At 47.3% G+C, this 140943-nt stretch overlaps 6 protein-coding genes and 1 non-coding gene across 9 annotated transcripts; 4 read left to right on the top strand and 3 right to left on the bottom strand.

The window, feature by feature from the left end:
* The first annotated feature begins 10540 nt into the window (after positions 1–10540).
* Positions 10541–10647, top strand: LOC131496699 (U6 spliceosomal RNA). Its single transcript, XR_009254627.1, has one exon. It is a non-coding gene; the product is annotated as a U6 spliceosomal RNA (small nuclear RNA).
* Positions 10648–26938: 16291 nt separating this feature from the next.
* IL19 (interleukin 19) lies at positions 26939–32785 on the top strand. The gene is made up of 5 exons (XM_058700525.1): positions 26939–27082; positions 27238–27303; positions 29967–30119; positions 31065–31139; positions 32610–32785. Exons 1-5 carry the CDS (start codon positions 26939–26941, stop codon positions 32703–32705), a joined length of 534 nt encoding a protein of 177 aa, XP_058556508.1. The 3' UTR covers positions 32706–32785.
* A 13969-nt stretch (positions 32786–46754) lies between these two features.
* Positions 46755–49396, top strand: IL20 (interleukin 20). Its single transcript, XM_058701266.1, has 5 exons — positions 46755–46948; positions 47243–47308; positions 47403–47555; positions 48141–48215; positions 49251–49396. The coding sequence occupies exons 1-5, from the start codon at positions 46790–46792 to the stop codon at positions 49326–49328; spliced, it is 531 nt and encodes a 176-aa protein (XP_058557249.1). The 5' UTR covers positions 46755–46789; the 3' UTR covers positions 49329–49396.
* Positions 49397–70557: 21161 nt separating this feature from the next.
* IL24 (interleukin 24) lies at positions 70558–74877 on the top strand. The gene is made up of 5 exons (XM_058700259.1): positions 70558–70940; positions 72068–72130; positions 72790–72948; positions 73641–73715; positions 74647–74877. The coding sequence occupies exons 1-5, from the start codon at positions 70683–70685 to the stop codon at positions 74728–74730; spliced, it is 639 nt and encodes a 212-aa protein (XP_058556242.1). The 5' UTR covers positions 70558–70682; the 3' UTR covers positions 74731–74877.
* A 69-nt stretch (positions 74878–74946) lies between these two features.
* Positions 74947–91361, bottom strand: FCMR (Fc mu receptor). The gene is made up of 8 exons (XM_058700258.1): positions 91190–91361; positions 83948–84283; positions 83054–83185; positions 81879–82101; positions 80312–80442; positions 79760–79915; positions 79450–79508; positions 74947–77112 (listed from the first exon to the last, which is right to left on the bottom strand). Exons 1-8 carry the CDS (start codon positions 91224–91226, stop codon positions 76936–76938), a joined length of 1251 nt encoding a protein of 416 aa, XP_058556241.1. The 5' UTR covers positions 91227–91361; the 3' UTR covers positions 74947–76935.
* Positions 91362–96646: 5285 nt separating this feature from the next.
* PIGR (polymeric immunoglobulin receptor) lies at positions 96647–115898 on the bottom strand. The gene is made up of 11 exons (XM_058700665.1): positions 115746–115898; positions 107089–107185; positions 106030–106374; positions 104008–104661; positions 102395–102727; positions 101506–101829; positions 100145–100319; positions 99677–99798; positions 98916–99047; positions 98734–98792; positions 96647–97706 (listed from the first exon to the last, which is right to left on the bottom strand). The coding sequence occupies exons 2-11, from the start codon at positions 107129–107131 to the stop codon at positions 97611–97613; spliced, it is 2283 nt and encodes a 760-aa protein (XP_058556648.1). The 5' UTR covers positions 107132–107185; positions 115746–115898; the 3' UTR covers positions 96647–97610.
* Positions 115899–125691: 9793 nt separating this feature from the next.
* On the bottom strand, positions 125692–138925 carry FCAMR (Fc alpha and mu receptor). 3 transcript variants are annotated; one of them, XM_058700871.1, is made up of 7 exons: positions 138502–138925; positions 135585–135657; positions 133932–134075; positions 130655–130993; positions 128746–129505; positions 128005–128120; positions 125692–127402 (listed from the first exon to the last, which is right to left on the bottom strand). In XM_058700871.1, exons 1-7 carry the CDS (start codon positions 138538–138540, stop codon positions 127221–127223), a joined length of 1653 nt encoding a protein of 550 aa, XP_058556854.1. In that variant the 5' UTR covers positions 138541–138925; the 3' UTR covers positions 125692–127220. The 3 variants fall into 3 exon arrangements, with proteins under 3 accessions (XP_058556854.1, XP_058556856.1, XP_058556855.1); XM_058700873.1 differs by having other exon boundaries at positions 125692–126242; XM_058700872.1 differs by having other exon boundaries at positions 135585–135645.
* Positions 138926–140943: the final 2018 nt, after the last annotated feature.

Raw genomic sequence — 140943 nt, 5'->3', positions numbered from 1 at the left:
AAGCTAGTTCAATATCTTAAGGCTGCTTTCATTGAAAGGAAGGGATGATGAATGACCCCCAAATCTTTATGTTTGATCCCATATGTAGCAAGCTCTGGGATCTGTCATGTCAGCTATACTTGGTCCTGGTGAATGTGGGTGTAGGGGGGAAGGTGTGAGCCTCTGGAAACACTGTTTGTGGGCCTGGCCTCCATTGGTTTGTCTTGCCATGTCTTCACTTTCACTCAGCCTGAAAAAAAGACTACTGGCCAGCTGAGTAGAACATTCTTCTTCTCAGTCCTCAGCTTTGGTAGAGACTTTAAAACATGATTTTATTTTTCACCTTGTCTCTGAGAAATTCTGCAACCTACCCATTCCCAACCTCTGAATATGTATCTAGTTTTAGAAGAATCACTAGAAAACGTGAATCTTTGCTTTGTTTACCACCTGTTGAAAGTAGCGTGTGAGAAGATAAGGTTCAATGAGCAATTGCCACTAGATGGCACCATAGGAGTCTCGGTGCATCACATGAGACCTGCTTTAGACCAATACAGTAGCTATATGGAAGCAACCCACGTATCCATGGATAGATGAATGGATAAAGAAGTTGTGTTTCTCAGGATCCACATAAAAGTGAAACCATATGGCATCTGTCTTTCTCTGTATGGCTTATTTCACTTAGCATCACACTCTCCAGTTCCATCCACATTGCTACGAAAGGCCATATTTCATTCTTTCTCATTGCCATGTAGTATCCCATTGTGTATATAAACCACAATTTCTTTATCCATTCATCAGTTGATGGGCATTTAGGCTCTTTCCATAATTTGGCTATTGTTGAGAGTGCTGCTATAAACCAATTTGACAATAAACTTCATATATTGAAAAAAATAAAAAATAAAAAATAAATAAATAAAAAATAAAACAAAATTCAACTACATACTGCTTATAAAATGATCAATGAAATAAAAATGACTCAGAAATATTGAAAAAAAAAGAAGTTGTGGTATGTATATATACACACACAATGAAATATTACTCAGCCATAAAAAAGGATGAGATCTTGCCATTTGCAACAACATGGATGGGCCTTGAGGGTATTAAGCTAAGTAAAATAAATCAGAAAGAGGAAGATAAATAACATGATTTCATTTATATGTGGAATCTAAAACAAAACAAAACAAAACAAAACAAAAAAAGTGAATAAACAAAGAAAAAGCAGAAACAGATCCATAAATTCGGAGAACAAACTAATGGCTGCCAGATTGGAGGAGGGTGGAAGGATGGGTAAAATGGATGTAGGGGAGGGGGAGGTATAGGCTTTCAGTTGTGAAATAAGTAAGTCGCAGTGATAAAATATACAGCATAGGGAAGATAGTCAATGGTGTTATCATAGCATTATATGGGGACAGACAGAGCTACACTACACGTGTGGTGAGCATAGCGTAATGTATAGACTGGTTGAATCACTATGTTGTGCACTTGAAACTAAAGTAAAAGTACGTGTCAACTATACTTCAATTTTTAAAAATATAGTAACTGTGGGACTGGGATGGGGGTGGTGGAAGGATATATTTCCTTTAAATGACTTTCAGGATACTTCCCTTTGTTTCTATATTGAGAGGAATCTCCCCAGATCAATCAGTGGTTGGTGGGTTGCAGCTCAGCAATTGCCAGGTATGGAATCAACCATCCCATCCATGTTTTTGGAAACCTTATAGCTACTTCACCTGGGGCAGTTGCCTTCAAGGGGTCTTCTTCTCAAGACCCATCACAACCATTCTTTGTTGCCACTAGACTTATTAGCGGAGTCAAATAGCGTTCTTTAGGGGGGAATAGTACAAAATCTGACTCAGAGGAAGTAATTTATCCGCTAAAAGAAATACAAGATTTTATAATACAAATTGGCAGAAACCTGGGAAATATATGTAGAAGTGTGTTCTATGGGCTCTAGACCAAGGATGATAGAATATAGAACTGGATCAGATCAAATTTATTGGGTGCATTTATCAGACACTGTTTAATGTGTTAGTTCTTGCAACTGGAAGTGGCAAAAATTTCTTGGTTGGCTGACAGAGCCTTGGACTCAATGGTGGAATGTGCTTAATGAGGTTGGGATGCTAGAACTTCCCTGACATGACGTAGAAGAAAGCATCCAGGACAGGAAGAAAAGAATGATAAAGTGACCTTATCGCATGAGATCTGCACACCTACCCCCCAAGCACATCAACCAGAGGGCCCAGAGGACAAAACATTGAGAAATGCATTGCTGATATTAGCACTTGCATCTCTAAAACACTCTAGGGACGCCTGAGTGGCTCAGTCCATTGGGCATCTGACTTCAGCTCAGGTCATGATCTCACACTCCATGAGTTCAAGCCCCATATCGGGCTCTGTGCTGACAGCTCATAGTCTGGAACCTGCTTCAGATTCTGTATCTCCCTCTCTGCCCTTCCTCTGCTCATGCTCTGTCTCTCTCTGTCTCAAAAATAAATAAAAACATTAAAAAAAATTTTTTTAAATAAAAGACTCTACAGTGGTGGCTGTTTTCTCTAAGCCAGATATAGTGGTGAAGATACCTACATTGAATTGGGCCCGCTGATGTCAATGGGAATGAAGGGATTCCCACATAGCAGAGGCCAAATGACAGAACTTAGCCACCAAAGACAAGGGGACATTTACCATAAAAAACAACATGAACGTAGTGGTAATCAAACTGTTTTGAGACTAGGAATCTTTAGTTGGACAACTGATCATGGTGCACCTAGGAATGAAAAAGATGGATAGACTACCAGAATGTTGTTTGATCTATATAAAAAGACTGGTGGCCAAAAATTTAACTTGACTTTCCTCTCATCCAATTTCTAGACCCAAGTCAGTTACAGATGAAGAGTCCCTTGGTTGGAGGGGGACAAAATGACCTATCTTGTGGACTTCAGTCAACATCTTTCTCCCGTTATTCCAGTGCCTGTTTAATGGATCTGTATATAAAGTGGCTGTAATGGCAGGGATGGGAGTATGTGTAGGCTCAACAACAGGAACTTGCCCTAATCAAGGTTTTTCTGCCCAGCAATGCTGCTGAATGCCTAACTTGCCAGTTACGCAAAGCCCCTGATATGACACCATTCCCTAGTGAGCCCAACCAGCCCACAGGGGTGAGTTGACTGTTCCCTTCTGTCATGGAGGAGAGCAAAATTTTTTTCCTCCTTGGAGGAGATATGTATTCTGAGTACACGCTTCCTGCCCAACAATCTTCTGCCAGCATCATCTGCGATTACAAAATATGGCATCCTGTATGCAAGATTGCTTCTGATCAAGAAAGTCATTTCAGCAATGGATTCATGCCCATGGAATTCACTGGTATAACCACATCCCCCACTACCCAGAAGCAGCTGATTTGTAGGACTTTAAGTCCTACTTTAAGTAGACTTAATGGCCTACTGAAGGTATGGTACCAGTCGAGAGATTATATCCTGAAAGGACAGTTCTTCCTCAAGAGACGTAGATTATACTTAGGATCATAGATAAATACGTAGTTCTGAATGTCCCATAGCCTATCTACATGGGTCTGGGAATGAGAGGTAGAAGCGGACTGGCTCTTCTCACTGCTAGATCTCAGAGCCTGCCCACAGACGTTTGGTTTCCAATCCCTGTGGCTCTGACCTCTGTTCGTTTGGAGTCTTGATTCCCAAAAATCAAACGCTTCCTCTAGAGCATATATCAATCCTGCGTTGATTTGGAAAATGAGACTGCCACCTGATCGTTTTGTGTTCCTCATGCTACTAAACCCACAGGCGAAGAGGAGGGTTACTCTACTGGCTGGGGTGATTGATATTGATTAACAAATAAAAATCAGGTACTGCGTCTCGATGGGGAGGATTATATTTGGAATCCAGGGCGTTCTCAGGGGTGACTTTAGTATTTTCATGCCAACAGTAAAAGTTAATAGAAGATGACAATTTTCCCACCCACCCTTGCCAAAGGCATATCCAGTGATGATTCAGACCCTTTAGGCAAGATGGATTACCCCACGACAAAAACAAAAACAAAACAAAGAAACAACAAAAAACCAACTATCTGAGGTACTGGATGAATACAAAGGAAATATGAAATGGATAGTGAAAGAAGGAAGTTGTAAACATCATTTGTGGCCTCATGCCCAATTACTTGCTTATTACGTATATATGTGTGTTTGTATATAATTGTATATATTATTTTATTGTTCTCTCTCCTTCTTATCCTTACTATTTTCTCAAGTGTTATTGGAAGTTAATTTTATAATTGCATTTTTAGAAAACATATGTTCAGATGAAATTGAATTTGAAAAATAACAAATGTTGCTCAGAGACAGGGGTGCAATGGTAGTCAGGACTTTACAGATTTGAATTTGGTAAGAAGGCAACACTGTCTTAGTTTGTAGGCAGAAAAGTTGCCTTTTGGAGGGAGAACAAAGGTTTTTGGGGTAATGTCAAAGTTCAAAATTTGTAGAGTAGTGTTATGGATGCTGAATAGCCAGCCAAAGGAATGGACTGTATCAGTTATTATGTTATTGCCTCTCGGTTTCAAACGGTTTTTAAAATGGGAAAATGACTTTATTTTGTCTGGGGAAGTGGGCAGGCATCTAGTCTCAGAACTTCTGGGATTGCTTCATGCTGGCAGCCTTGGTAACCTTGAGCACCAAGGATCCTAGAGCTGGGACTCTTAAAGCCATATTTTGCTTTTCCAGTTGGCTCTGCCATTTGGTCACTAGATGGAGACTACAAGGCTGGAGGAGGAACAAGAAGTGTGCTCCTTGCTGTATATTTGCTGAGGGTTTTTTGTCTGCTTGTGTTTCCTATAAGTATTACCCCAGCAAAACTTCGTCACCATAGCATAAGCGTTTTCTCCCTGGAACGGCAAAGGAATCCGCTTTGCAGTTACTCTAACACCTACGGAATCACCTTCATTGTGTCTCCTTGGGGACACCAACAACAGCCAGCCACTGCCCTTCCACAAAGAACTGGGTCCCAGTGACCTAAGTCCCCTCTTCTGAACTCAGACAACTAATACTGGCTGAGCGATGCCTCCTACTCAGAGGTCTGAGTTTCAGTTCCTCATGGCCTACTAGGTTTCTAAGTTTTAATAATTCAATCTTTGTTTTGCTTCCTCAGAGCCCTGCAGTTGCAACTTCCATGATATTTTACAACTCTCTTTTATCCCTTTGTTTACTGTGATGGTTAGTTTTATGTGTCAACTGGGCCTGGTCTATAGTACCCAGTTATCTGATGAACACTAATGCAGGTGTTGCTGTTAGGATATGTTCTGGATGTGGTGGACATCCACAATCAGTTCCCTTTAGATCAAGGACATTACCGTCAATAATGTGGGTGGTCCTCATCCACTCAGGTGAAAGACTCTAGGAGCAAAGCCTGAGGTTTCCTGGAGGCAGAAGAAATTCTGCTTCACGACTGCAACCTTAGCTCTTGCCGGAGAACTTCCAGCTTGCTGACCAGCTCTACAGGTTTCAGATCTGCTAGCCCTCATAATTATGTAAGTCAGTTCCTTGAAATAAATCTATTAAGAGGTTTTGGTTCTGCTTCTCTGGAGAGACATACTGGTACAGTTATCAAGTCAGGATCTTTGGATGTATTAATATATATTAGACTCTCTGGATCCAAATAACAGGCACGGTTTTGATCTTCTAAGGGAACCTTAACTTATTCAGTGATGCAGAATTGGTGCAAGTTTTAAATAAAGACTGCTACTCTAAATGTGAGTTTAAAAAGCTAACGTGGGTAAATATTACAGCCAGTAAATAGAACATTGCTTAGTCAGAGAAAATAGACGACAACGTAGAACGTGTTGGTTAGAAAACTTAGCAAGAGACAATGATGAACATGCAGAGCCCGTGAAGTGTAATGGAGGGAAACAGCTATATAAAAACCAGTTAATAGAGCCATAATTAGAATACACTTGAAACACACAGATTTGAAGAACAAGTGCTTTCTACAAATTGTGTGAGTTCTCTAGAAGGACAGGATCATTCTGGAGCAGAAGGAAAAAAGAGCAGAACACCTTAGGTCATATAAAAGATTAGAAGTTGGAAAAGAGGAAACCGCAGTAGATCGGAGCAGAAGCTACTTGTCTGAGACACTGGTTTAGAATCCAGTTCTTTAGGGAGGACGTTCTCTTTATCTATTTCTATGACAAATCATGTAAGAACATAGAAGTTTAAAACAATAAGCTTTCATTTTGCTCACAAATCTGAAGTTTGGGCAGGGCTCAGTGCAGACAATTTATTTCTGTTCCACACCATACTAGCTATAACAGCTAGCCTGGGGTTGGCAGATCAACTTTCAAAATGTGTTACTTATATGGCTGGTGCTGGCTCTCTGGGAGCTCAGCCAAAGTGATGGGCTGTGAGCCTTCTCTCCATATGGGCCTCTCTCCAGGCAGTTTAGGGCTACTTATGGCAGAATGGCTGGGATCAAAGAACAGGCATCTTAAGAAACAAAAAGAAACTGACAGGGTCTGAAAGTCTGAGCCCAGAAATTGGCACAGTGGTGCTTCTGCTGCAAGCCACTAGTCAAGTGGTCACAGAACCCAGATTCAAGGACAAAAGATATAGATCTCTCTTCTCAGTGGGAAGAATGTCAAAGAATCTGGGGCAGGGTCATGTTTTAAAACAGTAATAGTAGAAGAAGCAATCAAAATTTTACTATTAAGAATACCTACTTGGCCTAGTTAACTGGTAACTTGGCCAAGGTAACTGGTTACCTACTGGTAAGTTAACTGGTTAAAGTATAGCCCCTTTTTTGGGATGGCTGGCTGGCTCAGTCAGTGGAGCAAGCGACTCTTGGTTTCAGGGTCGTGAGTTCAAGCCCCACATTGGGCATGGAGCTTACTTTGAAGAAATAAATAAAACATTTTTTAAAAGTATACCCCCTTTTTAATTGTTATATACATGGCTTTCTTGGTGACATCAATCCTACCTGAATATCAACATGATTTGGGGGATTAGACAGCAAAATGGGAATAGCATAAATCCTATGGAAAAATAGTCTTAACATTGACACCAAGGCAAATCATAATCAAACATAGCTTAGAAGGAATGAGGTAAAAAAAAAAAAAAGACAAGTTATGTACAGAGGAACAAAGATTAAAATGATAGCAGATCACTCATTGTAAAGAGTGCAAGTGAAAAGACAGCAGAGCATTATCTTTAAAGTACTGAAAGCAAAAAAAATATGCGTCAATCTAGAATTCTGTACTCAGTGAAAATATTTTTCTTTTTTTTTTTTTTTTCAACATTTTTTATTTATTTTTGGGACAGAGAGAGACAGAGCATGAACGGGGGAGGGGCAGAGAGAGAGGGAGACACAGAATCGGAAACAGGCTCCAGGCTCCGAGCCATCAGCCCAGAGCCTGACGCGGGGCTCAAACTCACGGACCGCGAGATCGTGACCTGGCTGAAGTCGGACGCTCAACCGACTGCGCCACCCAGGCGCCCCTGAAAATATTTTTCAAAACAGAGGTAAAATAAAGCTTTTTTCAAAAATGCAAAAGTTGGAAGAATTTATTGCCAGAAGACCTGCATTACAAGAACTGTTAAAGTCTTTCAGGCAGGAGAAAAACGATACCAGATGGAAATCTGAATGTACACCAAGAAATAAAGAGCAATGGAAATGGCACTACATAAATAAATGTATCAGATTATTTTTTTAAGACTCTCTTTAAACAATAACTATTTACAAAATAGCAAAGATGTTATTTTAGAGTTCATTACATCAGCGCAGGTAAAACATGACAATAATCACATAAAGGCTGGGAAGGGAGAAACAAAGTTTGCTGCTGTATGGTTTTATAGTTTACATGAAGTGATATAACATGATCTGAAGGAAGCATGTAATAACTCAAAGAGGTATGCTAAAATCTAGGCAACAACTAACATAAGAAAACAAAGACTTACACGTAATAAGTCAACAAAGAAGATGAAATGGAATAATAATAATAAACTCAATGAAATCAAAAGGAGGCAGAAAAAGAGGGGGGAAGCATTAACAAGCAGATGGTACAAATAGAAAACAAATAGCTGAAGGGCAGACTTATACCTAACCATATCAATAATCACATGAAACGTAAATGGTCTAAATACCCCAGTTAAAAGGGAGTACTCATCAGATTGGATTTAAAACAAACAAACAAGGGGCGCCTGGGTGGCCCAGTCGGTTGAGCGGCCGACTTCGGCTCAGGTCACGATCTCACGGTCCGTGAGTTCGAGCCCCGCGTCGGGCTCTGGGCTGACGGCTCGGAGCCTGGAGCCTGCTTCTGATTCTGTGTCTCCCTCTCTCTCTGACCCTCCCCCGTTCATGCTCTGCCTCTCTCTGTCTCAAAAATAAATAAACGTTAAAAAAAATTAAAACAAACGAACAAACACCAACCATATGCTGTCCACAAGGAACACACAAATAGGTTAAGTGTAAAAAAAATGTGGAAAAAGATATACTGTACTAATACTAGTCAAAAGTAAATTGGAGATCACATACACACACACACACACATGCATACGTTTTCTGACCACAATGGAATTAAATTAGAAATCAGTAAGAAAAAGACATCTGAAGAATCCACAAATATTTGGAAAGTAAATAATGTACTTCTAAAACAACAACAACAACAAAACCCTGGATCAAAGAAGAAATCAAAAGAGGGATTAGAAAGTGTTTTGAACTGAATGAATACAAAAATACTACATCTCAGAATTTGTGGAATGCTAATAAAACAATACTTAGGGTGAAATTTATAGCATCAAGTGATTATTTGAAGAGAATTTCATCAATTTACTAAAGGCCACCTATGAAAAACCTACAGCTAACATTATACTTAATGAAAAAAGACTGAATACTTTCTCCCCAGTATCAGAAACAATAGAAGGATATTCCTTCTCACCACACGTCTTTAACATTGTATTTGAGATCCTAGTCATTGCAATAAGGCAAAAACATAAATAAAATTAGGCATCCAGATTGGAAAGGAAGAAGTAAAACTGTCTTTATTCATAGCCTACATAGACAATTCTATAGAATCTACAAAAAGGCTATGGAACTAGTAGGTGAGTCAAGCAAGACTGCAGAACACAAGATTAATACACAAAAAAATTGTGCTTCTAAATGTACAAAAATCAATTGTGTTTCTGTATACCAGGAATGAACAATCAGAAATTGAAGTTGAAAACTGCAATTTACAAGAGCATAAACATGTGAAATACCAAAGTTTAAATTTGACAAAAGATATGAAAAGCTACAGTGAAAACTAGAAAGCAGACCTAAATAAATGAAAAGATGTACCTTGTTTGTGGATCAGAAGACTCAGTGTTATTAATATAGCAGTTCTCCCCAAATTGATCTATAGATTCAACAAATATTAACCAAAATTCCAATAGATACTTTTTATAGAAATTGACAAGCTGATTTATGAAATTCAGGGACACTTGGGTAGCTCAGTCGGTTAAGCATTCGTCTTCAGCTCAGGTCATGATCTCACAGTTCGTGGGTTCAAGCCCCGCGTCAGGCTCTGTGCTCACAGCTCGGAGCTTAGAGCCTGCTTCAGATTCTGTGTCTCCCTCTCTCTCTGCCCCTCCCCCACTCACGTACTGTCTGTATTTCTCAAAAATTAATAAGCATTTAAAATATTTTTTTAAATAAATAAAATTAAAATTAAATTTATGAAATTCAAAGGACTAAGAGTAACTGAAATGGCTTTGAAAAAGAATAAATGTAGAGGACTAACATAACCTGACTTCAAGACATATCATAAAGCTATAGTAATCAAGACAGTGTGTAAAGATAAATAGATCAGTGAGACAGACTAAGGAGTCTAGAAATACATCTATATACATATGGATAACTGATTTTTGACAAAGACGTAAAGTCTTTTCGTGAAGAAGGGATAGTCTTTTCAGCAAATCGGGCTGTAATAATTAGACATCCATTGTTTTTTCAGGGGGTGGGGAGGAGCACCTGGGTGGCTCAATTGGTTAAGCGTCCAAATCTTGATTTCGGCTCAGGTCATGATCTCACGATTGGTGAGTTCAAGCCCCACATCACTGTCAGTACAGAGCATCCTTGGGTTCTCTGTCTCCCTCTTTTTCTGTCCCTCCCCTGCTCACTCTCTATCTCTCTCTCTCCAAAATAAATAAACATTTTGAATAAATAAATAAATAATAAATTTTGTTCCCTACTACACATCATACACAAAAATGGATCATAAATTTAAGTATACAACTTAAAATTATAAAACTTCTAGAAGAAAACATAGGAGAAAGCCTTTGTGATTTTGGCTTAACCAAGATCCCATAGATACGATGCCAAGAGCACAGTCCATAAAAAGAATAAGTTGATAAATAGGACTTTGCCAAAATTAAAAACTTCTGCTTTTCAGAAGTCACTTCTAATAAAAGAATGAATGTAAAGACCAGCCACAGAACGGGAGGTAATATTTGCAAAGCTCATATCTAATAAAAGACTTGTATCCAGAAAACATAAAGTGCCCCTTAAATTTTATATTAAGAAACAAACAATTTGTGCTGGCTTCAGAAGCACATATACTAAAATTGGAACAATACAGAGAAGATCAGCATGGCCCTTGCACAAGGGTAACATGCAAATCTGTGAAGTGTCCCATTTTTGTTTTTTTTTTTATGCCATGACCTCACAGGGCAATAAAGGGCTCACATTAAAAGAGAAAAACAGAAATTGTGGTTTATATACACAATGGAATACTACTTGGCAACGAGAAAGAATGAAATATGGCCCTTTGTAGCAACGTGGATGGAACTGGAGAGTGTGATGCTAAGTGAAATAAGTCATACAGAGAAAGACAGATACCATACGTTTTCACTCTTACGTGGATCCTGAGAAACTTAACAGAAGACCATGGGGGAGGGGAAGGAAAAAAAAAAGTTAGAGAGGGAGGGAACCAAACCATAAGAAACTGTTAAAAAACTGAGAATAAACTGAGGGTTGATGAGGGGGTGGGAGGGAGGGGAGGGTGGGTGATGGACATTGAGGAGGGCACCTGTTGGGATGAGCACTGGGTGTTGTATGGAAACCAGTTTGACGATAAATTTCATATTTAAAAAAAAGAAAGAAAGAAAAACTGGGGGCGCCTGGGTGACTCAGTCCCTTAAGTGTCCCACTTTTGATATCAGCTTCAGGTCATGATTTCACAGGTGTGAAATTGAGCCCGGCATCGGGCTCGGTGTTGAGCTCTCTCTCTCTCTCTCTCTCTCTCAAAATAAATAAATAAACATTTCTAAAAAATAAAATCTTTAAAAAAAACAGAAAAGAAACAATTCAATTTAAAAACAGAGCATAAAATTTGAACATATTCTTAACCAAAAATTCTTTAAAAACTAAACAGACATCTACAACATGATCCAACCATTTTCCCAAGAGAAAAGAAAGCATATATGTCCATACATACAATACAATTAATTACAATGAAAATTTCCGTTTCTCAGTTGCAATAGGCCCAATAAGGGGCTCAGTAGTGCTCTCACTCCATGTGGCATCAGCTGGGGTGGCTTGAAGGACAGCTGGGGACTGGCACAGTGAGGGTCCTCTGACACAAGCTCATGAAGTACAAACTCTGAGGGTCTCGTAATCTTGCCTCATTTCATCCTGCCACCCTCCGCCCCACCCCACTTCCAAGCTCTACCCATGTTGATCAACAGGTATTTCCCAGACTTACCATTCTCAGGCATCTCCAGGTCTCGGTCTAACATGGTTTTTTCTTCTCTCTCCTTGACTAACTCCTATGCATCCTTGAAGACTCTGTCAAGGTGTCACCTCCCCCAGGAAGCCTCCTCTGATACCCCCTATCCCCACACACTTCAGATTGCATTAAGTAACCCTCCATTATATTCCCACAGCATGTGTTTCCCTTCTTTAAAGCACTTCTCCCTCTGTAATGGATTATTCCTTTTATTTCCCTGTCTCTCCCACTAGACTCTCCGCTCTTTAAGAGAAGAAACTTGTCTTCTCAGTGTGTGGGATATGGTAAATGCTCAGTATGCTGAATCAGTGAAGGATGTGACTATAAAAAAGATTCTGTAAATGAAAATGGTGTCAAAATACCAGATTGGCAGCAGGGCCCAGCACCTGTAAAAGGCCTCAGTGAAGCAGGTTCTCCTGGACCCAAGATGAGTTGAGTTCAAGTGTATAAAGCATTCTTGAGCAGTGCCTCATGTGCAGTAAGCAGGTCTTCAGAGGAAGAGCTGACCCTGTTAAAAATTCTTTCTGCTCCTCCATTAAGCGTTTCCCTAGAATGAGACCTTGAGTGAGTGACTTCAGCACCTTTCCACCTGTTACTCTTCCTCCTCAGGCTCTGGGAGTTCCCTGAGGTTAGAATTCCCGAAAGAGGAATCCTCTGGAAGAGGAAGTATTCAAGGCTTGCAGTCTGGGTGTGTCTTTCTCTTGGCAAAAGCATAGTCCCTGTGCCAGTGCCGTTGGCTTCTTTCTCCTACTGGCTTCCATTGCAGCAGGTGGATGCGGGCATTGCCACCTGCCGGGTGTTTCTGAGCTTCCCCAGGCCTGGCAGCGCTGAGGAGAGGCAGATGCGAGTCAGTGACACCTGTCCCTGGTATCTGCCACCCTGGAATCAGCACCCACCTTCTCTTTGGGTCATTGGGGTGGAGTGGACCCTCTGGAATGAAAGCCAGTTACCCCTGGGGAGAAGGCTTGGTCTACACCTCACTTTGGAGGAAGCGCCAGGTTCTTCAAGTTTCCTCAGGCCTGACTCTTGCCCTGCCTTTCTGGGGTGACCGAGTGCTGAAAAGTCCCAGATTCCTCCTCGTACCATTCCTGCCCCACCCTCCCAGGAATTTGGGGAAACTTGAGCATGGCAGTTTTAGCCTGAAATGTGATTAATATTTGGTGTTGGGAAAGCCAGAGTTCCGAGCTAAGCTTGAAATTTTGGGGATGAGGGGAGGAAAGGGGAATTTCCCGGATGGCCCTGACAGGAATGAGGGCAGGGTCCTGGGTAAGAAGCTTGAGTGCAGAGAGGGGGTCTGAGAAGGGTTGATGGGGAAACACCCCAGGGTAGAAGGGCTGAGAAGGAAGGCATGTGAGAAAGGCAGACGTAGGGTCTTAAAGAACCACGCTAGGGGCAAAGATAGAGGGAGACTCCTGAAGAGGGATGCTAGAGTCTGGTGGGTGATCTGGAGGAAAGAATGGAATTTGGTACTTCTGTCCTGTGTTTTCAGGTCAACCTCACTTTCTCAGGAGCTCTTCTCTGATCACACAGGGTCTCCCAGGGCAACACTGTTCTAATCCTCACCCCACGCCAGAGTCAGACTCTGTGGGTGCAGACCCCAGCTTTTCCATGACTAGCTCTATGGCCCTTGTCCAAATATTTAAGCTCTTTTCCCCTAAATTCCCTCAATCTGTGTAATGTGGCCGAGAATGGTATCTCCTCACAGGGCTCTAAAGAGGAAATAAAACAATACATTGAAAGTGTTTAGCTCAGAGGTCAGCTCTTGAGTGGTAAGGGCAACGTGATGGCAATGACTGGTTAGCCATCTGTTTCTTCTACCACTGAGAGGCCTGTGGGGAGCCAGGGCTGCGTGTGTTGTCTGCTACTGTGTCCTCAGAACCTAGCACAGTGCCTGGCACATGACAGGGGCCCAGTGGGTATTTGTTGAGTGACTGCATAAGTGACTAAGGTGAGCTCAGGTTAGGGCCCTTGTGGGGGTTGGGGCACAGGGTTATAGGTCACTGTGGGTACCCTCCATTTTTCTCTCGGTGACCCCAAGTTAAAACAAAAACAACAGACATCGAGGTTATTCCTGGATAGAAGGCCTGTGAGCAACCACTTTTCTTTCCTTCTTTTTCTCTGTTGTCTCCACAATTTTTCCCTAGCAGAGCAAAGGTTATTTTTCTAATGGTCAAAAAAGAGAAAATGCTCGTAGAGCTTTGTTTCCAGTAGAGCAGAATGTCTTCCCCCTCCTCTCCCATCCCCTCTTTCCCCACTCTCACCGGCCCACACTGGTAAGGACGCTTGTTTTTTTAAAAACTCATGTTAAGGGACACCTGGGTGGCTCAATCAGTGAGGCGTCTGACTTCAGCTCAGCTCATGTCAGAATCTTGAGATTCGTGAGTTCGAGCCCCACGTGGGGCTCTGTGCTGAGAGCTCAGAGCCTGGAGGCTGCTTCAGATTCTGTGCCTCCCTCTCTCTCTGCCCCTCCCCTGCTCACAACCTCTCTCTCTCTCTCAAAAACTGAATAAATATTAAAAGAAATTTTGTATTTTATTGATTTTGTAAATGTTTTTATTTATTTTTTGAGAGAGACAGAGCCAGAGGGGGAGGGGCAGGGAGGGAGAGGGAGACACAGAATCCCAAGCAGGCTCCAGGCTCTAAGCTGTCAGCACAGAGCCCAGCGCGGGGCTCAAACTCATGAGCTGTGAGATCATGACCTGAGCCGAAGTTGGACACTTAACGAACTGAGCCACCCAGGTGCCCCTAAAAGAAAAGAAAAGAAAAGAAAAGAAAAGAAAAACTCATGTTAATAAAATCCTGAAGGCGGTACAAAAAAGAAAAAGAGGGTGAGAGAGAGAGAGAGAGAGAGAGAGAATGCTGTTAAACAAACCTAACACTGAACAAGATCTGGAAGGGACAAGACGGAGAAGCGACTGAAGGAAACACGTGGGTAGGTAATTCGGGGAATGGATCCTGTTTCTGCACTCCTGCCCATCACCCTCTCAGCCCCCCAGTGCCCCTTGGAGGTCTCACTAGCTGCTTCCTAACAAGGGAATTCTCAAAGCACAAAGCCATGGGGATGAGGCTCCTGCTTTTCTTAAGAAGGATCTGACTGAAGCAGGATCTGACTGTAAAAGGATCTTTGGGGGGGCACCTGGGTGACTCTGTCGGTTAAAAGTCCAACTCCTGATCTCGGCTCAGGTCATGTTCTCATGGTTCGTGAGTTCAAGCCCCACATTGGACTTTGTATGGACATCGTGGAGCCTACTTGGGATTCTCTCTCTCTCTCTTTTTCTCTCTCTCTTTCTCTCTCTCTCTCTCCCTCCTTCCCCTGCTCATGCTCTCTCTCTCTCAAAATAAGTAAAGAAACTTAAAAAAATAAATAAAAGAATCTCCATGTGTTTAGAGGGAAAGAGTATTTTCAGCCCTAAATCTTGTGGTGCTCAGCAAGGAGCATGAACATGTGTGGCGAGGAGTGAAATGTCTCCTGGTGCCCACCAGGACACTGCCACTTGGTGGCCATAGAGTATTAGTCTCCAGAGACCCGGCACCCAGGCTGGGGGAAGCACTAGGGGCTGCCTGTGGGGGAAGGAAGGAGAGTGGTCTGGAGGGAAGGCACCTGGGCTAAGAGTTGGGGTGCTCATGTTGGAGGGCTGGCTCTACGTGGCTGCATGACCCTCCAGTCACTGAGCCTCAGTTTCCCACCTGGAAAATGATGATGGGAACATCTTCCCTACTTTTGAGGAATCTGGAATATAAGCAATACCACATGTGAAAATGCTTTGTAGAGTGTGAAACGGTGACAGACTTCCGTTGGTGAAGGGGAAGGGTGTTGGTGGAGAAGCGCAAAGCATGGGCTCCCCTCAGGGAGTTACGCTCCTGTTGCTTGCATTTTGAAATTAGAAAATGTTTACTGAGCTCCCCCCTTCAGCTAGGAGCGGCCCCATATATTATGTAGTTTCGTCCTCATTTGCCCCAAGTTCTAGATGAGAACGCTGAGGCTAACGGAAGCCAGACTTATGGGACTTGCCCACAGTTGTACAGCAGGCAAGCCACAGAGCCAGGTCTCAAATCTGGCCCGTTTTTCTCAGTCTGACTCGGAGTGAGCAGTTTGTGTTGGTTTGCCCAGGACTTTTCCATCTTTCAGACTGAAAATTCCGTGTCCCAGGAAAAGTCTCAGTCCCCGGCAACGTGGGATGGTTGGTCAGTCCAAGTTCGGGGCTTATTCCATAATTCAGCATTGTTTGACTCCTGGTGGGGCTTTAGACCCATGGGAGCCAGAAATTATTCACCTGCTTCTTCCTGAGGGAGGGATGGTTCAAGTTCCCCACCTTGGGAAGACCCCTCTGCAGGTAGGACTAACATGAAGGAACTCAACCAAGAGGCCAAGTGGCGGCTCCCTCCCAGTATCAGACTTGTGTCTCTGTTTCTGTGACTTCCACCACAGAGCATGTTGTAGCTTGCTCTTAGATAAATAGGTAGAGAGAAAAGGCAATTCTTCCTTTCCAGATGAATGCCCCTCCCTGGGCACCTTGTCAACCCTTACACATGTATGCAGCACATGATTTGTAACACAGGGCAAGAATGGTCAATACCATTTCTCCCAAAGAGGAAAGTGAGGCACAGAGAGGTTCACTTGTCCAAAGTTACAGAGCCAACAACTGTCAAAATTAGACCCAAGCCACGTCTTTTAAGGTTTAAAATTTAGAGTTTATGGACTTCTGAATGTTCATAGGTGGACATCAGAAAGGCTGTATGTTCTGTACATTGGAGGGCTTCATTCCATATATTTCATGAATTTCTCAAAGGAACATAGCAGACATCTTGGATCTGTAGTCTGGGCATGATTAACTTTTTCTGTGCTTAAACATTGATGGTACTACAAGCTTTAGGGATGGCAAGTTACTCTGACACTTACAATGTGCTTCAGTGTTATTGTGCTTCAAGTGCATTGGACAAAGCGATTAATTTTACTTGGATACAACTGGTTACATTGAATTTTTTTCTCTTCTTGTTTGATAATTCTTAACATCTGTAAAATATCATGTTCACAATTTTTTTCTTCCGGTACCACATTTGGTTTAATCTCCAAGATAGGTGCACACACCGAAAGAGAAAGAGCTATACAATTCAACTCTTCCATGGCGAAGGTTGCTTGTCTCTACATCTTCTCAGGGGCTGATTGTCATGGACACTGGGAGAGAATCATGTAAAGCCTGTGGGCCTGACCTCTCTGATTTGTCTACGTTAGGACTTTACCTAAGGGGCACCAAAGAAAAGTGTTTCTATGGAACGAATCCAGGAGCCCTTTCCTACTGGGCAACCCACTTAGTGGGCAAGCTCTTTGCATTAAACTCACCCTTATAGGTGCCTGTGGGGAAACACAAAAAAACTCTGCAATCGTGTATGCTTTTGGAAGTTCCCATTATCTGCCATTCATTCCTTCACTCATTCAATAGACATTTATGCAGTATCTACTACGTGTTACGTTTGGGGTGCACAATAATGAACAAGACAGACAAGATCTCTGACATTATGGAATTTATACCCAAGCAAGAACTTGACCTCATGTTCTCTAACTGAAAGACTGATTCACCAAAGGAGAACCATCCAGTTGCTAGCTGGAATGCAGTCCTCTGATGAAGGAAACAGTGCTGAGAGGAGACCAAGCAGAAAAGAGTGAAGTGGGGGGTGGGGGTGGGGCAAGAGGATTTCTGGAGGAATTGTAACATGCTTTAAATTTGAACTTTCAGCTGAAAATCCTAGCTCACTTCTAAGAGATACCAAAGGCTGGCTCCCACTCAACATGCCAAATGGAATGAATCCGTACCTGGAATATGGTGGAGGTTTAACCCAGCCACTGGAGATAATCCTCTAGGATTAGTAAATTTAAGCAAAACCTCTGGCTTTCTGGATAGACCGGATCCTAAGAGTTAGGATAATACCACAACAGAGTGCTACTGGCTGGGGTCTTCATGCCTGCCTGCTCTCCCACCTATATTCAGAGTATTTCAGATCCATCAGCCTGTTAACTTTGTTAACTTCATTAACTTTGTTGCTTATTAACTATAACTATGCAGTAAGCCAACAGCCACCAGACCAATCTCCTCCTCCCCTCAGGTCTCCTGAGAAGAAGCTCTCCCTAGGAACTCCCTGGCTCCCAGTGCCTGTGGGAACAGCTGTCTTCAGATGACATGGTTCATTTTACCAATGAGGGAAAAACCACATCCGATTTCTACAGAATCAGTTTCTGCTGACACGCCTGGATTTGTTGGTTGGGAAGGGTGCTCTCAAGCCATATTGTATACTATTTGCTGTTCCGCTTTTCTTTGCTTGGAGGAAAGAGGTGCCTTTCTTTCTTTCTTTCTTCTTTCTTTGTAGGAAGTTTCTGTATTTGTAGGAAGAAGCCAGAAGTGATAAGTGATAAAGTTCATGTGAAGGAAAAGAGCACTGGACTGAGAGTTCAGAGATATGGGTCCCCAATCTACCACTTTTCAGCAGACAAGACACTTCTTTCTTCTCTGAGCCTCAGCTGTTTCCTCATCTGCAAATGAGAAGCCTGGACCAGATGCTTCTTCATGGTTGAGAGTGGGGGTGCTGCCTCAATGGCATTCAACTCTGCCACCTACTCCCCAGCTGCCCTTGGGCGAAGCACTTGTCAGGGATCAGCTTCCACAGCTAAAACAATAGACACACAAACATAGCATGGACCTCGTGGAACAGGTAGAACTTCAAAAGGGATAGTGCATATAGGTGCTTAATACCGTGCCCGGGGTGATAAATGTGCTTAATAGTTGTTAGCTACTCTTGTTAATCTAGCTCCTTCAGTCTGTGAATTCTGAGTTTGGACCATGAGAAATGTAAGGTAATGCAATGAAAAGCACATCAAACATTTGAATCTGATACTATTCTTCTGGTTCTTCCTGGAGCAAATTGAGACAGAAGGGCCAGAGAGCAGGACTGTTGCCTTCTCCCAATGGCTCATGCCTCCTTGGGTAGACTTTTGTGACAAGTTGCCTCAAGAGAAGTGCAATTGTGATGTGTTTATAGTGGTGGGATGGGGCAGGGGAGCAAGCATATTTATATGGGGTGCTGTACAAGAACTACATTTTTATCTTCTATTGTAGTTAGCTGATAGATCATTTCTAAAATGAAGAGTATGAAATCGTGATAAATGCGTGTCCTTTAGAATTAGGGAGCTGTGTGGCAGAAGAGGAAGCTAAATGTTGACAGGTGTTGCCTACAGGGCATAGGAATAGAGGGTAGAGAGAGCTAGGGCAACTGTTTGTCCTTTTCATCACATATATGCCTTCTAAAATTATATACGCAGAAATCTTTGATTAAAAATTAAAATTAAATTCCAAATACAAATAAACGAAATGTATTATCTTAGAGTCTGTGGTCAGTGGGGATTTACTGCTTAGCTAAGGAAGTTTAAGCTTTGGATCTCTCCCTTACATGTGCTCCCTCCAAGTCTCTGGAGGAGTCTTAGCAATGTATCCACATGTCATATGGTCTTAGAAAATTCAAGAGAGGAAGGTAAGTTAGCCGTAATCAGTTAAGATCAGCGTCCTTGTTCATTCTGACTTCCCCTCCTGGCAGGCGATGTTAGAGAAGCCACAGTATGTGGGAGATCTGGCTAAGGAGCAGTTGATTTGGGGATGCATTTGGCTTTTAGCGATATATATTTCCATGGCTTCTAATCACATTTGTGTGTGGTTAAAATTTTGCTAGCCATCCTGGTGTGAGAACAACACCCAGGACAGTCCTTCCACCCACAGTGTCGACTCTTGTTACTGGAAGTATGCAAGCAGTAGAAGAGAAACAAGGTTTGAGATGTATGGAGACAGAAGGAAGCGTATTAAAAATTCTTCCGGCCATCAGACTGGAAGCCAAAGATTGGGTTTGCATTAAAATCAAGTCAACATAGAAATACTTATTCAATAATAAATATGATTAGAAATGAATCACATACTTTTTTATCTTCTGATGGGAACCTTGTAAAACAGAAATTATCAGAATTTTCATGTTTGTAGGGTACGAACCTGTCACATATGTCATGCATTCCACCTATCATCAACAAAAACCCGATTCTGGACAACCATATCAGAGGAAATACAGACTTATCTTTTTATTCTCTTCATAGAAAATAACACTCAAAAAAAAAATCATTGTTGGGGCGCCTGGATGGTTCAGTCGGTTGAGGGTTAGACTTTGGCTCAGATCATGATCTCACAGTTCGTGAGTTCAAGTCCTGCATTGGGCTCACTGCTATCAGTGCAGAGCCCGCTTTGGATCCTCTGTCCTCCTCTCACTCTGTCCCTTCCCCGCTTGCTTTCTCTCTCTCAAAAATAAATAAAAGCATCAAAAAAAAAATTATTTCCAGAGAAGAAGCAAACAAAGAGATGTTACATAGTTAATTTATAAAAGTGTTCAGTTATCTTCCTGGATTTCTTCGTATGTGGTACTTGTCAGCTTTTAAAATTTGTAATTTGTTTTTTCTTTTGTCATTCTTTTTTTTTAATTTTTAATGTTTATTTATTTATTTATTTATTTAACGTTTATTTATTTTTGAGACAGAGAGAGACAGAGCATGAACAGGGGAGGATCAGAGAGAGAGGGAGACACAGAATCCGAAACAGGCTCCCGGCTCTGAGCTGTCAGCACAGAGCCCGATGCAGGGCTTGAACTCATTAACTGCAAGATCATGACCTGAGCCGAAGTTGGATGCTCAACTGAGTCACCCAGGCGCCCCTCTTTTATCATTCTAAATAAAGATTCACTTTCATCTCAGTTTTTTTCTTTTATTTTAAAATTTCTTTTCTTCAGAAGTACTCTCCCTCCCTGATCGTATGAGCTATAGGCCTCATACAAACTGGGTCTGGCCCTGGCCGGGGTTGATCATCTATCTATCGAGGGTTCAGTGTAAGGTTGCCAGATTTAGCAAATAAAAATACAGGAGCCCAGTTAACTGTGAATTTCAGACGGAAAAGCACCGAAATGTGTTTATCTGAAATTCGAAGTTAACTCGGCATCTGGTATCCATTCAGTGGGAATATGAAAGAAAGAGGAATCAACTCAACCAGGGTGGAGGTAGGCAGGGTGGAGGAGAGAAGGGGGCAGAGGGAAAGGAAGGGAGAGACTTCACACAGGAAGTCACCCAGAGTTAAGTCTTGAAAGCTGGATAGCATTTGCAAAGCAGAAAAGCAAGGGGAGTGCTTTCTAGGTGAAAGGAGTCAGTGAGGTGTCTGGGGTTCTCAAGAGAGATGAGGTTGGAAATGTGGACAAGGTCCTGATTGTGATAGTTCTAAAGTTCTATGGAGAGAGGCTTACCCTTTATCCTGGTGGCCCCTGGGAGGCATGCTGGAAGTTTTAGACTGAGCAGCACCAAGACTGGGTTTGCATTTTAGAAAATCTGGCTGCCTGGGAGATGATGGGTTGTTGGGAATGAGACCAGATCAGTGATCCAGGAAAGGAATGGGGAGGCAATGCTTGGACTCTTTCCATCACCCATCCTTGGTTTCTCCTCTCCAGTCTCTATAGAGGTTGTTTCATGCCATTTGACCCATAGAATCCATTGGCATAAGGTGGCTCTAGATCAGCAGGACTTGACTGAGAGCCCTGCAGGTGAAAAAGAAGGCGTGGCCAGGTGTTTGTAGCATAGGTGCCCAATTTGTCCTTCCTTCCCCCACTAGGCAGGATCAGCCAGTTCAAATTTCCTTAGGTCATGGACTTCCTAGGAGAAGGCAAGTCTGTACAGCTTGCCTTGGGAGAGTTACATCACCTCCCCTGCTAAACAAGCTTGAGGTTCCCCATAGCTTTGTGTTCTATTCCACTCCACCTGCTATTAAAATGAGAGGGCAGCGTGGGGTTAGAAAGGGCACTGAGCTAGAAGCCAAGAGATGGAGGTTTGGGAACAGAGTGACACTTCCTTGGCATGTGGCAGGAGGGCTGGTTCATGCTTCCATTTGTTCATGGCTATAATGGGAATGCTGAGCTGGGTGCTCTCTGCGTTTCTCACTCTTCTTTCTTTATCCCAAACAAAGGAGAACATTTTTAGGTTTAAAGTCCCCAAGAACTGGGAGATTTATCCTTTTTTTGCTTTATCTTCAAAGCTATATACAAATCCCAAATGTATCCTTACAATCCAAATGTATTTATCAACACATTTAAGCATTTATATTCTTTCTGTGTTTAAGTTCTTATTTACTTCCCAGATGGAATATCTATTCATCAACATCAACATTTCTTTCTTTGGCAGATCATTTCTCTATCATTCTTTCTAGTGTTGTAAAGTCCTCACAACGATATGCACAAAGTTATTCATACAGACCTAATCCATTTTGTCCAGATCACTCAGTAGGGCCACACTACTCAACACCATGGAGCCTCACTGCCATAAAAGGCAATGGGCATGGTGCCCTCTGGAGTTGTGCAATGCTTGGCTCATTTTTTGTCTGAGCTCCAGGACTTAGCACTCAGAGGAGTGGGCTGACTGCACTCTTTTATGGAGAAGAAATCGCCCTTGCACTACCATGAATGGTTCATGATGTTGGAGTGGATAGTGGGTAGGGACAGGGGATTGGAAGGCATGAGAGAGCTGTGCCCAGCACATGTCAAACTCAAAACATTGTCCATTCTGGCTCAAAAGCCTTCCTTCACATGCTTTCTGCTTCCCCATGTACCAAATGGAAAATGGAGCTCTGGTATTCTAATGGTTGAGTCAACTGGTTCTAGAAGACCCAATTCTAAGGCTAGACATAGCTCTAGATTTATGGATCAAATCTATAATTTGACTGCTGTCCTGGAAGGGATACCATTCCATTTCAATCTATATTCTTACTTTTTATATTAACTGTTAGGCAGCAAGGCTTAGGATGGAGGAAAATAATTTCTTATTGTCCCTCTTCACTCCAAGTTTAGGGGCTCAAAAAGGGATTGTAAAATTAAAAGGCAAAGTTATCATTTTTTAATCTCCTATTATGTACCAGACCCTGTGCTAAGGGCTTATATATTTAATCACTCAATCTCCACACCCTGCCCACATGGTGAGTATTTAGTAGGCACAATTAACACCACTTTGCAGATGCATACACAGAGGCACAGAGATGAGCTGGCTTGCCTTCATTCTGACATTCAGCCTAAGCCAGGCTGCCTGCAGAGCAATGGTCTTAGCTGCTATGATAACGCTGTGTGCCGGAGGGGAGCTATAAACATATCACATATTTTTCCTTCCTTTGCAAGTTTCCGGATATGACATCTCTGCCCTGAAATGTAAGCTGGGTCAGGACATTCAGTCTGAGCACAAGGGGATGAATACAGGGTGAGAGCCAGCATGGACAGTTTTGCAATCATCTAGAAGGTGGAGCTGGGTCACCATCTGTGAGCTATGAACCAGGCAGCTCAGGCTGTGCTGGGAAAACAGCACCCACCTTCCTGTCCACCCCTTCTGTGGGGAAGCAGGGATGTGGCGGGGGGGGGGGGGCAGAGCTCTAGACTCAGAAGAGTTTCTTTCTCCCTGTCAGAAGGAACAGAGAGAAACCTATTAACTCCCAATGAAGGTGTCTTCTCCTTTTCCAGGCACCTGGCACACAGCATCAGAATAAATAGTATTTATTGAGGACTTACCATGGATCAAGTCCATTAGCTCATTTAGATCCTCATAGTTTATGTTAACTATTTTATTGAGCTTCAGAAAAGTCTCAACTGGCTTGTCTAGTGTCCAACAGAGAAGAGGGAAAGTCAGGACTTAAATCTAGAGCCACACTGCGGCCACATAAATCTACAGCCACACTGTGGCCACAAGAATCCACTGTTTCTTACAGCACATATTATTTCATTGAGTCCAAGATGTTGGACAACAAGATTTTTAGCCCCCAGAACTCCTTTCCCTTGCTCTTACCCCATAAAAAGTCCCCAGGCTTCCCTGTCCCTCTTTCTTCTCCGCCAGGGACTCTTTCTTTTCTGCCAGTGATCTGCCCATCACTCCCCAGTCTGCTACATGCAAGGTCTGCTCTAGCCCATTGTCCAAGGAGCCCAGTGGGTCTCTTATAATTGCACCCCATCCTAGAATTGCTTCATTTGGTAGAAACAAGTTCTGCTCAGTTTGGGATTTCATGTTTGGGGAGGGAACTTTTTATATCTCTTCTTTCCCTCACCATCACTTCAAACCCTGGTCCTTGGAGAAGTCATGGTGTAGAGTGTGTACAAATAAAGTGATTTAGATGGAGGCTCTTCTCTTCCAAGGGCAAGGACTCTAGGCTCTGTTCTTGACCCTGCCCCTGGCTGCTCAGCCCCTCTACGTCCTAGCTTCATTTTCTCCCCCCTGCACGAATCAAAATGAAGCAGCTCTCCAAGGGAAATGACAAAGAGGGAAGAGGTAATGTCCAAATACACGGTTGCATTTCCGAGGGGAAGAAAATGTTTCTCATAAAGTTAAACAAAATAACGCAGGCAGAGCACTTAGCTAGCGTCTAGCACAAGGAGGTGCTCAACAGCTGTACGAGGCATCTAGCAGATGGAGTGAGCCAGGACCAGGGGCACCTGTAGAGTCTCCTGAGACTGGCTGCTGTCAGGGTGTGGCCATCAGGAGAGAACTTTCCTGAGTTTGCCTGCAGGGTACAGTTGGTGGTGTGCCACAGCAGTCAAGAAGGTGACCTAACTTGGATTTTTCTGCCTGGACACAGAATTGCAAGAAATTCTCATTTGCATGGAAATCGGGAGTTTATTCTTCCTAGAAGCCGCATGTCAAGACCCAGAAGAAAGAGGCATTTCTTAATAATGATTAATCAGCTATATCTCAAGGAAGCAAGAAAAGAGAACAATTAAGGAAATGAGATGCTAAGGAAACAAGGGAGAAAAAAAAAAAACAATTTCCCAAGGGGGGGACCCACCCAGTAAACCTTGACAGCATTTCCTCGTATCCACCTGCATAAAAGTGACCGGCCCTTTCCAACTGGCAAAGAGCACCGAGACAGAAGACACAAGAGCAGCCTGGGAGCACCCACTGAGAGGTGAGGTTCCCCTGGGCCCTCACTGGAGGCTTTTAGCCAAACCGCCCTAGCCCTCGTCCTTCACTGCTGCAGACAGGTGACCCGTTGTCATTGTGTCTGGCCTGTGACGTCCTAGGCCCTGGTATTTTGTGGGATGGGGAGGGCTACTCCGTGCAGAGGATAAACCTTCTGGTACCTTATTCTCAATAAGAAAAGATGGAGAATGGGGAAGAAGGAGGGCAGGAAGGAAGGGAAGGGGCAGGAAACTAATATTTACCTTTTGTTCTAGGAGCCTGTGCTGGGCACTTGATGGTTTTTTTTTTTTTTTTTTTTAAGACTTTGCAGTATTAAATAGCTTTTTAAATGTAAAGAGGTTCAGTGGGAGCCCATCGGAAAGGTGCTCCTGTCTGTCTGGTGTGAGCAGATCGGCTGGGATGTCTGGCCGAGGCCCCGACAGGATGGTGCTGTAAGTGGGATAGTGTGGTGGTGAGGACAGCTGGCTTGTCCTCCAGTCCTGACTCCACCACTGGTCGCTGGATGCCTATCTCGGGCAGCTTTCTTCAGTCCTCTGTCTCAGTTTCTTCTTGAACAGAATGCAGGCGGAGACAACCTGCCTCACAGGGTGGTTGTGAGCATTAGATAATTATGGAAAATGCTTGGCACAGTGCCCAGCACATGGGGCACGTACGAGAAACATCAGATACTACTGGGATGTGAGTCTGCCAAGATGTCTCGGATGGCCTAGGCAAGCTAAGGGAGGCATCTTTCTCCTCTGCACAATGGGGTTCAGGCATGGGGTGATCGGACAACGTTCCCCTGCTTCTGAGAGGTGCCTTGTCAGGAGAAAAACTGGGCTCTCCTCCTAGCCACTTGGCTTTCCAGAAGCATCCTAGTTGCCTTGAGAGGAGCTAGAGCTTCGGGGGAGTCTACAGTCTTGCCGGCCAGTGGCGGGGGGTGGGGGGGGGGTCTCTTTTCCTGTTTTGCCAGAAGAGAGGCTAGAAAAAGAGGAATCCAGGCCTTTGGCGGATGCCTGCCCCTGGGTGAGGCCTCATCCGACACCCGTGCGCTCACGGGGAATGACCGAACGTGGAGTCGAGAAGACAGGAGGCCAAATGGTTTTCTAAACAGGACTTGCTGTCTCTTGGCCTTCTGGAGCCCAGGAATCCCAAGGAAGACTGGGGAGGGGCGGCGGGGCGTGGGGGCCGCCGAGGCTCGCACCCACGCACATGTGCTTCATAGTGGGAGCCAGGGCGAGGAGTTGGGTGCGGGGGCTCTCCGGTCCCCCCGGCTGGCATCCTGTCTCCCGCCCTGCCACGCGCGACGCTCACGCCGGCGCACACGCCGCTCCACGGAGCGCAGCGCAGGTCGAGTCACACGCCGCGTCCTGAGGCTCCCCTTTAAGACGAAGCCCTGGGCCGGTGCCGAGGAAGGTCAGAGAAAGAGAGTCCACAAGCTGGGCGATCACATCGTGTGCACTTTTCTCAGCGCGTCTGGGTGACACCGTGAAAGGGGTTTAAGGGCAGAGGCAGAGAGAAGGAGGAAGGCAGGGAGGGTGATGGGATGAGGAAAGACGGCACGTCCGAGCCTGGCCCCGCAGAGGGCTAGCTTAGCTGCGGACATGTCCCTCACAGCCCCTGGCTCGGTGGGTGACAGGGCGGGAGCCCCCAGCTTGGCCTCCTCTCTCGCTTCATGGTGGCCAATGGGTTGTTCTCCAGAAGAAGGTGACACCTTCAGAGATGGCTTCAAACGAATGATTTTAAGCGGATACACATCGAGGGTTTATACTACAAGGGTGTCGCCTATTTCGGGAGCAAACATAAAAAAACCAAATGTGCTTTTAGGGTTTCTCAGATCTGTTGCCTAATCCCTAGGGCGTATTACCAACCTTGTTTTTCCTATTTAATTTATTAAAAACAATGCTTTTCAACACTGTTGACAAAATGAGCACGTTGAGTCATAATGGAGTGATATCCACACGAATCTACTCTCTGGGACTTGAGAGAACACTGTCGTGTGCTTTCTGGGGTGAAGGTGGGGGCTCATTCAATTGATTCAAGAAAACCAGAGGAGGAGACACATGACCATGAACACCACAAGGCTGAGGTAGTGAGTCTTGTTTTCTTGGTTGCCATCTGGGTTGCCTTGCAAGGTCCAAAGGACAGCTCAGTCAGGGGTCTCTACTGCTTTCCACTCTCAGCTCGGCAGTTGACTTCCATCCTTTCCTGCAGGATATGAAGGCACAGCGTGTTTCCCTCTTGCTCGTGGCTGCTGTGCTCTTCCTGTGCTCAGTGCATGCCCGAGGTCTGAGAAGATGTCTGGTTTCCATGGACATGCGCCATGTAGTAGAGAGTTTCCAAGAAATCAAAAAAGCCATCGTGAGTATGGGCTCAGGGTGAAGGTGTGGGCAAGGGGGTGTATCTCAGCTTACATCTTAACTTGAAGAATGAGTTCTTTTTCATTATTTTTTGTGCCTCGGGGGGGGACATGGAATATTCATTGCTCGTGTCTGTTCGTCTGTTTCTCTCCATAGCAAGCTAAGGACACCTTCCAAAATGTCACCATCCTGTCCACATCGGAGACCCTGCACAGAATTAAGGTATTGGCCCCAATCTGCTTTTCCCTGTATTGTTATTTTTATGGAGAAGTAGCTCCAGGCTGAGAAAGAAATCCCCACCCTGTTTTCTCTTGTCTAATCTCCTGTATTTAATACTCTAAATATTCCCGGTTGCTCACTTGCCAGCTGATGCGTTAGGGCACCCTTGTGTCTCAGGGACGTGGAAGCCCCGTAGGAGGGATCAAAGAAGGATTACTTACCTAGAGAGAGATTGGGGGTACCACACGCTCAGATGGGACAGGCTGTCTGTGGCTCAGGTGATTCTGGAAGGTTTCATGGGGGAGGTGAGAAAATGAGCAGTGACTTAAAAGATGAGTTGGCTGCGGGTCGGTGGAAAAGGGAGAAAGGAGTCTGGAGATCAGGGAGAATATGTGTGAGATCAGTGAATGTGTGTCAGGGGACGGTGAGGCAGCCAGGTTTGTGGCGTGAGGGACACGCAGGTGAATGAGGTGAATGGAAGAGGATGAGATACACTAGAGTCATTTTACCAAGAACCTCAAAAGTCAGGCTGAGCGTCGACCTTGTAATAATGCAGGCAATAGGGAGTCACTGTGGGTTTTTGAGCTGAAGACTGTATGACCCCAAGACCTTTTAGAAAGACAGTCTGGTGATGTTCTTTACAATGGAGAATGTGAGGCAGGGAAGGCAGTAAGGAGATCAGCCCAACGGTCCAGATGAGAGGTCTTGAGGGTGTGTTAACAAAACAGTTGACTTATGAGGTGAGAATTCGCTTTACAGAAGGAGCCACTGGGAAGTGCCTTTAAAAATGAACTCCTCCAGGGACGCCTGGGTGGCTCAGTTGGTTAAGTGTCCAGCTCTTGATCTTGGCTCAGGTCGTGATCTCGTGGGATCGAGCCCCGTGTCCTGTGCTGATTGTGCAGAACCTGTTTGGGATTCTTTCTCTCTCCCTCTCTCTCTGTCCCTCCCCTGCTCATGCTGTCTCTATCAGAATAAATAAATAAACATTAAAAAAAAAAAAGAGCTCCTCCAGTACTAGTAAGCATTCTAGAAAGATCCAGTTTTTTTCAGATATTTATCTCCCAGAGAAGGACAGATAACTTGGCTTCTCTGAGTGAAATGGTTCTTCTAGGAAGTATTGGGCCTGACTTATTTGTAGTAAACAGATGTAGCCACTTACTAAATACTATTCCAGTCAACCGTATAAGAGACTTACAAGATATCCAAGCTGGAAGGGACCCAAAAGGCCACCTATTCCAAAACGAACACTTTCAAATGAGCAAATTGATAGATAACTTGGGCAAAAAAATGACCAGTCGGTGGTTGAGCCAGTGGTTGAACCCCCAAGCTCTCTCTGTCTCCAGATTCTTTCTCTTCTCAAGGTCTAGAAATAGCCGATGTTGGCATAAGGAAAGGGGTCGGTTGGGAGGCAGGTCTTTATCATGTTTTCTCCTTCTCTCCCTGGTCAAACAAAGGTGTGCAACGTTTTGCCCCTTTGGTTGAGGGAACCAGCAGGAGAGAAGGAGGAGAAGGGTTTTGCGTTGCAAGTAGAGCTTGTCGTCTAGGAAAAGCTGCTTGCGGGGCCAAGGAAGCTTTGTCGCTTTAATGCTAATGAAGATAGATGCACTGTTCCCGCTGCACACTCTTCCCTTCTCAGACTGAGCTACAAATCTCCTGCAGAGCAGCTCACTGACTGGAGGGCAGGGTGTAAATTGCTAGAAGAAAACTCAGCCTGGCCAGCTGCTCTGAGCTGTGTCCTAGGAATTCAACACCGTCACCACCCCCCCCCCCCCGCCCCCTTAGAGAGATATGCACTCTGCCAGCTGCGGACCTGCCCAGATGTGCATTTCTGCAGCTGTCAGTTTCCATCCTTGCAAATATAAGCTCCATTCAAATGATCCCTGCAGTTTAAAAAGAACAGACCTGTGGTGGGGTGGGGGGCATCTGGGTGGCTCAGTAGGTTGAGCATCCGATTTCGGCTCAGGTCACGATCTCATGGTTTGTGAGTTCAAGCCCCATGTCCGGCTCTGTGCTGACAGCTCCGAGTCCGGAGCCTGCTTCGGATTCTGTGTCTCCCTCATTCTCTGCCCCTCCCCAGCTCATGCTCTGTCTCTCCCTCTCTCAAAAATGAATAAACATTAAAAAAATTTTTTTAAAGGACAGATTGGGGTGGTGGGGGAAGCAGAACAGGATAAATGCAATGTCATTACAATGGTAGGAATGTGTGCCCAGTGCACACCCGGTGTGCAATAGCTATTGACAGTTATGTATATATATGTGTGTGTGTGTGTGTGTGTGTGTGTGTATTTATATACATGTTGATGGATGGGAGATGGAACAGAGGAGCAAACTGAAGCAGAACATAAGGAAGTACTTTTCCAGAAAGCTGCCCAGGCATGGATCTTCTCAAAAGGCAGGTGCCTAATTCTGTGGCTGGGCTCCATCACTTGTTACCGTACTTCCTGGCCATCAGAAAGAGGAGGTGAACCGCAATCTCTCCTCAGTGCCTTCGTCACAAGTAGCTTTGATGTGGTAAGAGGAGTGGGACGCTCTGAGACCGATAGGAATTTGAGAAACTTCACTTTTAGCTGTTTCATTCCTTGACGCCCCTACTCAAAAAGGTTGCTGTGGCCCTAAGACAGTAAGAGAAGAGGGCTTCTGGAGCTCTCTCTAATTTGTGTCTGTAGCCCTTAGATGTATGCTGTGTGACCAAGAACCTCCTGGCATTTTACGTGGACAAGGTATTCAAGGACCATCAGGAGCTGAACCCCCAAATCTTGAGAAAACTCAGCAGCATTGCCAACTTTTTCCTCTACATGCAGAAGGCTTTGCAGCCATGTGTGAGTTGCCACATCAGGACCCGGAACATCTGTCCCCCGTCTGCCCCAGGACATGCTGGGCCCAGTCGGCTCTCTGAAATGGCTCTTGGACCAAAGGAAATCCCCTGCCCTGTCATCCACGGGGAGAACTGTCCAGAATCTCTTCCTCAGGACTTCCTCCCCGCTGATACCCCATCAGACCTGGTTTCCTCACAGATAATCCTCCTGGGGTGACCACTTATATCAAAGTACTCTTCAAGTAGTCTCAGGGCTGGCTTGTGAGAGAGGCAGGCCCTCGAGTTCAGGCTTATCATAAGCATCTCCCTATCTCTGTAGTTTCTTTGTTTGGGACCCTTTGGCGTTTTCATACCAATTAACCTCTACATTGTTCCCTCCTATAGTCTATCCCCAAGGGTTACCTATAAATTCATTGTGATCTGTTAAAAACAAACACCAGAAATAAAACTAAACCCAAACAAACCAACGAAAACTTAGACCAGGAGAAATCCTGGGTTCCAGCGCTGTCCCTGCCAACGATCACCTGCGGTGACTTTGTGGCAAATCACCTCTCCTTTCTGTGCCTCGGATTCTAAAATTGTGAGAAGAAGTCATGACCCCTGCCGTACTTGCATTAAGATTCGTTTCATCAATTACTTCCTTAGCTAATCTGATATATATTTAGGGCCTCCCCTGTGGGGTGTTGCATTCACAGAGTGCTGACCAGACAGATTTGGCGCCTACTTCCCTGGCCCTTCCCGTCAGGTGAGCTGTAAACCCAGAAAAAGAGCAAAAGCCCTGGCAAACACAGGGTGACTCTACAAACAGACTCTACTCCCCCTTGCTGCTCCAACCTGAGTTTACCTACCGGACCCATGTTGGAGAGAAGGAGGAATGTCACCCAGCAGGCGGAAAGAGCGGGCTGGGTGGCAAGGTCCTCTGATGGGTCCTTCCTTCTCTCGATCACAGCAGGAGCAGAGGCAGTGTCACTGCAGGGAGGAAGCCACCAACGCCACCAGAATCATCCACGACAACTACGATCAGGTAAGGATGGGAGGGGGAGGACGCGGAAGGCGGAGGTGGAAGGTGGCACCCTGGCTGGGAGGGGGCCAACCCTTCGGCCCCCACTCCCCCCGTCGCTCATGGACTCAACAAGAGTTTATTGCCGGTCTTCCCCATCCTGTGTGTCAGCAGAGTGTGTTGGTCTTACCCCCTTTGCTGATTTGCTGGGCCCCCCTTCTCCATCACGCCTCCACAATCTTCTTCTGACCTCACATATCAGAATTAACCTGCGTTCAGTTTTGAGGGAAAGCACACACTACCTCCGATGGGTGTGATCCACAGAGGGAACAAAGATCCCCAGCGAACCGTAAGCTGTGGTGCACGGAACACGTTACCTGCCAGGTGTCACTGTGGGAGGTGACTGCCGCCAGCACCCTGGGGGTGACAAAGAGCAGTGCTTCTCCCGTACGCGCAGACGTAGAATGCACATCTCATACAGAGGTAGAGGGTACAGCCTGTGCTCCTTACAGGCATCCTCCGGAGACTTGGTCAAAATCAAATACAGGTTCTGGCTTAGGAAGTCTGGAACGAGGCCTGAAATTCTGCATTTCAACCACCCTGCCAAATGATGCCAATGCTTTGAGTCAGAGCGAGAAGGCGAGAGGCCGTTCACAGCCTCCTTGTGGAGAGGCTCCATAGAATAATATTGTACAATGGCTAAGACTTTGTATTGTTCTTACCACGAGCCAGCTGTTGTTCCGATACAGTACAGGTATTAACACATGGGTTGCTCATAACCGTGCTGTGAGCCATTATCTACATTTGACAAATGAGGGAGCTGAGGCACAAACAGGTGAAGTAATTTGACGAGTGTAACCACTGCAGCCAAGTGGTGGGTAGGACTCGATCCCGTGCTCCCTGGCTCCACAGGAAATACTTTTGGATCTTACCATCTCCTTGCCGTCTGCTGGAAAGGGGCGGAATATGTCAGGAGACCCGAGTTCTAGTTCCCGTTCTGCGGCCGACTGTCTGTGTGACGTTGGGGAGGACACGTGTCCTTAGGGGCTTTGGTGCAGATGGGGACAACGTGTTACCCTACCCATGGGAGAGCACTGCTGGGGTTGAGACTTCCTCAGGGAGAAGTAAGGCAAGCTGATGGGAAAAGGAAAACAAGCAAAAGAACTGGCCAGTAAGGCCTGTGTGTGTGTGTGTGTGTATGTGTGTGTGTGTGTGTGTGTTTCTATGAAAAAAAAAAAACACAGGAAAAAGAAAAACAGAAGGCAAAGAATGAAGAGTTTTTCATTTTATTTATAAGTTGCTGACATGATGTAACCGCTTGTTTGGGGGAAACAATTTGGGTTGGCTGCTAGAAAAATAATTTGGGGTGTGAACGCTCTGCCAATATAATTGATGAATGAAAGGAAAGCCTCACGGGGCCTGGAACATGGGGAAAGCGTTGCCGACTACAAAGCCTCGAAAGGCAAGTTCTGACGATGATTTGCCTGGTTGCAGCTGGAGGTCCGATCAGCGGCCATTAAGTCTCTGGGAGAACTGGACGTCTTTCTGGCCTGGCTTGACAAGAATCATCAAGAAAATTCTGCTGCCTGAGGACCCACCTGGGAACCTGAAGGCCCAGGGAGGAGCGCGCCCCCCCCCCCCCCCACTGCCAGGCTTTCTGAGGGGAGGGAGAAGGGGGAAGACCCCGTTTTTATGCAGATGAGGGTGATTTTGAAAAAACCTCCCTTGAGCTTTTTTCGAATTCTCTCCCCTGGGGCTGGGGTATTGCAGGGAAAAATCTAGGTTTCAAGGATCCGATTGCACTCACCAGGCCCACCGGCTGGGCCCGGGGACTGCTGATCCCACCTGAAAGTAACCAAATGGTCTGCTGTCATATTTATGATAAATAGGTCTGCCGAAACGTCCCGTGGGCCACCATGGAGGGGACGGGTCGGCTTCCCCCTAATTTATTGTGCAGTTGTTTTTCCCATGACTGTGATGGGAACAGAACGATACCTTGTAGTGCATATTGTACTGACCGGTTTTTCCTGAATAAACTCCGTCCTCTCTCAGTTAGTGGAAGTGTCTTCTCATTCATCGAGGGCCAGTCAAGGAAGCGTGGTGGTGAAGATTAGAAGTGAAAGAAGCCTTATGGGGCTCCTGGGTGGCTCGGTGGGTTCAGTGATGGCTCAGATCACGATCTCCCAGTTCACGAGTTCGAGTTCGAGCCCCGCATCTGGCTCTGTGTTGCTTGAGATTCGCTGTCTCCCTCTCTCTCCGCCCCTCCCTTGCTAGCTCTCTCTCTCTCCCTGTCTCTCAAAATGAAGAAATAAATACTTTTAAAAAAAGTGAAAAGTCTCTTGAAGAATGCACATAGGTGGGGAAACTGAGGCTAGAGAAGGCTAAGAATCACTGAGTCCCAAAGTGAGTCAGTGAAGAGATGGGCTCCACACTGGGTCTCTGAAGCCTCCATCCAGCACCTGTCTTCCCTCCACCGATGATCAAGGAGATGGATGTGGGGCTCCGACCACCAGCAGGTTGGTATCTCTCCTCTTCTGAGCTCCACTCTCCTCTCTCTCTCTCTCTCTCTCTCTCTCTCTCTCTTCCCATTTCTTTCTTACTGCTCCCAGCCTAGATACCTCTTCTCTGACCCTCAATTCACCCTCCATGGGTATATATGTTGTGCTAGAGAGAAGGTGTTTCTCACAGAGGGATGACTGTCCCGGCGAAAAAGTACATCAAGTATTTCAGCAAGTACAGCCCAGAGCAGGGGGTATCGGGCACCATCTTCTAGAAGGACATTCCTCACATGGCTAATGGCAGTAACAACCGTCACTGAGCACCTGCCATATGCCAGGTGCTGAAAGAAGCACTTTATATGCACTACCCTGGGTCAGCATCTATGGTGGAACTGGCCGGCTGAAGCATCCTTTCTTCCTGAGGAAGAGATCTCGCAGAACATGCTATAGTGCACAGAGCAGGATCTCTGCAGTCGGATGGACCTGGCTTCAATCCTGTGTGACTCTGAACAAGCTACTTAAGGTCTCTAAGTCTCAGTGTCCTCTTCTGTAAAAGGGGGACCATGACAGCAATCTCCAAGTGTTGCTGAGAGCACCAAGTATGGTGAAGGGTCCCCAGGAGCCCCAGCAGGGCGGGGGCCACACAGCATGGTGTAAAGAGTGCCAACCAGGAGCCATGATCTGGTGTCGAGGCTTCTCCTGCCATGAACTGCCCAGGGCAGGTCACTAAATTTCTTTGGTCCTTAGTTGTCTGGAAGGTGGACACAGATCCTTTTAACAATCTACTGCGTGTGATCATTCGAAAGCCAGAGCCATAGGATGGTCTAGAGAGCCCTACTGTCTGTACACCCTGCCTCCCCAGCTCCGTTTCCTCTGTGTCCCTAGTGCTGGTTGGGGTTCACTCCCAACCAGCCACACTGGCCTCCTCTGCGTTCTTCAGACACACTGGGCACGTTCTCATTTTAGGGCCTTTGCACTTCGTGGGCACACACGCATGTAAACGGAGGTAGGGTTAAAAAAACAAATCCAGGGGCGCCTGGGTGGCTCAGTCGGCTAAGCGTCCGACTTCAGCTCAGGTCACGATCTCGCGATCTCATGAGTTCGAGCCCCGCGTCGGGCTCTGGGCTGATGGCTCAGAGCCTGGAGCCTGCTTCCGATTCTGTGTCTCCCTCTTTCTCTGCTCCTCCCCCGTTCATGGTCTGTCTCTCTCTCTGTCTCAAAAATAAATAAACGTTAAAAAAAAAAAAACCCAATGTTATGCTCTGATGGGATTAATAGGCTGTTAAGAGAAAGCAGGACGGTCTGCAGAGGACTCCACCTTTCAAGGTGACCTCGGATGAACATCCATCCTAAGCCAGCTGGACAGCTGGATGCGGGCGGGACCAGCTTCGTCATAGCATTTCTGATCTCGCGTGCCCACTCGGGGGGTGCACTTGACCCCGGACAGCTGCACAGCTTGCAACTCCTCCTCCTTTAAGCCTTCGTTAAAAGCTATCTTATGTTATCTTCTATAAAACCCCTATTTCCACCTTCAGCACATCTTACACCCCTGTCCTGCTTCCCCAACGTCCTATTTTATTATCCATTTCCCCGCTCAGATGTAAGCTCCAGGAGGGTGAGGATAGTTTGGTTTCTTCACTGCCTGGCACTTAGTAGATGTTAAATTCACATTTCTTGAATAAATGATCTATATGAACTTAATAATAGCAAACATTTATACAGTGCTTTCTGTATACCAGGGAATAGTCTTTTTTTTTAATACAAAATACATGTCCTGTATTATACTATGAATATACATGTTTTATTTTATTCTCACAACAATCCTATAGCAGTTCTGAGAAGGAAATGAAATGAACAAAAGGCCACTGCTTTGAATCCTAGCCATACAGATGATTAAACCCAAAGGAGGAAACCGGGGCACAGAGGGGTTAAGTAACTTACCCAAGGTCACTCAGCTCACAAGAGCCAGAGAACCTGGTTTCAAGAATGAACTATAATGTCAACGACACTGTACACGTGTTGGATGCTCACCACGTCCCAGGCACCAAGGTGAAAACTTTACATATGCTTCTTCCTTTACTCCTCACGATGCTTTTCCGAGGTAAAGATTACCGACCAACCCAATCCTACAGGTGAAATCTAAAGCTTGGTGAGGTTCCTCAACACGCTTTGGTTCACGCAGCTGGTTGTGGAGCTGGGATCCAAGCTGAGGGCGTCTTGCTCCAAAATCCGGGCCCTCAGTCAGGATGGAACATCCCCGCTGATGCATTTGGCATGCGCGGTGGGAGGCTGCAAGCGAAGGCGCCGCACCTGCGTTCCCGCAAGGTTGTAGAAGGAGGAGGCGATGGGGCGGGAGGGGGAGGGAGAAATACGGAAGAAGTGCCTTCCATCTTTCCTTCCATAGGTCTCGTCTGCTTCTTTCACCTTTCCACTTCGCTGGTTCACCTGCCCTTTCTTTCCTTCCAGACTCGAAGAATGTATCCTGACTCTTTTGTAGCCCCCGGAGGGCCCGGAACAGGGCTGGATTTTTATTTTTGGCATGGTCGTTTTCGTCTTCTCGTTTTCTGCTTTCGCAGAGCTGGTGCCTGAGAAATATCTGCTGATGTCGCTCAAGCCCCAGAGGAGCCGAGGATGTCAGAGGCGATCGGTGTGATCAGTCAAAGCGTCTGAGGCTCAGGAAGGTGGGAGACTTGCCCAAAGTCACGCGGCTAAGGCATGGCAGATCTAGACAGTAAATCCTGGTGTAGTGCTCTCTGCCCTGGCTGCCGGGGGAGTTCACTCTATTTTGGCCAAGACCATATAATCCAGGGCCTAGATTACCGTGCTGGATGCCAGCAACACAGATCATTAAACCCAGATGTACAAAAAGGGGCCTGGGCTGACTCGCAACAATCCTGTGAAGTTACACACTAATTAACGGTCCAACACTGAGCGAAAAGGCAGAGGCTGACTTCTGAATGTGTTGCATGATGTTCCCGGTCCAGCTGAGGGTCTGGGCTCCTTCCTGAGGACACTCTCTCCTTCTTCCATCCTCCAGAGCAAATCGTGGGCAGCCACACATGCTCTGGGCAACCGTCTTTGAGAACTATGGTCTTGCCCAGAAGATTGGCCAAAAGGTTAAGAGGATAGACTTTTGTGTGGAATCGTGCTCCTTCCCCTTTCTGTGTGACGCTGAACAATCTACTTAACGCGAGCGTCAGTTTCCTCATCGGTGCCAATGAAGGAGAAAGCTGCTTCGCAGAACTGTCGTGGGGATTCAGAATACTGTCCAAAGCAGATGTGTACAATAGATGTGTAGTAGGTACTCATTAAAAAGGATGGTTGAGGGGCGCCTGGGCGGCTCAGTCGGTTGGGCATCCGACTTCGGCTCAGGTCATGATCTCACAGTTCCTGAGTTCGAGCCCCCGTCGGGCTCTGTGCTGACAGCTCGGAGCCTGGAGCCCGCTTCGGATTCTGTGTCTCCCTCTCTCTCTGCCCCATCCCCACTCACGCTCTGTCTCTCTCTGTCTTAAAAACAAATAAAACATTAAAAATAAAAGTTTAAAAAGGACGGTTGCTCCTATTTGAGGATTCCCAATTGCTCTAATCTGATTTCCCAGAAAACACTGTCATTTCGGGAAAGCCTCCTTCTTACATGTTTTTTTTAAACTGGCAAGTGAGACAAGAGGAGAGGCTGTGTTTTCCTCTGGGTCTGCATCTCCGGGAGGCTGTCAGTCGAGTCCCCAAGAAATGACTTGCAGTTTCTGTGCAGCCGGCCAGGCTCCAGCTGTCTTCCTGAATCTCTCTGCTATTCAGATACCCTCCTGCAGGCTCGCCCTTACTCCTCTTTCTTCAGTCACAGATTTACCCCAATGTGGGACCCCTCTCTTAATCGGTCCAGACCTCACCTCATTCATGCCCAGCGCAATCGCTGGTACATACAAATCACATGCTATCTCCCAGACAACCGGGAATGAATGCGTGATCAGTGGCAGAGACAAACTTATTCCGGGAGGTAGGTTCAGGGGCCAGCATATTGCGTTTGGCCAAGGAGTTGGGGGAGGATAAATTTTTAAACAGCTGTTATGAGCTCTAGAGCATTCTAGAGAGAGCCTACACGTCCAGTTCTGTTTCTGAGAGCCAGCCTCAGATCTCTGCCATGGAACCACCATCCGTAGGTTCGAGTGTCATAAAAGAAGCCTCCTCCAGGCAGGCACAAGGTTTGATCCAGTCACCGTGCCCGGAGAGGGTTGAGGATCTAGCTTTTACCTGGAAGTACATTTGCCCCAGCATGCTCTTAGTCTGGATACCTCTGTCTGGTCACTTTCCTAGGCACTAAGTAGACTTCGTGGCTCAGTTTCCTTATTTGGAAAATGAAAAGAATAATCATATCTACATCAAGGGTTGCCTGAGGACAGAATGAGTTAACATTTTATGAAGTATTCAGTGCCTGGCATTCAGTGAGGGCTACAAACAACAAAAGAGCCATTGGTCATGCTCTGTTGCTGTTCTATCTCTGCCCTGGCCTAGGCTTCACTTCCCAAGAACCATAGCTCCACCCTTGGGGCAGAAAGCAGTCTTCCTCTTGTTCCTTCTTCACCACACCCTACTTCCATTTGTGTTCCCTGGGACCCAGGTCCCAGGTCTTGACAAGTCAGAGATCCCTTAGGGCCCATCTCCTCTCTCCAGACTGCTCTCTTCAGGGACAACCAAGCCGTGAACAGCCGCACTCAAGACATAAACATTCCTTGAGTAAATCAATACATATATACGGAGCAAAGCCGATCTCAGATGTCTAGGCAGCTCCCTCTTGGAAGAAACCTATGGCTTTGCTTTTTGGCTTTAGGACACTCTTGGGTTTCCTTGACCTCTAAAGACACATCTGTTTGGTGTTCCTGTTTCTAGCCTAGAGCGAGGAGTCAGTTTTCCCCTTTGTCTGGCCTCCCTGGCTTTGGTTTTGATTTTGCCCAGATTGTTGTCTTATGGTCTTTAACTCCACATCCTGAAGCCAGAAGGTCAGTGTCTCTCGTCACTTTCCTGGACCGGCCAGCCCTTTGGTATCTTGCTAACCCGGGTCCCTGCTCATCTGCAAGCATCATGGTCTTGACTGTGCAGGCTATGGGGTGCTGTCTGCTCTGACAGGGCCAGAAGTAGCACCTTCCCTCTCGGGCAGGGAGTTCTCAGTTTTGTTGGGCCAGCAGTCCTGTGAGCAGGGAGAAAGAACTCCAGAAGTACTGACTCAACCTCTTCTTCACTTCCTCAATGCCTCCAAATCCCCCACATCGAGCCAGAGAAGAGCATAGTGCAACTCTGGATGAGCTGCTCCTGAGGCAGAGTGCAGACAATGCCCCTTGGCAGTGACCTCTGGAGGGACTGGGTTGAGGAAATGGGATTATACCCAGGGAGCTAGACATGATGTCCAGTGGAACAGTTATTCGATATGAGAGAGCTTCATCTCTGTAGGGAACCAGAGCCTGAAAAAGCATTTTGAATCCAAATGTTAGGGGAATACATAGGTAAGCAAGTCTGATGTGTGCAACATTGACCCAGATGTCACCAAAGGAAACGAGACATCGGTTATTAGAAATGGAAGGTTTCAGAGTGCACTTCCTGAGACTGATGTTCACAGTTCATGGCATTGACTCTTTTCAACCTTCTTCAATACCTGCCCCCTTACCCCACCCAAGACCCACAGGGGTGCCCTCACTCAGGTACAGAAGCATCCACTGCTTCAGGAGCTTTGTCCTAGCTCTCCCATTGTAAGGAGCAAGGGTCCTTCTCCTGCCACAGCTTCTCCAGCCCCAAAGCTGATAAAATCAGTTCTTCAAAGCATTGCAAAAAAAAAAAAAAAAAAAAAAAAAAAAAAAAAAAAAGTCTTGCTCAAATCACACTGTCTCCAAGAAAACAACTCAGACAAGAAGTAATCTCTACCCCCCAACCCTCAATGCCCATCTTGAGCACAGACTGAACTTTCTAAGAAACTCCTGACAATAAGCAGTCTCTCCCATCATCTCCAGAAACAGCCTTCTTCTTCTCTCACTTCACGTCACAATCGGGAAGGTGAGGTTGACATACCCATGTGCCTTTGTTCTTGCCATTAGAGCCGGGGATCTCAACCTTCTGTGTGCTTTGGACCCCTTTGGCACACAGCAAAGCTTGTGGACCCTACTCAGGATAATGTTTCTAAATGCATAAAATAAAGTACGTGGAATTATAAAAGAAATCAATTATATTAAAATACAGCTATCAAAATATAGAATGACAATAGGCAATATATAATAAATGTGCTTCTTTATTAATGCATTAATTAATAAGATCTAGCAGCAGGCGGGCTTACAAACTACCAACATCCCTCTTATTTATTTGTTTGTTTATTTATTTATTTAGAGATAGAGAGCATGAGCACAGGAGGGGAAAGGGGGTGGGGGGAGACAGAATTCCAAGCAGGCTCCATGCTATCAGAGCAGACCCCAACACGGGGCTCAATTTCACCACTGTGAGATCATGACCTGAGCTGAAATCAAGGATTGGGTGCTCATCTGACTGAGCCACCCAGGTGCCCCCAAACTACGGACATTCCTAAGTAGTGATGAGTATAAATGTTATTTTGAAGTATCTGAAACAACTCTAATGTGATACAAAAATATTTGTGATTTCTATCAGTGACAAAGTCACCGGTACTTCTAATACTATTGTGATTTATATTTGTTTCCCATGCTCATAATCAAAGAAAATGTTAAATGTTAATTAGAGGTTTGTGAAAAGAGGTGTTTTTTCCCCATCCACCTTCTCCCAGGTTATGATCTCCCACATTAGAGGCTCTGTTCCCCTACAATACTCTGGAATCCCACAAGAGGTTCCAAGAGACCATGTCTTTTCACTGGGGCACCTTGGGGTCATCCAGCTCAGTGCTGGATTCCCCAACGTGGGGAATTAAAAGGCAATGAATGAAGTTCGTCTCTAGTCTCCTAGATGAGGAAACTTAATTCAAGGCCATGTGTGGATTTTTTCGCCCCAGATTCCAGTCAAAGCGAGGCTTCTCCTAGGGACTCCTGCTTTGCAGGCAGAGGCTGGGAGGAATTAGCCAATACTGGGGACCCAGCTATGTCATAGGAAATCTCGAGAGCAAGGGTGGCAGCGAGTCAAGTGGGTTAAACAGAGCATGTTGGAAAAACGCAGGAAAAGGAAATGACGTCACCCACTTTGTAGGCTCTGAGGACAGGGAACTGAAAATGTACCCTTCAGAGAGCTGTCAGCTGCCCCGCCCATCTCCATCCGGCAGGGGGGTAGCAGGGGAGGTACCAAGGGCTGCAGGCCCGCAAAGCTCCCACATTGCAGGCCCAGGAGTGAGGACAGTCTCTACTTGCCCACTCAGGGAGCTAAGGTTCTTCCTTCAGCAGAACCTGAACACCCAGCGTTTCCGTGCAAGGTGATGCAACTCGGCAGGAAGCCATGTGCTAGCAACTATGACGTTGTTGCAGACAGGAAAACCCTGAGCTGTGAACGCAGGACTTGCCATGGGAAAAAAGGAGCGGCTGGGTTTTAGTCCTGGTTTCTAGAAAGTCGTTTCCTGCCCCAAAATGGCTTGGTTGGGAAGCTGAATTTATTTCCTAAGAAGGGATTCTTTTTTCTCTCCTCTGCCCAGCTTACCTTTACAATCACACTGGCTCTGATTATATGCTGATTCCTGGTTTTGAAACCCTATCTCCCAATGTTGGCTTGATGCACTCAGGAAATGTACCCCCCATTTCTCCACCACAGCCGCATCATCCCCCAACTACTTTGTTCAGATCACTAACAACGTGCCAGGCACTCTGCCGCCCTTGAAGCTCTCATGGTTGGTACAGTTACGACCGCGTCGCTTCCCCCACCATGATATTTCACATTTCCAAAGGGCTCCTTATTGCTTTACTGCAATAAGGGGGGGGGGGGGGATGGGGGCAGGAGGGGGGGTAAAGAATTAGAGTATCAAAAGGCAGAATTGGAAAGACCTTAAGTCACGTAATGAATTTCCTCATAATTTACAGATGAGGAAACTGAGGTCCAAAGAAGGGAAGCAGTTTCCCCAAGACCACACGGTGGGCTGAAGATAAAGCTAGAGCTAGAACACAGCTTTCTGGACTCCAGGTCCACGTTCATTTTCCTTGGCATGAGATCCCTGATGCTATTTCCAACTTGATCTCCCACCTGCCCCTCTACACGAATCCAGCTCCGGCCGGCCAATCTATTGCTGGTGTTCAAAGACGTGGTGAGCTTTGCTGTGCTAGTTCTCGCTGTCGCAAAAGCCCTTCCTCGGACCCTATTGTCCTCCCTGTCTTCTCCGCCTCAGGTGGATTTTCCAGTGTGCCTATCCAATCACATGGCTCCTTGCTGAAAGCCTGCATAACTCTCTGCTATTGGATTCAATCCAAATTCCTTAACATGACCAATATTACTTCTGACTTCAAACCGGCTTATCTTTTACCCTCATCTCCCCATCCTCCTATCTCTCTCTGATTTTAGGCCATTTGGTGATGACTGATTGCTTTGTATGTCTCCATTTTTAGGTTCAGCCAAGCCTAAGATCCTGTGGCTTTGGGATACAACATAAAGAAAAAAATATTGAAAAAAAAATTTTAATGTCTATTTATTTATTTTTGAGAGTGGGGAGAGGGGACAGAGGGAGAAGGAGAGAGACTCCCAAGCAGGCTCTGTGCTGTCTGCGCAGAGCTCCAGGCAGGGCTTGATCTCATGAACCATGAGATTATGACCTGAGCCAAAATCAAGAGTCTTGGCCAGTTAACTGACTGAGCCACCCAGGCACCCCCCAAAAAATGATTTCATAAAATTTTTTTAATGTTCATTTACTCTTGAGAGAGAGAGAGAGACAGAGTGTGGGCAGGGGGAGGGGCAGAGAGAGAGACAAGGAAACACAGAATCTGAAGCAGACTCCTGGCTCCTCGCCATCAGCACAGAGCCCTGATGAGGGGCTTGAATTCACAGACTGCAAGATCATGATCTGAGCCGAAGTCCAACGCTTAACCAACTGAGTCACCCAGGTGCCCATTGGAAAAATGATTTTAATCGTTATGTTCATTCAATAGTCAGAGACGTTGAGTCTTGGAACCACAGAAATGAACGTGGAGTCTCAGGCTAGCGAGAGATCTAGATATGCAACCAAAAAACTGCAATGAACTGTGATAAGTACAAAAGAAGTATATGCAAAGTAAAGCGGAGGTCCACAGGTGAGGGACCAATTTTGCCCTGGGAAATGGGAATGGAGAGAGAGGTTAGGGTGAGGCAGGTACAGTTTTGTAGAGGAGGAGAGTTGAATTGGTGTCTGTACAGAGAGCGGAATGGGATCTAGTCAATGGATTTAAAGAGAAGAAAGTATTTCAATGTAGGAAAAGGAGAGATTCATTTATTACAGTAGAATCGGGATTGCACATGAATAAGTTTAATTAATCATTACAGGTGACTTCAAACAAAGCTATTGGGTCCTTCTTGCTTAAAGGAAAGGAATTGACTGGCATGGGAATGGCTTATATTATCGGAAGGTTTTGACGTCAAGTATTTTTGTCAGACCGTGTTTCTCATTACTTTAATCATGGTTATGGATGATCATGAGAAATAGTTTATTTAGCATCAATGATGAAAAAACAGGCATGAGTTCAAGAGATATTTAGATATTCGCACATATTTTCAGCATTTATCAAGCATTACAACGAAAAGTTAGAGTCTTCATTTTAAAGGAAATTCTGGAAAACATTAAAAAGAATGCTCTGACCCAAAAGGTAGAAAAGCAGAGAATCATAGTGACATTGAATATAATTGGAAAAGATCTTGTACATTACCTATTCTATTACTTTCATTTTACAGATATATAAACTGAAATCCAGAAAAATGAAAGAATATGGGAAATTCACCCTGTAAACCATGGACTCCCTGAACTCAAGTACAGGATCTCAGAGTCTTAGATATTAAGATAAGAGCTGAGAAGAAATATAGTATAATCTCTACTATCTTGATATTTTTCAAAGATTGTGTATAGTTAATCCCAGGTGCTTTGATTTAATCTTGCCAGGAGGTGTTGTCCTACCGATGGATTAGTCCCTAAGAAAATCTTCCAGTATCCTTAGGGAGAAAAGGCTAAGATTCATGAAGAAAAAGGGCGGCAATATTAGACTCTCTCATGTGCCAAAGATATATCTGTGATTGGAAGTCTGAGAAGGAAAGGATTGGTGCGGCCTGGAATAATTCCAAACTAAAGAATTGGGATCCACTCTTTGATGATGAATGGAGGGAAAGAAGGGCAGCCATTGTTGAAGGGAAATGGTGGAAATAACAAAAGCAAAGGAGAAACGGCAGGAGTGAGCCCATGGTGTCTGCGCTGGGGAGAAACATGGTTAAGGAGAAGTGGATTTAAAGTGGGGGTGGGTGCCTGGCTGGCTCAGTTGGTAACACATGAGACTCTTGATCTTGGGGTTGTGAGTTTGAGCACCATGAACAGCACGTTGGGCGTGGAGATTACTTAAAAATAAAATCTTACAAAATATGAAGTAAAAAAAAAATAATGAAGGAGCAAAAGCAGCTTTTGGACTTCTCTTCCAGTTATGTAATTCAGGGATCTTTCCGGTCCTGATTACCATTTTACCTTCCTTCTGGAAGGCAGGTGGGAAGAAAGAGGCACATCTTTTTTTTTTTTTTTTAATTTTTAAAAAAATATTTATTTATTTATTTATTTATTTTGAGAGAGAGAGAGAGAGAGAGAGCACAAGTAGGGGAGGGGCAGAGAGAAGGAGACAGAGGATCTGAAGCAGGCTCAGCACTTGAGCACAGTGCCCAATGTGGGCTGGAACCCATGAATGGGGAGATCATGACCTGAGCTGAAATCAAGAGTCGGTTGCTTAATTGACTGAGACACCCAGGCGCCCCCCAGGCATATCCTCTATCTAAAAACTATAACTATAACTAGATAAACTATAACTTTGTCTAAAACTATAACTAGCAGTCTCCTAGGAAGGAAACTTTAGGAGGAAAGTGTAGGTAATGCAGCCTGAGATTAATCTGCCTTAGAATGGGAGGAAGTGCGATGCCACCAGAGAAATTCCAAGGGAGTTCCAGCCCTCACCTGCAGGAGTTCACTTCCTTTCTGTGACCTGTATATAAAACTGGAAGCCTCTTGGCTTGAGACAGACTCCTAGGTGAGCAGAAGCAGCAGCCTTTCCTGAACTCAGGTAAGAGAATTCCCTTTCTCTACACTACTCACACAGTTCTGGAGGTCATCCTGGTTCTTCCAATCATTTACCCAAGTGTGTTCAGGGCCACGTCTAAAGGAGCCCTTTCCAACAGTACAAAATATCCTGAGGATAGAGAATTATCATGTTTATCTTCACACACCAGTACCTAGCACAATATTTTATATGGTGCTCAATAGGGGTGCCTGGGTGATTCAGTCAGTGGGAGCCCGACTTCAGCTCGGATCATGATCTCATGGTTCGTGAGTCTGAGCCCCACATCAGGCTCTGTGATGACAGCTCAGAGCCTGGAGCCTGCTTCAGATTCTGTGTCCCCCTCTCTCTCTGCCCCTCCCCTCCTCACACTCTATCTCTCAAAAATGAATAAAGATTTAAAAAAAATTTTAATTAAAATAATCATTTAAAAAGATGGTGCTCAAGAAATGCTAATCGAATTGTTGAATTTAAAGTATATTTACTATATACCCTCTATGCTCAAGGCAGCTAACAGTATTCTCTATTTAAAATTAATTGATCACTCGCTATATTTTAGGTGTGTAAATCATGCATCATTGTCTTTAAATGTCAAAACAAGCTTCTGGGGTAAGTGTGATTGTTTCATTTGGGGGGCTAAGAAAACAAAACTCGAAGAGGTGAGTTTACCTGTCCAGAGTCACATAGACGTAGGGTGACTACCTCATGCAGGTTTACCTGTACTTTTCCAGTGTTAAAACTAAAATCCCCGTGTCCTGGGACACCCCCTTCCCCCACCCTCCCCCGCTGCCCAGTCCTGAGTAAATAGGGACAACCTATTTTGATGGGAACTTGTAGCCAATATGTCTCAGCATGGCACTGGCAGATTCACTCGTTATTTAAAATGTTGATATGTGGTTCATCATGGATATGTTTTTCATTAATTTTGACATCGCATGAAAATATTATTTGTCTTGTTGATTGAGACTTTTAGTGCCCACTTATATTCGGTGCCTGAGATGAGTACTCCATTCTCCTTACACTAATCCCAGCTCATTATAATTTATCTTCAAACTCAGGAGACACTATAAATTGCCCTCCTATGGAGCCGTCTATTCCAGGAAGAAATGAGTTCCCCTCCTGCCTTTCTTCTCTTTCTTTTGGGACCTGGGCAGAGCCAGAAAAGAGCCCGCTCTTGCGTCCCTCTCCGGTGTGTCTGACTATAGTCTTCCTCTAGAGGGCGCTGTGGAGCACAGACACCTCGGGAGAGAGAAGTGCTAGGTGTAACTGGGCTGATTGCCCATCAGATCTTGCCTTTCCCTGGCAGTAAGACTGTTATGAAATCATTGACTTTCTATTTGCCTTTGGGGCTGAAATAAATCTATTATCCCGAAATAACCAACCCGATCCCAGACAAATACCAAACAGCTAGGCTCTTCTGCCCTGGGGGTAGACATAAAATCCAGACAATTTTCCCCCAAGTGTTTTCGGTGGCTCAGCAACAGCTTCTGTAAGGTTCTGTTTTCCCACAGTTCCCCTGTGGGCTTAAGGGGACCAGAAGAGTGAGCTACACTGGCATTCTGGAAGGGAAGACTGTATACGTCAATTGGGCAAAACAAGTTTTAACATTTTCCCCGAAATGTAATCCTCTGTCTACTCACTGCAAGTGCCTGCTGCTCCAGGCCTTACCTGCTGGGCAATGACGATGGGGCTGGGATGGGGACAGAATAAAGGAGTCGGGACCTGTAGCACCAACTCACAGACCCTGAACAAGCAGCCGAAGTCTCTCCTTCCGGGACAGCAGCTCAGCAGCTTTTCTTAGTAAGTTAGATGAATGGGCCAGACCGTCCAAACTCAGACAAAGCTATTGAGTTTCACAAGGGGACACCTGGGGAAAGCATGTCCCTGGACTGAATTGGCTTCTTCAGACATGACATTGGGAAAATCAGTAAGTCATGCTCTTTCCTTTGAATTCCTAGCTCCCGTGGTCTTCAGATTCTGGCACAAGATGAAAGCGTCTGGTCTTCCCATCTGCCTTCTCTCTGCTGTGTTTTATCTCTTCTGGACACCTTCTGCTGGGCTGAAGACACTCCATTTGGGAAGTTGTGTGATCACCACAAACCTTCAGGCAATGCGAAACGGGTTTTCTGAGATACGGGACAGTGTGGTAAGCGAAGGAGGCAACCCCTCCCTGCCCTTGTGGCTGCCTCTCTCCTTCTCTACTTGTCCTTCTCTGTCCTCTGGGAGCCCGGCAGTAGCATCACAAAAAGAGACAGGCTGGGGACCCCATACCAGGAGGATGCATTCCCAAGAAAGAGCTGTAGTTCAAAATTGAAAAGTGTTTTGGCAAGAGACGTTGTCCACCGGGCTGTGGCAAGGAAAAGTTGAGAGAGGTCTTGATGTCTAACACCCGGCAGCAGTCCCTGACCTGTCCTTTCCTGCCTTGCCTTCTTCCACTTAGCAAGCCAAAGATGAAATCATTGACATCAGAATCTTGAGGAAGACTGAGTCTTTGCAAGACACCAAGGTATGTGCTTGGTCCATAAAACTGTGGGAGGAAATATAAATTGGAGGCATCTCCACCACCACGGATGTCACCAACATACTAGTCTCCTTTGTAGCCTGCAGATCAGTGCTGCCTCCTCCGCCATGTACTGAGACTCTACCTGGACAGGGTTTTCAAAAACTATCAGACCCCTGACCACCATATCCTCCGGAAGACCAGCAGTCTTGCCAACTCTTTTCTTACCATCAAGAAGGACCTCCGGCTCTGCGTGAGTAAAGGTCTTGGGTAAAAGGACCCATCGCCGCACATAGTTCAATGACTTAGCAACCAAGCTCTTTCTTATCCCCATTTACTGGCTAGAAACACTGAAACCAAACGTTCTCATAATCGGTATTGTACCATGTGACAGGTCATAAGAACTCAGTTTTGCTGTCTTTGGGGTATAGGCCCTATGCAAAAAGTCTACATAACTGCAAAATGCTATTTCATGTTAATGATAATTATCTATTATCCATGAATTATGCTTTACACTGTAGGTGAAGGGTCCTACAGTACATTAGTGTATCCTCAGCCTCTCAGCAGGCCGTGGGGCTGAATATCAAGACAAGGTCTGAATAGGACCTAGGTATCCAACAAAGAGCTCCCTATGTGAGCCTACAAAGCTGGCCTCCTCATCTGGCTGGTGAGTAGTTTACTGATCCAAAATGATGAGGTCTGAAAAGGCTTTCCATAAGAATGGAGTAGGTACAGGAACGCAGGTGAAAGAGTAGAATTCTCCTTACTTCGTGGCAGTGGTGAGGGCAGATAATCAGAATCTTTAATAAAATCCATCATTCTGTGGCATTCTTTTCAGCATGCCCACATGACATGCCCTTGTGGGGAGGAAGCAGTGGAGAAATACAGCCAGATTCTGAGTCACTTCGAAGAGGTATATGCAATTTGGGCCTCGGTAGGGATGGGTGTGTTTTTCGAACTGAGATCACCACTGGGTGGGATAGATATTCATACCGGTAGAAATCCTGTAGCCCTCAACAATTGCCCTCTGAGGTCATGTGGACCATCCCTCTGCTTTAACCCAGGGGACACCCATCCAGGCTCTAGAAGGGTGTGGTCTCTGGAAGACGCTCTGGGATTCAAGAGGGCATGGCCTTAATTCCATCAAGTCACTCCAGAGACATCTGTGTCTTCCAGCTGTACAAACAAGAAGCAGTAGTTTTCCAACATTACACACTTATACGTACCCTCAAAAACAGTCACAATTTCACACACGCCCATGCCATGCTGTTCCTCACCTTGGTGCCTTTGCACATCTGCCAGGAAGGCTTGAAGTCCACTCCTCACTGACTAATTCCTACTCATCCTTTAAGACTCACCCTAAGCATCACCTCCAGGAAGGTACTGGCTATGTCTCTCAGAGGTAGGTGCCTCTTCTGTCATCCTGTGGAGACTCCAGCCTCCATCCACCACACTACATTTTAGTTGTCTGCTTCTGTCTCCTTCACTTGACTGAATTCCCTGTGGGTAGGCATTGTGCCATTTATCTCTGAATCCTTAGCCAGCCCAGTGCTTAACACAATAAATATTTGCTCAGTCAAAGTTGCACAGTAGGCAACTCCTAACACACACACACACACACACACACACACACACACACACACATCTTTCTTTAAGAAAAAACCCAACCCAACAGTCTAATTACTTTGATCTCTGTGATTCAAGACGCTTGGGTTATACTCCAAACTCTGCCACCTTCTGGGCTTCAGTTTCCCTATGTAATGGACTCCAGGATTTTCCTTCCTCTTGTGAGATCTTGAGATTCCATAACGTCTTTCACGCTCTCCATCTTGAAGAGAATACTGGGCTCGCAAGGCCCAGCAGACCTACCAGTGAAAGGAGAGCATTAACCCGGGAGTCCATGTTGTCCCTTTATGAGATGCTCAGCACAGAAGTGTGTGTCTTTCAGCTTACGCCTCAGGCAGCGGTGGTGAAGGCTTTGGGAGAGCTGGACATTCTCCTGAAGTGGATGGAGGAGCTGGCCTAGGAGGAGGGTGACGACCCCGCTGGCAATAGTGCTGGCCAAGAGTCCCAGTCCTCGGTACCCGCGAAGGCGTGACCCCCAACCACCGTCTCGCTGCTGTACAACGTAGTGCTGGCCACTGTGGAGATTATTCATTTATTTATTATTTGCTTCCTTATTGTGGTTGTCCCCAGGAGTTCCCACTCTGAACGGAGACCATGGTTTTATAAGATTTTGATGAGATCTTTTCCACCGTGGGGTGTATTTATTACTTAATATATTTATTTATTTTTGCTATTTAACTTATTTATTTTTGTATGTGAAGACAAGACTTAAAAAATTCACGGGTTATATTTATCACCTATGAGTTTTCGTACAGTAAACAAACCCTCTAAATTCTAGAGGGGTGGCTAAGGGTGTTATTCATTTTTATTAAACCAAGGACATGTGTATCTCACTCTGTGAGATATTTAAAAGTGAACTAATGGCTACTAAGTGTGGGCTGTAGAATTTCTGATGTGAAATTGTAGACTTGTCTCACAATTACTGACCACCTCCACTCACCTCCCCAATCCCATACTTGCTACGGAATCTTGTATGGCAAAAATGCACTTCTACAAATAAAGTTTTCTTTGCATGATAAATATCTTCTTGGAGTTTGCGAATGCTTCAGGAGCAAAAACAATGGCACGGAGAGCTTGAATCTCGTATCACCTAGGGACTTCTTGCTCCTCTGGGGAAGAAAGATGCCAGTGGGAACCTGGACCTTTTCCCTGCTACTGAATGCATCCCCAATTCGATTCTTAATTCACTCACATCTCTGATGCCATGACTCTGCCCTTCACATAAAGGGACGATGACTGAGTGAAGGGCTTCAGTTATCCCTGCCCTCCCCTTGTTAGCTTTGAGCACTGTCCTCTCTGAAACTGCTTTTCTTTCTCACTTTGGGTTTTGCGTCAGGAGACTTGATTGCAACACAAAGTACGATGGGCAGGAGGTTCTATTATAAGGGTTAAGAACACACAGGTGCAAAGTTTAATTACTGAGCCTTGCCCAGAGAGGTTCGTGAACCTTCTCTTGAGGCTCTTCCACTTTGTATTCTGGCCAGCGCCCAGGGTCTAGCTCGTTTCTGGGTCGAGTCTTTGTCTTTATGACCAACTACTAAGTCAGCATTCTCTGTTCAGGTCCCTTTCATATTGCCCTTCCCTGGGCTCTTCTGGCATGGGCTTCTTGCCTCCTTCCTCCCCACCTTGCTTGGAACTGCACCCCCAGTGGCAGTTTAGTTTTCCCACTTTCATGAAAAGCAGACTAATGCTGATGCCCTGGTTCCCAAAGCCAGCTCCCCTCACTGCCTCGGGTTTCCGCTCCCAATCCTCAGCTTGGGTCTTGATGAAGTTTAAATGACTTTATTAGTTTCTTTTCTCATACAAGTAACAACTACCCAACAGAGAAAATTTGGCAAATACAGAGAAACATAAAGAAGATTGTTTAAATCACCTAGAATCCGCTCTTAAACATTTAGGTGTATTTTTCCAAGATCTTTTTTCTTGGATCCAAATCATGACTCAACCCTCATTACCTGAGAGATTTGGGCTGTAAAACTTAACCTTCTTGGAATTTAGTTTCTTCCTCTGGAAAACAGGATGATAGTGTCTACCTTTCAGAAGGATGGAAGACATGGGTTTTTTATGTTCCTTTGAAAACAAGACATCTTCTGCTTTCATATTCCACATAATTATCACCTATTTGCTATCAGATTTTTGCTCCATCTCACCTGTCTTCTGTCATATTTTCTAGTTGCATGTGTCCTGGTTTTCTCTGACCAGTCTGACAAACAATTTAGCTTCAACTCTCCAGGAATAGTCAAGTGCACTGAACTCAGTGTTAAAATCGTGATAAACACCTCCAAGAAACATTGGAAAGCAGTGAGGAGGTCATTTTATCTGCCAAGGCTGTGAGTCTTCCAGCTGGGTGCGTTACAGGTTGACCCACAGCTAAGGATGAAATTTCTATACTGTTTGTTTTCTGGGAGACATTTCTGACTCTTCTGGCAGTCTGCGCCATGGGAAGCCTGGGTCTTTGGGGACTGCAAAGTACCATGTTCGTACTGACTTGTTACCTCTTTGTTCCTTTTCTCAACAGGACCCTGGTCTCTTCTCTTCTTGACCTGTCATAGTACCAACAACAGCAAATTCAGCAGTGAAGAAGTCAAGTCAGGTTGTGAAAACCTCAAGGGAAAATTTCATAAAGGTGGGGCCATTGAGGGACAGACTCTAAAGAATGGTTTATAATGGTCACTTCCAACTCCAACAATTAAAATGATGATTATTATTATTTATTAAGTACTCTTCATGTGTCAGGCACTGTACTGGGAATTTCACATATATTACATTGCTTAATTCTTAAGACAACCCCGTGAGTTAGATAGTATTATTACCAGTTTTCAAAGGACAGAGTGCTCAGAGATGGTAAGTAATTTGTATAAGGGGGCAGAACCAAGAGTTGAATGTGAGCTCTCTGATCCCACAGCCGTATATGCTTCTCACTCTACTGTTTACTTTCCCAACAATGACATCTTGTGTTCAGAGGCACAGTAGGAAGGAAAACCGTGTTATGACTTCATAGAGATATGAGTAAAAATCTTGACTCTGACCATCACTATCTTGGGCAGGTGACATCACTCTCCTTGGTTTCTTATTCTGCAAAGTGTGGGTTACACACTTACCACACTGTTGGTGTGGACACTAAACGGGATTGTCATAGCTAACTTGAACAAACACTTATTATATATTAGGTGCTGTTATAACTGTGTTGTAAGTGCCCACTCATTTAATTTGTATAAGAGCATGATGAGATAGCTGTTGATTATTCCCATTTTACATATGAGGAAGCTGAAGACCAGAAAGCTAAAGTATCTTAAGTTCACACAGCTAACAATGATGGTGGTAAAATATGAATACAGTAGGCAGACTGGAGAATCACGCATGTAACCACTTCACCTTGCTGGTTGGATGGGAATGTCCAGCAAATAGAGCACACTTAGCAGAATCTCTGGCTGTAGCAGTGGTTCTGCCTTGAGAGGAAAGTGATGAGCCTTTCTGCCAAGCTGTGGTGCTAACTTTAACTTCCTGGTGCTACTTCCTGCTCTTTATGACATCTGTGTTGAACTTCATTTTTCCATGATCGTAACCTTGTCTCTTCAACATGCAGAATGTAAGTTCCTTTGGAGGTCACAAGACAAATGTGCTGAACCTCATGTTGACCTGTCAGTTCTAGTTACTCTGCCTCTCCGGGCCTCCGATTCTGATGAGAGACTGAATACCCAAATGGAGAGTGGCTAGACAATACGTAAAAATAGAATTCCAATCCACAATCTGCAGCCCAGGAAACTGACCCATTTCTGATAGTACCCAGCCCAGGAAGCCAGTCTTCTATCTATAAGTTGGATTTGTATGAAGCCAGACTACTATCTGTCTATCTATGGAAGCCAAACCATAACCCCTGTAACAATTGGCCCCAAATGGTCAGGAATGATTGGTAACTGACAGCGTCCCTACTTTTTGTCCCACTTTCAACGTAGCATGAGTCAGAAAAGCTAAATACGCACTCCTAAGTAATCACGTAGGATTCCCAGCTTCTAGCTGCCCACCAACAGCTTCCCCATTCCAATCAAAGCATATCCAAAGCCTTCCTTATTTTCTACTTTAAAGCTTTCCCACTCATGCAGGCCTGTGAATCTGTGCCAAAACACAAGTAATGGTAGATGACTTCTTTGCTATAGCAAACTCTGAATAAATAACCTTTCCCTGTTTTCATTTGGTCGGTCTTCATTTATTCCCACACTGCATTTGCAAAATGAAAAGAATTGAAACAGATCTAGAAATTCTAGTACATCTAGAAATCAGATGTACTACAACTGACTCAGGGGATCAGATGTAGCTTCAGCTGCCCTTCATTGCCAGAAAGAGTTTGCTGGTTCCTGTATCACTAGGTTTGGCTTCAGAATTTGGGGTTAGCACATCTGATTGGGCAGGCTGGAATGATGCCCCAGATGCATCTTCCTTCCCAGGAAGGCTGGGAAAATCTTTCCTCTGTTGGGGGGTGGGCTCCTTCTCAGAATGAGTGATATCTCCCAAACCTAGAAATGGGATCTAGGTGCAGGGTAAATCAAAAGAATAAAAAATTCCACTGTATCTCTTATTCCCATCATAGCTTGGAGTTGCCCAAATTCTTTATTTTCAAAGATCCAGCCCTTCTCCCACATAGTCTAGTGTAGCTTTGTCTGCCCATCCCTCTCCCAAAAGGAAGTAGACAGAATGAACCATCGCCCTGGTGGACTCAAGTTCCTGAAGGATAGAACTCTGTCTTTTCAGCTTTTTAGCCTACCTTATCTCAGCATAACATTACATCCTTGATGAGGATTGAATTCAAAAACAAAAGGCTGGAACATGTATAAAGACAAAACTTTAAAAAGTACTAAATGAAATTGCTGTTTCTATGTATGTTGGCTCCCACCCTTTTTTTTTTTTTTTTTTTTTTTCAGGAGTTAAATGCTTTAGCTTTTGCTAGAACACACATAACCCACCCCACAGACTGGGCTTTGCCAATAGGAGGCAGCAGAACAAATGGTAAAAGGATAACTGAATACAGCCACTCCCCTACTTCACTGGAAGATTGGGAGGAGAGGAGGTGACACCCTCCAGTTCAACTCAACTGTCCTGAGCACGATGAGTCAATTGCTTAACGGGAAGAAGGTAGGACTCAGAAGCCCGGGGGCAGGAAGCCCTGGATTACAACTAGAAATGCTAAGACCTTTCAGAAAACATTATTTGTCTGGCTGAATGTTAGAAGTGGGAGAGGATATAGATCATTTTACAGGGCGACTGGGGTTCAGAGAGGAAAGTGACTTGCCAAAGTTTACACAATGAGTTATGGCAGAGCTGGCATTAAAACTCAGGTCCCTGTACTTCCAAGATTATTAAACCTCAATTCGATTCAAGAAGAAATAAGTCATCGATAGTGGAAATGAAGTAAAATGGCCTTTATTCATAGATGACGTGCATTGCCTGGGTAGAAATATACCTACAAAAATCTCCTAGAACTAATAAAGTTTCCTTTGGTAGGAGAATATAAGATCAATGTACAAAGATCAATTGTATTTCCCATGCCATTAACACACAATTAGAACTTGAATTTATATATATATATATATATATATTACAAATAATAATAGAAGTCAATAATGTATAAGTAATATATATGTGTATGTATCTATTACATATGTGTGTATATTAAAATAATATAATAATATATATAAATAGTATATAATATACACACACACATATATACACACTAGTGACCAGAGCAGAAAAAAATTTGAAACGCTTGGGGATAAATCAGGCAAAAGATCTGAAAGATTTCTGTCTTAAAAACTACAAACCATTGCAGGGAGCAAGAAAAGATGATCAAAATAATGGAAAGACATCATATTCAAGGATTGGAAGTCTCAATATTATTATTAATATTTGCATTGATCTACAAATTCAGTGAAATCACTATAAAATTTTCAGCAGCCTTTCTTTTAAGGTAGAAATTGATAAATTCACTTTAAAATTCCTACTAAAATACAACAGACTGAAAATAGTCTTCTGAAAGAGAAGAACAAAATTGACTGATTAATATTATCTAATCTCAAGACTTATATAAAGCTATGGCCATTAAGAGCATGTGGTATTAGTATAAAAGTAGATCAATGGAACGGGAAAGAAAGACTAGAAAAAGACCCACACATTTATGGGCAATTGATTTTTAACAAAATTATAGAGGCAATTCAGTGGAGATAGAATGGCCTTTTTTAAGAAATAGAGTCCTAAAATAATTAGGTATTTTATGGAGAAAAATGAACTTGGACCTATACCTTACTCCACATAAAAAAATTAACCCAGGGGTGCTTGGGTGGCTCGGTCAGTTGAGCGTCTGACTTCGGCTCAGGTCATGATCTCACCATTCGTGAGTTCGAGCCCCGCGTCGGGCTCTGTGCTGACAGCTCAGAACCTGGAGCCTGCTTCAGATTCTGTGTCTCATTCTCTCTCTTCCCCTCCCCCAGTCGTGCTTTGTCTCCCTCTGTCTCTCAAAAGGAAATAAATGTAAAAAAAAAATTTTTTTTAATTAACCCAAAACGGACCATAGATCTAAACACACAATCTATAAAAAAATTAAGCAAGATATATGATGAGACACCGAAGAAGATACACAAACAAACATACGAAACGCATGAAAAGATGCTCACCGTCATTTGTCATTAGGTAAATGCAAATTAAAACCACAATGAGATACTACCACCTACCAATTAGAATGGCTAAACGTCAAAAGATTGGCCATACTAGGTGTTGGAGAGGATGTGGAGGAACTGAAACTATCATATACAGCTGTGGGGATTGTAAAATGATAAAAAACACCTCGAAACCGGTTTGTAAAAGGTAAGCAAATATCCGCCGTATGACCCAGCCAGTCTACTTTTATGAATTTATCCCAAAGAAAGCATATGTCCGTACAAAGACTTACGCGTGAATGCTCATAGCAGCTTTTTAAAAAAAAGATAAGATCTTGAAACAACCTAAATGTCCACCAATAAATGAATGGCTAGCGTGTGGATGTGTTTATTATCGTGATGGCGGTGATGGTTTTACGGCTCTACACATAAGCCAAGCTGATCAAACTGTACATTGTACATATGCACAGTTTATCGTATGACAATGATACATCAGTGAAGCTGTGACAAAATAATTCAATTTCAGGCAGTTTCTCTTTCTAGGCACTGTGGAGGTTACAGGCATATAGGGAGAATGAGGGAGGCAGGGCAAGACACTGTCCAGCAATATGTAACCCAATATGATTAAGGAGAGACACTTGTGTGGAGGGACCAGAGAAGGCTTTCCAACAGAGAGATCCTTGGATTAGACCTTGAAGGATAAGCAAGGATGCCAGCAAGTGGCATGAGAAGACAAAGGACCTTGAAGTCCCGCTACTCCAGGGAAGTGGTTGGATCTTGTGCTAATATCCACATTTCTTTTTGCTGGTATAGTATATGGCAGTTTAAAATACCCTTGTTTAACTTATTTTATTTACTTATTTATCTCCCACCTCCTATCGAAGCGATTTAGCATGGCTTATAAAGATACTTCCAATACAAGATTGAAAGAAAGTGGATGAAATCCTTGGAACACGGACCACATAATGAAGTTGAACTAGGACTTTTTCCACAAAAGACGGATCATAAGTTTCTGAATCATAAGTTGCTAGAAGGCTCTAAATTTGGCTCCGTGCTGTATACAGGCTGGAACAAATTGGGAAATGATTATTACAGACTCACTAAGCACTTGGTCTAGGTTATCTCATTGAACCCTCACAGACCCTGTACGGTGGGGTGTCCCTCCTCCCCACGACAGAGGACAGAGATTTTTCCCAAGCTGTTGGGAGCTGATGAATATGTGGAAGTTTCTTCCTCCTCATCCGTTCTATGTGAAGAAGGAACTAGCTGTTGGCCTTTATTTTTTTATTTTTAAAAAATTTTTTTTCAACGTTTTTTATTTATTTTTGGGACAGAGAGAGACAGAGCACGAACAGGGGAGGGGCAGAGAGAGAGAGGGAGACACAGAATCGGAAACAGGCTCCAGGCTCCGAGCCATCAGCCCAGAGCCTGACGCGGGGCTCGAACTCACGGACCGCGAGATCGTGACCTGGCTGAAGTCGGACGCTTAACCGACTGCGCCACCCAGGCGCCCCTAGCTGTTGGCCTTTAAATGAAACTTCTCACTGAGAAGACTCCAAGAAAAATTGGAAAAATCAGGAAGTCCGACAAGGTATTGGAAGGTGTTGGGGAGTTAATAGGACAGACATAATTACAGAGTCGGGGTCTGGGTAATGGCAATCCACTCAGTGCTGGGCTCCACACTGGACATGACTTTCCCCGCAGGGAGTTCATCTAAATTGAGAAACGTTAATGAAAGGTTGGGAGACTGAGAAGGTGTGTGGAATTCAATACAAATTTACAGGATGGGGGCCACAAAATAGGTGCTCAGAGCCTGCCGAAGAAGCGCTTTCCTAACTCCCTGCTGAGATCCCAGGGAGAAATCAGCTTTGAATCATCTCAATTTACCAAAGCATTCTGAGTAATTGAAGTAATCTGAGGTAACCAATCCCTTACACCTCAGAGGAAAATGATATTCTAAGCTTGAAATTATCTTTATAGTTTTTCAAATACAATGACTGGAAATGTTCAGAATAGGCAAACACATAAGAACGGAAAATAAATCAGTGGTTTCCAGGCACTAAGGGCAGGGGGAATGGGGAATGACTGAGAATGAGTAGGACGTTTCTTTGGGGGGGGATAAAGATGTTTTGGAATTAGATATCAGTGCTGGTTGCACAACTCTGGGAATATACCCAACACCACTTTTAAAGGGTGAATTTTACGGGACATGAGTTACATCTCAATAAAGCTATTACATGAAGACAAAATAAAAAACATTTCAGGTCAACAAACGTTAGCAGAAAGCAGGAATAGCTGTTTAAGGCATAATGATTTCAGCACAAAATGATCAGGCTTATTAGGAAATGATTTAGTTCTCATTTACTTTCATTATAAATGTTAATTAAAAAAACCCAGCCCACTCAATGAATTCTGGTCCTGAGGTTTCCATATCATATTCTCACATGATTTCTCTTGGGGCTGAACTATTCATCATTTTTTAAAGCAATTTTGCAGGCATTGTAAACAGACGATAGAAACTGGGATTAACCACAGTATATTCTATTGTTTCTATATGGGATACTATTATAAACACTATTTTTATTCCTCCTAAGTGGAAGAGCATATAGATAAAGAATAAGAACTTATTTGTATCAATCTCAAGCTTTTTTTATTAATAAAATGTATTAAATATGTCATGATAATAAAAATATTAGTAATATTTTAATAGTAGCTAACTTTTTCAACTCTTTTTAACATTTATTCATTTTTGAGAGACAGAGAGAGACAGAATGTGGGGAGGGGAGGGGCAAAGAGAGAGGGAGACACAGAATCTGAAGCAGGCTCCAGGCTCTGAGCTGTCAGTACAGAGCCCAACGTGGGACTCGAACCCAAGAACCGCGAGATCATGACCTGAGTTGAAGTTGGACGCTTAACTGACTGAGCCACCCAGGCGCCCCTAACTCTTTCTTATACATACATGTCGAGCTCTGTCTTCTACGTGCTTTGCATGTATGGTCTCATTTAACCTTCACAAAAACCTGTGATGTGGGTAGTTCCTTTTTATTCTCACTTCATAGATGAAGAAACTGAAGCATAGGGGAATTAAGGGACTTATCCAAGGCCACACAGCTAGTAAATTACAGAGCCAGGAATGCAAACACAAAGTGCGAGTCCATGGCTGCATGTCTTCAGGTGCACTGTGCCACTGACTTTCATACACTCAGGCTTGGAGTCAGAGTCCTGGGGTCAAGTCTAGGCAGCGCCATTTACTAGCCCTATGAGCTTAGGCAAATCATTAAACTTCTCTTTGCCCTGGCTTTCTTTTTTTTGTTTTTTAAGTTTTAAAATTTACTTTGAGGGGGTGGGGAGTGCAGAGAGAGAGAGAATCCTAAGCAGACTCCATGCCGCCAACGTGGAGCCCGACGCGGGGCTCTGTCTCACTAACTGGGAGATCATGACCTGAGCCCAAATCAAGAGTCGGATGCTCCACTGACTGAGCCACCCAGGCGCCCCTGCCTTGGCTTTCTAATCCATAAAATGGAGAGAATGATGTCCGCTCTGTCCCGCGGGGTTTTCGTGAATATCCAATTGTGGAAGAACTTTGTAAACTACAACGCAACAGGCTGGCTTGTTGGACTAGAGTTGTGACCTAACCCCAACCCCTGCCTCCCCAAAGAAATAATGAGTTCCAGTTCCAGGCTACCAGAAGTTGCCCCCAAACAAATCGTCCACGGGCACCCTGGTGTGTGTGGCCAAGAATGGCTTTCAGTACAAATTGGGAAAGCTGTTTCACTGAACTCTGTAACACTTTGGGCCAACAATCCCATTAGTGGTGAGTGAGAGCTTTCGACATTTTTTGGCTGGGGCACATTGGCACTGAGAACCTGGGGAGGAAAATCCCATTGTCACCATCACTGGGGCAGCAGCCAGAGCTTATAATAGCTGGTTTGGCCAGCCCAGATGGTACACATTGGTGCATGGATGTGCTTAGGAGACATACTCCGTTGGGAATTCTCAAGACCTTCTGGAGAGTGGGACTGTGTAAGAGCCTCCGATGTTTACAGGAGTATTTGGGACCACAGAACTTTGCGGTACTTAATTTCTAATTTTTTAATTTTTTTTAATGTTTATTCCTTTTTTAGAGACAAAAACAGAGCATGAGTGGGGGAGAGGTAGAGAGAGAGGGACCCACAGCATCCGAGGCAGGCTCCAGGCTCTGAGCTGTCGGCACAGAGCCCGATGTGGGGCTCGAACCCACGAACTGTGAGAGCGTGACCTGAGCTGAAGTCGGACGCTCAACCAGCTGAGCCACCCGGCCGCCCCTAATTTCTAATTTGTAATCACAGTCACTGAACATGAACATTCAGGTTTTGCTATTCCCCAGGTTGTTTTTATTACCATTTATTGTGGGAAAGAGGCATTCACTCGACCAGGCTTAAGCCGTTAGATCCATTACATCTCTTTTCTTGTAGGGCTAGCTCTCCGGCCTGGGAAAAGGAATGGTGACTTTTCAAGGCAGGAAATAGTCCCCAGAGGGAAATACCCTCTCTTCATTTTCATGAGTCATACATGAGGATATTTTTCGCAAGTTGATGGCAGAATGGACAACGAGCCCCGCCCACTGTAGCTGGAAGCAGCTCCTACTCTTCATCAGTCCTTTGGCTTTTGATGATTCCTTGGATTTGACCGTTTATCCGGTAGGGAAAGGCTGGAGATAAGGAGCCGCACACACAAACGTGTTTTTTTTTGGTTTAAGACCCCAAGTCATTTTGCTTTTCGAGCACCATACGCAAGCCCTTTCAGGGACACAGTTTCTAGTTTCTCATATTCCGGGGCAAGCTCAGGCCTGCCAGGCCTCAGCCTGCCTTTTTTTGGCCAGGTTTAAAATCCAAGCAGTAAGTGAGTATGTGGGTACAAGTGTACACGTGTGTGTGTCTGTCTGTGTGTCTGTCTGTTGTTGGCTCGTCCAAAACTTTTTACTGGCACCTACAAGTAGAAGGGTCCGCTCCACCGCCCCTGCCAGGAGCGCAAGGCTCTCTCTTGCAGGGAGGCTTTCGCACTTCTATCCATCTTGCGTTCTGGAGCTGTTGTCCCATCATGTGACTCCCGGATGACTGAGCAGTCGGTTCCTGGAGCCCAAAGTAGCCAGCGTCATGCCACAACCTGACCTCATGCTGCTGAATGCATCGCTTGCGTCGTGCTTTAGGAGAAAGCAGTGTTTTCCATCAAAGGATTCTGGAGAACCTCTGACTTACAATGAGTTGTCTAAATAGCTTGTAGACGACCAGTTGTTCCTAGCTCGGGGTCTAAATTCCTTTTCTGTGGGTTGGAAGGGTCTTTAAAACATTTCGGTTCTCTTACCTTAACCAGGCGGGGCTAAGCAGGTTAGGCTAAGTTATGCTGCAGCGATAAACAACGCCTTCATTTCTCTCAGTGTCTTATTACAACAGAAGTGATTTCGCACTTATTTTGCACATGCAGTACATGTTAGCACGAAGCTCCGCCCGTCATGAATACTCAGGGGGCCAGGCTCAAGAAAGAAAATGCTTCTACCCTGTAATGCTGGCGTCTCAACACAAGCAGGACATGAGAGAGTATGGAGCAGTTTGCACACGCCCAAAGTGACACGTTTCTTCCGCTTCAAAACAGTCACGTGGCCCATCTAACTTCAGTGGAGCAGGGAAGTGTGATTTTCCCGTGTTCTAGGAAGAGGGAAGCTGTAACTCTGAGGAACGACTGGAATGTCTGCCATACTTTACTTTTTAAATGTTTTAATATGTATTTATTTTTGAAAGAGAGAGAGTGGGGGGGGGGAGGGGAAGAGAGAGAGGGAGACACAGAATCTGAAGCAGGCGTGGAACTTGAACCTATGAACCATGAGATCATGATCTGAGCTGAAGTCAGATGCCTAACAGGCTGAGCCACCCAGGCGCCCCTTGTCTGCCATACATTAAGGTGGATATCCAATTTAGAGTGCATTCAGAGATTTAAATTTTTAATTCATGTGCGGAGTTAACCCAACCAAATGCCGATTTCGAATCATTCTGAACAGTTTCACATTGAGTATCATAGTCACTATTTATTTATTCAGTAACTTATTCTTCTTTGCTGAGCAGTGTAAGGAAAAGAGAAGGATACAAGATCTATCGCTTTGCCCTCCCAAGACCTTAGTTCAGGAGAGAGAGAGAGAGAGAGAGAGAGAGAGGGAGAGAGAAACTTATTTCAAAATAAGTGTCCTTAACAGGATGTGTGTGTGTATTATATATGTGTATATATATGCATATACATGTGCAATCTGCTTTTGACAATCAACAATATATCATGGCCACCTTTCTATCATCTTTCTATGTCAAGGTGATAGGTGGTGGTTAGGGTTTGGCAGGTGGTAAGGACATCCCAGATTGTGAACAGAGGGGCGGAAGCCAGAGGTAGGGATGAGCAGCTCAGTTGGGCTGGGATCACAGGGTGCAGAGGTGTGGGAAAACGAATGGACCAGGTCTCAGAGATTGTACATTTCCAGGTCAGGGAATTTCAGTAATTTTCAGTGAGCAATGGTGAAACTAATGATTTATTTAAATTAAAAATAACTTTAAAGTTTCTTTAATATTTATTTTTGAAAGAGACAGAGCACGAGCAGGGGAGGGGCAGAGAGAGGGAGACACAGAATCCGAAGCAGACTCCAGGCTCAGCTGTCAGCACAGAGCCCAACGTGGGGCTCAAACTCACGAACCGTAAGATCATGACCTGAGCTGAATGAAGTCAGATGCTCAACCGACTAAACCACCCAGGAACCCCCAAAATAACGCTTAAAGAACCTTGCACTTATATTCAGCTTGTATAAACTTGGAAAATACAGAAAAGCTATAGAGAAGAAAAGCACCCATCATCTCACCACTCAAAGATAATTCTGTTAACATCTTTGTATTTATAGCTCTTGGTCATTTTCAACATATATGCCCACTTTTTTGTAAAAAAAATGGGATCGTACTGCATATATCATTCTGTTTTTAAACCTGAAATGTTATAAAAATTTTTAAGATGGTAAATATAAATTATTAGTGGCTGAACAAGCATTCCATTACATGGACTTTTACCCATAAATAATCAGTTGAGAATCACACAAAAGTAAAAAATCAATTTAATTTAATTTATCCCCCCCTTAAATGCATTCCATTTACCTGATTTTGAAATTAATAATTGATTATAGAACAACCACATTTACTGGACGCTCAGTAAGTGGAAGTGCTAGGCACCTGATGGGATACAGAAATGGAAAAGAAGAGTGATGGGTGAGAGTGGGGAAGGGAGAGTGTTCTTACCAGAAACCAAAGATGATTTGGGGTTTGAGGAGGAATACAATCGACTTGTGCATTTAGAAGGATCTCCTAGAGTAGCAAGCATTCTGTTTTAAAGAGGAATGAGACAGGAAAAGTCTGTAAGACTCCCTTTTTCCTCACTTTCTTTTTCCCTTCCCTTCCTCCTTCCTTCCTGCTTCCCTCCTTTCCTTCCTTTCTTAAAACAAAAAACAAAAAACAAAAAACAGAAAAAACACCTCCATTTGGAAAAGCCACTGGGGATATGTCAAAGACAGAGTGACACAAGAAAAAGGACAATCCTACACCTGGATCCATTCAAGAGACCGTAACTATCATTTTTCCCAACCTGTGTACTGTCATGTCTTTAAAGTATTCACGTCTTTGGGACTCAAAGCTGATGTTTTGCAGACTGTGGGAGGGTACAGGAGTCTGGCTTCTGGGAAGCAGGGGCAGTTCTCAGGATTGGATGTCTCCTGTGGTTCTGTTTCCTGTGGTTGGCCAAAAACCTTGGCTTAGAAAGTGAGGACCTCCCTCTTCCTCCCACTTGTCCATTCTTGCCTGAAGCTCTGAGGGATCAGCAGCGCCCCAGGCCCCTTTTCATGCTCTTAAGTGGTATTGAGATTGCTGTTCCCCGTTGATTTCCATGAATCATTAACCAAAAGAACCATCTGTGGTGGTACCTCTTCTAGCAGCTTCCAGATCCTTCTTTTCCTTGGTCCCCTACAGTAGTTGTATGGCCATGGGATTTGTGAGGGTCACAATGGTCTCAGGCAGGTACCCTCCCTTTGTTTTTGCTGATTAACTCCTGCTCAAGCTTCAAGCCTCAGATGAAACATCACCCCTACTGGAAAGACTCTCCACCCCTTCCAGCACTGTTCCAAGACTATGAGAGATTCTGCCTCATGTGACATGATGTGTCCATGAGGTCCATCCTTCTGTTCAGGGCACCCAAGACACAGTGTGACAGTTATTCCGTTTGGTAGTGTATCTCCACTTTACTGATACATTAGAGCCCAGAGGACTTCATCTGAATTTATTTTTTAGCAGCTTTATTGAGATATAATTTATACACCCTAGAGTTCACCTATTGAAAGTGTACAATTTAGCAGCTTGTAGAGCGTAACTCCATAATCAAACTTTAGAATATTTTCTTTACCGCCCAAAAGAAACCTCGAACTCATTAGCTGTCACATCCATTCCTCCTATCCACCCAGAAGCCAAATCCAAACCCTAGGCAACCACAACTCTCTTTACTGTCTCTATAGATTTGTCTCTTCTGGACATTTGTATAGAAATATTGTTATGGTAATTCTTTTTTTTTTTTTTTTATATAGCCTCTTCTGGCACTCAGTAGTGGTTAGGAAATGTTTCTTCGGTAAATGAATGCACGACTGCGTGATTGAGAAGTTGCACGGAAGGGTGGTACAGGGCAAGGAGTTGTAGACTAAAAGCCAGAAGACCTCTAATCCAGTCTGGTTCTGTTGTTTATTTACACGTCCTAGGGAAAATCATTTGACTCTTCTGACTCTTAGTTTTCTTTTTTTTCTTATGTCTATTTATTTATTTTGAGAGAGAGAGAGCACATGAGCAGGGGAGGAGCAGAGAGAGAGGGAGAGAGAGAATCCCAAGAAGGCTCTGTGCTGTCAGTGCAGAGCCCAATATGGGGCTCCATCTCATGAACCCGTGAGATCATGACCGGAGCTGAAATCAAAAGTCAGATGTGTAACCCACTGAGCCACCCAGGCACCCTCTGACTCTCAGTTTTCTAATCCACAGAGAAATAATACCTGTCCTCCTTATCTCAAAAGGTTACGGTGAATGTCAGATAAGAACATTTATTTGGCAGTATTTTGTAGATGTATGCATGCTGTAGAGATGTAAAAAGAATTTGTTTGCTTTTACTTTAATCTCTTGAAATGTCTATGATAATAAATCATTTACTCCATCAACTAAAGAGGAGAAGGTAGAATGGCAGAGTGCCAGTCTAAGGGGGTTAACCCGTGGACACCCATGTTTCATGTCTGTGTCTGGAATGGTAGCAGCTGAGACAGAGAAAGAGCTGACAAAGCTCCCAGGTATCCCACATGTATTACTGCATAAGTTTCCCAGCCAAATAGGGAGATAAGAATCATCTTAAGAGCCAAGATTAAACTCAATTCACTGGAAGAAAAATGGTGATGTAACTTTCTTTTAGCTCCTGGTTATCAGGAAATCCTGGTCCGTGGGCTCATCACTTCTCTCCTGCAGGGCATTTCCACCAATCAGAAAGAGGGGGTATTCAGGTGTAAGAGTGAGTTCTTTATTGCTTCACCTGGGAGTGTTGATGGGACCCTTCTCCATCCCAGTTCAGTCCCTTTCTCTCCCTACGGATGTAGAGGAATTTATGGGAGATGTGCGGTGGGTGTAAATTTATTTCTCAAACATAAAATTGGAACTCTGCGGAGAGATATACATGACAGAGGTGATACGAGACAAACAGAATACACCCTCTAAATCTAATAAAGAATTTTTGGGGGCGGGGGAGTGGCCTTGTAAGTCAAAGTTTATTCTCAAAGGACCTTTTCTCCCACCCAATGTTTTTGTAAAAGAAATTCCCCAAGCTCCAGAGAGTATGGAGGTTAGAGAGATTAGAAGAACCTCTGGTCCTAGTCTGGTCCAGGATGGAGTTTGGGTAAAAATACATGGATCTAGACCAAAGGACCAGTCCCACTTTCTCCAACCTTTTGAAGTCTGACACTTGGAGCTTCCCCAGGGGTGAGCCAGCGGGCCAGCCCTTGCCCATCTGCTCCCTCCCAGGAGCCTTGGGGCTCTGCCATCCAAGTCGCCATCTTGCTTTCTCCACATCCCTGACCATGTTATCTCTCCACTCCCCCTGCTCCAGGAAGGGCTCCCTTCTTATCCTTCTTTTGTGTTATTTCAGCTGTTTCCCACACAGCCACTATTTTCCTCTGATCCAGATTTCTTAGCCTCAGCATTGTTGGCATTTTGGGGCCACATAATTCTTTGCGGGGAGGGGCCATAGGACGTTCAGCAGCATCCCTGGCCCATTCTACTCCATGTCTGTAGCACCTCCACATCCCATACTTCCCAGTTAGGACACCCTAAAAATGTCTCCAGACATTGTCAAATGTCCCCTAGGGACAAAATTGTACCATTGAGAATCACTGCTCTAATCCTTCTGCTTCCACTTGAAAACCCTTGTTTGTTATGCATTTACTACATGGAAGTATATATTTATTTTAATCTATTTTAATATATTTAAGAATCACCTCGGAGGGGCACCTGGGTGGCTCAGTCGGTTGAGCGTCTGACTTCGGCTCAGATCATGATCTCACGGGCTGTGAGTTTGAGCCCCGCGTCGGGCTCTGTCCTGACAGCTCGGAGCCTGGAGCCTGCTTCCGATTCTGTGTCTCCCTCTCTCTCTGCCCCTCCCCATCTCATGCTCTGTCTCTCTCTGTCAAAAATAAATAAACATTAAAAAAAAATTAAAGAATCACCTCGGAGTTTCTTAAAATGCACATTTTGGTTCAGTAGTCTGGGGGGAAGGGTTTGAGATTCTGCATTTCTTTCTTTCTTTTTTTTTTTTTTTTTTTTTTAGTGGGGAGAGAGAGAGAGAGAGAGAGAGAGAGAGAGAGCATGAGCAGGGGAAGGGCAGAGAGAGAGAATCCCAAGCAGCCTTCAACTTATCAGCGTGGAGCCTGACAGGGGGCTTGATCCCACGACTCAGATCATGACCTGAGCCAAAATTAAGAGTCAGATTCTTAACCAACTGAGCCACCCAGAACCCAATATTTTGCATTTCTAATGAGCTTCCAAATACCGCTGTTGCTGTTGGTCCACAGACCACACTTAACAGGCTGTACGTCATTGTGTCTTTGTGGCCCTAGATAGGACTTGACTTTATAGATGAGGAAACTGAAACACAGACAGCTCGGAGGCGACTCAATCATGTTTTGAACCCAAGTGTGTCCATGTGCAAAGCTTGTGCTTATAACCAGCAACCTGAGTTGACATTGGGCCAAGGTCCCTGAGTTCTCTCTTTGTCATCTCTGCCCAGGTAATCGCGCTATAAGCTCTGGCACGTGTTTGCCTGGAATGTCCATATTATACGATTCCTTCCTTAGACAGAATTAGCTACTCATGACCCCAGGTGGATATCCTGGAACCTAGCGCGGTATATTCCATGACCTCACGCCTCTGTTCTAGCCTGCCCTAACAGCTCATTCCTCCTGCCCCCCTGCCTCTCAGCAGACAGTCGCTAGCGCTGTCTAGAGAGCCCCGGGGCTCACTTTCTCTCTCCGCTTCCTGCTCAGCTGTCTGTCTCTCCAGTCCTCTCCTGTCTCCCCCCTTGTCTACCGTTGCTGCACTTTAACTTTGTGTTCTTTGCTGTCTCTTGGACGCCCCTGGGCATCTTCTTACCGTAGTAGGGAGGAATTTTTAGTAATGCTCTGGATCCTGGAAGGGGAGGAAAGGGCGTGGTGTGGGCTCCTGCCCAGGACCAGAGGGCAAGATGTAGGTCCTCCAGGAGCAAAGGATTCAAGCTTGGTCCTCCTACAGGCAGCAGCAGCAGACCAGGGATTGCAGAAAGGATTTTGTCTGCTTAAGGAAATAAACACCGTTGCACGTGTGATGAAGGGAAGGGGTGCCGGTGCCGGAGAGATCGGGAAGGGTCTGCCAACTGGAGAGATGGGGAAGGGCCAAGTCCCCCAGGGCCCCCTGTTCTTCCTTCTCCACTGAGCTGCGGAAAATTTTCCCGCCCCTCATGTCACTTCCTATGCCCATGTCTCTTGCCTGAACCCGGTTTTAAAGCTGTTTGTGCAGCCGGGTGTTGTATGTAAGCGATGAATCACTAAATTCTGAACTCAAGTTACTCCTGAAACCAATTTTGCACTGTATGTGAACTAATTTAAATAAAAATTTGAAAACAAAACAAAACAAAACAAAAAAACAGATAAAGCCTCTCTCTGCAAAGGGCGAGAGCGTAAATATTTTGGGCTTTGTGGGCCATAGGATCTCAGCCACAACTATTGGTCTCTGTCACTGAGCACGAAAGCAGCCAAAGAAAATATGTAAGCAAATTGGGTGTGGCCGTGTCCCAACAAAACTTCGTTATTCATGGACACTGAAATTTGAATTTCACATTCTTTTCATTGCTCAGTATTTTTTTCAATCATTAAAAAATGTAAAAACCATTCTTAGGTCACAGGTAAGCTGTTCTAGGCTCATTCTTTGTCTGCAGTTTGTCATTCCCTGATGCAGGGTCCAGTGTTGCCTACAACGTGTCCCAAGGACATGGTCAAATACCCATGGGAACTGCTGCATAAAACAAAGTTCAGCGCGGGTCCCTGCCTGCCCCCACCCCTCCCAGCCCTCACGGGAGCTCTCAGTGTCCACTGCTCTCAGGAGTGAGCCACGTTTCTGAGAGGGGCTGGCAAGTGCCTGCCTTCTCTAATTTACTCACTATGAAGTCTCTTGTCCCTCAGGACCAGATTCGGTGCAACATGCTTTGGGAACACCGCTCCAGTCTACTCATCACTTAAACATGGACTAACTGATGTCTGAACGTCTTGCTAGCCGGACATAATGTTGGGTTTCTTGACTGTGCTGGTGTTCCGGACATCCCACACTGTCACATGCCCTGGGTGATCCCCGGCCAAGCAGCACAGGCCGATGCTAACCCACCGGGACACCAGGGCCCCTCAGCTTTCCAGACCTGGCCATGCACACACTTCTTTATTCTTCCTGCACCTGAGAAGGAACCATCGGTGGCCGCATGTCAGGAAACACTCTGAGATTCCTGGCCCTGAGCCACCACAGAGGTGCTCATCGGCTATCCTGAGTCTCTAGGTTACTGTCCCATCATTAATAGGGCATAATTCCTGAAAGAGTTTGGAGTAAGGAGACTGGGGTACTCTGCGTAGCAATAACGTATTTACATGTGTATGGAATTTACAAAGCATCCTGTCATTTTCCCCGTTTCCTCCTTGCACCTGCCCTCTGGGAGAGGTGGGACAGGTTTTTTTGTGTGTGTTTTAATTTTATAGATGCAGAAACTGAGGCTCAGGGTAGTTGGGAGACTTGCCCCTGGTCACAGAGCTGGTGGCACAGCCAGAACTCAGCCCGAGGTTGAATCTCACCTCAGGGGCTGTTTTTCCCCACATCCCCATTGTCTTCAAATGAAGGGTGAGTAGGCGGTGAAGTAATTCTCTAGGAGAGCATGACCAATTTCCCTTTCTCCACCTCCCCTTTTTCCTCTGCCCCTCCCCCCAGCCCCCATATATATGATCTCCACCAAGCCTTGCTAGCCTGCACATCTTTACTTTAGAAACGGCTTTCGGGGCTGGGAGAAGAACCTTCCACCCACAGTTACACCCCGGTCGGTGAACGGTGAGGGTGCCTGTCCAGCTTGCCCCTCCATAACAGGAGCCAGCCACCCCCAAACAGCAAGCCCTCAAACGTCACTTCCAGGACCTGGGGTGAGTGATGGGGGGGTGGGGGTGGTTCCTGAGTACTTAGGCTTCGAAGCATTAGACTGCTGCCTCACTGGGAATGGGTCCTGGGGGATGGTGAGGAGCTGCATTCTCCTGCTTTAACACCAAGAAGGATCTGGGCTGGATGGAAGGAAGGCCGGGAGGATTGTGAGGTCCAGAGATGAATTGTCAAGAGAGGCTGCAAAGCCTGCAGTGTTTGAAGGAACAGACTTTGAGGGAGACACTGAGGCACCGACCTGCATGGCAGAGGATATCGGGCATTCGTCCTGGGCACGTGTTAGTCGTCATTCCAGACACAGGTCGGCTCTCACCTTCCTGCGCAGTCTAGGGCTAGAACTGAGTGGCTTCAGGTTTGAGACCAGTGCCCGGAGTAAGATAGGTTCTTAAATGTTTGTGGAAGGAAGAAAGAAGAAAGAAAGAAAGAAAGAAAGAAAGAAAGAAAGAAAGAAAGAAAGAAAGAAAGAAAGAAGAAAAGAAAAGCAGGAAGGGAGGGAGGGAGGGAGGGAAAAAGCGGGGAGGAAAGAAGGAAGGAAGAAAAGCAAAAGGCAAAGGAAGCAGGGAGAAGAAACTCTGTGCGTTCGGTTATGATAAACAGATAATGGGTCACCATCGTCTAGCTTGGGGCCTCTACACAGTCATCCCAAATGGAGCTTCAGTGGGAGGTTTTAACGGTGATTCACCTGGAGATCTGATTCCTCCCTCTCATTCAGTTACCTGAAAAGTTAATTCTTAGAGTCAGGGGTGAGTCGCACATTCGAGGTGGCAGAGTGAACGTGTGCCCCTAACCTGCTGTCTGTGCCCCTTCCTACAGGCCAGGGTCAATCCCTGGACTCCCCTCATTGTGGGGAGCAAGGATGACCTTCTCCTGGGGGAGGAGTAAAGACCTGCTCAAGTGTGCCTCGTGACTTTAGGGCAGAGCTCAGACAAACAAATGCCTAGTTAAGGTCCCTCTCCTTCAGAGTTCAGGTTCACACGTTCTTTGGCACATTAAATGCCACCACCACCCCTGCCTTCTTGGTCAAATTCTGACGGGCTGGTTGTTGGCTGGAGAGAACGGACATGGGGTGAGGAAGGAGGTGCTGGGTGTGTGTGTGACATGGGTGGGCATGGTGGGGGAGGGCAGAGAGAGAGAGAGAGAGAGAGAGTGAGACCAGAGGGTACAAGATGGAGGGACAGAAAGACCCTCGCCCCACCCCAGCGCACAGCAAGGCTACATGTTTAGAATATTCTAACACTAGGAACTTACCCTGGTCTCAGATTTCACATCTGTGTGTCCCCGAAGCTGGCTAAGGTAGAGCCAAGGGGCATTACTCTGGGAATGTCGCTGCTGGGCAGAAGTCCTTCCTCAGTGGGATGCCTCCCTTTCTTCCAGCAGGATCCACACCTGGTCCTTCCTTCACTGCAGATGGGCTTTCCAGTGCTGAGGACTTCCCTCCTCTGCCTGAGTCTGATCCTACATCTTTGGAGCCAGGGGCCAGGCATCCAGGGCCAAGAGTTCCAATTCGGACCCTGCCGGGTGGAGGGAGTCGTCCTCCAGGAACTGTGGGAGGCCTTCTGGGCCATGAAGGACATTGTGGTAAGTGAAGTGTTGTTCTGGACCCAGCCACAGGGGTTGCCGTGAGCGCCAGACGATATCTTATGACTATGGAGCCCTCTGTAACTCACTTATTATTTTCCTATATGATAACTCAAAGTCAGATGCATCACAAGCCCACATTCGCTCTTGCACATAAGGAAACAGAGGCTCAGAAAGATGTGGTCAATGTCTAGGAAAATAAACACAGCCCAAGGGGGATAGAGAAGGGATCCTGATTCACCTGGGCGTCATCTACGGCCCAGCGGGACAGGGGACTTCACCAACCAGCAGTCGTGGGAAATTCTTTGAGACCCACTGAAGTTTTTATCTGCCAGGCTCCTGCTAGTCTGTTCCCACCTGCCAAGGCTTTGGTTAAAGGTAGAAAGAATGGCAAATGCTGAGACGGGAGGGGGCGGCTTGTGAAATGTGACTGTGAATTTCACCAAGTCCCAAAAGTGACCCAGTACTCACACTGGCAAATGTGCTCCTTAAACAATGTTTTGGATTCCAGGCAGAAAGAGGGAGCTCGATGAGGCAGCCTGGGGGAGGGGAGAGTGAGGACTGGGGACAGAACACCTAGGTGTGATCTTGACCTTGAAACTGGGCACAGTGCCCCTCCCCCATCAGGTTCCTTGTTTGCACATTGAGGAGGCGGGAAGATGAGCTCTAAAACTCCTTTCTCGCAAGGATGATTTGACTATAATCCAAGATCTGGAGCGGGAGGCGGGGCTTCAGAGGAAGCTCCAAGGGCAAGAGGCAGCTCGAAGGTGCAGCCCCCACCCATGCCAACCCCTATGGAATATGGAGGCAAAACCCTGCCCCTAAGTCATTCATAAACCAAAGAGGCTTATTTCTTCCTGACCAAAGGAATCCAACAGGTTCCTGGGCTGTGAGAGCTCCTGGGATTCCATCCGCCCCGGGGATTAAGTATAGTGATTTTTGTGGCTAGAAATTTGTACCCTCACCCCAGGGGCCAACTCAGCACAGCCCTTCTTCGGTCCTCCCGTGGTCCTTCTGGCCTCTGAGATTTCAGACTGGATAGATTTGGGGGGGTCAGCGTGCATTCGCAAGGTTGGTGTCTGTGCTGCCCCCGAAGCTGGACACATCTTTTCTTTCTATTCCCAAAGCAAGCTAAGGATAACATCACAAATGTCCGGCTACTACGGAAGGAGGTTCTGCATAACGTCTCGGTAATCAGACGCTGGGGAAAGACGATGCCTCTGTCTCATGACTTGTCTTCTATAGGTAGTGGTGAAGGGTGGTCTAGGGGAGGCTGACAGAAACTTCTCTTCTGCCTGGGCATCCACTTAGGTCTCTTTGGTTCCCATCCTTCTCCTCCACTTTCTTCCCCTCACCCGACTGGGCGGTCAATGAGCACATGTACTGAGTCCTGATCCCTGCGAGGTGTTGAGCTCCACTCTGGAGCTCACGGGAGCTGGAGTGCAATTCCCGTGTTCCAGGGTGTCAGTTTTGTTTTCTCACTTCTCTTTCCAGTCCTTTCCCTGGACTCTCAACACTGAACCACCACGTGTCTTTCAGGGTCCATCACTCCCCCCTACAGCATTAGAGAGGCCATGTGGTGTAGAGGAAAGAATATTAACCAGATGGGGAGTCAGCGGTCCTGGGACCTAGGTCTGGGTCTGTGGTTCCTGCTGTAAATCAAAGGCACCACTCTGCATGCCCCCGAAGACTCCTTCAGATCTAATGTTTACTAACATCTCCTAGAAGATCTCTTTCTCTCTGTGCTTACCTTGCCTCATGTGGCACGTGGGTTGTGCATCCAGGGCCCGGGGTGGGGGGTGGGGCGGGGTGTGTGCAGAGGGCTCTTCGTGACTGAGACCCTCCCTAGAACGCTGAGAGCTGTTACCTTATCCGTGCCCTGCTGAAGTTCTACTTGAATACCGTTTTCAAAAACTACCAGGATAAGGCAGCTGACTTCAGGGTTCGGAAGTCATTCTCCACTCTGGCCAACAACTTCGTTGTCATCGTGTCAAAACTACAGCCCAGTGTGAGTAGAACAAAGCTGGGACCCGGTGCCCAGAGGAAATGGTATATTTTGAAAAGATGCCCTTCCTCCCCTCATTTTTTTTTTTTTTAATTTTTGAATGTTTATTTATTTTTGAGAGAGAGAGAGAGAGAGCAGGGGAGAAGCAGACAGAGAAGAAGACACAGAATCCGAAGCAGGATCCAGGCTCTGAGCTGTCAGCACAGAGCCTGATGCGGGGCTCAAACTCACAGACCCGTGAGATCATAACCTGAGCCAAAGGCAGACACTTATCTGATTGAGCCACCCAGGCGCCCCTCCCTCCCCGCACCTAGTCCTGTTTATTCCTTAACAGGGATTGAGTGCTGTGGTGGAAAAGGGTGCAGGCTCTGGATACTACTAGTTTTGGGTTCCAGTTCAGATCTGCTTCTAACCAGCTGGATCACTCTTTGCAAAGAAGTCAACCTCCCTGAGTTTCACTTTTCTTACCTATAAAATGTAGATGATCACCCCTACATGGCAAGATGGCTGTGAAAAAGAGAGGAGTCAGCCCCCACCACGGGTGGGAGTTCGGCAGTGGCGTGGCTACCTTGAGAATGTGGGACTCAGGGCCTGCCTTGGGAACCCCTCTGGCATCACTGGGAAGGAGTGGGAGGGGCTTGCCTCTGCTGCTATCCAACACTTGAACTTGACACAATTTCTTTTCTATTATTTAGCAGGAAAATGAGATGTTTTCTGTCAGTGACAGTGCACGCAGGCGGTTTCTGCTGTTCCAGAGAGCATTTAAACAGGTAATCGATGTCAGAATTTGAGAGCCTGCCTATCCACGAGTAGACTAGACAGAACTGTCACACGAGGGTGCCTCAGAGGCCTAATGCAGAATTCACTGCAGGTATCTCCACCCGCCGTGCCCGAAATCTACCTAATTTAGCACAAGCACAGGCGTATTTGCATTAGTTATCACGTACTTTGCCCAAGCTCCACAAGCTACATGGTCCATGTTTGTGCCACTTGTCGCGTTAACATGCTTTTCTATCACCCTACAAGATGATTTCATTATCAAGGACTCTCCCTGTGTGTTTTATGAATACCTGAGCTAGGCAATTGGAGTCGGAAGGAGGCCCCCTACCCCCCAAACACAGACTTCCAATCTCCAGTATTTTCCATAATGCCCCAAAGTTCTAGTTTGTGAGGAAAAAAAAAAAAAAAAAAAAAAGAGGCATGGGAAAATCTATTCCTGTCTCCCAAATAAAGACTACAAAGAAAATCCAAATTTCATCCCCAGACCCCTGCTCCCAAAATATGATTTTGATCACTTTTTTGAGGAACAGATATATCAGCCTAAAAATAAATGGTGAAGAGGAATAACATACAGAGGAAAGGGGCCACCAGGGCCTCAGTTTCTTCATCTGCAGTTAGACTCAGGAGGGTATCGAGATCCGCCCTGCACTGGGGTTCTAGAGTTCTTATTATCAGGAACTCCAGTGTTTCTCCCTCGTTCCTTACCCATTGCTACGCACTGGTCCGTTGGTACTCACTGCCTCCCCCACCCCACCCCTGCCAAGGAACAAATGACGGGGCAGGGAGTGAGCTCAGCAGAGGCTATCCCAAAGGTGATACAGCCCATGACTCGGGGTCAGGCCAGCTCCAGGAGTGGTGTGTGGGAAAGAAATTTATTCTTGTGGCTAATGTGGTAGATCTTCAAATGTCCTTTCTCTTTAGTTGGACATAGAAGCGGCCCAGACCAAAGCCTTTGGAGAAGTGGACATTCTCTTGACCTGGATGGAAAAATTCTACCAGCTCTGAATGCCGAGACCAGGAAGGCGCCTTGTTCTCCATGTCATTTCCAACGTTCCACGTCCCTTCATGTGATAATATTCTCTGGGCACATCATGCCCTTGATGACGGGTTGCATTCTTGGCCGGGCTTATCTTCAAATACTTCATTCTTTAAGTGGCCCCAAAGATAGCCATGGAAGGTTCCCTTGGATGCTATGAGTAATCTACAAAGTAGACTCCTATATTTATTACAACTCTATTTAATTTCAGTCAGTGTTTTAACTGACGCCATATTTATTTGTCAGACTGTAAGTTCTGTGTAGGCAGCAGGGACTGTGTCCCATGCTTGTTTTTTATCCCCCACGATCCTTGACACTGTGGGGCAGTAGATGAGTGCTCAGTAAATGCTTAATAAACTGGCTATTTTGTCTGTCTTTGAATTGTTGAGGAGCAATGAGGGGAGCTGGGATATGAAGTTGAACTTCAGGGCATGCAAATCATATATTTTTTTAAATGTTTCTTTATTTTTGAGAAAGAGAGACAGAGTGTGTGTGTGTGTGTGTGTGTGTGCACATGGGGGAGAGAGAGGGGCAGAGAGAGAGGGAGACAGAGGATTCGCAGGGGCTCTGTGCTGATACAGCAGAGTTCAAACACACAAACCTTGAGATCATGACCTGAGCTGAAATTGCAGGTTTAACCAGCTGAGCCACCCAGACACCCTGGAAATCATATTGTCATGAAATGTACAGGAACACAGCACTGGGGAGTGGTGAGGAGCACCAGTTTGAAATGTCAATGATGAAAGATATAAGGCAGGCTAAGTGCCCCGCACAAAGTAGGCTCTCCCTAAACATTTCAGTTCTCCCAATGTCACCCCCACCCATCCCTTCTCTTTGGGGACCCTCCTTCCATATCCTACTCATTCTTATCCACCGCTTGAGAGGGTGCCATTATCAAGCTGACCTTGCTTAGATGCTAATGGCGTCATCACACCTGAATATACTGCCCAATCTTTGATGACAATCCCTGTTGATTAAAAAGCAGGGAACTCAATTCTAGCAGCCTCTTCTAACTGTGGGCAAGTGCCCGGTGAGGCTGTGTTATGCATCCAGGAAAGCTCTTCTTAATAGCAAGACTGTGTGTTCTCTAGCCTCAAACCCTAGATGAACTTTGTAGTGGACTTTAATCCAAAGATACAATGTCTGCCTATGCCCTTGCCAGAAAAACTTAGGAGAAAGTATATATAGGAGGGGAGATATGTCTTCTTTCACGACATTAAGTGCTATTTCACAGCGCCTGGCCCCTTAAGAATCCACTCTCCTGACCCACCTTGCTATAAGCTACCTGGCAAAGAAATGAGGTGCGTTTCTGAAAGCAGAGAGATGTAATGGTTTGGGATGGCCAAACTATCCCGGCACTAAAGAAAGTGCACAGATATCAGTGCTAGGCCATGGAAGAAAGATAAGGAGATGATGACACAAACTATCCTATTTTCAAAAGAGGAAAGACACTGATCAGGGTACTTATGGGCATCAAAGTAGGGAGACAGTAAAGAGGATAGGTAGGTAGGTAGGTAGGTAGATGGATGGATGGATGGATGGGTGGGTGGGTGGATGGATAGATAGATAGATAGATGGATAGATACATAGATAGATGGATAGATAGATGGATAGTCACTAACATAAGCATGGTTCTGAAAATTTATAACCCTTTATTGTCATCTCAAAATGAAATGTCCTTATCATAGGACTCAAGATGAATAGAAGCTCACTAGTAAGAGCCAGCCCTACGATCAGGGCAAAGATGTTGCCAGGGGCATTTCATACCAGGCCCCTTCCTAGCTCACAGGCCTGAGGCATGCCCTCATGAGGCGGTCTGGGGGCCTTTGACTGGTATGAGGCCCAAGACTGAGCAAGTCCCCCGAAGCAACACTTATGTCTATCCTCCAGTCTGATGCCATGTGTCTAGAGCCAGGGCAGCAAAGACCCTGTGATCAAAGACACTCTGCAAATCCCATTGGCTTGGAAGGGGAGCAGGTAGCATGGGGACAAATACTCTGCCTGCCCAGAGCCTACCTGAAAACCACAGAGGGCTGTAGAGGTGTGCAAGAAGAAACAGGAGAGTGTACAGAGCTATGTTCAGGAGAGACAGAGGCAAGACTTAAGGTTAGTGTGGGAGGTAATAAGGGCTCCAAAAACAGAGGAGGTATTGGAAACCAGCAGATAGACAAGACTCATTGGCACCAAGGTCTGGGCCCAGGGGGACAGTGGGACAGGTGAGTCAGGCAGGGAATATTGACATAGTCATCTGAATCAGTGTCCTCTGCTTTGGCAACAGGCTTGTAGTAGAGGCTCACATATTCACAGCTGGTCTTCAGAGATGGGGCATGGAGCCAGAGAGTTTCCATTACCTGGGAACAACCAAAGAAGCATCACTGAATCTGGGTAGGGTGATTTTGGTATCTCTCCAGACAGATTTCCACAGTGGGCAATGGGGGGGTGGGGGGGTGGGCGGAGTATGTACATGGTTGCTGATTTCTCAAAGACAAAGACACAGAAGTGGCTGAGCTTCGCCAAGTGGCTTAACCTTGGGGAGTTTCAGGGTGGCGTCTCACCTCAGGTAGCTGGAAAACACTTAGCTCTGATATGGGCAAGAAATGCCTTAAATGGGGCTCAGGCTAAAATCACACGGTTAAGCCTGGGGCTGAAGGAGACTCAGCTGCCAGAGGAGTTTCCCTTCTAGGATTAGACGGTGTGACTTGTGGAATAAATATGCATCTTCTTAGGGAGTTATTCAAGAGTAGGGTGAGTCATCCCCTGCAGCTCCGTAAGGACTCGGAGGAGCCGTGATGTGGCCTAACAGTGCATTCCAGGAAAGGGCTGGGTACTGAAGAGGAAGAAGGAAGCGTGCCACCTGGGCACAGTGCTGCTCCTCTTCCCCGGACAGAAACTTCAGGATCCTCTGCTTTCAGGATGGGTCAGTTCTTGGGAGGACAGGGTTGTGCCATGACCCCGCACTGTGCCATTATTGTAGCATCCACCCACGAAGGCTTCAGTAGGGGGAGTCACCTATTGCAATACAAGTCCTAGAACCAGGAGTCCGGCCCCATGAACATAGGAGGCGCCCAGGAAGTTCTAATGGGAAGGAACTATAACTTTGTGTACTTTACCAGAGAGGGAATGAGCTGCAGTGTGCTTCAAAAATTTGTCTAAGGCGTGTTACAGTTCACCATTCGAGATTAATTTAATCTGCTTGAAAAATTAAGATACTCCTTCTGAAAGCTGAAATAGTGAGCCATTAACCCTACACAACTCGTTGTGGACTTGTTTGGTCAAGATTTTGTCCCTAAGAGTGGGACTGAGAGTCCCAAGCAGGGAGGAAGAATACGATTTGAGCAAAATACAGGCCCAGGTGAGGGTGTGTGTGGCCACAGGGAAGTTCAAGGAAAAGGGCTAATGTAAGGGAAGATGGGTGCTGCTGGATCATACCTAAACTACTGCGAACCTTCTCTAGGAGTGGGTAAGGGCAAGGGCAAGGGCAAGGGCAAGAAGCTAGAGGTAACTGTGGCAGAGCAGTTGCTTGTTGCTGGGTATCACTGTCCCTTCTTAGCAAAGCACACAATTGCTCAATTAGGGACTCTATTTCTCGGTCTCCCTTGAAGACAGGTGTGGCTACATGACTAAGTTATGCCCAATGGGATATGACTGGAAGTGATGTGTGGAACCTCAGGGTCATGGTCTTAGGGAAGCACCTTTCTCTTTCTGCCTCCTATGGGCTGGAATGTAGACATAATGCTGGTGATTGAGCATTGACTACGGACCAGTCAAGACTCCAGAGGAGGACAGAGCAACAAGACAGAAGATGTTTGAGTCCCTGGATGACCGGGTAGCTCTGGCCACCTCTTCCTGGCCCCTGCCTTAACGTGGGAGGAAAATAGCCTTCCATCTTGCGAGCCCTGTGGGTTAGGGTCTGTTGCATTGGCTTAGTCTACACCCTAATTAAAACAGGAACATTTGCCACACTTATTTTTTTCCTGGTTCCTGAGGCAGTAGTATTTTTGACTACTACGGGCTACTCCAGAGAAGAAAATATCTTCTCTTCTTAATTTGGATAAACAAAGATGAATAGACAGTTTAAACACCTTTTACCCATCTGCCAATGGCCATCAATAGAAAACAGCAGTTCCCTACGTCCCTTCCTAGATTTCCACAGGAATCCTCCTCACCCAAGGGTGGAATCCTCCTCACCCAAGGGTTGAACCCTATGTACGTCTTGACATCTGCCAAGTCATCCTCGAGGCCAGGCTTCCTGCCTCCAGTGATGCGCAAACTACCTCCTCTCATCCTAGAGAGTTTACTAGAAAGCTCTCCCTCATATTAAGGTAAAACTGGGTAGATCCCACTCCCTTAAGACCTGGAAATCGGAGCTCTTCCACACCAAAGCCCTCCTCTGCAGGAGTTGCCATCTGTCGCCTCTACTAAGCATCCGTTTATACCCCCACGGTCATGCTTGGCTAGATAAGCCAGGTAATGAAGTCCACGACCGTTGTTGGGCAGTCAGTCTACTCACACCACCAAAGGACGAAAGTCTTCCCGGACTGGGGGCCCAGGAGCTGCTGGGAAAGCCACGCCCTTCAGCTAACAGGCAGCTCGAGGAACCGCCCCCCTCCTCCTCCCCGGGCCAGACCCGGGTCTGGGGCCGCCCTCAGGGCAGCGGCTACCAATCAGGGGTGGGGGGCGGAGCTTACCTGCGGCGCGGCCGGGGGTGCTGACGCTCCAGGGCCTGCGAGAGGAGCCTCCCGCTCACCTAATGACCCGGGGAGACAGAGGTGAGGGCGTGGCCGCGGGTCCGGCCCGCCCCCGCCCCGCCCCGCCCCGCCCCGCCCCCAGGCCCGCCGGAAATCCCGGGCGTGGGGCGTTCCCGGAGGCGCGGCGCTCGGGCGCAAACTCGGCATCTGGGCGATTTCCGCCGCTGCACCGCGCCCGCGGGTCGCGCTCTGCCCGGCACCTGCCCCACCCGGCGGTCGCCGTCCCCAGCTCGCCCAGCCGCCGGCTCACCTGCAGCGTCCGCCGCCCGAGCACGCCGCGGGCAGGCGCTGTAGATGTTCTGGGAGCGTGGCGGCTGCGACGCGCGGCGCCGCTGCTGAGGGGGCCGCTGGGACGCCTCCAGGGCGCGCATCCTCACCGCCACTCGGCGGACCCGCCTGGAGAGGGCTGCCCGGCAGAGCCGCGGGGAAAGAGGAGAAAGGCGTCAGAGGCCCGTGGCCACCCCTCCCGGCCCTCGGGTCTCAGGAAACTAAAGGCGGTCTCTCTTTGCGGTGCTTGGCCGTGTCTGACGCGGAGATGCTCTGAGTGCTTGGGCACAGCCTTGTCCCCCACTGAAGACCACAGGGCCCAAGCCACCCTCCTCGTTCTCATTTCCAGACACTGACCCCTCATCCCACATTCCTCACGTCCCTGGCTGCTCAACTAAAGCTCCTGCGTTTCCAGGGCGGGGGGGGGGGGGGGGGGGGGGGGCTAGGGGGCAGGGTTCCAGCGGAGTCTGAAGCTCAGGCCCCTTCGGGAAGCTGGGAAGCTCACCTCGCCCTAACCGAGCCCTGAGCCGCTCACCTTTCCTCCTTTGAATGGCCCTTTTCACCAACAGTCCAACAAGCGTCAGCAGGATGAGGCTCAGGGCGGTGGGCACCAGGATGTGAAATCCTTGGTCTTCCATCCCAGACACCGGGCCTTGGTGGAAGGCTCTGAGGAAGGAAGGAGAGGGAGAGAGACAGTAGAAGTCTGGGAGTCTGGGAGGGAGAGAGGTTTAAGGCAGCGCTCCTCAGTAGCCAACTTTTGGGGAGATGTCTCACAGGTTTGTCCCTTTTTTTTAACACCCCCCCCCCCCCCCGCCCCGCCATCTGCCCCAAAGAATCTTGTCTATGGAGTCAAGAAATTTGGATTCAAATTCAGGTTCAGCTTTCCACTGGCTGTGTGATCTTGAACCAGTCTCCCAACCTCTCTGAGCCTCCCATTTCCTGGGAAATGGGTACAGTAAAGCCTATTTCACAGAAGTGTTCAAGGCTGAAACAAAATTGTAGATATAAAGAAGTTAGAACACCTGGTCTAAGCAGCAGTTAGTAAATGTCAGTTCCCTTCTAAGCTTTTGCACCTCTGTTTCCTCACAAGATTATTTCAAATACTAAATGAGTTAAATTTCTTTTAAGTGGAAGAGACACTGTTCTCATAATGCTCCCTCTTGCTTATAAGGTCTTTCCTCCGTTTCCTCTACAAATTGAAACCTTACTTTCCTTAAAGGGTCAACACATAAGTTCTCTTTTTTTCTCCAGTCATGGCAAACTAGAATCAACTTTTTCTGTCTGTCCTCAATTCTTGTGTTTATATTGGTTACAACCCTTTTCACAGTCAGACTTGTATTAGTTAGTAAGATAAGACCTGGATATTGCATGTTTTCATCTTTCTTACATTTTCAATGTCCAACACATGGTAGAAACTAAGAGAATGTTGGTTGAATTGACTTGCATTCTCCACTGGTAGGCTGGTGTAGTTTACTGAGCCAGGAATCAGGAGTCCTGGTTCTATTTCAAACCACAACGTTCTCATGACTTCAGTTGCCTCATCTGTAAAACCCAAATGATGCTGGAGGTCCCTTTTCTCACTAACATGTTTGTCTTTGGTTAGGCAAAATAATTCCAATTACTATAGGTTTTCTTTGGCGTCTGCTCTAATGCTGCCCCCTAGTGGTCCATCGTCGCACTTTCCTAGGTGCTCCCCAGGCTTTAGACCCGCGCTGTCCTATAGAAATACAGTGTGGTCACATATGTAATTTTAAATACTCTAGAAGCCACACTGAAAAAGTAAAACAGTGAAGCTAAATTTAGTAGTTAACAGTTTTATTGTTAATTTTATTCTTATTTAGTTCCCCATCAAAATAGATTTGAATGAACGCTGAATGACTAAAAGATTTGGGTCTCATCTCTGCAGGGTGTCCTGCTGGGGCATTGAGAAGTGAGTTCTTGTTATTGGACTAATAAGTTAATGCGCTACACTCATAGGTAGGCTAGACACAAGAAGGGTCTCTGTTGGTGGACACTGCAGGAAGATTTCAATGGATCTCCTAACTCTAGGCTACTTTGCCTGACCTCTAGCCCATCCTGGATGGTGGAGACCTCTTACTTACCTCTGCCTGTGAAGCCTGCTGTGGTAGTTGTAGCTGGCCGTCTGGAGCCTACGAAGCACCCCCGGAGTTGAGGTCTTTGAGGTTGTGGTAGATGGCAGGAAGGTTGGGGGCTTGGTAACTGCTACTGAAGATGCTCTGGAAACTCGAAAGTGGTGAGAGATTCGGGTGGTGGGGGAGGGGTGGGTTGCTGGAGGAGCCTCAGTCCTTTGAGCTGGTGGGGTAGCTGCAGGAGATGGCGGGAAAGAGTGACCTTCCATACATACATTCTAGTCACCAGTAGGATGGGGTCACCCTCTCTTTCTTGAACACACTCTCCTTTCCCCTGGACTCCCTCTACTGCAGTCCTCATGGCCTGAAATGCCTTCTTAGCATGGCCTCTCCACCTAGTACCTTCTATGTATATTTGCTTCAAATGTCATTTCCTCCAGGAAGCCTTCCCTGACTTTCCAGGCAGAAGAGCTTGCTCTCCTCTGATCGTGGGAAAAGGCCTGTTTGCAGTTCCATCCCCACTCTGCTTTATGCTGTAGTTGTGTGCTTGCCTGGTCTCTTCCATCCCACAACCTTGGGTATAAGATATGCTCAGTTAAACGATCCCTCTTGGCACCCAGAAAAGTTCTGTAGTGTCACAATGTTCAATTGATGTATCTACCTCATAAGATAGATGTGAAGATATGATGTAGATAATTGCATGTTAAAGATGCATTTAAAACAAGAAAAAGGTATGGAAATGTAAAAGTACCATTAGTATAATCATCCGACTTTTTATTGCAAAAGAGAGTTGTTAAAATCACTGTATGCCAGAAAATGAAGACAGCCCTGTGGGGAACAGGAGGGATGACCATCTCTGGCTGGAAAAGATCTGCCCAGTCTTGGTTCCCCAAGTCATTCATAAAAGAAGTGGGTTTTGTGAATGGAGCATTACTTGTGGTGCCACCTGGTGGTGATGTGTAAGTTCTGCAATTCGTGCCAAGTGCCCAGGCTTTGGGATGGGCTTGAAGGACATAGGATGCTAATCTCTGGGAAGTACCGTCTCCCAAGACAGGGAAATACACATCTGAGACTCAGCTGTGCTTTGCCAACCATTCCATGAACTGAACACATATTCCCCCCTCCACTGTCACAATGCCCCCACATCATCGCCCCCACCTCTCCTACCTCAGCTTTGGTGAACTGACCTTTAGGTATGAATTCAAGAGAATCGGCATGTGCAGGCATCTGGAACCAAGGGGGCATCGGTCTATGTAAAAATTTATGAAACCATCTTGGAGGCTCAGGCATCAGCTCGTCTTCCCAGAATGGGTCATACTCTATCGAGGCAAAGGGAATAAATACACTGGGGTGGGGGTGGGGGGCTCTCGGAGGAGACTGAGACCCCAGGAAGGGATGTTGGTATGAGTTGAAGCTGACTCAGCCAGGGTGGGTGGCAGTGGGAGGACGAGGCCAGAGTCCACCAAGAAGAGCAGAAAAAGAATGGGCTGGAGACTTCCCTGAAAGAAATGCTCTTTCACCCTTGCTCAGTGGCCACTGGGATTTTAGGATGGCTGTTGAATTAGTGGTTGCATAGGAGTTAAGAAGTCAGTAGAGGAATGGAGAAAGGTGGGATTTGGGAGACATATGGAAAGGATCAGATCATAAAATACCAAGTTTGACCTACAAATGTGACTTGAAAAATGACTGTCTTTCCTTGATAGTTATCCCTGCTATGTCTCATGGGACAGCTATGTAAGGCAGTTATGTCCTTTTGCTTCCAATTTCCTCCCATCTCAGAGCCTCTCCTGTACCTTAAACCCTCATTCCCCTCAGACCTTGGGTAGTGCGGATAGAATACAATGCAAGGAGAGCGTTTATTTGTTCCTTTCAAATGGTTTGGGTCGGAAATTTGGGGGACTGTGAAGTTAATTCACTGCATGAGGTTTCAACTATGCAAATCCCAATTATCTTTGGACTGGCTAGCATGGTAATAGCATGACAGTCTGTAGGACTACTGTAGTTCAGTGGTTCTCCCAGCCTTCCCGGGTGGTGACATTTGCTAGGTGCACTGAGCCTCCATGGGGGGGGGGGGCACCTACCACTGTGGACACTCAGGGTGACCTGCTGGGTCTTGCCCCGGTCTGTGTTCATGCCTGTCCCACAGGCATAGACTCCGCTGTCACTCTTGGTCAGCTCTGTCACCTCCACCAGGAACACATTCTGATCTGGATATGGCTTCAGGGTGACTCGGTGCTTGTATTCTTCCTTGACGAAATTCTTGCTGGACACGACGGTGGAACATACTCCAGATTCAGCCAATTCCCGGCACAGATACAACCTCACATGCTTTTGAGGAAGCGGGCACTCAATGGTAATGGAGCTACCCAGAATTCCCTCCAGCTTTACTTCTGGGAGGTTCCTCAAAGCCCCAGCCACTGCAGGGAGAGGGAGTTAATGTACAGGAAGCCCCATTTCCAACCACATCCCCAACTCCAGCCCTATTTCCAACCCAGGCCCCGGCCCAGTCTCACACTCATCTCTCTAGCTTCAGCCTTATCCCCATCATCAGCCCAAGCCTCAGATCACCTTAGCCTCGACCTTCTCCTGATCTCTAGCCCTAGCCTCATCCTCAACCTCCTCCTATCCCTAACCCTATGTACATCCTCAGTCTGGCTCCATGTTCTTCCCTAGCCCTTTGCCCAAGCCTGACTCCCAGCTGGACCTCTCTCAGCCCAAACCTTAACATAACCCTCACCCTCATTCGAACCCAAACCCCTAAGATCTCAGTTACCAAACCCCTAAGAAGTCAAAACTACTATCAAAACTTCTGTCCCACGCCGAGGAGAGATGATATGCCATAGCAACCCCAATCAGCACATAGCACCCAACTGATTTCAGGGCGGTGTTGGGAGGCACAGTGCGATTTTGCTGCAACAGCTTTCCTGTCTAGTTTTGTTTTGCTCAGATCCATTCAGCCAAAACGACTGCTCACCCTCAGTTTTGTTTGTTAAATCATTTTTTTTAAAGCATTTGTTGAATGCCTTTTATGTGGCAGGAAGATGGCTGGCATCCCTCCCTGCACAGAATGAATCATTTAGTGGGCAGTACAAATGGACACTCACTACAGAGTCATGCGATACACCCCACAACAGAGGTATGCAGGGAGGCTTGGAAGCAGTGAGCAGAGAAACTGGATCCAGGCTGCTGCCGAGGGATGGTGTAGTTTGAGGCAGGGTTTCTGGAAGAAGTGATGTCTAAGTTGTGACCTGAAAGACTGAGTGTGGAGGGCAACTGAGAGAATGATGGTCTTCATTGAATGAGGGAACGCAGATGGAATGCAAGGGTGTGTGTGTGTGCACATGTGCACAGGTGTATACACATTGTATGTTTGTTGGGGAGGGTGGGAGCAGGGAGGAATAGAATAGAACAGAATACAATACAATACAATACAATACAATACAATACAATACAATAAAAGTTTATGCTTTGGCTGAGAGAAGGCAGATCTAACACCGTTGAGTCAGATGGAAAAAGAGGGTAAGTCCAAATATGATTAATTATCAACTAAATGGGTCCCAATAAGTGTCTGCATATTTCTGGAAAGAGGGGCAGAGGGTGAAGTATGTGTGTTGGAGTGGGGCCAGGGAACTTGGGTAGAGGAAGAAAAGACTCTTCCAGGCAATGAGCACAGTCCTCAAAGAGGCTGGGATATGAGAGAGAACATGGCATGTTCATGGAGAGAAGTTGACAGACTTCTTGAAATTCATCCCCTGACCACACATTAAGAATAGCTCCCAGGAGTTTAGTAAGATAAGGAAAGTCAAAGAAAGAAGCAGGGCTTGAGGTTTCTGGACAAGCAGAGAGAGCTGAAGAGGACATTCCGGAGGGAGCAGAGAGTATGGACACCAGTGAAGAGGTAGAAACAACCATGGGAGTATGAGAATGGGGGATAGGGGCTGGAAGGGGAAATGTTTACAGGAGTGTGTTCAAGTCTAAGAGTGTAACTGGTGTTAACATGGTAGGGATAAGAGGAGGGTCCAGCCAGAACATGTAATATCTAACATGGAAACTTGCACACAAATAATCCAATGCTGTTTCAAATCTGCTGGAAACCTAGGTGTGTGAGGCAGCCTCATGACTGGAACATGGCAATGGAAGGGTGACCCATTCAAAAGACAAAGACCCAATCAAGGGGGTGGGGGAATTACCCTGTGTGTCCAGACAGCCCACACCTGTGTGTAAAGCCCAGCATCTGAGAGTGAGCATGTATTTTTGGAACAACCCAGCCAGAAAGGGGCACGAATGCTGCTTTCCCAAGAGCAAGATGCTACAATATGGGCAGGAGCAAGATAGAGCAAAGGGAGGTCATCACACCTCGAGTGACCTCACTCTGCTCAGGAATGAGCTTCTGGTAAACCCTTGGCTTACCCAGATCCCCTGCGGTGGGCTGCATGTTTGTGTTCCCCTAGTATTCGCGTGTTGAAGCCCTAACCTTCAATGCGATGGTAGTAGGAGATGAGTCCTTTGGGAAGTAATTAGGGTTAGATGAGGTTAGTAGAGCCGTCATAATGGAATTAGTGTCCCTCTTCTCTCCATGTACACAAGAAGAAGCCATGTAAGGACCCAGAGAGATGGTGGCTGTCTGTAAGCCAGGAAGAGGACCCTTACCAAGGACAGTATTTGTCGGCACCTTGATCTTGGGCTTCTAGTTTCCAGAACTGTGAGAAATGAACTCTATTGTTTAAGCCACACTGTCTATAATGTTTTATTAAAGCAGCCAGAAGAGACAAAGCAAGGCATCCTTATTGTCTAAACCCTGGACAGATGAAGCACAAGAAAAGCTGCTGGGTACACTGAGCTCTGGTCCCAAGGAAGCACTAGTTGGTGAGATGAAAGGACAAGACCCCAGCTCTCCTTGGAGTTCACAGTAGCTTCTAACCCGCAACCAGGGTTTAGAAAAGCAGATTTCCCAAAGAGAGAAAAGATAGATGTAATTTCCTGGTTTCGAATTTATGCCCGGTGTGCATATGAGGCATGTTGGAGGAACTTAGTAGGATGCTGGTGACCTGATCTTACCCTTTGGCATGGTGATTACATCTGTCTAGGGTGGGGCCTATGAATCTGCATTTTAAAATAAGCTTCCCAGGTGCCCTTGAATTTTTGCAATTCTGAACTACATAACTATATTTCCATATGATTCTGGGGAATAAAAGGAGGGGTGGAAGTAGGTGTCTAAGGGACCCAACCCCTTTAATATTGGTGTTTTAAAGAGGCTACTTAGTAAGTGACATTAATCTCTAACTTGGTGACTTGATTTTCAGTGGCGATGGTAGAGGACAGGGGTATAGGTGATTTAAAAGGTCACTCTCGATATATAGTTAGATATAAATATATATGTTTGGAACATGGGAGAAAAACATATCATTTCCATGATGAAAATTATGGTAAATGCTCCAAAGGCCTTGGCTGGGGTGGTGCCTTGAAGATGGACTTCGGATTCTGTTGAGCAGTGGTTTTCCGGCTGATGAGAACCCTCGCAACTCAAGTCACAGCAGAATTCTTTCTGGAAAAAGGAAGCTGGCCTGCAACTTTCTTTTAGTGTTTATTTATTTTTGAGGGAGAGAGCATGAGGGAGGGGCAGGGAGAGAATCCCAAGCAGGATCCACACTGCCAGCACAGAGGCCAATGCAGGGCTTGAACTCATGAACCGTGAGATCATGACCTGAGCCCAAACCAAGGGACGGACGTTTAACTGACTGAGCCATCCAGGCGCCCCTGAGACTTTTATGTTTACCAGATGGAGTGTGAACTTTTTTAAAAGATGAGAAACGTTCTACTCAACTTCCTACTCCCACATACACCAACATGTGTGTCCAGGCAGACTGTCTGCTTTTTGTCCTGTCGCGATGAATAGCGTGTCCCCACTCCTCCCCAAAGCCAGTTCTTCTTCCTGTGTCCTGAGTCCAACCTGCTCACCTTCTTTAGAACTTCTCTTCCACCCTGATCCCTCTCTCCTCGCCGTGTCATTTGGTTTCTTCTCTGCTATCATTGCCATGGCTTACACACTTGCTCTGATATTGGCCATATTGAAAAAACCCTCCATCTACCTTTTGCCTCCCCTTCAGATGCCACCCCTCTTCTGTTCTCTTTCTCAAATGAGTCATCAAGGTCACAGAATCCACTTTCATACCTCCCACTTCTTCCACCTATGTCTGTCAGAATTGTGTCTCCAACATTCCACTAGAACTGCTAGTCAAGGTCAGCAAAAATTTCCTAGCTTCCACATTCGATGTCTTTGTCTTCATTTACTTGCCCTCTTGGCAGCATGTAAGGGAATTGAGCCCTCCCACCTTGAAATGCTTACTTTTCGTGGCTTCCCTAACACCACACTCACAATGACTGCTCCTTTTCAATCTCCTTACTTTCCTCTCCTTCTCTATCCACCTCTCAGTATTGGGTTGCCCTAAGGCCTGGTACTTATGCTTGGTCTCTTCTCAGTCTTCCCTTCCTCTCCCCACATTAGTTCATTTACTCCCATGGCTTGTAATGCCAACTGTATGTAGTTTTTTCCAGAACATTTATCTCTAGTCTTGTCTTTTTTACCTCTAAACTCTAGAATCACCTTTCTGATATCGCCACTTGGACTCTACTTGAATATCTAAGATGTATTTCAAACTTACCATGGCAAAACAAATAGACAAACAAAAAAGAATTCTTGATTTCTCTTCCACAACCTGTTCTGTCTAAGCTCTTCCTGTTTCAGAAGAGAGTACCGGCATCCACCCAACTGCTGAAACCCAAAACTCATTCCCATATTATATTAAATAATCAAGAATAAATTTTAGGGGTGTGTGTGTGTGTGTGTGTGTGTACTGGGTCACAACATCACGCATATGTATTATTACTTTTATGGGTCAAGGTGAAATAGCCTACATCATGTAATACATTTTTGCTTTATTGTGGAACTTCCCCTAGGGCCATGTGGTCTATGGTTTGTGCCCCATGCACTGGGCTCTTGGAACAAGGACTATTCCAATATTTGTACAACCTGGGGCAGAAATACAAATAAAGACCCCAATATCATATGTCTAAATATTTTAAAATCATAAATCAAGATAATAAACCAATGAGTAAAGTATGTCCTATGACCCATCTTGACAAATTCACACACCTTAGATGTCCACTCAGAAATATTTCTGTGTTGGGGGCACCTGGGTGGCTTAGTAGGTTAAGCGTCCAACTTTAGCCCAGGTCATGATCTCATGGTTCATGAGTTTCATCCCCGTGTCAGGCTCTCTGCTGACAGCTCAGAACCTGGAGCCTGCTTTGGATTCTGTGTCTTCCTCTCTCTCTGCCCGGCTCCCCCTCATGCTCTTTCTGTCTCTCAAAAATAAATAAACATTAAAAAAATTTTAATAAAAATAAAAATAAATAAAACATTTCTATGTGGGAAGAATGTCTCCAAGTTTCCTACTCCTAGCATCTGTCCTATAGCCCCTTCTTTTCTCATCCCAACTCCTGCCAACACCACAAGAGTCCTAGTACATATATAGCAGATAATCCAGGTTTCATGTATTAGCTCTGCCCATCTCATTCCAAACAGCCTTTTATAGAATAAGATAGAATTCTAGGATGGAAGACCCAGTATGGAGGCTTATACGGTCATTGAAAGTGGGCCCAGAGTCATCTGGACAAGGAGCTCGAGGTCTAGAAGAGGGGATATGAGTGTGGGCTTGAGGAGGACAATCCCCTTGGGCCTGTGAACTCCTCACTCTCTGAGGATGGGCACAAAGGGAGATGGACTGGATCCAGAGCAGGGACCCCTCTGGCCCAGCTAGAACAGTGGTATTGCTCAGGACAGACTACAGTGCTGCAGTTCAAGTACCCTTGACTCCTAGAGATCCTCTACCCCCACTGAACCACTCTTTCTTCTCAAGCCTAAGTTTAGTTAACCATCCACTGTGTTGACATAAGTCCTCTCACAGAGTCTGACATTTCATTAAAACTGCATTTCCTTGGACTTTTAGGGTGTTTCAATCTTTGACTCAACAAATATTTGACTTTCTTCCATATTCAAGCCATTAGAAATAAAGCAAATATGAATAAAAAATCATTTTGACCTTCAAGGAGCTCACCAATTAATCAACAAAATAAAGTGAATACATGCCAAGTCACAATATAAGGCAGAATGAGGTCAGCTCTTGGGATTCAGAACACAGGGCTCTGGAAAGCGTACAAGGAGGTGGAGGTTGAAGTGAATTCTGAAGGGCTCATAAAAGGTGGAGATGAGAGGAAGGATGTTATCAGCAGAAGGAATGGCATGAGTAAGAACATGGTGACAGGAATGTCCAGCACATGTTTAAGGAGGAGTCCTCTTTGGCTGGAGGTTAGAGAAGCACAGGGGAGTGTGGTAAGCTCAGAGGGTAAAAGGGGAGCACAAGGTAGGAGTTTGTAGGCAGTGGGAGCCATTGAAGGTTTCTAGGAAGGGCGATCCTATGATTAGAGTCAAGCATTAGAGAGAGTAATCTGGATTCACCAGTGGGTAAGTTTGGAGGAAGTGGGATAGTTATGAGATGACTTTGAGTTCTGTTCCTTTCCATTCCCTCTGTTACCTCTCTAGTAGAGGCTGCTTATCCCGGTCATGCTAATCCAAAAATTACATGAACTGGCCATTAATTGGGTCAAAGTCTGGGTGGGAATAAGTGGTAAGAGGTGGTAAAAAAATCATTCTGGCATTTGCACCTGGTATCAGAGATAGTTAAGATGGATAGAATAGCTTGTTTGGATGGGGGCTAAAAAGGAACTTGAATTATGGTGCTAGATATGTTGCATTTCAGCTCTTGGTGGGAGACTAAAGTGGGGGTTCCCAGAAGGCAGCTATTGGGATTCAGAAGACAGGGCTGAAGATATGAAACTTGAGGAATGGATTAGGGTTACTGAACTGATGAAGGAGTCCTCGTTTAAAGCTGAAAGTTGAAAATCAGCAGTGAAAGAGATCCAAAGAAAGAGAATGTGGAGGTAAGAAGAAAGAAATTTGGAGGCACTTGCTTTATGATCCCATATTATCAAACTAATACGCCTAGGAGAGGTAAAGCCTTCAACACTAGTGGGTCAACACCTGAGCCTCACAGGAGATGTGCCTGGAGTGGAGAGCGGGGCACTCACAGAGAGTGGGGAGGACGTCCAGAACTTCACATGGTCTCTATCCTTATCCTGCCCTGAGTAATTATCTGCAAATAAATCCATCCAGGAACATCAGGGCTAGAGATGGCCAGCAACTCCCCTACCTGTGGACAATTCAACCTCATAAAACGTCCAAGGTGTTTTCCCAGGGCACTTACCTGGCAGGAAGCAAAGTGACCAAAGCCAGAGGTCCATGGCTCCTTCCAGAGCAACGTCCCATCCAAAAGCCCCTGGAGATGGGGACAGGGACCCACTGCTCACCCAGGAACCCTTTACAATCTGGAGCTTGAAAGAGATTTCTGGCCCCCACGAGGAGCAAGACTTGAAAATGAGGAAATGACAACTTGTTTTGTTTGCTAACTAGTTTTAGACTAAAAAAGAAAATACCAGCAAACCACAGCGGAAGTTAGGAATTGAGAAAATATGTTATGTTGAGCACGAATGGGTCACCAGGGTTCAAAGGGCCTCTAGGTAGGTAGCTCCAAAAAGCTATTAGAAGCTCTGAGGCATGATATTTCTTAGCCTTGGGCATGTTTTCTTGGAAGGGCCTCCCATGCATTATGAATATTCGTTGGCTTCTGAGACAGAGTCACTTGCCTTATCCCTGTCTTCAGGATAAAAGAGACTTGTCACCAATTTTCTCCATCTGAGGAGGACTGTATGGGTAGAAACTTTGTCCTGAAGTCAGAAGATACTGGTTGTAGCCCTTGAATTTACTTGGCAAATAATTTTGTGCACCTACCATGTGGGAATACTAACCATTGGTTTTGAGGAATTCACTCCCTTTCTCTGAGCCTAGATCTCCTTGTCTAGAAAAGGAGGGTGGGACTCAATGAGCCTGGCATTCCCTCCTGTAGGTTACTGTTCCTGGAGTCTTAATTAACCACAGTTTGCCCAGAACCTCAGATCAACCACCCTTCATCTCTCCCAGCTCTGCCCCTGAAGGTGCTGCCCTCTGGCAGGGGCCCAGGCAACCTCCCAGTGGCCACAGAGGCATGCCAGACGATCACGTGACAGTGTCTGAAGTCACAGCAGCCTGGCAGAGCTAGGCTCCAAGCCCCCCGAGGGTCTATGGGAAAGGGCCAGTGACTGATGGAGAAGGGAGATATGCTGAGGCCATCAGTCACAAGGTATCACAGAAAGAGCTCTGGGTTCCCGTCCGAAGACATGGCTTCTGGTCCTGGTTTGGTGCTTCCTAGCTTCGGGCCTCAGTTTCCTCATTAATAAATAGGGGTGGTCCCTGCCCTGCCTACATCACAGGGCTTACATGAAGCCCAGCAGAAACCATGGCCATGGAAGGGCTTGAAGGACTTTTAAATGTGGAGGTGCAGCATGGAGCAGTTACTTAATCAGCGGATCCCCAGGGCTTCATTCCCGATGGTTACATTGTAGGCATCTGGCCAGCATCCTCATTTCCAGGGGCTGCGGCCTCTCGGGGGCACCGAGGACTGAGGCCATTTCCACCCCCTTTCTTACCAGACTGGTCACATGCTCTCCAAAACACAAAACGACAACATCCGCGGGAGAAGTCAAACGCGAGGCTCAGGGCAGGTGCAGAGGAAGTGTGTGTGTGTGGGGGGGGGGGGGGCGGGCAGCCTGTCCTGCCCACCCCTATCTGGGTTTCCATCAGCGCAGGGCCGCTGCAGTTGTGATTTCCTCCAACCACCAACTGGGCCAAGGTGTCGGGGGGCAGCCTCAGGCCTCTGGTTAGAATGAGTGACTGCGAGAGAGAGAATAAATGACTGTGGTGGGTGTGTGTGTGACTGTGGGTGTAAGCATGTGGGAGTAAGATGGGTAGGTGTGTGTGTGTGGCTTGTGAGTGTGAACATGCTGTGTGCGTGCACACGTGCGTCTATGGAGACGTGGGCTGGATGTGCTGTGGCTGCAGTGCTGGGAATGTGTGGAATGAGATATTTTCACATCGCGGGTGGCCCAGATGAAACCCTTAGTAACATCACACTGGGGTTGTTACGAGCGGGAATTGGCGGGGGGGGGGGGGGGGGGGCGGGGGGGTCTCAGAACTCCTGGGTAGGAAGTGAACGCTTGAAATCTGAGGAATCAAAACTCCCAGACCTGGGCGATCCAGTCTCTACCTCCAGTCTCTACCCCAAGGTCTCAGGGTAGGCTGGGTCCCCAAGGGAAGGCTGAACCCTGGCTAAGTGGAGGAGTTGACTGTCTTCATTCTCTTCTCCCTCTTTTTTCACCAACCAAATTTTATTTCTCTTTTCTGACTCACAGGGCGGCTGTGTTGCCCTGGTGTTCCCACTTGGGAAAAGGTATGAAAAGCTGAAGCCCACTGACAGGCAGGGGACTCAGTGGCCTAACATCCTCTGGGGCCAATGCTTGACCAGAAGGGAGGAACGCAATGGGAAAAAATTCAGAGTCTGATGACAGGAAAGTGGATACAATAAATAATACCAGATATACTAGGAACTGTCCTAAGTCCTTCAGGTGAATTCATTTAGTCCCCATAATGACTTGGGTTTTTATTATCCTCCCTATGTTACAGATGGGATAAGAAAAATATTTCTCATAAGGTTGTCGTGAAGACTGCCTGAGGTAAGCATCACAAAGGGCTTGATACGATGCCTGGAATATAGTGTGAGTTCAGTGGAGATTAGCCGTCTCGGTTAAGGTGAAAGTTGTCATTATGGATTGTGCTTGGTTGTAACATCACCCTCCTTTGACCTCCTGGAGGCTGTTTGACCTCCGAAACAGCCATCTCCTGGGCCTTTCCAGACTGAGGGTTGAGATCCTAAGTGGCCTTCCCCAGGACCCAACACTACTCTCCGCAAAGACAGATCATGAGCATCCCCTCACCTGCTAGATTCACCAAGGAGCCCACTTAGGTAGAGGTACCCGGCTCAGGCACCCTGTGGTTCCCACTTTCCAAGAACTTGGACGAGAGGCTTGCCTGACCCAGACTGAGCCACTCCACAGGAGCAAGGCTTTGGGAAGGTTAACCTTTACTGTGAGCCTACTCATGGCCTTCTGCTATAAGAAATGGTAAGACTTCTTACCTAAATATGGCCACACTTCTATTGGTATTCTAAGGTTAGAACCCAAATATGTAGAATTTTGGATGAATTTTAATGCAATTTATCAGCAAAAATCTGGAGTTTAGAATATTCACCTCCACACATTTAATCAAAGACTTTTGACTCCAGTGAGGGTGGGTCGGCTGCCCATTTCTTTATCAGCCTTAGGAGAGGCTTACCAAGCCCTCAGAACTCCTGGAATCTAAGAGCTTGACCATCTTCTTTCCCTTCCTATTTCAGCACCCTAGCTAGCTAGGAGCCATTGGTCTGTTTTATATCTTTTCTTTTGGTGGCCCCTTAGATATGTGGTCTTTCTAAGACGATCTCTTACTCTGTTTCTTATATAGACTCCCTAGTAGAGTTCATTATTTCAGAAAAGCTTGTGGGGTCGGTGAGGAGGGGACTGTACTTGTTTCTCTGCTTTGGGGACCAGATTCATTTACTGCTCTTAGGACAAATGTTCTGTCCTGACTCTTGGGAAAGTCTTAGACAAACGATATGTATGTATTTGTATATGTATATGTGTGTGTATGTGTATGTATATATGTATATATATAGCTTTACAAACCAAAATCAACTACTGTAAGCAGATTCTCGGCCACTATTGGGCCTTAGTAATGTGTAATCATTATTACCTAATAGATTTTTTAAAGGAAAAAAAATCAAAATAATTCAGGAACTTGAGGAAGATTTTTTTTTTTTTTTTAATCATCAGAAACAGTTAAGTAGTCCTCTGAGTCATTGCTCGGCACTGATCATTGCTAGTTGGTTTATCATTAACCCCACAGTCGATTGTTACTCCCAAGGCCTGGGCTGAATAGTGTCCCTCTGAAATTTATGTCTACCTGGAACCTTAAAATATGACCTCATTTAGAAATGGGAACTCTGTGGGTGTAATTCATTAAGATGAGGCCAAACAGGATGGGGGGGAGCTAAATCCAATGGCAGGTGTCCTTGTACAAAGGCCGTGTGAAGGCACAGACAGACACATCAAGAAAAGGCCACGTGAGGATGGGGCAGAGACGGCAGTGATGCAGCTGTGAGCCAGGGAATACCCAGGATTGCGGGCGGCTGCCAGACGTGAGGAGAGAGGCCCAAGCAGATTCCCCCTCTCAGCCTCCTGAACAAATCAACCCTGCGGACATCTTGGTTTCAGACTTCAAACCTCCAGAATGGCGAAAGACTAAGTTATTGTTATTTTAAGTCACCCAGGTTATCCTGGTTTGTTATAGCAGGCTAGGAAACTAAAACCCTCCCCCAAATTGTTGACCTTTTAAGTTATTAGATATCCCATTTCAGCCACAGAGCAGCTTCCTTATTCATGGAAGGATTTCAGGTGGGCTTTGGGTGGTACATTATTATACTTGACCACCTGTTTATAACATCAGTTAAGAATAATACAGGATTGTCTACGACTTTAGTGGCATTTCTTGGTCTTTGATTCTAGGGAATGGGATAGGCTGCCTGAGCCCCGGATTGGCTTGCAGGTTATTGGCATTAATATAGAAGCTGCATCTAAATCTTACTGCCCCAGGAAAGATGCTTTGGTCGGAGAGTAGCTTCCAGGGGGAAAACATAGGTTCTGATGCACCTTGTGGTTTTGGTTCTCCTGGAATGATTTGCTGTCATTCCAGAAGAAGCTAAATATGCATCCCCATTACAGAGAACAGAGAGAAATAAATATTCCTGATGACCATCTCTCTGGGCCAGAGTACAGCCCAAGACTCTGATCCAGGTCAGGGTCCAAGAATCAGGCCTGGACATTGCGGTTGGTAGAGCGGGAGGGGAGACTAAGGAGGACTGAAATCTCAGTCTGGTCAATGGCAGACTTGGAAGCACAAAGCATCAGAAGCAGTATGATCAAGGCCCAGGTGGAAGCAAATTCTCTTCCCCACATCAGGCAGGATAGAAGCCTGGGAAGAACTTTCTCCCAGAGAGAACTCTGATACACAGAGGCCCTGAGGAAGAGTCTGGTGTGGTGTGAGGGGTTGATACGATATGATTAGGTTTAGTGCCAGAACCTAGGAATGGCCTTGGCAGACAAGGGGGTCCTTTATCTAATCACTGTCCCCCAAGAGACTTTGGGTCAATTATTCTAAAAGCTAAGTTATCATTTAACTAGCTTCTAGCTGAAATTTCTGTGGAAGGAGTTTACTCATTTGGTTACTTGAGTTTTGATTAATAGCCTCTCTATCTGGAAGGATACCCCACGAAGATATAAGATCCAAGGTCAAGAATTCCATGGATACTTAACCAAGATTTTTTCTTAATGCCTAAGAGAAGCACAGTTATACTTGCTTTCAGTTTATTCCATTATAAATAGTCTTAATTAAGTTCTGTAACACAGCGTTTCAGGTTCTTGACGATTGGTGTAGACCCCAAACAATTCTTTTATTGATCATCTTGGTCCCACTTACAGGCAGTCTCCTAGCCCCCTTCAGTCCAGCGTTGGAGGTGGGGGGAACTTTGGTTTAGGCACACAGCCTGGAGTGCCTGAAAGTGGTTACCAAAGCAAAACACCCTGAAAGGGTTACCTGGGAAATAGAAGGTGTGGGGACAAATGCAGTCTGAGCCTCCTTGGTGGCAATCATGGTCTTTAATTATTAATTAAATCACATTTTTGATTTGGAAGCAAGTTTCAGCTGGTAGGTGCTGGTTGAAGTACAGAGCTCAGAGGGAAAAAGACCTTAAACCTTAGTTCTTTGGAGTTCAGCCCCTCCCCAGCATCATCAAACACCCTCTTTCCTTCCTTTGGCTCAGAGCTCTTCGAGTAAGTGGCTTTATGCGTATTTGACTACTCTTTTATCCCATTAGGTCCATTTGAGTGACACAAAAAGACAGAGTCCTCTTCTCCGAGGTGGGGCTTGCGAAAGACTAGTCTCCATTACGTTTTTCTCTTCCTCCTCCTCCTCCTTATTCTAGAACTCTGCCTCCATCAGGAGTGCAAGGGTCCTTGTAGAGAGACTCCTGGTCAAGAGGACAGGTAGAGGTACCAATCTAGTTTTGACACTAGTTTATGCTACATGGTGCCCTTGAGCAAACCTCTTTACCTCTCATGTGTGAAAGGTTTGCATGTGTGTGTGTGATCCCTTGTATGTAAACCCACGTTACATGATCCCTAAGGCCCCAGGACTCCAGACATTTATGATTTCTCTCCCACGATGGGCAGAGGTGAGTAGACCTGATGAGGATTTCAGGTCTTGGTGAGTATAACTGCACCAAGAGGAGCTGCAGTTTCCAAGGATTCCGTGATGTTTACAAAAATGCTGCTGGCCGGGGTGACGGCCTTTCTGTCCCAGTGTCTAGAAGGCTGCCTTGGTTCTGGTGAATATCCAAATATGTATTTTCAATGAAGGAAAGAAGAAAAGATGAAAGAGAGGGGGAGATGGAGAGAAGGAGGGGTGGAGTGAGGAGGAGAATCCCTTTGAGAATCCCATGCAGTGAGGGGGCACGCAGTGAGGCACCCTGGAGCTGAGGGCCCCGGGGATCAACATGATTCTGAAGGTGATTGTCATGGATGGTGGGAGGGCACAGCTGGTGCCTAGGCTTCACTGGGTGCCCCCTGGACGTCGGCAGCCATGTTGTTGGTCTGGAGCAAGAAGGCAGTGTAGGCCATATCAGCTTCCTCCTTGGAGGACTAAGGGGGCAACAGGACAGGAGTCAGTGTTTGGGGTGTTGGCTCAGCGGGTGGGGGTCGGAGGGAGGGTAGGCACCAAATATATTGAGTACATAATCCTGGCTTAAGCAACCCCAGACTGTGTTGACCTGCTGCTCTTAATCTAGCTCCCCACGCTCACCAATGATGCATTTTGAGAAACGGAAAGTTGCAGTTTCTAAAAATATCTCCCTCTGTCTCACTACCGCCTTCCGACACATGGAGTGGAACCACGCTTGTTGCCTGGGCCTGTCCCCGGAAGCTCTGCCCACACAGTACATGGGCAAGGTGGTCTAGGCTGATATCAGCCACAGGACCACTATCTCAAAGATGGAGCTTTGCAACGACACAGGGCTGGAGGGGAAGCCCGTCTTCAGGACTAGCTTATTCCCCTAATTGTTCCAGATTCAGGGTCTCTGCTGCTTCAAGGCAGAGTAGATACGATAGCAAGCATTTACACGCTGGGATTAAGGAGGCACAGCGGGTGGGAGGAGGGTAATATGTGACCCAGAGTCAGAAGTCACCTCTGGTAGGATTTCAAGTCATATGGCATGTGGTTGGAGTGGGGAAGGGCTTCTAGTGACTATCAAATTGCCTGCTGCCAGCAAATGTCTTTTAGACTCAGGCAAAAGGCTGGTCCTGAGAGCAAACTCTCAAGGGAAGGTGGGTGGCCTGAAGTCCACAGGTTCCACAGCTCAGGAAGACAATTCACCTAGTCACTGCCATTTGACATTTGACCTTTCTTATTCTGTGGCTGAAGTTTCTGCGCACTTCCTTCTGAACCCCCAGTCTCCCTCCCCGCTGCATGTTCACGGCCTATAAATGCAGCTCATCTCCTGCACCTCAGCCACATTAACACCACGGCCGGTAGGATACGTCTTGCCCTCAAAAAGTTGACACTATCTTCCCTATTCAGACATCAGCCCCAACTCTGAGATATGACTACAGACCCTCATGCTGCACTTCCTTGTCACACAAGTGGGGTCGCCATCTCCCTCCTCACTCTTACCCTTTTGGGCTTCTTGGGTTCTTCCGTCTCCATGGTATTCCCAGTGGTGGCGCTGAACTCTATGTGAAGAGCAAGGTGGGGGGATTAGCCTTCACTAGCCTCATATTCCCACCCCAGAGGCAGAGTCAGGTATAATTCTTGCTCTCCCAGGGGTTGGGCATTCCCTTGAGTGAGGGACATACCATCTTTTCCTCCAAGAGATGTTTCCTGAGTGACTTGAGAGGCTCCCATGTTGTCATTGGCACCAAATTCCCTGGAGTTCTCGAAGTCCGACATGCTAATGTCTGTCCTGTAGCTTCTAACCGAAATCCGGTCTGTCCAGGAGAAAGAGGAGTCGGTGTAGGGACAGAGGACAAATGTGAGCAGGACATGCTGCCTCTGAGGGAGCCCCAAAGGATAGCTGGAAGGGGCAGCGTGGCAGGTTGCTCACCTCTGACTCTGACCCAGAAATGATCAGTCTCCTTCTCCGTCCCTTCTCACAGATAATCAACACTCAACAACCCCTGACCCTTCAACGCACAGTGTCTCATTCTGTCCTCACATCAGCCCAGTGAGGTGGTTATTATTACCCCTGCCTTGAGCCCTAAGGAAACTGAGGCATGAAATGCGGACACCCAAAGTCATACAATCAGTCAGTTCTCAAACTAGGGTAGAAGTGTAGTTCTTCCTGAGCTCCTCCTCCTGCCAATCCTGCCTCTAAACTTGAACCCCGAGCCATCAGAGATGATGTTCCAGAGATAGCAGCACTTTAATGTACATTTTGGGTAGGAGCTTATCTTTCCCCATCCTGCTTTCCCAGAACCCTTTCTTGGAGCCTATAAAAGAGAAGGAACTGTAGTAGCCCCCCCCCCACACACACACACACACGAAGGGCAGATAAAACCCCACGGAGGTCCAAGGGCTCAGGGTTGGAGATGGGGGGCAAGGGATCTCAGGCACTCACCAACATTCTTCCTGTGCCGTGCTCTGAGCACCCCCACTACCACGGCCCCCAGTGCCAGCACCAGGCCCAGGGGCACCAGGGTAGAGACAAGAACTTTGGAGCTCCTGCCTTGTCCCGCAGAGCTGGAAGAAAGACTGAGTTAGTCCCTGGAAGGGAGACCTGGGGTCCCAGGATGTGCTGACAGCTTGAGTCTCACTAGCTCCTTCTTTCAGTCCTTCTCTTGACGTGGCCCCCTAGCTCTACTCTTCTAAGGACACTTCTCAGATATGGCAAAAGCAAAGACTGGGCCTTCTCTGCGTCCCAGGCCTGGGAAATTAAACTGAATGGTGGATGCCACTCCAGCCACATGAGAAGGGCAGAGGACCCTCCTGAGCACAAGCCAAGACAGTGAAGCCTTCTCCACTATTGACAGGTAGACAGGCTCTCCTCTATGGTCCCCATGGCCCAACCTGAGGTCCTTGTCCTCACCTGTCTGTGTCCGCGGATGCTCTGCTCTCACCAGCGGGGTCTCCAGTATCCTTCACTGGTCTGTCCTCCACAGAAAGCCTGGGATCCTGAATCACTTTGTTCTCAGTCTTCCTGACACTTGACTCTACTTCCTCTTCACCAGGAGCAGCCCTCACTTGGCTGACATCTTGGGACCCTAGAGAAAGACGAGTGGGACTGAATGATTGTTCTTTGTCAGTTTTCACTCCCTGGAGTTAGGGAATCCGTGGAGTGGGACTCCGTTAGCAATCATAGGGTCAGGGTGAGATCTCAAGGCTGTTAGCGTGGAGTCCAGGATGACACTAGAAAGAGAGGAGTGATGGTCCTCTCTAGCTTGTCAGACGATCTCTGTCCTGTTCACACCAAATCCATGTCCATCTACAAGGATCCATGGCATAGACCCGGCTCTGTTTCAGAGCTAACCTATCATTTGGAGACGGAAGTTTTTCTCAGCTTTGAAACCCTGCCCAAGGTCTAAGGACCACAGGACTGGGTGCAATAGTGCTGCCCCCTGGTGGTAGCTTGGCAATGGGTTCCTCAGTGAACCAGACCAGCTGCACCCAGACACAGTAGGATATCTAGGGGGACTAATCACACCCTCATTAGGAATAAAACATTTTATGTGACATTTAAAAAAAAGACTTAAGGGGCGCCTGGGTGGCGCAGTCGGTTAAGCGTCCGACTTCAGCCAGGTCACGATCTCGCGGTCCGTGAGTTCGAGCCCCGCGTCAGGCTCTGGGCTGATGGCTCGGAGCCTGGAGCCTGTTTCCGATTCTGTGTCTCCCTCTCTCTCTGCCCCTCCCCCGTTCATGCTCTGTCTCTCTCTGTCCCAAAAATAAATAAAAAACGTTGAAAAAAAAAATTTAAAAAAAAATTAAAAAAAAAAATTAATAAAAAAAAGACTTAAGATGCAAACTTTCTAGAAGGGATTGCCTTAATTTTCTTTACCAGATCTTGTACATGAAGATATCTGATCCTCTTTTGACAGTAGGCTTTGGCAGAGCATACTGCATGTGGTAGTGACTTTGAAATTTCTGCATATAGAACGTCTCTCCTATAGAAAGGGCTTCAAAATGGCCTGAAGGGACAACTACGGGACTTGTCTTGAAGCTGAGGTCATATGGCAAACCTATTAATATTTATTTATTTATTTTTAGTTTGTATGTTTATTTCAGATGCTCTTTTTAGAGGGTTAAATGAGACTATATAGAGGCTAAATCTCCCCCTGCCTCTAGTCTCTTATAACCAAACCTAAAGGCCACCCCTGTTGGAGAAGCCTGTAGGCAGGAGCCTTTCTCTGATGTCCCCAGGGGGGTGCGTAGGCCTCGCCTTCAGAGACTTACCCCTTACCCTCTCCTCGACTGCCACATAGACAGCCATGGTCTCCCCGTATCGGTGGCCTTCCTTCACCCCGCACCAGTACCAGCCTTCATCTTCCTTGGCAACTGGGCTCAGGGTCAGGGAAATTATCTGGCTCTTCTGGTCACAGTTCACGAAGGCCTGGCTGGGGCCATCATCTTGGGTGGGCAGGGTCTTGCACCCTTTGTTACTCCACTTGCACCAGTATTTCTCATAGGAGTAGTATTTGCACGGGAAGTGGCAGGGGAGCTTGAAAGTCTCTCCCGCCCAAGCAGTGACGTTCTTGGGTGCCTTGAGGCTCGGTTCTCCTGGAGCAGGGAGGGAGGGAGAAATAGGCACACAAGTTGGCATTGGTAATGCTGCAGGGAGGTGGCTGTGGTGAGGACATTTGTCCACAGCCCGTGTCCTCTCTGGATAGCATTATAAGTAAATACATGATACTGAATACATCAAGAATGCAACCATGTGCCTATGTAATGATTATTGTTGATGACCCCCATACATTAATCTAGTCTATCATAAAACACAAACTCTTGACTTCAGTTTGCTTTCCTCGTTCCTCTCTTCTCTTCTAGACTCCATACAAAGAGCTGCACTCTACTTCAGCTGATGCCATATATACTGTGAAAGAAGCCAGCGTTCTTGATAATAAAAGGTTCTATGTGTGGTGGTCTGGTGAGTGTGGGGTTTTCTCAGGAAAGGGTGGTTGTTACAATTGTGAAAACATGACATCTCGGCAGGGGGGCTCTCTCCCGAGGTCTGTCCCATCAGCATGGGATGAGATAGAAAGAAGAGTGGTTCCGGGTGATGTCGCTGTTGACTGGATGATCCTGGGGATGCCTCCCCTCTCTTTTGCCCCAGTTCAGCTCTTACCTTCGACAATCTTGAGCTCCACTGTGGACCTCCAGCGAGTATCGCCACTGGTCAGGCACCAGTAGAAGCCAGCGTCCTCATTGGTGAGCTGGTTGAGTAGGACTGTATAGGTGCCATTGCCTGGCTCTTTGTATAGCGCGAGCCTGCCCTCATACTGTTCATTAACCAGCCCCTCACTCTCTACCAGCTGCTGGCAGCGGCCATTTTGAGTGTCTTCCCAGCGACACCAGTACTTTAGGCTATCTGTTTCCTTAGGGTTGTAGGGGCAAAGCACTGCCACGGAGCCTCCGACCACACCTTTCACCACAGAGGGACTCTGGGGCATCGTGGTCTCTGAAAGTACAGACAGAGATGGAATTTCAGAACATCAGCAACATGGTCTTGGCAGTCTCTTCCGCATGGTCTCAGCCAGAGTGGGGAGTAAGGTTTAGACTATTTACCTCACTCTCCTTAGAAAATGAGAAAGACTGTCCTAATGTCACAGAGCCTATAGCTGGAGCCATCCAACCAGACTCCAGTGATCTTCACCACTAGCCTGGGCATCTCATTTTCTTTTCCCGCCTTATTCTGGGCAGAGAATAGAAGGAGTTTAAGGAGAGGCCATCAGTCCTTGAACTCCTTGGGCTTCTTACAAAATCTCTCCCTATGTAACTATTTGTCAGTTTATTAGCTCATACCACAAAAACGGTCAGATGGTTTTTCTCCAAATTAAGAAAATAAATTTAGAATGGTATGATTTAAAATATAAACTATGTAGCACAGAAGGTTTAATTGGTTAGGACCTTGAGGGCCATCTCAGAAAAGGATGGCCATTCTCCAATAAGCCAAAGCTGAGGTTCACTGGGGATGCTGAGCTATGAAGATGCTGAAGAATGTGATGAGGACTAAGCTGGGTATAAAAATGATGGGCAGAGAATGTGAGCCCCTTAAGGAAAGGTCACAAGAGCAGGGACACTGAACTGCAAGTACTGGTTTGCTGTTTCTCATGAGGGTAACTTTATACAGGATGCTCCCAGGTGAAAGGGAGCAGGGATTTAATTATTTCACCACCCTCCTGGATTTCCAAAGTACAGCTGAGTAGGCCAGATGGTACAGAATAAAAAATAACCCTATGAGATGTTGAGGAGGAAATTTAGAGGCTGGGGCATTGCCTTCCTGGGAGAGCTCTGAGACCAAGAGAAGCCAAACTTTCTCCCATTTGAGTGTGAAGGATGAGGTGCCATTCTTCTCAAAAGACAAAGAGAAGGGACAGGTGGCCCCTGCAAGCCCAGGGTTCCATGCTCAGTCCTTACTGTGGCTCTTGGAGACCCAAATGATCTACAGGTTTTGCCTCAGTCAAGTGCTTCACTCTCCTTTCTGTTAATCAGGGACAGCCACTGAAAGGCCTTTAATAACCTAATTAGTCATTACACAAGTAATAGGTAGTAGGTAACACAAGGCAGAGGCCATGTTTTCTAGCTCTCCTGTCCAGCTGTCCATGGGGACATGCAGTTCAGAGTTTGTCAGGGAGCAGACATTGTCAACTGACTAATCGATACTGGATAGACTCATAGGGTGGGAGCCAGGTGCCCTCCTGCTGGGATGACTCTTCCCCTCCCAATCTCAGGTCTCACCTTCATTGACAAAGAGTTGCCATATCTGAGTGGGTGAGCCTTCATGAGGTTGGCCATCAGAGTGGGCTCCACACAGGTAGTACCCTGCATCCTCTTTCCTCAGGCCAGTGATATGCACACTAAAGAAGCCTTGGTTCCTGGGAGTAAGCAGGATCCTGCCCTCAAAATCCTTAGACTTCTTCCCCAGGGTGTTGATGACCACGTCGCAGTCTTCCCCTTTGCTCATTCGGCACAGAAATTTGGACACATTTGCCACCTCAGAGCCCAGGGCACAGTCAAAGGTCACTGAACCCCTCAGGTCTCCATAAAGCAGTTCAGGCTCAGGCTTCAGCACTTGGAGGTCAACATTGTGCTTATCATTACTGGAATCATCCCCAGCCTGGCAGACGTATATCCCAGCATCGCTGAGCTGGATTCGTTTGATAATGAAACTGAACGTTACTTGACTGGTACCATCAATATCGATGTCTGTTCTGTTGCTATAGTTGGGGTTCACATACCCACTGGAGTCAGTGACTAGGACACAGAGCTGGCCTGTCTTCTTGCACACAGACTTCCTTTTCTCAGAATTTTCGGACTTGAAAGGGCAGTTAATGGTCACTGTTCCGCCCAAGTCAGCTATGTAGACTTCAGTGTCATCTCCGACCCCAGGACCTGCAAGACAAGGGACAGGTGGCAATTTGTGATTTCACTCTCTTGAAACATAGGGCCGGTCAGCATTCCCAGTGAGGGCCTGGGTGTGCCTCTCACCTTCAGAGCTCTCCTCCCCGGAGGGACACTGTCAGAATATGTCTTCCAAGACTGAGCCTCATTGCTGTCTCCTCCGTGAAGTCTTCCCTAAACTGACACTAATCTCTTCCTCCTTTGTGCTCTCTTGACATTTATAGCTGTATCTCTTTTACATCTGATCTTGCATATAGTTAATTATGTTCCCCACAGCGTGGAAGTCCCTTGAGAGCAAAGACATCCCTTACACACGTTTGACTCCCCTGCAGTGCCTAGCACAATGCCTATACATAGGTGCCAAAATTAACATGTGCTAAAATAAACAGAATGAATATAAGTAGAGGGTGATGGATTTCAGTGTGTTGTGATAGAAGTTTCTAAAATTTACAACAGTCCAAACATGGAATGGGCTGCTTTGTAAAGGAATGAATTTTTGCCATTTGAAATGTATACTCATGGTCTCCAGTGTTCTGGACATCCTGTATAGAGTCAACTCCAAGCTCTCCTCAGCTCTTAAAATTCTCCCATTTTATGACTCTACATGACCACTTGAATGAACTCTTCATTTAGTCCACAGATAATAATAGGCACATCCCAAAGGAGCAAAACACATCTTTGAGAACCCCTCCAGTTTTCCTCCCTTAAGACCTATTTCTCTCTTAATTTCTTCTTGATTATCTAATACGCCTTGGTCATTGAACCTGGCCAGAAAGATCTTTCTTATTTTTCTCTTTTCTCAGTTAGAACAGGCTTGGCCAGTGGCCCACTCCTTCAGAGCCCTGGTCTCTGGGCAAGAACTGATCATTTAATTTATGCTGAGGGTGTTGAGGGACTAATGGATCCCAGGTAAGAAATGCATTTTGAAAGAACCCTTCTGGTGTCGTAAGGTCTTGATCTGAAGGTGCAACAATGGCAGGAATTTAAGAATCTCTACAAATCTCTCCCTGCCTTTTCTGTCTCCTTCAGTTCAAAACCCCTTTGCTCCACCTGCCACAAACCCGGTGACAGATCTCTTCCTCCTGATGCTCTTCTAAGCTATAGTCTTAGTAAAGCCCTAAAATGTGATAGGCCTTGAAGACCTAAAAAGTCTCCCCACCACCCCCAAGTAGGTCCTATAGGTCTCATTTCCATGTTCTATTATGTAAAGTCCTTGCCTCTGGAAGGAGGACACACAGCCTTCCCATCCCAGGCCAGACGCGCTTCCCTCTGAGGAAATTCTTCCTGAAGCCCTCCAGTTGCTCCTGACATGAGCCCCTCTCACTTTCCCAAAGGAGCCCAAGGAGCCTAGATTCTTACCCTGGCCGACCTCCAGGCTCACATCAAAGTTGAGGCCTCGGCTACTAATGCCCAGACCACACTTGTAGCGTCCAGAGTCATTCCGGGTGAGATGGCCAATGTTGACCACAAATGTGCTGTTCTCAGGGAAGTTGGTGAGCTTGGCTCTGCCCTCGTAATCCTTGGAGATGTAGCCCTCCGAAGAGATGAGGGTTGTGCAGCGGCCCTTGGCTCCCTGCCGGCACCAGTACTTCCGGGTATGCCGATTGACAGAGGTGGCCGGATAGTAGCATGTGATGGATGCTGAGCCACCTTCCACACTGCTCACCTCCTGGGGACCAAATATGGGACTCTTCATAGAGACCACTGTGGGGAGAGAAGACACACGTTTTCTGAGGCCCGAGGAGGTAAAGCCTGCTGAAAGGATCCTGACGGCTCACCCCGAGGAGATGAAATTTTCCTCCTGACGCATGTACCTTCGGCGGGTTATTTGCTATGTACTACAGCTGGATAATTGTTGTGACTGGGTATAAAGATGGATTAATCAGTATTAAATTCTAACTGTAACTCATTAAAAGTGATCACTGTAAGGACAATGGAACGGCAAACTTATTTAATGATAGCCTTTTTCATAAAAAAGCCACTTTGTAGGATGCTGTGCCATTGCCTTTATTACCTATTATTTTCTTATATTTCTAAAAACACTTGGCAGATCCTTTTTTTTTTTTTCCCCAGCAAAGATACTGACAGCCAAGAAGGATAAGTCATTTCCCCCAAACCCCATAACAACTCTTAGAGATGCCTGGTTTAAGGTCAAGATCTTTTTTTTTTCCCCCTCCTGGTGAAGACCTTTCACCAGACTTCCTGGCCTTGAAGCGAGGAATTGCCATTCCTGTCCCTGTCCACCCCCAACACTTGGTCATCCATCTATGTTCAGACATGACCTTTCTGTATCATCTGTGAGACTTCCTCCTCGAGGGAGTGCAAATTTTGAGAGTGGCATCCCTGCGGATAGAGTTGATTTTAGTGCTCCCAGGGAAATGGATCCTGGAGGGGTGGGCTGGGGCTTGACAGACGCACCTGGGAAAACCGCCAGCAGGCAGGTGAGGAAGAGGAGCTTCATCGTTGGTGGCTCTCACGGGGCTGTGCCACCCAGGCCAACTTCTTTCGTGGGAAGCTGAAAGACAATAGCACAAAATATGAAGCTCTTGCGTCTTCCAAGACTAAGTTGGCCTTAAAGTTCCTGCAACACCTGTTTGGTTTTGTAGCTCCAGTAACTCACATAAATTCTGTTGAAGGAATGAATGGCTCCGCCTTCCCCATTACGGCTCAAAGTCCCATTATCCCCTAGTACTTTTTGTTCCTTAATAGTCGTGTGTAGATTTTTGTCTTCTCAACTATGCTGCCTGCTCCTTGGGGATGGGGACACAGGTGCCATTGTTTCTATATCCCCGTCTGGGAGGCATGGTTCTGGGCAAGATCCATAAGGTCTCAGGAACAACTTGCTGGATGATTGGTTACTACCGAGTGGCCCCATCTCTCTGTTTCAGCTGCACTCCCTACATCCCTGGAACCTTTTATGGTGTGTTCATATATGTAAACGGAGACCCATAAAGGAGGCCTGGTAAGGATTAAAGTTGTAAATGTAACAATGGTGGTGTCTTACCATGATCTCTTTCCAGGCACTGTGTTAAATGATGTATGTGTATTATCTCATTTAAACTTAATATCTCCCATTTGCAAATGACATATCGAACAAAGGGCTAGTATCCAAAATCTATAAAGAACTCACCAAACTCCACACCCAAGAAACAAATAACCCAGTAAAGAAATGGGCAGAAAACATGAATAGACACTGCTCTAAAGAAGACATCCGGATGGCCAACAGGCACATGAAAAGATGCTCAACGTCACTCCTTATCAGGGAAATACAAATAAAAACCACACTCAGATACCACCTCATGCCAGTCAGAGTGGCCAAAAATCAGGAGACTATAGATGCTGGCGAGGATGTGGAGAAACGGGAACCCTCTTGCACTGTTGGTGGGAATGCAATTTGGTGCAGCCGCTCTGGAAAGCAGTGTGGAGGTTCCTCAGAAAATTAAAAATAGACCTACCCTATGACCCAGCAACAGCACTGCTAGGAATTTACCCAAGGGATACAGGAGTACTGATGCATAGGGGCACGTGTACCCCAATGTTTATAGCAGCACTCTCAACAATAGCCAAATTATGGAAAGAGTCTAAATGTCCATCAACTGATGAACGGATAAAGAAATTGTGGTTTATATACACAATGGAGTACTACATGGCAATGAGAAAGAACGAAATATGGCCCTTTGTAGCAACGTGGATGGAACTGGAGAGTGTGATGCTAAGTGAAATAAGCCATACAGAGAAAGACAGATACCATATGGTTTCACTCTTATGTGGATCCTGAGAAACTTAACAGAAACCCATGGGGGAGGGGAAGGAAAAAAAAAAAGAGGTTAGAGTGGGAGAGAGCCAAAGCATAAGAGACTCTTAAAAACTGAGAACAAACTGAGGGTTGATGGGGGGTGGGAGGGAGGGGAGAGTGGGTGATGGGTATTCAGGAGGGCACCTTTTAGGATGAGCACTGGGTGTTGTATGGAAACCAATTTGACAATAAATTTCATATATTGAAAAAACAAAAACAAAAAATACAATAAAATAAAATAAAATAAAATGTTATCTTGTATCAACAACAACAACAAAAAAGAAATGTTAAGTGGTAGAAGAAAATCATAGAATTTGACTTCACAACACCAAAGTCTGCCACATCCTCCAAACACAGATAAAATTGTTTATTTAGAAACACTTAGTGTATCTCTAAAAGTTTCCTGAAGTTTGTGAAAATACGCTGAGCTGCTCTTAAAAAAATTAAAGAATGAAAATAAGCAATAAATAAATAAATAAATAAATAAATAAAAAAAAATAAACTTAATATCTCCCTCTGAAATGGATGTCCTTCTCCACATTTTACACAGGAAGAAATGAAAGCTGCAATTTAAGTGCTTTCCCTAAGGAGTTAAGTGTGAGGGTGGGCAGGGTGAGGGGTGGGGAATGGGCAAGATCTGAACGCAACCTCATCAGACTCCAAAGTCAAAGCCCTTCACTTTTCCCAATGTGCCGCGTTGCGCCTCAACATGGCAGCAGGCTTATCCTCGTGCTCATTCCTGTCACTCGTAGAGCCCCCGTTGCTTATCAAAGCATTGTCATTTATCTTTTTACTGGGGCTTTATAACTTCCTTTTAACTAAAACAGAATGGATATAATTACAACCATTTTATGGATAAGAGAATCAAGATCTTGAGATGCTGAGTGATAGGCCCAAGATTTCCCAGGGACTTGGCTTCTGTTATCCTACCTTGTGGCTTCCGTTATCCTGCCTTGTGGTTCAGGGCAGATGAAGCTGGAGAATCCAAGATAAGGCTACTTGGAGGGTTCAGTGCATGCAAACCTTGCCACATCTGTGGATGTAGCCCTGGGTTGGGGCAGGGAGTGCGGTTTGAGGGTCCCAGGGTTCAGTCTTAGGACCCAAACTGAGGCCCAGAGGAGGAAAGAGGTGGACAGAGGCATCCCACTTTCCCAAGGATTTCAACAGGTTTAACCTTTGGAGTGGTTTGACAATGAGAGCATTAAGGGAGAAAACCATGTCAACAAGCACAGGGCAATAATGAGCACCCATAAAGATAAGGAAGCTCTAAGCAGTTAGGAGCCCAGGGAGTGATCTCTCAGGCTCCCCTTGCCACCTTCACCCTTGTTCCCGCTCCCCGAGACTCCCTTCACTAGCCTGAGCCAAAGGCAATAGAGTTGTTTATCTTGGTTATTTCTTTTCCGTGGGGGAATTTCCCAGCCAGGAACCTTTTTATTTCCTTGTGGAGACAAAGGTATTCTGTTTCTCCAGTTCTTTGGAAGAGTAAGGAGAGTGGGTTAGGGAAGGAGGGGACAGACGGGGGTGTCAGGTGACAGCTTGAAGTTCTCTTGATTCCAGTTAATTGCCCCAGACCTTCCACACCAGGCCAATGGTTAATTTCTGGGGTAGGTCCTTAGCCAAATGCTCAGGAGATGCTGACTGGGGGAACCTGGAGTGGACACTACAGGTCACCATGAGAGAGACTCCCAGGCGGCACCAGATGGCAGAAGGCTGGGAAGTCTGTCTCCTCTGAAAGGCTTGGGATGTGCTGGCTGCAGAGTCCCAGGGAAATTACTCACCTGCCATTTGCACCGGCTTTGGGTGCACTGACAAAATGCCACATGCTTTAAGAGCCTAAGCCAGCAGTATTTTCCTTGGTTCTGGTTTCTCCTAGATAAGCAATCTCCCTAATATGTCTGTGAGACAGGAAGGGGTCTTCCCATGGGCTGAGTTGAGGGGTGCAGTTTCTCCTCTGGATTGATCAAAGCGATTTGCTCTGGGTCACAGAGAGGTAGAGGCCAGGTTTTCCCAAGTGGGGGTCCCCACTTCTGCTCCAGGCTTCCTTTCATTTGTCACATGCTTGGATGGCTGCGAATGGCCTCCCGGAGAGAGGATATGCAAGCGGACCCTTTACGCTTTGCACAGCCTCGGGCCAGGGATGAGAGCATCGGGCATGCACAGCTGGAAGGGCAAACCTGGCCGAGAGTAACCTTGGTGAGGAACACACAGTCTGGTTGCAGGGTAGATCATGGGCGTGCAAGGGCACCCCCACTCGGAGAAGCAGGAAATCGTCTTTGTCCAAAACTAAACTCGAAGCACGCTTTCTCTGCTAGAAGCTGAGGGGGTCCTGGGCTTTGAGAATCATTAGAGATCCCTTCCTCTCAAAACCAGACATTCCCCCCAAAGCGCATCAGGTCTCAGGGATGCCCCAGTCATGGTGGTTGCAGTTGGTTTAAGGCAGTTGCGGAAGGAAAGAGCATAATATTTATTGGCCACCTACCATGCACCAGATGCTTTGCTAACTGCTTTTTTTATATGACTTCATCATCACAGCATCTCAAGAGGTAGATCGTCGTGTTGTAAATGGGAGATCTAAAGGTTAGAGAGATGCTTCGCCCCAAGACCCACAGCAGAATTGGATCACTACCCTATTATCACTCCTTGGATGAACAGAGGGACCTGTCCTTTGGGGATCTACATAGGCTAGGATATCACGATGAAGGCATTTTTTCTCATCCTTAAAGATGAGAAAACCACTTAAAGAGGAGTGGTTTTGTTTGGTTTTACTAGCTAGGCTAGGATATTCTAAATCATTCTCGTGATACCCAGTTACTACCTCTGACATATTTATAACATGCCCACACAGTTGTGGATTGGGGCAGGATTTTCAGCTGGGCCGGAGAACAGAGTTTGTCTCCTAATAAAATTACTCTAGCTGGCTCCCCTTCGGTTAGAGTGGCTGAACTTCAGCTCTACTGGCTTGGAGTCCAAACCTTTGCCCATCGAATTCATAGTTTCCTTTTTTATTCAGAGGGAGACAGATCTCCCAGACCAGGTCCTAGCGTGGCTGCTGGTGAACCACATGCTTCAGTCACTCTGAGCTCTTCATCTGTTTAGTACGTAACAGAGGGCCCCAGGGCTCTTCACCTGTTGAGTACATAACAGCCCCCGGGGCTTCAGAGATGACAGACAGCACGCACTATGGGGACGTAAAGCCAAGCTGGCAGGTTCTGACAACTTCCCATGAGTGTGAACTTGGAGAAGCAAGAAGCTTGGAGCTCAGAGAAGTGGGGACCAGCTGGCCTGGCTGGGGATGAGGCTTTCCTTGGCCTGGACTGAGTGGCCCCTTCCCCTGCCTCCAGGAGAGGCACTGCCTGAGTCCATTCGGGACCACCCCTTTAATCTCCCTTGAGTGGTGGAGCCGAGCACATACTAGAGTGATCCCGGAAACCGCGTTATCACTGAGGGAGGGAGAGCGGTCTGTGTGCTTTGGAAGGGCCTCGGATTTGAAATGACAAGTGGGAGTTTATGAGAGTTTATGTAGTTTATGTAAGCCCCGGACTGTGGGACAGTCTCCAAGCAAAAGAAACGTTCAGGGAAGCAATAAGAATTCCCTTCTTGCCCATTAGAGGGCAAGAAGATGGGGAGAGAACAGCCAAGGGAATCAAAGAATGTACGAGCTGGAAAGATCCAAGACTTTCTATTCCCATCCCTGTCGTTAAAACAAAATTTAAGCGGAAATTAGACATTTGAAATACCAGCTCCATGAAGCTCTGGGAATAAGCCTCATGGATTTCCAGATGCCCTTTTTGCAAAAACTTAGAACCCTATTATTGATTCCATCCCATTCTGCCTTGATGCATAGATGCTTATCTCACAGGCTTTCTCAGATAGCTAGCTCTGCAAGGCAGGGGCCAGCTGAGATCGGCCTCCCCCACACAGAGGGGCTTGCATCGCAGCGTCTGGCAAGACCTGGCTGCTCAACAAAGCCCGATGGGATCGGAAATGGTTACATCCCCATCCCCTGTGTGGGAAGGGCAGAGTCAAGGTTGGTTTCTTTCACTTTGCCAAATGCCTTCTTGGTTCTGGGCTCGCCAGGGACAGTTGCATGAAAAGGGGCCTGGAGGATGGAAGAGAACCCAGAGGTCCTGAGTCCTGCTCTGTCACAGGCTACCACAAGAGCTCAACCACTTGGGCAAAATATGGCGGCTCAACTCCTTCATCTGTCAAATGAACATCACCGTCCCTCAACTCTTCTAGGGACAAAGGCTTCTGTGGGGTGGAGGACGATGGAGGGGATAACGGGACATGCATATGGAAGTGCTTTCTATAGTATAAAGTGCCCTTCAACTGTAGGAGGCAATAGTCAGTTTAAGGATAAGAGAGTGCGGGTCTGCGCACCTGACTTTCATGGTTGCCGGGCACTTGGAGAGCAGCACAGATCATGGGCTCTGCAGCTTGGTTATCAGCTCTCACACGCGGGGTCTGTGTGGTCTGGGGGGAGGGGATTTAAACTCTTTGAGCCTCAAGTCCTCATTTGTAAACTGGAGACAATTGTACCTAGTATAGAGAATCGCTATAAGGACTAAAGGCCACAACACAGATATGTAAAGTCCTTAGTATGGTGTCGGGCTCAAAATACGTTAGTTCCTTTCCCAACTCCTCTCTAAAATCAAAACAGTCCGTGTGCCCGGATGACTCAGTAAGTTCAGTGTCCGACTCTTGCTTTCACCTCAGGTCACTATCCCAGGGTCATGGGATCAAACTCGGGCTCCACACTCAGTGTGGAGCTTGCTTAAGATTCTCTCTCTCTCTCTCTCTCTCTCTCTCTCTCTCTCTCTCTCTCCCTCTCCCATCCCCACCCCCACTGGCACGTGTGCTCTCTCTCTCTCCCTCTCTAAAAGAAAAAACGTAATAAAAATAAAATCAGCACAGTCTTCTCTTTTTCACGTCCTAGAGTGACAGGGGAATAGAAGCCTCTTCACTGGGCAACCTTTGAAGACGGGGGGTGAGCTACCCAGATTGGACCAGCATGGCCTGAAGGAAGAGAGTAGGTTAGAAGCAGGTGATATAATTAAAGTTAGCACATATAGAGTTATTCTCCAGCACTTTACATGTGTTAACCTCACTTAACGTTTTGCAGCCACCCTAGGGAAGGAGAAAAAAACGGGCAAACCCATTTCACATATGAGACAATTGAGGCACAGAGAAGTAGGAGATTTGCCCAGGGTTACAAAGTTGGTAAGCAACCGCCATGGGATTCAAATTCAGGTTCTCTGGACCAAAAGTATAAGCTCTAAGTCACTATGCTGCACCAGGAGGGTCTTGACATTGAGGGGAGCAGTCAGGAGAGGAGGGAGCAGGAAATCCACTCTTAAAGAAGTTAGTCCAGTTCTCTCCTCTCCACTTTTCACGGGAAAGATAGTTCCTGGGAAGAGACACTTGAACCCAGAGGTGGGTGCCAACAGAGAAATTTCTTCCTGAAAAATAATAATAGCTGCTATTTACTTAGCATCTACCGTGTGTAAGTCATGTTATGTTTGTTTCCGATAACAAGACACATTGCCCCAAATTTTTTTTCTAGGTGACTTTGGAATCCCAACCCCAACCAACCCAGAGAGAGGGCAAGACATATGTGAAGAGGGTCTCTGCTGAGCACCTGCATGCCTAATATTACTCTCTTTTTTTTTTAAGTTGGGTATTTTGTTTTCTAGGTGATGGCAAAATGTCCCCATGACCATGTTACAATGACTGTACCAAAGTGTTATCATTCACACTCGCTGGGTGATTTTACACCGCTCACATTAACTCAGGGAGTCTTCGTTTCCTCGACTATAAAGGGGATTGCGATACCTATGTGGCCCGACCACCTGGATTTGTCTCAGGAGGGGAGGAGAGGAAGCTGCGAAAGCCCGTGGAAAGTGGATTTGCTACGTGCCAGCCGCTATCTTCGCGCTGTCAGTAAAATACAGCCACTGAGGTCTAGAGGCGCTAAGAGAGAGGCAATGATTACAGAGCCAGTGGCTCCCCTGACTCCTGGTTCATTGCTCTCTCTGCTACATCTCCACATCCAAGGCCAAGGAGAAGGACGGATGGATGAAGGGTTCCGGAGCTGGCTCCGGTGGGCAGATGGCTGCCTTCTACCCTAACCCATGAATGGGCACATCCCCTCTTCAGAGGTGGAAGAAGCTAGAAGCCCCCCCAGTGAAGAGGCAGAGTGATGGCGGAGGCTCTGGTGCAAAACAGCACCAGCAGCTCAGGTGACCCCAGTCCTGGGGGCAGTTACATAAGCGGAGCTGGGGGTGCTGGGAAGGGAGCTCGCACAGTGCAGCAGCTTGCGCACGACGGTTCGGTGGCCGGCTGGGGACGCCGTCAGGATGGACAGCGGGAGAGCACGGGGGGCGGCGGGGGGGGGGGGGGGGCTCCTGGCTGCAGGGCCAGCAAGACCATCAGGACGCAGAATGCCGTCTGTGCCTGGAAGGGGGCTCTGCCCACCTTGCCCACTTACCCCGGGGGGACCTCATTTGCCCCACCATGACGAGGGCAAGGTGATAGGATGACACACATCATGCCTCCGTGTGGCAGGAATCACCTGGAACAAAGCTAGGTTGAACCCGGAAAGGGTCCCCGAGCCTCTCGGAAAAAGGAGCTGCGCGTACCCGCCCCAGGGAGCTGGATGTGGAAAGCTCCGAGCCTAGAGGAGTACCCGCTCTGTGCCGGGCACTCTGCATGCGGTCTCTTACCCAGGAGCGCCTGGCGCTCGGTTAAGTCCCTGAGTAACGGAGCTAAACTGAAAATCACCAAGCTCTGGTTATTTTTGCTCTGGAGGTTACAAAGCAACTTCACACGTATTTTCTCGTTTGCACCTCACACACCCGAGGGATAGGGATTATTTGTATCCCCACTTAACAGATTTAGGAACCGCGGCGCAGAGAGCAATCACGTGACTTGCCCAAGGTCACACACTACGTGTGTTAGACTGTGGAGGAGTTGGTAGGGAGTTCTGGAGGCACGCTTTAGAGCAAAACTACACATGCTGACCACAGACATTCCTTCTGCCCACCTGCTGCCGTTTCACAGACATGGGGGGGGGGTTCCCCACACACGTGCGTCCTCGCTCATCTCTCTCGCGCACCTCTGCTCCCCGGCCACGTGCTCAGCCGCGCAGGCTGCGCCCCGTGTCCCCCTCACCGCACTCTCTGTGGGCTGGCCGTTGTGAATGTAGAGGGTTTTCTGAGCCGCCGTCCCAGTCCCTTCCCAGAGGGCATCGTGCTGCAGATCCCAGAACAGGCACACTTACTTTAAGCCACTGTCTTCTCTCCTGGCAACTCAGTTTCAGGGGCACAGCCTGCCGGCCAGTCCACAACCTGGGGCTCTCCAGAAGTTGCCAGCAGGACACTGGATGCGGCTGCCAAAACTGAAACTGTGTGCGGTGCTTGACCCACACCTGGGCTCTTAAAGGGACACTCTCCCATAAGCATGGCGGCAGGCCAGGGGCACGTGACTCTCAATGATCCCTTTGCTCTCTTTCCTTTTGGCTTTTCTGACTGGTTCCATTTGCTTCCCCTTGACCTTGGGGAGACTGTTAGCAGGGAGCCCTCCATTATTGCAGCTGCAGGATGCGAGACAGAGTATCAGGCATGAAGAGCCTATTCTGCCTTTTTCTAGCTGCAAGATCCTAGGCAAGGCCCCTTCATGTTTCTTCCCATCTGAAAACTAGGGATAGTAATCCCAAACCTGCAGGTTGAGGGTATAACCAGATACCCCCGGTCCAGGTGTGGAATGAAGTTGAAGTGCATTTGATGGGGCACAAGTGGCAGGAACGGCTCTCAGTCCATGGCCTCTCATCTCTGCTCACTCTGGAAACCCCCCCACTTTCTAGGATACTTAGCCTGGATTAAGTCCACTCTTTACATACATCTTCCAAAGAGCCCCCTTCTACCAGCCCCAGTGCCCTCAGGAACGGGGGGGGGGGGCTGCGGATCTTCCCATTCTACTCCCCACAGGGATTAAACACTGGCTGCTTCTGGGCTCCCCTAAAAATGGCGGACCACGGAGTCCTGTTGGGACCCACGCTCTGAGCCACAGCAAAGTCGGTGCTGATCTACTGAGCTGGTGGCAGAGGAAAACCTCCTTCCCTATCTCAGTTAGTCCTTGGTGGTCTTCCGGACATGACCCGGTTAGGATTTCTGGGGTGCCCCAAATGCAGTGCTGTGTCACACAAGTGACGCCCAGTCCCCAACATGCACACATATGTCCCCCCAACACCCCTCACCCTACCCCCCCCCATAGAATCCTGCCCCATCCTACCTGTGCAGGACTGACCCAGGCTCTCCCTACAGCGTCCTGCAGAGCAAACCCCAGAAGGGGAAGGAGAAAAAGAGAAATAGAGTCCCGGTAAAAACACACGGCAGTTAGAGCCCCGGGTCTTATGTTAGCTAACCACTTACTCACGAGTGAACATGAACTGGCAACCAAGGAGTTGAATGGCCACAAAAGAAACGGTATTTTCTAGCATGGAGCTTCATTTCTGACCCCAAACCTACAATCTGACTAATGTAAGAAAAAAAAAATCACCTAGTCGTTTCCAGGCAAACTGGGTTCGATTCAGTGATCTCTCTGTCACTTCACTCTCGATTTAAAACTCAATCTCATTCTGGATTTACTTTCCTTTTTTGTCTCCCTTCTCTCCTCTGGTTTTGTGTGAAGTCTGGGCTAAGTGGGCACGGGCAAGGGGGCGGCTTATGTCAAGGTTACTGTCGAGGCAATAGAAGGAAGGCCCTATTATTTTGGTCTTGCTTTGTTGTGGTTGTGCGTTGGCCTCATGCTGGGAAGGAGAGAGCCCTGTCTTCTGAAATGTACCTGGTACTGAGGATCCGTGGCCTTTATCCCCGCTCATCCTGAGACATCTGTGGTCCACTCTGTGCTCCCCTTGTCCCTACCTCTGGGCTCCTTCGGGTAGGACCCCTGCGACCTCTCGGCCCTTCCTTGCCTTTCCTGTGGACGCAGGGCGAGTTGGGCTCATCATGAGCCTCCTGAGGCCTTTGGGAGATCCCGTGAAGCAGAGCCTCATTCTCCCCTAAGCCCCTTGTAGCCTTCTGCGCCCCACTGCTCCCATGTAGCCAGAGTTGCAGTGAATTCTGGCAAGACTGCAGACCACCGAAGTTCTATACAGGACAAGCAAGGTGCAGTTCCCCCGGGCTCTGGCACCTCCAGCCTGTTCTGGATATCTCCATCGCTGTCCGTCTCCTCTCCCCAGCTGCAACCTGTGAATAAGCGCCCCCCCCCCCCCCGCCCCCAGTAGCGGGTGGGAGGGCACACAGGTACCCCAACAGCTATGCAATCTTTCTCCTCCCCGGGTCCAGGGTCGCTATCAGTGGGAGGATGTGGGGGAAGATGGAGATAGTGTGGGGACAGGGATAGGACAAGCCTGCTTCTGCCGGATTACAGCTCCTTTCAAACCTTTGCCATCTTATGCCTCTCTCCTTTCTGATTCAATCATCAGATATTTGTAGGCTTTTGTTTTCTTGTTTCTCATTAACTCACTTCCCCCAAAGCAGGGCATATCTTGGGTCTAGTTGTTTGAGCTGGAGTGGGGGTTAAGGGGAGCCCACTGAATACTAGGATGGAAACTTGATAAATGTAGGCTTGCAGGGAGGGAGGGAAAAACACCCCTAAAACGGTTGCTTCTCAGGCTGCCTCCGGGGCCCCAGATCTCCCACCCAGTTTCCTTATTCTATACTGGGGAGAATTTCCTAGGTTGTGTCCTGGTGTGTGCTCCCAGAAGTCCCCAAAACCGTCTTAGCAGATCGTGTCAGGCGCACACACACACACACACACACAGCCCACCTGGCCTACTGATCCAGCTTAGGGGAAAGGGAAAACGAGAAGCAGAACCCAGGGAAGAGCCAGAAAGTCAAAACCCTGCGTCCTATTTTGGGCTCAGCCACATGTTAGCGGTGTGTTCGGAGCCACCTAACTTCCCCTCTCTCACTGTGGCTTCCCCATCGGGAGCTCAGTGGCCCTAAAGCATAGCTCCTGCCTCCCAGTCCCAAAGGCGGAGGGACTGCCCATCACTCAATAATAACAATGATGACAGCAATAATCATACCTTTCAAAACTTACATCACGGCATCTACTTTAAAGTTCCCCCCTCCCCCCCCCCAAAAAAAGAGAGAGGTTAGAGTGGAAGAGAGCCAAAGCATAAGAGACTCTTAAAAAATGAGAACAAACTGAGGGCTGATGGGAGGTGGGAGGGAGGGGGGGATGGGGGATAGGTATTGAAGAGGGCATCTTTTGCGATGAGCACTGGGTGTTGTATGGAAACCAATTTGACCATCAGTTTCATATATTTAAAAAAATAAAAAAAATAATAAAGTTCCCCCCTCCCTCTTAAGAGACTAATAAGAGAAAAATATACTAATAAGAAGAACTAAAGCTTCTTATTTGACTTTCACACCCCTGGGACTCAGCAGGAACTGGTCTCAGAACACATGTACGTGTCCTGGTTCCGGCCCTGCTTCTAACTTATTGAGTGACCTTTGCCAAATCGCTTCCTCCTTTAGGGCTGCAGGTGTTCCTTCTGTTAAATGGGAGGGCTGGGCCGTGTGGTTTCCAAAACTTCTAGTCCTCGGATTCTGTGTTTTGAGGGAGCACTGCATTTGATTCCTGTGGCTATTTAACACTGCCATAACTGTGGTGGCTTAAAACAACCACAATGTGTTCTCAGTTCTGGAGGCCAAAAGTCTGAATCAGGAGTGGACAGAGCCACGCTCCCTCTGGAGGCTCTAGGGGAGAATCTGTTCCCCCCCTTTCCTGGCTTCTGGTTACTGCCGGGTTCCTGGACATTCTTTGGTCTGTAGCTGCATCATGCCCCTTTGGCCCTTGTACTCATTGTGCCTTCTGTGTGTGCCCGCAAATATTTCTCTGTTCTCTCTTACAAGGACACTTGTGATCCACATGTAGGGTCCGTTTGGGTAATCCAGGATGATCTCTTCGTCTCCAGCATCTGGACTGAATCACATCTGCAAAGACCCTTTTCCCCAATAAGGTAACATTTACAGATTCCAGGGATCAGGTGAACACGTCTTTGGGGGGGCCATTTTGCAGCCTTACTGCAAGCATCTACTATGCCCCTGACCAGTTTGGGTGAGGTCCAGGGAGATTGGGAACATCAGGAGAGTGTGTCTCTGTTCCCCAAGGGCATATGGTCTAATTGAGGAGTTATCATCCCATACACCACTGCCAACGATCAACACCAGCCAGGTGGTAGTCGGCATGGAGAGGCAGTAAAGCTCTGGGGAAAGCTCACAGGCTCCAAACCCAGAATGTCTGGGGTTCACATCCAAGCCCTGCCACCTGTTGGTCCAGGGGACCCTTGACAAGTTACTTAGGGTCTCTGGACCTCAGTTTTCTCATTTATCAAATGGAGCTAATTATACTTACACTGTGTGTTTGTGACAAATACCAAGTATAATGTGGGCAGTGACTGGCTTCTAACAAGTGCTTATGATTCAGCTTCAGATGAATGGGACAGCATGGGCTTTCAGAACAAAGAGAGATTCCCCACTGATCAATGAGCACCCAAGGGCAGAGAAGTGGAATGACTTGCCCGACTTCACACCTAACGGCATAGGTGGGTCAGGAACCAAGGTCTTCCAGCATTGGGAAGTTTCCTCCACTTCCCAAAGCCTTCACTCCCCAGATGGATCTTTTGAATCGTGTTTCCACGGGCTGCAATGGACTTCGATTTGCATCTTCAACTGATTCAGGGAAGATTGGAGAGGACCAAGTACACAGCTTCAACCCTGCATCCTTGGGTGGATGCTCCGAGACCCTGGGAAGCCACCCATAGAGAAGGGGAGGCCTAAGCCATTGCATCCTTCCCCAGACTTCCCCTGCCCTTCTGCACTCCTGGCCGCTGTGGATGGTGCTTATGAATGCCAATTTTGCCAGACCGGTGAGATAAGAGCGGACAGATGAAACAGCCTATCGCTGCTGTTTACCGCCAGCTCTCTGCTCCCCTTTGCAGATCTTTGGCTGAGTCAATGGTTAACCCCAGCCTGGAGTCGATGTTTACTCCCAGGTCAGCCAGCCCTGAAATCCAACATTCCTCTGCAAACCAATAATATGGTCAGTTGAGTGTCGATCAGGAGAAAACAGAATTGTGACAGCAAATCTACCGAACTAAATATCAATCCCTTCTCTCCCATTTTTTGAAAGGATAGTTACTATTTGGGATCATTATGTCCTAGCAGCCCTACCCTCGCCATCAGGGGGTAACACTCTATATTTCCTGACCCTAGCTGTCCTGCCTTGGCAGGGATACAGCGTGTACTGTCCCTGCCCTGGGCTGGAGAGAGGCCATGGGTTGGGGACTATTGTCCTTGGTGCCCAGCTGAGTGCTGCTGGCTGGGAAGGTGGTCCCTGGTGTGGCCACTGCCTGGAATCCCACCGAGAAAGTAGGGACTGCAATAGTCCAGTTGGCTGAGCTCAGGTGGGGGGAGCTCACCCCCACCTGGGGTGAGTTTCTGAGTCCTTGGGGGACTCCTTGGGGGAGTTTCTGAGTCCTTAATTTGTTTGGAGGCCTGAGCCTTTTCACAGGTGAGCCTCCCTGTTAGGGAGTAAGTAGCGGGGGGAATAAGCTAGAAACGCTCCAAATCTGCCTGGCTGTGGGGTGATTTCATAGGAGCTCCCCAGGTCCTTCTTAAGAAGCGTGGAGCATGACATCTGTGACTGGCAGCATCGTGCCAATGCCAAGAACAAACTTAAGGAGGCAGGCCGGGTAGTGGACGCAAGGAGGGTGGGAAAGAAGTTCTGGTCACCGGAGAGTGTTGGAGAGGGCGGCTTACTGGCCACATGGACCCATGAGAGCCTCAGAGCTCCTCTTTTTTCTCCGTGAACTCACTGGGCCACCTCCTTCTCCCTCATTACCTGCCTCGCCTTGTCATTGCCCAGGTGTCTGATCCCTCACCTGTTTTCCTAGTTCTGTTCACCCCCAATCAGAGAGTGAAAACAACATTTCCTCAGGGGCTTCTGGGCTGGGGCGTCTTCGTCATTTGGGTGGTGGAATAATGAAGGCAGGAGCTGTGGTGGGAGCCCCCCGAGACCGGCTGCGTCTTGCTCTGAGGAGCCTGTTGTGAGGAACAAGGAATAGTGAAGCTAGGCTGGAAAGTTGGCCTTGGTCCAGAGGCTCTCTGAGTTTCCGCCGGCCGATCCCAGGGCCCCAGAGACTTTTCTTCTCTGGTTCTGAGAGGCAGGAACAAAGGAGCAAACCTTTTCTGAAGGTACCAAACCACTCTCTCGCCTTCTCCCACCTCCATACCCTGGTCAGGGAGAGGCGGAAGGAGGAAGATTTTTAGAGTAGATATCCAAAGTCAACAGGTAGAGTGTCAGGTAACAGGGCCCAGCCCCTCTCATAAGCCACTGGGGTCCTCCCGAACCTCCTGAACACTTGTTGTTTCCTTGTTCCTGGTCTGGCCTGGCCTTCAGCCCAAGGTTTGCCTGTCAGACTGCCACCGGAAAAATATCCCCCGTGATCCCCGGCAGCCCATGCCCATCTGAGCCTCTGCATTCCCAACTGCGCAAGGCTGTGTAATCGCTTCTTTCTGGTGATGTATACCGTAATTAATTTTTAGCGGGCTGCACTGCGCGGGTGGAGCGGTGTGCTGGCAAAATGGAGAGTTGAGGCCAAGTGCATTCACAAACCCGTCTGCACTTCCCATGCCAGGCCCTAAGAAAGCAAACTCCCTGGTGCCCTTTCCCTGAACTCTTGTCTGGGGAAAAGTACGACATCTGCACTCATGGGGGGAATCAGAAAATGCTTGGGCCACGGCGGTCCTGGCTCTCCTCCTCCCAGCTATGAAACTCAGGTTAGGGAGCCAGGGATTAGTGAAATTAGGGAAAGATGTGGCCTTTGTTTGACCTTCTCCTCTCAGAGCTGAACTGGGAGACCTAGATCAAGGCAGCAAACAAGCAAAACTCGGGAACTCAGCCAGAGATCGGAAAAGGCAGAACACAGAAGACTCCAGAAGCTAACCAGGGAACGTACATCCTCAACAAAATGGGGCCAGGGGGCAAAGAGTGGCCTACTGGCCTGGAGCCTCGGTGTTCATGATTTCTACCTGCCTCTGGAAGTGTGGCACAGTGACCTCTCCTGCCTCTCTGCTGCCCTTCTGGGTTTCAGTTGGCCCCTTGGAGAGTGGGTAGTGGGGTGATGGCTCGTCCTCCTGCTGACAGTGAAGGGGGGGCCAGGGAGGGCTGGTGCCTGCAACCCAAGCCGCATCCTTTAGGGGGAAGTGGAGAGTTTGGTGGTGGCTGGACCCCGCCAGAGGGTCTGTTTCCTTTTGAGTAGAATCTCCATCTCCACCCGTCTTGTCAGGCTCTTAGCCCTGGAATATCTGTACCAGTGGAAAATAACCACACAACTCATGTTTACTTGCCTTAAGTGCTTTACAGGTTTTTCCATGGAAATACCTTCCTCTTTGTGTCTGACTGATGCTGTCAGTAAGCTGATTCTGTCTGTCCGAGACCACACTGGCTGCTGGAGGAGAGGAAGAAACCCCCAGAGTCCTAGAGGAGAACAGTGACAAGTTGGCTGGGGGTCGAGCATTTGCCCTGGGTTACCTGAGATGGATGGACATCCCCGCAGCTAATTGAAGATCTGAGCTCTGTTTGTACAATGCCAGCACGGACCTCTGGGCAGCGACTGAATTTTTAGTGCTCATTTCCAGCTCCCTGAACTTTTATACTTCACTTAGCCAGGACAGGAGTAAGCCAGTTGGGTGACCAAAGAAAACAGATTACTGGAAATGGTTATAAAAACTTCTATACACTGGGCCTCCCAGAGGAAAACAAGGAAGGTTCTAGAATATTAAACAGGAAAGGACCTGATCAGATGCCAGGCCATAAATCTAAGTGTCGAGCAAGGCAGTGTGGCGCACCGATCAAGGATTTAAGCCTGGAGATAGACTGCTTTGTGTCCAGTTCCCGGCTTGCCCTTTCCCGAAGAGCGTAACTACTTACTTCCTCTGGCTTCGGCTTTCACATCTGTAAAATGTGAATCATCATACCTGCCTTACAGAAATGTGGTATCAGATGCGAGGTGAAAGCTGAGGGTAGCCCCTTCTGTGCAGAGATACTAGGGAAGGAGCAGCAGTGTTAAGACTTGTGCCCTCACGGGGAGAATCTGCTCGATCGTAGGAAAGTCAGTGCTTGCCTGTAATGAGGTTTTTGGGGCGATAGCGGGGTGCGTGGGGTCCGGAGCCGATGACCAAGAAAGAATTCTTGAAGACATCTTTAGTGCAAAAAGGTGATTTTATTGAAGCACAGGGACAGGACCCGTGGGCAGGAAGAGCTGCCCTGGGACCATGAGGAGAGACTGGCTTCTATACTATGCGGTTGGGAGAGGTAAAGTCCAGGGGAAGTTTCCAGTGAGATTTTCACAAGCTAAAGAAGACTCGCAGGATACTGGAGGCCTGGTTCTCGTCAGGCTAGGGTTGTTATTCGCTCTAGCAAAGCATTAGCACTAAGACAGTTAGGAGTTCCTAGAAAAACAGTTTACTCTGCCGGCCTCAAGCATTTGCCAATGGGCTGCAGGTTATAAGGAAATTAAGTTCTATCCAGGTCTCCTCCTGCCTTTGTTTCCCACATCACTATGGAGGGGTGATGGAGACTTAGGTCCAGCAGGACTATGATCTCTATCAGTTAACCATTTGTTTTTTCCCTTTCCTTTGTTTTTAGGCAGTCAGGAGTGCCTGGGAAATATCACACATATCCCACCTGGGTGGGGGGCGGGGATGGGGGGGGGGGCAGTGTTTGCCGCCTGTCAGCTTGCCTTAGGCTCCCTCATCGCCTGTATCTTGGATTAGAAATTTCCATGAAGAAGAAACAAAAAAAAAAAAAAAAAGAGAGAGAGAGAGAGACTTCCTTGATTCCAGCCTAGTGATGGATGTTTCCCTGCCTCGCATCCCAGTGATGTATCGTGCTAACGGGGGATGGAAGAAGAAAAACAAATCACGGACCATACCGAGTGGTGGAGCCCGCCTGCTCTGTCTGTCTTACTCCCGCGTCACACCAGGTTATCAGGTAGCCGATAAAGAAGAGCTGTAAAGACATGGGGCTGCCCCATTTCCTTCCAGGTGAGAATTTCCCTCAGATCTTATCTCTGCCCGGCTCCGAACAGTAGGCCCTGAGACTCTAATCTTGGCTCTGCTCTGACCCTTTGAACTTGCACTAGCTCGTCCCCTGCCGGTGGACCTCAGCTTTTCCCTAATGCACCTGGTCCTACTTCTAGAAGCCGCTCCCGACTCCAGCCACTCGGCCAACACCCTTGCCGAGCTGGTCCCCTCTTTCCCCAAGATGGGGCAGTCAGGCCGGGTGCCCCGACTGCTGAACCCCAAGCAGAAAGTGTTACAGGGATTTGGAGAAAGGAGAGGTTCCTGAGCAGCGTGGCAAGGGCAGCTTTTGAGGAAGAAAGAGGGTCTGATCCCTCACATCGGAGTCTTGTGTGCTAGTTCAGGGCTTGGCAAATCGTGGCTCCGGAGTCAGATGCAGCTTGCCACCTATCTCTGTAAATAAAATGTTGTTGGCACTGTCAGAGTCATTGTTTCAGTGCTACAACAGCAGAACTGTGGTGTTGCAACAGACGCTATGTGTCCTACAGAGTCTAAAGTGTTTCCTTTCGTGCCCTTTACAGAAAAGGGGTGCTGACCCCTGCCTTAGTGCATCCAACTTCCCCAAGCAGTAAGTGATCTGAGGATCCCGGTCCAGTGAGATTGCTTCACCAACACACAATAGTCCAAAACACTGGCAAAACACTCATCATGTCCCCACACCCCACGGCTATTTGCCATGCATCTTAGTGGATTAGAGGCTCCAAAAAGTCCTACGCAAAAGAACTTGTTTATTCTTTAACCAGCATTTCCCAAACTTGTTTGATCTACCGAAGCTTTTTTCCCCCCCTCAGAATACCTCTTAACAATCTTGAGAAGCTAGCATTCTGTGGACGCCCCTGGTAAACACCAGTTAGGTGGGGTGATCCTGCACTGAGTGATCCAGGGCAGGGGGCGGGAGGGTCTCAGTCTGTCCCCACCTCTAATAAGCCAAAAGACCTTAGCTGTATTACATACTCCCCCAGGGCTCGCTTCCTTATTGGTTGAATGGGTTAATGTGGCTGCCTTATCTCTCTATCTCTTACAGGTTTTGCAGCATTCATGAAAATGGTGTGAGGCGAGCCCATGCCCATGGTGGTGTCATTGATTTATTTTTAACTAGTTTTGCTTTGATACATTGTTTAGCAGTGAGGAAGTGGAGAAAGCACTAAATCAAGGTTATGAGCTCTCTTTTCTGAGCCTTCGTCTATTCCTAACTGGGTTTAAACAACTTCCTTCTCCCCCGCAAGGCTTCAGTTACCTCACCCTAGAGTGGTTAACTTCTAAGGACCTTTTAGCTCTGAAATTCTGTGATTCTGTTTGGTCAGATGTTTTCAACTTCCCTACATAACCAAAACATTGGGGTCTCTCTCACCAAACTTGAAGACTAAATCTCCATGGTTTTCTGGGGAGAGTGTCCGGGTTCAGCACCAGCTGTGAGGATGTGTTAACAAAGTGTCTCTGGTGTTGCTGACAGCCTAGGAGGCAGGACTGATCCTTCTGGAAATGTCCACTTGACAATTCTCAACTTGACATTGGAGCCTTCCTTTTCTTTCTCTTCCATTGCTCAAAGGCTGCTTTGCCCAAACATGAAGTTCAGACAGTTGGTTAACAGATTCGGCAAAACAAAAGAGCTGATATAATGCCTGAAAGACAGTGGGACCAAGGATGGAGTGAAAGTTCCCCAATAGGCATGGGATGAAAAGGTTATAAAAGCAGAATCCACATAAAATTCCTTCTGGCCACCTTCTCTGTCTTCCACCCCCCTCCCTCCCCCCAATGGTCATTTCCCAACTTCAACAACAGTCCTTGATCTCAAGGATTCAGAAGCAGTTGAACAAGAGGAACTTTATGAAAAAGGTGAGAATCTACTGAAAAATACCCTCCTCGCCCATGAATTTAGGAAAATCCCAGAAAATTTTGCCTAGGTCAAAAGGTCTGTGGCATGATGACAATGGGCCCAAATGTGGGGGAATGATTTGAGGAATGGGGGTTGTGCCTTTTCGTTTCTATGGAGAAAGCACCTGCCTATGGAGTCCTCCGAGGGACTGGAGGGGAGTGAAGGGGGACTCAGAATATCTCGGAGGCCACTGAGCCCATGCCCTCTGGTCAGCCGTTCAGCACAAATACTTACTGGGCGCCCTACTGAATTGGAAGTTCTCTGGGGACATAGTGATGTGGATCAAACACAATTACTGCCCTAAAGGAGCTTAGAATCTTCTTGAGAAGGCAAGCCTCGTGTACGTGAATATGATTAAATAAATGTGTGCAGCAGGCTGAATGCTAACAGACCTGAGAAAAGGGGATGCCTAGCAAGGAGTAGGAATGATGGCTAAGAATTCGTAGCAATTGGAAGCCTCCTCTATTTTCAAACTCCCGGAAATGGAAGTTCCACGCTCTCCTAGGTGACCTCCGCCAATGTTTAATAAATCCTTTCTTGCAGCCTCCTTTGAGTCATATACCACCTTTGGCTGTGGGAAATGCTTGACTTTCCTAGGCCCAAGGACGGCCAGCCTCTGTTTCCCCAGTCCATTTGCTTCCCTCTGTATAGGTGGAGGAAGGATGAAAAAAGGCTGAAGTCATGGCGTTTGGTCCTGGCTCTCTTTCCATGGGGACTGAACAGCTTATTGTTCCATTCCTTGGGGGCCAGGGTGCCTCTCGGGGACAGTCAGATGGGCCTGAGGAGGAGACTCATCCCGGAATATCTTCCTCTCTACGTGGGGCAGCTGGTCTGGCTGGAGGCTCAGTTCCAGGAAATGCGTCATCTGAATCAAGGTGACCCCTGCTGTCCCTTCTGTCTCCTGAGCTGCACAGACACAGAGCATGCCGTGAGGGTACTGGGAACTGAATGCGATTCCCTGAGTACCCCACCCCCCAACCCCTACAACCTTCTGGGAACTTACTGACACAGATGAATTGCAACTGAGCCCTTGGATTGAAAAGGATTGGGCCAGGCCTTCGAGGTCCTGGGTGTGAGCACCTCAGCCTCTTCCACTTGGTCCTGGAACATCTCGCCCTCTCTTCATCAGAGCTAAATACCACAGAACACTCCCTTGAGGAGTACTGAAACCTAGCCGGAAGAGGCTTTTGGCTGGGCCATGAGGCAGAGGGTGCAAATGTGGTCTGCTCCCCGCACCTGGTCCCTGTGCTCCTGTTGCCTGCTGCCGGCATGGCTCATGCAGTTCCCATGCCCACCGTTGGCTTATGGCTTGCCATCCTCTGAAAGAGCTTCTCCTTCTGCCCGGGGGTGCCTTTGAGGCATAACTGATTTTCCCATTTCATTGAGAAACCAAGGCCAGGACCGGTTAAATGGCTCTGTCTAGAATTTAGCACTTTTACCAGTCCGGACCCCACCCAGTCCGGAGGGTGTCCGGTGGGAACGAGCACTCCCTCCTCGGCTCAACTCACAGGTCCTGTTTATCCGGAGCCTCCTTTGCAACAGGAGAGCCACAAGCGTGAGGGGGAAGAGCACCGTAGAGACAGGAGTCAGGATCCGAGAGATGTTTTTCTCTCCTGGAGAAGCCCTGGAGTGGAAGTAACAGGTGGGGATGAGAAGAGTGCAGGGGAGGGCGGGCGGGAGCTAGACAGGAGACTGAAGGCCATTCGGCCCTCGCCCCTCACTTTACAGGTGAGAAGCTGAGGTGAGGGAAGTCGGCTCCCCTTATTCCCACGGCAGGTTCGTAGCATAGCTGGGATGGGAGCCCCCGTCTTGTCCCTACTGTACCGAGTGTGAGGCAGGTGGGGGCCACTCTGTGTCACCGTGGAAAGAGGACTGAGTGAGAGGCAGGGAATCCACCCTGGGCATGGGGCTCTGCCCCATGGTTTCACGGTCTTCCCCTGTGGCTTCAGCAAGTACCTCCCCTGTCTGGAGCTTTTGTTCCTCACCTTTTACAAAAAAGTCCCAAAGCTTCCACCTAAATATTCTGTTCCTCTTTTGTTTTGATCTTTGCTTGAAAACCACATGAAAATACTCAGGGTTTCTTAGCAAGGAGCCTTGAACAAGGGAGGGTCTGTGATGTTTATGGGCCTTGCCCTTTGCTGTCCTGAGGTGACAAAGGGAGAGAAGTGAGCAGGCAGAGGGGGGCGCAGAGGTCGGCCCAGGGAAGGGCATGCCTGGAGTAGGGCAGAGAGGAGGGGCTGGGAGTTTACCTCTTCATGGAATACCCCTTGCCCAGGGGCCTCCTGGGCCCAGCTGCCGGGGCCTGGCTCGGCGTTGCTTGGGGATCGCTGTGTCCCGCAGGCATGTCTAGGTCCCCTTCGGTAGCTCCCTCCTCAGACGCCACCTGTATGCTGGAGGGCCCCAGGGTCCACACGCCTGCAGCTGGGGTAGTTCTTTGAATGGAGCCCAGGGCTTGGGGCTTAGCAATGGCTGTTGCTTCTTGCAAGATTTCCTGCACCCGTTTTTCTGAGACCAGAGTTGTTGGCCTGATGGTCCCTATGACCTTCCCAACTACATCCAGAGCTGTTCTGACCCTCTCTGCTTCTTCTTGTGGCCTATCGGCCTCAGTAGTTGTTATCTCCCTCCCTTCCTCGCTGGGCCTGCCCGAATCCCCTACCGAGCCGTTGGTGTCCCACACCCAAACATCTTCTGTCGTATTGGACATATCACCAATGGTTGAAGCCAAACTCTCTGGAATGGGGACTGTTGTCCGGACAGAACTCTCTACCCGACTACCTGTCCCTAGAGCTGCTGCCCCAGTTGTTCCTGGGGTCTGCCTGCCCTCAGCGGAAGCTGTTGTTTTCCCGGTTCCTGGAGTCAGAGCAACTCTGTGGAATCCTGTCCCTTGTCTTTCTGTCATCCAGGAGGTTGCTGGGGTCCATCTGTTGGCCGCCGGTGTTGCTGTTCCAAGGGATGCCACGAGGAGCTCACCAGCAGCCAGAGTGGGTGGGGGGACGGCGCTGGAAAGACCTGTCAATGGCGGAAGGAGACCGCATAGGAAGGCTATCCCAGCTGCCTACAGGATTTAGCAAAAGATCCCAGGCTTAAAGTGTTTGCCCCAAGGAATGCATCCTCATTAAGCAACACAGTCTTGGGTCAATATGTTGGATAAAATAAAAATAGGGGAAAACCGGGTGGAATCTCTAATCTTTTTGCAAATGTTGACATTTTATGGTCCTTTCTCTCTCTCTTTTTTATGCCCACAGTCTCTACTGAGCTGTCCTGCATGCCCATACTGGCCTCTTTCCCACAGCCCACCACATACGGGTCCTCAAATAGAGCAGCCAATCTCAGCAGATGGTTAGAGTGACATTGAACAAGACAAATGCAATCCCAGGCACTGCCTCTCTCCTGTCTTCCACTGCCTGGGTGCCCTTCCCCAGGCTCTGGGTGCCCGATTCTGGGTCCCTTCTCTGGAACCTGCCACACAGAGCATGGACCTCGAAGCTGTCAGATGTCTGCTAAGGGGCTCGGTCTCAGGAAGAGCCTCTTTTGTCCTGCATCTCTCACCTGCTCTGCTTGTCTGAACAAAGAGACATCATGCGCCTAAGAAGCCATATTATTCAATTCAACTTCTTCGAGTCCTCTCCAAAAACACATGCCACAAAATGTGGGAGGATTTGGGTGAGGCAGTCTGCATGCATTCATTTTGGAAGTGTTTCCTAATATCTACCTTCCTGAAGGTAATTTCTTTCTGAAATGAAAGCCTACTTTTTTTTTTTTTTAGTTTATTTATTTATTTTGAGAGAGACAGAGACAGAGCAAGCAGGGGAGGGGCAGAGGAGGAGAGAGAGAGAGAGAGAGAGAGAGAGAGAGAGAGAGAGAGAGAGAGAGTCCCAAGTAGGCTCTTCACTGCCAGTGCAGAGCCAGACATGGGGCTTCAACTCACGCAACTGTGAGATCATGACCTGGGCCGAAACCAAGAGTTGTATCCTCAACCGACTGAGCCACCCAGGCGCCCCTGAAAGCCTACTTCTTAAAGTCCTTGCCCCACCCCCAGCTTTTCCTCATCGCTCCCCTCAGGTTTAAGGACCTCTTGGACCGGACAGTCTTCTCCCACACCTTCTCCTTCCCAGCATTCCCCTCACCAGACTTGACCCACCCGCCGTCAGCCCGTACCTGCAGAGACGGTCAGATTCATGCTGAAGAAGAACATGTCATTTCTCTTCCCAATGCCACAGCGGTAGCGGCCCACATCATCCGGGGACAGTTGGGACAGCCTCACCACAAACAAGCCTCTCTGCGGGAAGTCTGCGAATGTCACGCGGCCACGGTAGCCAAGATGAGCGTAGCCGGTGGTGGACACAATGGTGTGGCAGAACGACGTCAGGGGGCTGAGACGGCACCAGTACTTCCGCTCGTATACGTTGATGGCCAAGGGGGCATAATGGCACTGGATGGTGACAGTTCCCCCCGGCTCCCCCAACACCAGCTTCGGTCCCTTCAGTGCGTTTGCGTCTGCGGGCAGAGAGAAGGAAAAAAATGGTCAAAGGGAAGGGAGATTCGCGAAAGGTCACCGTGGGGAGGTACGAGCTCCAGACTCTGTCGGAATTAGGGAATAGGCCAGAAAAACACCTTCGTGAAAGTGAGGTGAGGAAGAATCAACATAGAAATAAATGTCAGATCTTAGCCCCTGGATCGGGAGTACCCCAAGATACGGAATGCAGCTGTATCCAGGGCCCCTTGTGAGAGACAGGAATGCAGGAATACTCTTTCCAACTGTTAGCTGGCTCCTATCATGTGCCAGACTTTCTCCTACGAGTCCGTCCGGTGCCTGGGTCAACATCTGACATGAGGGCTGCAGTCTGGTTGGTGGAGTGAATACACAAGAGATAGTTCGATGGTAAGAACAGGTTAGCGTGCTTTCCCCCAAGCGGAGAGGGTGCCTGAAACACCGGTATCCCGGTCCACTTGGTGGGTACATCCCCAGACCAGTGACTGGGGATGTGTTCGCCCCCCGCATTTTCCGGCAGAGGGTAAACAACCACATGCCCCCATCAACGCATAGCTGAACGGGCCTGCGAACACACCCGCTTTGGTAACAGGTGGAAATCGTGGTTGAACCGGCCCACGGCCTGTTTACTGAATGACATTAACTCGCTCTGGGGCGAGCAGAAACAAGGCTTGTCGTGTCTCTCACTGTCTCTTCACACGGCCTCTGCTGCTTGATGAATCGCAGGCATAACCTCACTCATGGTAATTCTCATGGTCTCCCTCGGATGGGGAAAAAGTCCGGCCTGGCCCAGGGTGGTAAGGTCAGTCCAGTCCAACGACTGGCTGCCGTTCCAGTCTCTTTGCTCTACTCCTTCTACTCAAAACTGGTGTTTAGGCCCATCGGGGACTGGGTACAGAGGAACAGAGGGGAAGGTGAGGCGCAGAGTTGTACTCTGTTCGCCATGCTCTCTGGGCACACGGGCGGCCAGAGCTCTTCCTGGGACTTTTGCCTCCCAGACCCTTCCATGGCCTCTGGCTGCAGTTCCCTCCTGGCAAGAACTGTCTCTCCGACTGGCCTTTTGTGCCTCCCCCCCACCACTAAACCTATGACGGCTGGCCACCTGCCCTTCCTTTTGGGGTCACAGTCCTTTCTGGGTGGCCTTCGTGGAGGAGTCCCCAGGCCAGCTCCTTTCGGCAGGTTCCAGGAAACGCCTTTGTTCTGCTGTCAGGAGAAGCTGGGACATAGGAAAAACTCGCTGAGTGTCTTCCTACAGATTCCTTCTCTGAACTTGGCTGAACGGGAGGAGGCAGCGATCCCTCCTGTCTCCCCAGGCAAGTGGAGGAGGGCGCAACACATGGACATCTCTCTCCAAAGCGGCTCTCCCGGTGAGCTCTGCTGCGGGCTCACGATTCTTCAGATGGCTACGCGGCGGGCTATTGCAGGGACAACCGGCTTTATAACCGCTCTGCGCGTTCCTGCCCAGGCAGCAGAATATCTTGCTTTAGGCTGTGGGTACCTGGTGCGTATCAACTCGGTCGGTGTCTCTAGAGCCTCGGAAGACAAGTAGGTTCAGTTTAATACCCAAGTTTAATATCCTGTTGCCCGTAGTGGCCACATAATTGCAAAGCCCAGCGCTAAACGAAAATGCAGAGCCCCGTGTTGCAAAATTATTAACCCCTTGTTCACCAGGGTAATAGCAGAGCATTAAACCCAGCCCTCTTAGCTCGTCGAGCTGGCCCTGCCTGTTGCGTATGTCCGGAGGGCTAATTCTAGAAGACTCAGGGCCATAAAAGCCACGACTATATCAATATTCACAGTAGGTTTAATTACATGACGCATCACCAACTGTGCCGCTCTTTATCAGGATAAGTGGCAATTTATCATTAAGAGTCAAGAATATTCAGTTACAAACAAGGACCATCTCAGGACAACATTGGTAGTGCCCTGATAAAGTGTTCGTGCCCTAGCTTTCAGGAATTCTTGTGATCTACTTGTGGCACACACGAGACAATCTTTTGTATGTCTCTTCCACGAATCGGCAGGACGGGGCAGTCCGACCTCGCTGTAGAAAGCTGATTGAGAATCTTTAACCAGGGCCTCCTGGGTGGCTCAGCTCAGGTCATGATCTCATGGTTTGTGAGTTCAAACCCCACACTGGGCTCGCTGCTGTCAGCGCAAAGCCTGCTTTGGATTCTCTCTCTCTCTCTCTCTCTCTCTCTCTCTCTCAAAAATAAACTTTAAAAGAAAGAGTCTGTAATCAGCTCTTGCAATGAACATTTTTTTTCTTTTATTAATACCAAATTTAACTTGCCCTTAAGAACTCAGTAGATTACTGATCAGTAGCTCCTAGTTATACATAATTAAGGTATATATGTTATATTATGTATAACTTGGAATGTATTTGGTATGTATTATATGTCATTTGGATTTTTTTTATTTTTTAATGTTTTATTCTTTATTTTTGAGGGAGGGACAGAGAGATAATGAGAGAGAATGCAAGCAGAGAGAGGGGCAGAGAGAGGGGGAGACAGAATCTGAAGCAGGCTCCAGGCTCCGAGCTGTCAGCACAGAGCCTGATGCGGGACTCAAACCCATGAACCGTGAAATCATGACCTGAGCCGAAGTAGGATGCTTAATGGACTGAGCCATCCAGATGCCCCCATGTCATTTGGAATTTTTATTAGTCACCTATGGAAATTAAAGAAAGAGCTAGCACTTTAGATCAACGTGGTGCCCATCTGGGGCCCCTGATGCAGATTCTCTGCCCTTCAGTGGAGACAGATGCCCTGAACTCATTCACCCATCATTTCCCGGCAGTCGTCTGTGGCTATGGCTTCTCTCAGAGAGGAGCAAGTGTGGGGGGGGTGGGCCTGCAGATGTGGGGCAGCCATGGACCAGAGACCGACTCTGTCTGAGAGAGCACAAGAGGTTTGAGGCAGGACAGAGGGAGAGTCATTGCACCTGCTATGGATGTCTTCCCTCTCCCGCAGAGGGGTGAGAAAGGAGTGAGTGTTTCCTTGGCCCAGAGGCGGGGTGCAGAGGGCAGAGAGACGGTCCGCAGGCATCTGAGATGGGGTCTTCTCTGTGGAGGGGTCAAAGCAGAACCTGGGGTGAAGGGAGGAGATGGGCCATCAGGGGACCATCTAAGTTCACAAATGCACCCACCAAAGAAAGAGCCAGCTCTAAACTCCTGCCAGGCCAGAGAGCTCCAGGCCACCCCAGCAAGCAAGAGCTCCCTGTCTATTGCTTCTCCTCCCTTTTGCTCCTGGGACCCTGCTGGGGTCCCGAGCCCCAAGTGCCAACATGGGGAGGAGGCAGAAGAGAGGAACAGAGAAGACAGCCACCGCGTCCCCCCTGCAGCGTCTTCCTGACCATAGGCCTTGGGTAGATGATGGGGCATATCGTTGAAGGAAGATTAAAGGGCCAACCAAAATATTGAACTGCACACTTAGAACTTCAAATTTAGCATTCGAGAGTGAAAGAAATTCAGTCAGAACCCTCACCTACACTAGTATGTTAACAGAAAAATCATGGGCCTGCCTGAGTTTTCATCTGGGGGCTTTTGGAAAAAACTTGAAGGGGCTGGGGGGAGATTAAAATAAAGAGATGGTCTGATTATAGTACAGAGTTCTTGCTCCTGTATTAGCGACCCTTGATTCATTAAAATTCTGATTTGTTTGGGGCGCCTGGGTGGCTCAGTCCGTTAAGCATCTGACTTCGGCTCAGGTCACGATCTCGCGGTTTGTGAGTTTGAGCCCTTCGTAAGGCTGTGCTGACAGCTCAGAGCCTGGAGCCTGCTTTGGATTCTGTGTCTTCCTCTCTCTCTGCCCCTTCCCCGCTTGTGATCTCTCTCTCTCTCTCTCTCTCTCTCTCTCTCTCTCTCTCTCAAAAATAAACGTTAAAATAAAATAAAATAAAATAAAATAAAATAAAATAAAATGCCGACCAGAGCACATAGGGCCATTTGTCATCTGAGCCGGATCTATACCTGGCCAGGCTCACCACACCAGCCTGCCAGCACCTATTGGCAAGATTCTGTCTTTCATCCATCCGCCCTTAGCGCAGGGCATACAGTCAGCCCTCCATAAATGTATGTTGACTAAATCAGTAAATGCATAGATGTAAATTTTATTGACCCATCTCGTTTCTTTGTCAACTCCAAACTGTTTCATGTAGGACAGATCTGCACCTTTAAGTCCTTAGTACTGGGCCTGGCACTGAGTGTTTTTTGAATGAGTGGGAACGTGCCCGCTGCCTGCCGTCTTTTATACACAAGCCCTGGAACCCTTATCTTGCAAATGCAGCCGACTTTCAGCCATCAACTTGAATGGAAGAGAGCAGAGATATTGGGCATAGCAAGACAGTGAATCTTCTAGAAAAGATCAAAACAGGCATACGCCCTCTCTCTTGCCTCTCCCATTCCCCCTGGGCCTAGATCTGACCACTCCCTGGATCCACTGCAGGGCCTTGGATCCCCGGAGAGAAAGCCGGGGTATTCCCAAAACTTCCATGGGAGCCCTGAACGCCACCGAGGGCCCGCCAGAAATCTCTGCAGCCTGGAAGGCACGGGGCTCATCCCGCAAGCTCTGAGTCTGGGCTGGGTTTGGGACTCACCTTGCAACAGGCACAGCGTGAGGAAGATGGGCAATTTCCATCCTGTCCTCTGCTTGGTGACCTGCAAAAAACACTGCAGTGGACAAAGCCTGAGAGGGTGCGGAGCAGGGAGACCTGGGCCGAGCCCCTTCTCTCTCCAGGACCTCAGTTTGCTCAGCGCTGCGGCTGGATGGGCTACATCCAACCAAGAGCAGAGTGGGAACTGCCCCCTCTGAGGCCAGCATGACTCCATCTCTCACTCCTAAGCACGTGTGTTTGGCCTGGGTCACCACCACCAAGGCTACAACGTCCCTACCCTCGGGGTTTCTGGGTTCAGAAGAGGTGGACTCCCCCTGTAGGATCCCAGCCCCCGCGCCCGCCTGCCAGCGTGGAGCTCCGAATTTGGGGGAGCCACAGAGAGTGGAAAGACCACACACTTGAAGCTTACACCTAGCCCGGAATTGGGGGGGGGGGGGTCAGTCTCCTCTCCAGGGAAATGAGTAAATGCGTAAGGGGGTTGTTGCACAAGTGAAACTCAATTGTGTCGGAAGTGCTGGCAGTGTGCTCCATGCAGAGCAGCAACCTCCCCCCTTCCCCCTTCCCCCCTTCTATTTTGCGGAAGGAGAATTGATTCCTTCAAGGGAAGCCTTCTGTTTCACTGGGCGTGTACCTCCGGTCAGTAACAAGGAGTTAAAAATGAGCTATCGGGGGTGGAGGGGGCGGGGGGGGGGGTGCCTGGGTGGCTCAGTCGGTTGAGCCTCCGACTTGGGCTCAGGTCATGATCTTAAGGTCTGTGGGTTCGAGCCCCACATAGGGCTCTGTGCTGACAGCTCAGAGCCTGGAACCTGCTTCGGATTCCGTGTCTCCCTCTCTCTCTGACCCTCCCCCGTTCATGCTCTGTCTCTCTCTGTCTCAAAGGTAAATAAACCTTAAAAAAAAAATTTAAAAATGAGCTGTCAGAAAAAGCAATTGTCTGCGTGACTGTCCTCGTCTGTCTCTTCTCCACAACGTCTAGAAAGCCCTCCCTGTCCTCCCGTCCACACTGATCTCCCTCTGCTCTGGTCTCTCCTGCCGGCCTGGGGTGGGACTTTGCGTGTCATCTCTGCCCCCAGGCTCTGGAACAGGATGCAGGACTGTGTAGGAGCACAGCACACAGCTATTGTGAACTGACCACTCCCGTAACAGACACCATACTGATCCCTACTCAACAGTCTTCCCTTGTCTGCTGATTATAAAGACAGAGATTGTACATTATACTTCATTTGTATTCCTCCTAGGGTTTTCAAGGATGCTTTTTGATTAATCAAAAATCTGTGCTTTGAATCTGTCTACTGCCTACAGTTCTTGGGACCTGTAAAAAAAAAAAAAAAAGGCAAACTAAAGTTAGCCATCACTGTCTCCTTCCTCCTCTAATCCCTGCGTCACTAATGTTGAGGATTGGAGCAGATAGTCAGCGGTCTGGGCCATGGGCAGGAGACGCTCACCCACCCCCTCTGGCCCAACTAGACAAAGCCTTGCAAGGCCGCTGGCCAGGCTGGGGCATAGACTGAAAGAGGAGAAAAAGGAATGGGGGAAGCAAGAAGTAGGAGGCAGAGAAGAAAAGAAGGGAAGGGAAGGGAAGGGAAGGGAGAGTAAAGGACACGAGCATCGTAGGCTCCATGGGTTGGCCCTGGAGCTGCAAACTCTCCACCCCAGCTCGGCTCTGCCCAACCAGCCCCCCACCAAAGCCTTGGCTTCTCTATCCAGGCAGAGCCCCGAGACTGGCTGGGGTTGGAAAAGCCCTGGGGCTTCTCATGCCTCCTCCACGATGGCCCCATCTTGGGCAATGCCATGGCAGCCATAGGCCCTCTGTGCCGTCCAGAGCTTTCTGGCTGCCTGCCCTCCCCCAGAGGCTCTCCAGGTGTGCCTGCGCCTAATCTGTTTGTTTGATTAATGTCTGTCCACCAAGCCCAGGTTCCTAGGGCTGGTTTTCCCAACACACTAGGTGCTGACACAGCACAGGTTGAGGTCAAAGTCTGTAGACCACACCACCCGCTTCCTCTGGAGTCCCCTGGGGCAACAATCTCTAGGCAGGAGCAAAAGCCGCCTGGCCTCCGAGGGGCAATGAGGAAGCACAGAGTGTGAGATAAAAGGCCTCCAGGGTGCTATTAGCCTTGATCCGAGGCTGAAAAGACTATATTGGAGGAAATGTCTCCAAGTCCCCCACCCTGCCAATGACCTTCAGAAAGCCTTTCTCCAGGATACAGAGGGCCCTAACTCAGCAGCCTGGGGCTACAGGCCTTTGTTATAATGCACAACATCTTAGGGGGTGAGGGCCACATGGTGGGGGGGCACTCTCATCCCCTGGTCCTGCCAGGAAGGACATCTATCTCATCTTCAACACAGGCTGCTCTACGACACCCCGGATCCTTACTGGCCACCCCCTCCCCCCACACACACACCCCCACCCCCCACCAGGCCCACTCCTCTCCTATTCCCTACCCCTGGGGCAGCTGACAAGAAAGAAATGAGCCCCTGTGGTACAGAGAGAAGTGCACAGAACCAGGACTCAGGAGCTTTTGCTTTGCCTGTGGCTGATGGAATGACCTAGAACAATGCATCCTTGTCTCCACTATAGCAGAAGAACTTTGTGGATCCCCATGTTTCCTTCTCTTTCTGACATTTGTTGGTTCTACATTACTTAGGGCCTCAAAGGAATCTTTCACTCTGGTGGAAGGGAGAGTCGAGGGGACCAGGAGAGCCGGGAGGTGGGAGGGCAATGCTGCAGCCTGGACCCCACAGACCTTTCCTGGCCCCCTGGGAGTGAGTCCGGCCTGCTGTGGGGAGGGCCCCTGAATGCATGCTTGAGAACTGCTGCAGAAATTCACCACCGCCCACTGGGAGACAGGACCCCAGCCTGGGGTGGGGGGGTAGGCGTAGGGGGGAAGCCGCATCTCACCTGTCCTTCTCCGGGCTTAGCGGAGGCTTCTCTATCCATCTCAGCCCAGAAGTAAAATTCACCTGGACTTTTCTTTTTCTCTCTCTCTTTGAGATGCTGGTGTTTGGACACCTTCTAGCGTCTTCCCTCTAACCTTGAGACTGAGAAGCACCGGAGCACTGGAAAGCAGCTGGGGCTATAGCCCCGGAAGACACAAGTGCGAGACGTAGTTGTGCCCCTCGCCCCTCCACACCTGCAGCGAGTCAGGGCACATCGGGCCTCGGCTTCTAGTTCTTCTAGGGGGGAGCCAGCCCTGGCTCCTTGTGGTCCTTCCTGTCACTTACTCTTGAAGAACTCTTCCAGGGGTGGTGACAGCGGCATCAAAGAAAACACACGGATCTCCAATCTTCCACTTCTCATTTCCCCTCCAGTCCAGAGCCCCAGATTTTTCAGGATGCCCCAGTTTAGCTGACCCCTGTAGGGTGATGATGAGACAATCTGGGGAGGGGAGAAAATTCAGGAGAGGAATTCCCCTATGGTCTGGCTGGGCAGCTGGTGCCTTCTGCTGGCCTGACCCCTTAGGCTCCCAGGGAGAGCCAGTTCGGGTCATGGACTCCCTGCTCAACTGCATGCCTGGCAGTCGCTAATTCATGCTCCAGCCAAAGCACCGTCCAGGAAATGAGATGACCTCCACGGAAAGAGAGCACTGACACACGGGGCTCATCCCGAAGGAGGAAGGACAGCCGACAGGCTTAAACATAACCTCAACGTTTTGCTTTGGGAAATATGTCATGGGTGGGCTCTTTTCCTCGTAAGGGATGTAATGCCTACCTCTGTTGGTTCTAAAAGAAGGTCCTCACCAGGGCCCCCGGAGAGCACCCTTGTGCCAGGTAGAAAGGACACGTCTCCTTTAGAAAAATCAAGGCAGTTGACATCTTGTTGCACAATAATTAGAGGTGGCAGCTTGTTTGGCTCATGCATTCACCCTTCCAGGTTGGAAGACAGTTTGGGGGTAGGAGCTGTGTCCCCGAGAGCAATAGGAGAGGACAAAAAATAATACCGTGGGATGTCTGGGGTGTGGCTGGGACAAGGTGGTCTCATGCACGTGTGTGTGCCAGATTCTGTGTGCACGGAGATGTGTGCTGCTACGCCGGGACTTGGTTAGAAGCTTCACATCTTCACCAACACCTATCGCCTCTCATATAAGTTAGAATACATCTACAGGGGAAAGGGCATCCCCTTAGCCGTGGCATGCTTAAGTAGTGCACAACCCGAAACGCTGTGCATGGCGGCCCTGCTTATCCCTGGAACTGAATGGTGGAAAGAGAGGGTTAATGCTTGGCCAGATTTTCCATTCCCAGCTCCTTCCGGAGCATCGTGGTTGATCACATAGACTTTGGAGTCAGACTCCTTCCAAGTTAATATACCAGCCCTACTTTTTACTAGGAAAGCGATATGGGTAAGATTACTTATCCGTTTTAGCCCCTGTTTTCCTAATCTGAGAACAGGAGCTAATAGCACCTACCTCATAAATTATTTGGTGGATTAAGTGTGACAATCCATGTAATTTAACGTTCCTGGCATGTAGTAAAATATCGGTAAATGTTAGCTGATAATATTAATAGCTTAGCTTACAGCGACAGAGAGCAGGTGTCTTTGGATGATCAAACCCTCGAAAAAAGTCCTTTTTGGAGGTTTTCATCTATTCAGAGGCCTACCACTTTCTTTCTTTATTCTTTCTTTTCTTCTTTTCTCTTTTTGGCCATTTGATTGTTTTGGCATCTGAAAGATTAAAAATAAGTCCATTTTTCTCAGGACATGTTTGGATCGATTTTGTATTTTTAAATAAATGTCGGGGCACCTGGGTGGCTCAGTCGGTTGAGTGTCTGACTTCAGCTCAGGTCATGATCTCGTGGCCTGTGGGTTTGAGCTCTGCCTTGGGCTCTGTGCTGACAGCTCAGGGCCTGGAGCCTGCTTCGGATTCTGTGTCTCCCTCTCTCTTTGCCTCTCCCCAGCTTGTGCTCTCTCTCTCTCTCTCTCTCTCAATAATAAATAAATAAACTTTAAAAAATTATTTAAAAAATCAATAAATGTTAGTCAAATCGTATTGTTTTATAAACAATGCAGTCATTTTACATCCTTAAGGATACCTTTTTCTAGTTTGTCTCCTTTTGAACACTTTGGAGACTTTTTGATTACTGAAGACATAAGCCATAATCAAGTTCAATTGGTTGTAAAGCAGTAGGCCACTTTCCAGAGCACTGAACGAGAGCCAAGATGGCTTCCTGTCTGAAGGAGTATGGAAGAGAAAACTCTGCACAGGCTACTCTTAAGAATGTAAATGAATTCTTTTGCCTGACAGAAAGCCACAGGAAGTCTCTTTACATAGGTTTCTGACACTGTGACCTTCTGATTCCCAGTCCCAGACTCCAGAAAAAAAAAAAAAACTAAGTAAGACCAAAC

This window comes from Neofelis nebulosa, chromosome 15 (assembly GCF_028018385.1).
Source record: "Neofelis nebulosa isolate mNeoNeb1 chromosome 15, mNeoNeb1.pri, whole genome shotgun sequence".
Lineage (NCBI taxonomy): Eukaryota > Metazoa > Chordata > Mammalia > Carnivora > Felidae > Neofelis > Neofelis nebulosa.
The sequence above is the reverse complement of the archived record's forward strand: the minus strand, read 5'-3'. Positions and strand labels throughout refer to the sequence as shown.

Coding starts and splice junctions, on each gene's coding strand:
- FCAMR (XM_058700871.1), bottom strand. CDS start 138,540: ATGGATAGAGAAGCCTCCGCTAAGCCCGGAGAAGGACAG. Junction 135,658..138,501: donor CTAAGCCCGGAGAAGGACAG/GTGAGATGCGGC, acceptor TGTCCACTGCAG/TGTTTTTTGCAGGTCACCAA. Junction 127,403..128,004: donor GCTCCGGATAAACAGGACCT/GTGAGTTGAGCC, acceptor GTGTCTGTGCAG/CTCAGGAGACAGAAGGGACA.
- PIGR (XM_058700665.1), bottom strand. CDS start 107,131: ATGAAGCTCCTCTTCCTCACCTGCCTGCTGGCGGTTTTCCCAG. Junction 106,375..107,088: donor CCTGCTGGCGGTTTTCCCAG/GTGCGTCTGTCA, acceptor CTCTCCCCACAG/TGGTCTCTATGAAGAGTCCC. Junction 100,320..101,505: donor AGTCGAGGAGAGGGTAAGGG/GTAAGTCTCTGA, acceptor GTCTTTCTCTAG/GGTCCCAAGATGTCAGCCAA.
- IL24 (XM_058700259.1), top strand. CDS start 70,683: ATGTCGCTGCTGGGCAGAAGTCCTTCCTCAGTGGGATGCCTCCCTTTC. Junction 70,941..72,067: donor GGGCCATGAAGGACATTGTG/GTAAGTGAAGTG, acceptor CTATTCCCAAAG/CAAGCTAAGGATAACATCAC. Junction 73,716..74,646: donor TCCAGAGAGCATTTAAACAG/GTAATCGATGTC, acceptor CTTTCTCTTTAG/TTGGACATAGAAGCGGCCCA.
- FCMR (XM_058700258.1), bottom strand. CDS start 91,226: ATGGACCTCTGGCTTTGGTCACTTTGCTTCCTGCCAG. Junction 80,443..81,878: donor AGCAGGCTTCACAGGCAGAG/GTAAGTAAGAGG, acceptor TTCCTTCCTCAG/AGCCTTCCACCAAGGCCCGG. Junction 77,113..79,449: donor CACCCCCGGCCGCGCCGCAG/GTAAGCTCCGCC, acceptor GGTTGTTCCCAG/GTAATGGAAACTCTCTGGCT.
- IL20 (XM_058701266.1), top strand. CDS start 46,790: ATGAAAGCGTCTGGTCTTCCCATCTGCCTTCTCTCTGCTGTGTTTTAT. Junction 47,309..47,402: donor AGTCTTTGCAAGACACCAAG/GTATGTGCTTGG, acceptor TCTCCTTTGTAG/CCTGCAGATCAGTGCTGCCT. Junction 48,216..49,250: donor TTCTGAGTCACTTCGAAGAG/GTATATGCAATT, acceptor TGTGTCTTTCAG/CTTACGCCTCAGGCAGCGGT.
- IL19 (XM_058700525.1), top strand. CDS start 26,939: ATGAAGGCACAGCGTGTTTCCCTCTTGCTCGTGGCTGCTGTGCTCTTC. Junction 27,083..27,237: donor AAGAAATCAAAAAAGCCATC/GTGAGTATGGGC, acceptor TTCTCTCCATAG/CAAGCTAAGGACACCTTCCA. Junction 31,140..32,609: donor TCCACGACAACTACGATCAG/GTAAGGATGGGA, acceptor GCCTGGTTGCAG/CTGGAGGTCCGATCAGCGGC.